The 144,179-nt window shown below is 42.8% G+C and overlaps 1 protein-coding gene across 7 annotated transcripts; it reads right to left on the bottom strand.

The window, feature by feature from the left end:
- Positions 1–45,021: 45,021 nt before the first annotated feature.
- On the bottom strand, positions 45,022–140,151 carry gabrg2 (gamma-aminobutyric acid type A receptor subunit gamma2). 7 transcript variants are annotated; one of them, XM_061751589.1, is made up of 10 exons: positions 139,642–140,102; positions 128,700–128,839; positions 111,580–111,647; positions 99,736–99,956; positions 98,868–98,950; positions 93,258–93,395; positions 68,172–68,324; positions 64,983–65,188; positions 62,276–62,299; positions 45,022–50,276 (listed from the first exon to the last, which is right to left on the bottom strand). In XM_061751589.1, the coding sequence occupies exons 1-10, from the start codon at positions 139,749–139,751 to the stop codon at positions 49,995–49,997; spliced, it is 1,425 nt and encodes a 474-aa protein (XP_061607573.1). In that variant the 5' UTR covers positions 139,752–140,102; the 3' UTR covers positions 45,022–49,994. The 7 variants fall into 7 exon arrangements, 6 of the variants coding, with proteins under 6 accessions (XP_061607573.1, XP_061607574.1, XP_061607575.1 ...); XM_061751590.1 differs by having other exon boundaries at positions 45,022–50,273; XM_061751591.1 differs by lacking the exon at positions 62,276–62,299.
- Between the last annotated feature and the right edge of the window lie 4,028 nt (positions 140,152–144,179).

The following is a 144,179-nucleotide window of genomic DNA, read 5'->3' as shown; positions in this document are numbered from 1 at the left end:
TACCTTACAGTTGGTAACCTCCTTCAGATTACATCGTCTGCACAAGATGTAATCCACCTGTGTGCTTCTACCTCCGCTCTTGTAGGTCACCCTATGTTCGTGCCTCTTCTGGAAAAAAGTGTTCACTACAGCCATTTGCATCCTTGTTGCAAAGTCTACCACCATCTGTCCCTCCAAGTTCCTTTCCTGGATACTGTACTTACCCATCACTTCTTCATCACCCTTATTACCTTCACCAACATGTCCATTACAATCTGCACCAATTACGACTCTCTCTCTGTCTGGGATGCTCAGAACTACATCATCTAGCTCCTTCCAGAATTTCTCTTTCACCTCTAGGTCACATCCTACCTGTGGGGCATAGCCACTAATCACATTACACATAACACCCTCAATTTCAAATTTCAGCCTCATCACTCGATCTGATACTCTTTTCACCTCCAAGACATTCTTAGCCAACTCTTCTTTTAAAATAACCCCGACTCCATTTCTCTTCCCATCTACACCATGGTAAAATAATTTAAACCCTGCCCCTAAACTTCTAGCCTTACTGCCTTTCCACCTGGTCTCCTGGACACACAATATATCAACCTTTCTCCTAATCATCATGTCAACCAACTCCCGGGATTTTCCTGTCATAGTCCCAACATTCAAAGTCCCCACATTCAGTTCTAGGCTCTGTGTTTTCCTCTTCTCTTTCTGCCGAAGAACCCGCTTTCCACCTCTTCTTCTTCTTCTTCTTTGACTTCGACTTCGACCCACAGTAGCTGAATTTCCAACAGCGCCCTGCAGGTTGACGGCGCCGGTGGCGGACGTTGTTAACCCGGGCCACGACCGATCCGGTATGGAATTCTTTGGATGAACGCTCATATTTGTTTGGCAAGGTTTTAAGCCGGATGCCCTTCCTGACGCAACCCTCTGCATTTATCCGGGCTTGGGACCGGCCTACAGTTTGCACTGAATTGTGCCCCCCATAGGGCTGCATTAAGTAATAATAATTACAAAGCCTTTTCCTTCACAAGTTTCTTGTTTTAAAGCATATTAACTATCTCTAACTTCAACACTTTTCTGCCTCATAATCACCCACTCACAAAGGGGCTTGAAATAAACCATATATTCACTACCATAATAACCACAGAAGGTACTGTAAATCTTGATACAAGCAGCCTGTATTTTTTTAAACTGTAGGTCTGGGTCCAGATTCACACTGGAGTTCACGTACGGACGTCTAGACTGTTGCGAAACAAAAAAAACCCGAAAGTAAGGCACATTTCATTATTAAAGATCGTCTGACAAAATAGAACAAATTACAGATGGAAATAGATAATATAACAATAATTGCAAGCATATCTTCTTTGTATTCTCCAAAAAACGACTAATGTAGCAACTTACTGAGGACCGTGAGGTGACGTGAGGTACTGAGCACCTCCATGTATATCCGTATGTCTGTATTACACTGCACCCAGGTGGCAAAGGCGTGCAGGAGCAGTACAATGTACATTGAACTGAAGCAAAATAGGTGGCAAAAACTGCTCATTTACTTCCATTACATTTAATTGCCATTACTATTATGTATTTACATAGTTTTTTATAAAGTAAAATGTTATGAAGTCCTGTTTTTCTTATTAAAAACACATCACAAAAAAAATTCAATGGGGAAAGATGTTTTGAGATACAAGTTTTTTCAGTTATGAGCTTGGTACACTTATATCCCAAGGCACCACTGTCTATTAATAATAACAGACAATAATCAAAAAAAAAAAAAAGAGGATTTAAACATTGTCTCTGTATAAACTTTGGACTTGAAGATCGGATTTCACTCATGTGAAGGAAACACACCATTGCCTTAAGTTATTTTTAACACTCAGGGTAAACCAGAGGTATCCTACTTTTATTTGTTGCTGACTAGGGAATTTTTTTCTAAAGCGATACATGAGAATTGCTTCCTTATGCATTTTTCACATGAGACACAATAGAAGTGAAACTTTTAAGAGACTAAGAGAAAAGAGTATTTCATTTTGTTAAACATTTGTTTGTTCTCCACTTGAATGCTGTATCCCAAAAGTAACTTTTTTTTTCAGATGGAAAACTAAAAGGACGCACATCTGACTGTGGGCCCAAATGTAAACACTTCAACGTGTAAACACTCAAAAAGTGGCACCCGGTGATTTATTCAGCATGTTCCTGTGATTCGCTACACTCACACATCCCATCAACTTATTTACGTTGCCTTTACCTGACAACTTGACAGCCTGCTCGGGTTCATAATGCATCTAAAAGTTCAACGCCGGATTATCCTCAGAAAATCCACGGGAAGGATACAAGCCCTCATATCAAATCATTCTAACAAATGATCCAGTACCTCTCATTAGCCATATACAGCAGGACAGCCATAATGAGTGTATTATATTATTATACTGCTTATTAAATGACACCAATGAAAACCACGATAACAAATGTGTTGTTAAATGAATACTGAACTTCATTGACCCTCAATCAAAACTAAATTTTACTGCTGTGGAGGCGCCAAATGTAAGTCCAGGTTTAAAAGCGGTCAGCTCACTTAACACTTAGCTTGATGGCATGGCCATCAGATGCGTGTATATATTGTACGGTACTTTGACACGAGATAAAACACGACCATATGCAAAAGATCAACATTATTTCTTATTTTTATTCAGTTTTGATTCTTTTTTAAATTTTTAACCCTTGCTGTTAGTTGGCCTAAATAAACCCATTTACACATTAATTAAAATCATAATGTTTGACCAGCTGGGGGCTGGGTGGCACATGAACTCATTTGGGGGTCTTTGCCAGTGACTGCCCACCCTCCCATGACAACAACACTGACCATAGCTCAGTAAAGGTTGGGAAACACTGCTCTAATAGACAGTGTGCATTATCCACTTTATTATTGTTTACGATTATTCCAAAAATGCCCTATTAGACGCATCTGCATTTGAGCAAATGAATGCTCTCGACCACTATTTGCCAAAATACGATAGATGTGATTTTAAAAGTGATCCGCTTTTGTTTTGGGGGAATTTAAGTACGGCTAATAGTGGCAACCGTTATCCCTCCTGGACAAACAAATACACGTTAAGCAGTATTGATGTGAGCTGGGATGATCCCTGACAGGGAATCTATGTTGTCTGCGCAGCAAACATGTGGCATAAGGCTCTATTTTGGAAACAATATCACAACATCCCTTCTCTTTACAGCAAATCCTATCCCGCTTTATTTCATCCTCATCTTTACAAAACAGCCAATTAGCCAAAACCACATCATCGGCGCATGTCTGTCAATACTGTGAAAAATATGTCGAAAGACATCTTTAAAAAGATCTGCGCACCTGAAAGATTTCAATAGAGGACTCACTAATCCACAGAAAAGCAGAAATAACACATCAACCTTTTGATGATTTGCATGAAACCTCTTTGATGGTGGTAAATGGTTGTAATTATTTACTCATCAAAAAATAGAACGACCGTAGATCAGATTTTATGCTCCAGATAAGCTTCTTAAGCGGACGATTAGAAGATGTTGGTATCTTAAAAGTCTGACACAGCTCGCAGGAATTCAAGCACTTAAAAAAATCTCACAGAGGCCACCAGGTTTTTGAGTACAGCACAGCATTAAGCAGAAACTAGTAATTCTCTAAAGTAATTAAGAGTGACCTCACCTGAGGCCAAGTTCTTAAAAGTGGGAAAAGGATAAAGAGCAATTTGGAACATTTATTAAGATCACGAGATTTACTTACTGCATATTCCATGCACCGATCCTTGACAAACTCTTGCGGGAATCGCTAGAAAGCTTGAAGGCTATGATTTTATGCAATCTTGAACACAAACAGATAACTTAATCCATAGTCACATAAACATGACCTGCATGTGACAGTAGTGGGGGGGCATGAATGTCCTTGATCAACGATGGTGAATTAAGGACAACAAACTAATTGAGTGAGAATCAACAGCTCAAAATGAGCACTCGATGCTGCCTCAGTTGATTAAAGTTGTGATTAACAATCAATACTAAAGTACAGAATTCTTAATTTGATCAATTACCATACCCTTCCCTGCTGCTTCTGCTTGGGAGAAGTAATTCTTCTAAATATAATGTATCTAGTTCATACACTTTTATATACTGTGTATATAGAGGCCAAGCCCTGCCGCTAATAGCGAAAAACTGTGAGTAATAAAGGTCCCCCTAAAAATGTTTATAATGCCTATATTTATAGTTTAATACCGTAAATAATGTATACCGCAAACTATGATTTGAAACACCTTAATATAATTTCAAACTTCTCTTATAAGATTACCCATGAAAATAATTGTTTTACAAATGATTTGATTTAGAAAAAAATCTATGCACGTGCCAAAGACTGTCCATACCTTAACTAACAACCCAGGCTAAACTTCTTCCTGACATTCGTCTCTCAATCACAACGTATCACTTTAAGATACTTCCTTTTCACCAATTACAACTTTCCTATTATCCAGGGCTTGGGGCATCTCAGTGTTATAGAAAAATAAAATAAAAAATACAAAAATGAAAATACCAAAAAATCATAAATGTGAATTTGTGAACAGCGAAACGCAAGCAGGCGAGCTTTCACTTTCATTTCTGTCTTGCTTGAAAGCACAAAATGTGTCTCGGACTGTTTCCTACATCCACTTTAATAGCCTCACTTGTTAACATTACCGTAACCTTGACAACCGCAACCAGCCAGTTCCCCGCTGGCCAGCATCTGCTCGATGCTGTCAACCTTTCGAGGTCACCTCAAGCTGATGAAGTCAAGAGAGGTGAAGAGATTGTTGCTCTTCGTGAGGTGTGAAGCTGTCGTTCTTCCCAAGTGCGTCTGCATGTCTCGGGCCATCCGTATTTGTTTGACCACCTGTGTCTCCAACCATCTGGAAGAGGCTCTCTCGATGCCTGCAACGGAACATTTATCAACAGTGGGAAAGCGTTGCGGCATACTTTACCTACCATATTTACTCAAAATTGGCACACATTATTGTCAAAATGTGCCTAATGTTAATCTGTACAGTTTTATTGTAATCTTAGTTTGCCTGAATCAGTAAGGGACTCATTAGCAGTGCATCTTCGACATTAGACAAAAAAAAAAAAAAAGCACCTCCCTTTTCCGATCAGAACAAAATGTAACTCTATTTACCTCATTTAATCAATGCTATCTTTCACGTACTTACATACACATACATTTGTGAATTTGTCATATACCTGTAATTTTGTTTTAATCTTATCAAAAACAAAAAGAAAAACAAATGCAAATGTACAAATGAAGACCTTACCCCCACACCACCTCCCCAAACGTAATACAGTATCCTCTGTATGCTCTGTCTGCTTAAAATTAACATTGACTTGAAATATTTGTGATTTTGGTGACTTGTTGGTGACTTGAGTGTTCCACTAATTGGCCCTCCTGTCTTGAGTCAGCATTTCATTATACTGTAAGGTCTGTTTGGGTTTAAGGATTTGCAACACCAGCTGGCTTGTTACCCAAAATTGTAACTAATGGATGTCATCCACCTCCCCTGACAAAAGGCTTATTTTCTCTCTCCTCACGATGGCGGGAGGAGTCAGACGCAGCTTTGAAACGTAGGATGCCATAAAAGCACCAGCTAGCTGTTAATGAACAGCGTCGGCAGTGAAGAGCGCAGTGTTTTTGTTCCACTGCTTGCTTGTTTTGTTGGTGTGGAGTCTGCAGGGATATGGAAGATGTGAGGTGTTTTGAAGTCGAGTCATTTATTTCGAGGCTGTCAGCTTCCTCCCCTCCCATCACTCTTCCCCAGTCCACTTTTTGTCTTGGGAGCCTGCCTTGCAGCTCCTGAGCATTTATTTTGCTCATTGGAAAATGTGAGTCTTTTCTTGTATAGTTTGCGTACAAACCAGCAGATGATTTGAAAGGCAGTGTGTTACTCTCCTACACTATCTTCAAATGCAGGCTTTTTCAGAGCTTTTCCATGCCTTTTCCCACATCTGGCCCTTTGTAAATAGGGTTCATCCTTTCCAAGACTTTGCAAAATGCGTAAATGCAGCTTGTGGTGAGACGGGCGGCAGTATGACGGTTCATAGAATATCAAGAATTTACTGTCCATGTTTTTCGTTTTTTTTTTAAGTGTCAGACACTGAGCCTTACTCCTTAACCCCAAATTGATTTACTTGGATCTATTTTGTTAGAGTTCTCTGCTTGTCCCAGATCCTTGTTTCTTCTCTTACTAATGGAACAAAAATCTATTAATTTTGTCTGGCTGAAACTTCTTTTCAGCGTCAATCACACAGTCTTTTGATTGGCCAACAGAGAATCCTCACCGTCAAGCTACGGCAGAATCGTAGTGAAGAAAACTGTGTATCTCGATGGGAGCCTGGCTTTTGTCATGGGATTCTCACTCGACAAAATATACAAATTGAATGCTGCTCTTGTATGCTCGAGTCCTTTGTTGACATCTGGATAGGTAAGCTTTTGGAGTGAATGTTCTTGCAGATGGTGATGACTTCAGCTCCTTTCTTCTCCGAAGAATTCCACTCGATTCATGGGTGTGGAGAGTTGGTACGAGAAGCTATAATAGGCTGTTTCCTGGTTAAGTGCTGACAATGCATACTTTTTTTAGCGCACCAGACACTCTCCACCAGTTTATCCCATCCTGCGTCTGCCCCACTCAGTTGGTTGGGTTTTGTGATTAAATGTTAATTGGGTAGGTGTGGCATGAGGTGTTTGAAAGACATTCATGGTGGCCGATGGAGATGCTAAAGAAATGTTACACTGTATAATGCATGCCTTCATTCATTCTTTTTGCAACACAAAACCAAGACATGGACTTGTAAGTAATTGTCAAATAGCGACATGTTAAATTGAGATTGTAATGAATGTAAGCCCCAAAAGTCTGCATAGTGATGACTTAGGCTACACGTTAAAAGTTCACTTGTTCTGTGAAGGACTCCACCTTGGTCATTGGAGGTGAGGAGTTCATACATGAATCTGTAATAAGCTGTCGCCTGGTAAAGTGCTGCTATCACAGGAGAAGCATGTAATAGCATGTTAAAGTATAAATTGCTCAAGTGAGGCCTCATTAGATTCCTATCAGGAGCCCATTTCCATCAGTTCTAAGGTGCATTGATCGAATCCTGGCAAGTATTTTGGATTAGTGCTTCCACTGAGTCAGCAGCGGTGTGTGTGTCTAATGTGTACAAGTGTGTTTGTAGGTGTGTGACTTTTGTCAGGCTGCCGTAGCTTAGAGAAACACTTAATTGGTTAATTGATTGCATTTTAAATGCAGGGCTTACTAGCCGCCTCCAACAAAGACTCAGTAAGGACGGAAGACAGTTTGTTCTCCTTTTGTCAACAGCAAATTCTAGCGAAATAATTTCAGTTTCTCATTTTCAGTGTTTCTAATTGTGGATGGGAGACTATATTAGGATAGTCGAGGAATCCTCTGTCAAGTTCATCTGCAAAATCAATTAATCAACTACTACTATCAACTCTAGCAACCAGTTTATCTAGATGCATAATTTCTCACAAAATACTTACAAATCTGTTGTGTTCATGTTCCTCTCAGCATAATTCAAAGTGTAGTCACAATTTTGACATCAATCTGAATTAATTACCCGGAAATTAACCTTCATGGTCTGTCATCATCTGGAAAACATTACATTGATAGACTAATGTTACCGACACTTAGTCCATTAAAACAAAACAAGGACAAACGATTCTTGTCTTAAGAGTGTTCACAACATGCTGGTGCTTTGGTGACTCCGAGAGCTAAAGAGAAGTCAGCAGCTTCTGGAACATTCTTTCCAGGCTCCAGTACTCTGGAATGCCCTACCCACAGAAATAGCTAGGCTTCCCCTGTAGAAATGTTTAAATTGCGACTTAAGACTTAGTTCCACACTCTTGAAATTGGTTAAACCACACCTAGTATGCAACTAGGCCTCACCCCCTGACATCTGGAGGTTTTAGCGCCCCTTCCCCTCCTCTCCTGCACGGAAAAGGGGTCAAGGTGGCGATGATGGAGGTGAGGCTGTTGCTATAAAGGATTGTGCATCGACCTACCGGGACCAAATCTGGGGAGGACCAATTCCCCAGAGACATTGCTCTGGAGGATTTTGCATCGACCGACAGGGACAGGTCCTGAGGAGAACCACATCCCCGGAGGAGTCTATTTGCGGTGCTTCATTTCATTAAATGGACTCTCATGCTGTTTTAACCAACATTGTATTGCAGCCTGGTCATCCTGGAAGAATCTGTGATCCCCTCAAGGTTTCTTTGTTCTTTTTCCCATAAGTGGGTTTTCTCGGAGTGTTTCCTTGCCCGGATGGGAGGGTCGAGACCATGAGACGTCATTGATTTTGTGAATTGTGGGACGGTGAAGCCCTCTGAGTTTCTTTTGTGATTAAGGGCTAGCTACAGTAGCTACAACCATCTAATCTTTGGAAGATGATAAGCGGAGGTAATACATATGTACTATTGTTGTAGCCCGGTGTGTTTATAGTTGAGGCTAACCACATGATCAACCCATGAAAGGCTTTAGAGATGGTTGGCCTGTTTTGATGAGATTTAAAGCGAACCTGGCGAGTGCTTTGACTCGTTGCCGATTTTGTAGCCATGACAGCCACATACACACACACCTGAAGATTGAGTTGTCCTTTCACGCTGCGCCATGACTCATTTCAGGTGTTTGTGTGTGCACATTCAGAGTGTTTATGTACGTCTACATTCATGTAGCAAAGTACACGTCAGTAGATGAACTGAAGCCAGCGGCCAAAGCTGATGTCTCCTCACCGGTTTGTGGCCTTTGAGGAAGACTGTGTGTGTCACAGTCCTGGAGGCCAATGTCACACCGACTTAAAACTGCTGCAACAATCAGCAGACCCAACATGACCAGGTCAGACGCAAGAACCAAAGCTTTTGTCTCTTAATGTATTCACCATGAATATTACAGAAAGAAAGACTTGAAGATAAGTGTACAGCAAGGTTAAGTTCAAGATTTGAACTCAGAGCTTCTGTACATTGTTTGATAGGTGTGCAGTGCTACTTTTTTTTTTTTTTTTAAAGATTAAGAGGAAGTCATATTGTTGGACTTAGTTTTACATACATATTCTGGATGGTTTTGACAGCGGGTCAACTTCACAGTGATTTCATTCATTCGGTAGCTTCATGTGAAACTGGGAGCACTGTATTCCCAATCTAAGACCCATTTTGAGACTGGAAACACTTCCACTGCACCCTGCTCAGGAGATCATAAAGATCTTTGTACACGGAACATAGGTAACAGTTTTCTTTGGATTAAGTTCAATATTTGTATATCTGTAGCAGCACTTCAGATCTCAATATGTGCCCATAATAGTTATCGTTCTTCAATTTAGATGAAAATAACTTTTTTTCCCCTCAATGAATCATTGTAGTTAAAAAGTAAACAGTTTTGTTTGAGCCGAACATTTATGAAAAAAAAGAAAAAGGTTTTACAATCCATTGGAGGAGACTTGCTGCAATACAATCTGGTAGTCTAAAACCAATTTCTGGCTTCCTTAATGTAGTGAGGGTCAAAATCTGGATGTAAGGGTGCTAACAGTCTTGTAGGTTAGCTTGTCCATCCATCCATTTTCTGAGCCGCTTCTCCTCACTATGGTCGCGGGCACGCTGGAGCCTATCCCAGCTATCATCGGGCAGGAGGCGGGGTACACCCTGAACTGGTTGCCAGCTAATCGCAGGGCACATAGAAACAAACAACCATTCGCACTCACAGTCATGCCGACGGGCAATTTAGAGTCTCCAATTTATGCATGTTTTTGGGATGTGGGAGGAAACCGGAGTGCCTGGAGAAAACCCACGCAGGCACGGGGAGAACATGCAAACTCCACACAGGCGGGGCTGGGGATTGAACCCCGGTCCTCAGAACTGTGAGGCAGACGCTCTAACCAGTCGTCCACGATGCCGCAGGTTAGCTTGTATTACTATTATATCTATTTACCAGAACAGGATTTTACAGTACATGAGATCAGCCGATAATGCCTTTGTATTTAGACGTGGGTATGCAGCATGTAGGCCAGGGGTGTCAAACTCATTTTTGTCACAGGCCACATTGTAGATATGGTTTTCCTCAGAGGGCCATTATGATTGTAAAAGCATATCAATGTTTAATCGCCTCATCATATGATTATACATAGACAACAAATTGATGGATAACTAGTTTTGAAATTAGAAGTCAATGATAATGGTTTGTTCAACTATTGTTCAAGTAATTGTAAAAGGGGTTTAGAGGCAAAACATGCTTACAATAGTTCATTACTATTTATTACATATGAATATTATACAAAAATTTGGAACAGATTTTAGCAAGAATCATGGAAGTTGACACACATGATTTGCTTTCGCGGGCCACATAAAATGATGTGGCGGGCCGGATCTGGCCCCCAGGCCTTGAGTTTTACACCTGTGATGTAGGCTATTATTCAAGTTTATTTTTGAACACTCTGTTTCAACTAAGTGAACAATTGTATGTTTGTAATCACGAGGTGGCTTATTGTTTAGTATAAGTGTGACAACAGCAGCAGTGTTTGACAGAAGACGTATACTACATTCTGTGAGTAATCTGTGTTATTCCAATGTTTATTAGAGTTAATGTAGAAATATTTTCATAACAATAGCCTACCACTTACGTACTAACATCCATCCATCCATTTTTATAACGCTGGTTGCGGGGGACATATAGACAACCATCTAAATTCACAATCTCAGAAATCGAGGCAAAGGCTGCCAACGTATTCATTATAAAAAAAAAAACTGCAAAACTGTTATTACTACACTCTGTAAATATATATATTTAAGATGTAGGCACATATATTCCATCTCGCTGTCACAAACACACACTGCATATGCGGTAACTTCCATTAGTGGCACACACACCCTGCAGACATCACTGTTCGGTCGACTTAATTTCAACTCGAGCAGGTGAAAATCACGTTCATAAATATTCCATTATGTTTGAGAATGTTCAGATGATAAATGTTCCCACACAATGTTGAGCTCTGGGGGACTGACGAGGAAAACAGAAATCTCGTGTGAACCTGACCTTCCCAACCACCATTTGAAAAGACAAGAGTTTCTTTGACATTCATCCCGCTGAGTAAGAAATCAATCTTTAACTCGATTTTGTAAAGTTGATTAATTAATTGTTGATTAATCATGTCTTTAAAAAATGAGGAAAAATGGAGTACACGACTTGGCTGCAACCCTCAGAGGCTCTGTTGTTTCAATATCAAATAGTTTGGAGCAAAATTTATGATTGTTGAAAATAAGGAAACTAATATGCAGTATGTGGGAAATTGTTGAATATCAAAAAAGTTATCAAATGATAAATTACAAACCCTAACCCTAACCCAAATGAAATGCATACATATTTACATTAAAAGTAAATAATAAAAAATACAAATATCAATGAAACAGTAAAAATGAATAAATTAAATGATTTTTTTTCACAAATTCAATTAAGAACATATGCTTAGATGAGTTAAAAATATTATCTATGTTTGTCATATCCACCAATGCATGGAAAAAAACAACAACAATTGTATTTATCTTTTTTTTCTGGCAGGTCTTTTAGATCTATATTCCGAGCCTTTTGTCATGATGCAAAGGCATGAAAGTCTGAGTTGGTCAGTACTTTTTTCCTCACATTAATGATCTCACTCTGGCATTCCACTCTCCTACCGAGGAGAAGTTATAGAACTACGAATAAGGATTGGCCCACAGAGAATAGATGACCTCATTTCCATGTGTCACTGTGATATAATAGCTTTGGACACTACAGGGGAGGATCTGACGGTTTTAAAAATGTTCAAATTTCACCCCACGTGTACGTGTGGTTCAGCCCTTGGAAGTGAAGATAATAAGACAGAAGAAGAGAAAGAAATACCTTCAAATGAAACCATTCAGTTCAGATAAAGCCTCAAAACCTGGAAGACTGCCTTTTTCCCTCACTTGCCTACTTACCTGTAGTTTGCTAGTGTAACAGTGTAACAATGTTGTAATACCACACAGTGCATCGGTAAACTGCTTTCAATAATTAACCGAATTGGGCAAAAGCAAAGCAGGTGTACCTCGGAGACTTGTGTGCAGTAATTTAGAGGAAGTACATTACATCCTGACACTTGGCTACCGGGATATGAGACGCTTCTAACGACCGCTGAAAGGCTGCGAACTGAGCAGCATCATCAGCACTATGAGCCAATTAGAAGTTAACAGAATGAACAAACTGCTACTGTACTGATATTTCCACACCACAAGCACCATGCCACCTATTCCCTTATATTCCAATTGTATGAGAAAAAAACATACAAAAAAATACTTCGCACAACAAAAATAGGCAACACAAAGCTCAACTGTCTCATTTAATACAAACAGCCACACTTTCAATATGGGTTACAGTTACACCGCAGAACACGGAGGAGTTTAATGAGGAAATGTCCTCGTCTTGTGCTGCTGACATCACATGCATGTTGTCTCCGACCAAAATTTGGGTGGGCCAAAATCTTATGGTAAGGTTAAGTAAGGTTAAACACCACATCCCTGTATATACTGTACCACTGTAGTGTATGGCTGAAAAATGGATGGATGGAAGTAGTAAACAACTATTCCAATGTGTGTAAACTAGGTGAACCAATAGGTGAAGGCGTACCTAACACAGGCCAAGTTATCAATCCACTAAACTATCTTTAAACTGACATGCCATGACGGAGATAAACATGTTGCTTTGCTGCAGGAGGCCTTCATTAGACTCTCTATGTTGCTGTGCTCATTGAAGCTCTGGGATCGCCGTGAAGATTGATTGTGGTGGACCACAGATCAGATCAGGGAGGACACCTCCCCCACACTCTGCCTCTGGTCCAAACCCAATAGTGCTTTGCTCGAGAGGGGCTTAGGGACCCCCATTCTACACAGAGGCAATATCACCTGATAAATTGCCTACCCTAGCAGGATTACACGCCGGGCTGCTCCCTATGGTCTTTTGGAGCCATGAGCTTTAGGGCTTCAGCAGTGTGGGAAGATATTACAAGTGGGGCAATTTGTTATTGATATGGACAAGCAATGATGGGTTTAAATCATGTAGTGTACAGGGCATTCCATCACTTTGAGCGATTAAAACATTCATATTATTTTTAACACTGCAAAGCAATTGAATTCAGCGTTGTCATGGTGTTCTCAGGGCTGAGCTGAATTCCAATGAACAGCGAGAAGGAATTCCGAGTGATTTGCAGTTGTAGCTATCTCATCCTTTTATTGCCTTGCCGTGAGGATATTTCTTATGGTTTCTGGTTTTCGTTGCCTATAAATGTGAAACATTTTTGTCTCATGACACTGAAATTGTTCACTTTCTCGCTCCATTACCCAAAGTCTTGTCCAAAATAAAAATTAATGCCTCGCTTTTAAGACATTTCTTATGGCTACCTGCAGTCATTGGTACAAAACCTGCAACATCTGTGTTGTTTTCTATTTTACTATACGTGCTTCAATTTGATTGTTTTTTATTTTTTATTTGTGAGAAATTGTATAGTAAAACAGAATAGAGTAGAAATGCTTTGTACCAGATTGTGGCTAGACTATTGCTAAATCACATTTGCATTCACTGTGGCAGGAAAAGAGTAAAAAGGGATTAGGAGAGGCAAACCGCATACGCACCATGTACATACACAAATTACATCACTCACACTGATACAGTAACAAAACGTTGCATTTTTACAACTTTAAGAGGAAAATGTTGCACAATAACACAGTAACATAATTTTAAATATTTTTTATCAACTCAAATTGGTAAAAACAAAGCAAGCCTTTTTTTCTAGTATTACAGTATATTGTTTATTTAAAAAACTATTACAGAATTTGGTAAGCATTCATTTTCGAGGGCATTGGCTCCTTTAGCCGCTCATCTTTGCGCCCCCCCCCCCCCCCGTGGGGCTCAAGATAGCTTGCTTTAATTCATCACCAATTCGCAAACAGCAGGTGAATAGTCACAACCAGGTCAACCCCTCAAATACTCCAGGGGGGTGAATATTCTTGAGGAATCTGGCATCCAGTTGGCGAAATTTCGCAGCAGGAAAAGCAAGCAGTCATTTGATACCCTAATGAAAAAACTATGCTTAGATGATGAGCTCAAAGAGAAACTCCAAGAACTTCCACATAAACTAGATTTGATTAATCAAGAGCTTCTAGACACGTGCATTATCCACTTAACGCTAAAAACAAATAAAACATCATTTGGTTATCATCACAACAAATGTTCTCAAAGAAATCAATTGCATTTAGAATAATTAGTTACACCCCTGGCCATCATTTGCTGAAAATATGGTATTTGTATCATCTGTCTTGGTAACCGTTTATTCTGTTTTGGAAGTTAAAGGTAGATTCTTTTCAGGATTAATATTTGGAGACATTGTTCTCACTTTCTATCAATCATTGGATTTCACAAGTTACCACCTCACTTCATCTCTGTTCCTCGCGCTGGGCGATCTTCAAATAAACCCGATGTTGCATGACTGTTCCTTCATGGCTCAAAGGTTGCGGGCATCATCCAAGCCATCGGTAAGAGGTGACATTGCTCTACAGAAACGATTCTGACAGATATCTGACACAAAAAGTAAGAGAAAAGTCCAAGGATCGAGAAAAATAAAGCAAATGGGAAGACATAGCGCGAGACAATGACGTAAAAAGTTAAATACAAAATGTTGAAACATCAGTCATCCTTAGTGGGTTTTTATTAAGCAATGACAAGGTACACAATTAAAAAACAGCAACACACAAATTGTAAACGTGCCATTACTGTCAATGACATTACAGTATTGCCAAGTACATGGTCACACACGGTGGCCGACTGGTTAGAGCGTCAGCCTCACAGTTCTGAGGACCCGGGTTCAATCCCCGGCCCCGCCTGTGTGGAGTTTCCATGTTCTCCCCGTGCCTGCGTGGGTTTTCTCCGGGCACTCCAGTTTCCTCCCACATCCCAAAAACATGCATTAATTGGAGACTCTAAATTGCCCGTAGGTGTGAATGTGAGTGCGGATGGTTGTTTGTTTCTATGTGCCCTGCGATTGGCTGGCAAGCAGTTCAGGGTGTACCCCGCCTCCTGCCCGATGACAGCTGGGATAGGCTCCAGCACGCCCGCGACCCTAGTGAGGAGAAGTGGCTCAGAAAATGGATGGATGGATGGTCACACAACTGAATGTACTGTAATTACATCAGTTTCTGTGGTTTTCCAATTCAGGAATTCCGCAATTAATTGGGCTAGCTTTGGAAACTGAACAAAAATTTAAAAATTGACAAAAATCATTGACCATACTATTGAATCGCAACATCAAGAGGTCAATCGTTGGTCTTAATCCTGTCCTTGTCTCAATCCCTCTCTTCTCTGTCCATAACCGCCCAATCCCAGTCGGTCTTGCAGTAATGATTTCTACTCTAGGGGTTGGCATGAAAGCCTATGGTTGATCCCCTCGGAGTTCCGAAGGTGTCAAAGCCGACGCTCTGTCTGAAATAATTAGAACTTTCATATCATTGAGGAGCATGACCCTATTCGTTACCTGCTTAGGGCCTCCGTAATTGGCAGCAGCACTGTCACAGTCTTGTGTCCCCTGACATCAGTCACATAGATGTCCGTGATAGGTTGCGAGAAAATGACTCTGTTATCATGCTGCTTTGTTGATCCATACATTTGAAAGTTTCATCTCTACCTCTCAATGCAGACACTGAGAATTAAAGCGTTGTGATCCATCGTTCGGTGGTTCCATCTGTCAAAGTCTCAAGACATAGACAAATATAAAGAGAACTCTCCTTTTGACAGTCTGCCAGTGAAGAACTTTAAGAAACTTTTCACTGGTATCGAAAATAGCAGCGGTACCATCTCTATACAGCCATTGTTTTGTAACTCATTCTTTAGCTCAATTAACATTACGTTTGCTGGTGTATTGATGTTGACAGTATTCTTGGATTAATTAGCTCTTTTAAGGAGAATATTTTCATTGCAGCTAGCCCGATGCACTTTGGGTATGAGCTAATTAAATATAAGAGACAATGTTTGGAAGAATTCATTGCTACTTCCATGTGTTTAAGTGCAACCTGATTAGTTAAAGAAAGGTTTTGGCCGACGATCTTGTTCTTAAGAGACTGAAAATATATGAGCAGTGTTTGGCTATAGCTCAATTGGGATTCAACAGAATAAAAGTGCCTGTGACTTGGTATGTGTTCGTAAGGATATCTGTTTTTGGGATGGGATGAATCTGTTTTGCCCAGATAAGCAGAGGTCATGCTTGCCAATCCTTAGCAGCAAGGATCAATAGGGATGTGGGATACTTTGAGCTGTTTCCCTTTCTAATAAAGGATCTTTTAATTGGGATTTATTACCTGTGGCTCTTTAAGCCACGAAAAAGACTCCTTTTGACAGACAATCCAATGACCTTACCTTTTGGAAATGAATGAAAGAAGCCGCAACCCCATCCGTCAATTAACCTTTATGGTGTTGTTAATGTTTTTTTTTGGGTTTTTTTAAATGCAGTTACAATCCCTCAAAAGCATTTACATGTAGATTGCTTTGTTCCTCTCCAAGTGCTATCAATCCAATGTGAAACCCCCCAAAAACAAAATGATATGCATCGACGTAGCATCATCATTGTCTATGATTCACAGTTTTACAGATATAGTTTGAGTGAGAATTATAACACCTTGCTTGTCTCTCTCTCTCTCTCTCTCTCTCTCTCTCTCTCTCACACACACACACACACACACACAGACAAAATCCGGTCATGTGTTACTGATACACCAATAATGTGTGGCCAAAATGTATTTTAAGATCATTTCATCCTCTGTTGCATATCAAATGGTCCCCATGTTGTCAGTGGCCAAATGCCGTAAAGGCTCTCGCAAAACCAAATCCCTCACTATCATAAGAGCAGAATAATTACTTCTGGTGTCTAAAATATCAAACAAGCTACAGGCTAGAATGAAAAGCTGGCTTATTAGTCTACATTTTCACTCTCCTTGTCGAACAGCACAAGTGGATAGACTTAAATGCATGACACCAGACCAGTCACACATTATCGAAACATCAAGATCTGAGTACTTCGTTCACAAAAAGCTGCTTGAAACTGGCTAAGAGAAGTCCTGTCAAACCAATGGCAATGGAAGAAAACCAACACTTAAATATGCCATGGTGGAAGAATCCATGTAACATTCCATCCATCCATCCATTTTCAACACCGCTTATCCTGGTTAGGGTCGCGGGACGCTGGAGCCTATCCCAGCTGACTTCGGGCGAAAGGCGGACTACACCCTGAACTGGTTGCCAGTCAGTCACAGGGCACATATAGACACGGACAACTATTCGCACTCACATTCACACCGTCACTGAGTGGGAACTGAACCCACGCTGCCTGCACCAAAGTCAGGCGAGTGTACCACTACACCATCAGTGACTCTATGTAACATTCATTCTTTCCATTTTCAGTCAGCAATTGAATATAAAAAAATGAAGGGACATTATTTTTTGTTTTTAATGTAGCATAATACAAGAGAAAAAAATGCCATATTTGTTTTCATCTTTATAAAAACTGAAATGGCCCCAGACAGGGAAATCGTTCTCCACGTCCCATCTACAAGTAGTCTGCGCTTTGAGGTTTTCATTCAAAGAACTAAATCACAGAATAAAATCCCTTATATTTCAAGACATTCTCGTGGCTTGAGGGAGTTCTTAGACATTCCTCTGAACTTTTGTCAACCATTACTTGTACAGCATCCTTACCCATTCTTGCACGCATGTTTCTCGTTGAAAGGGGTGAGTCTGAAGGCCAATGAGGATTTGCTTAAAAAAGAACATATTTGATGCAACGACTTTGGTCTTAGTGCTGGCACATGTGCCTCTTGTCAATAATTCAGTATTAGGTTTTGACAAGAAGTAAAATCAATGAGCATTTGTGGTACGGTACATGGAAGCGCCTTCTGTAGTCTGCCCGTTTCGTGATATGGCAGTGCAACGTAAATTTACTGTCATGCACGGAACAAAGGACAGGACCCAAAATGCACGACTCCAATTCAAATGGTCAGTATCAAAAAGAGAGGTTTAATAAACGGGTAGAGCTCAGTACACAGGCAAGCAATCCGCTAAGGCAACAGTATCCAAAAAAAGGTGAGGCAAAAAGGCAAGGTTAATAATCAGAACATGGTCTAGGCTTACTATGAGTCGGTGACATAGAAACAAGGAATGCTGGAACGTGACAACAAGGTACAACGAACTGGCGACCAGAAAGAATGAGACACGAGGTTAAATCCATGGTGTAATTAGGGTAAACGAGGCACAGGTGGGGAAGATGCTCTCAGGAGCAGGTGTGTACGAGACAGGGGGAAGTCAACAACTATAACACACAACCATGACACTTACATGGAGCTTCACTAAATGATGTAGGGGGAACAATATGTGGCTCCAATTCTAACATAGCAGCAACATAACATATAACCTGCCACCAGTAATAGAATTCCATTTAGTTGTATTTATGATGGAAGTTCAGCCACAATTGGTTTTGTGACACTGATCAAACTTCGATTCTGTTATCCTTCTTTTTTTTTTTTGTCCTGTTCGGCTGTTAGGTCAAGCAGAAGGGAAGATCTGTATCTCTTTTATGCCAGAACAGTTTTACTGTGTCAAACTGGAGTTTTAAACTTCTGCTGTGGTTTCTTAGTATTATAATTGAAGTTTATTGAGAATCAGAGTCGATCAGTCGAACAGAACAAAGTTTCTAGACAGGAGAGAAAAACAAAGACAAAAGAGAAAGCACTAATTGTAAACAGGATGAGAAAAGTAAAGCCTCACATTATCTACAACAATGAAACATTAAATATGAGTGTTGCATGGGGCTGTAGTGCCACACCCTGTGAGGGAAGGACAGGACAAGATAGAACAGGACAAGGACAGGAGAAGGAGCATGCAGGACAAGAGTCGTGAACCCGGCTGTACAACTGAAGTGTGGTGGGATTAACTATGTAAATTATAAAAGTCTATAGGACGAGAGTATAAATGAGGGGATACACAAGCAATTCGCATATTCATGAGTTATAAGTGAGTGGCCCCACACCCAGTGAAAGAGTCCCAGTCCCAAATATTTGCTCCAGAGTCCAAATTGCCATAATATTCATGAACTTGTACAGGCAATGTTTTACATTACATTTTCAAATTCTTAAATTTTCATTCAAGTACAAGGGATCCTCTTTTTACGACTGAGTTTCCGTCCTAAATCACAGACGATAACTTGATTTTGTACGTAAGTCTGAATAAACCGTAGTCTCTATCACTAAATAACTAAGGGTGGGTTACACCCTGGACTGGTCACCAGGCAATCACAGGGAATATATTGACAAGCAAATTCAAACTAACATTCACACCTATGGACAATTTAGAGTATTAGATGAACCTAACATGCATGCTTTATGAATGTGAGAAGACGCCTTAGTACCCGGAGAACAGACCATGCAAACTTCTCACAGGAAGGCCGGATTTGAATCCCAAACATCAGAATTGTGATGCAGACATGACACTTATCTTCCGTGCTGCGACTTCAAGGCCATGGATATAAAATTATCAAATAAAACAACAGTAACAATGAAAAATGAAACAACTCCTTACTTGTACTCCTGTTGTTGGCTGGAAGGGGTGTGTACTATGTTGTAGACTATTGTAAACCAACGAGCCATTGTATAGCTATGATGACGGTTTGAACTCCAAAAATCTAGTGGCAAATTTTCTAGGAAGATTTTGGTCAAACTCTTAACTGCACAACATTTGGACGTTCGATTTTCAAGGAACCAAATCTGCATCATCATCACCACCCATAGCGCCATGTAAATTAGAAGCAGTGGATACCATATCCATATGACAAAAGCTCCCCACAGATTGAGTTGCTTTTGGTTAACCTATATCCATTGGATCCTTGTCCACACTGGGACAATAGTGAAAAGGATGAAAGAGAACAAATGGCTCATGGGGAGAACATGAGTTCGATAAGAAAGAGCACTTGATGAGGTGAGGAAGGGTATGGTGTCTGATGGACGGATAAAACAGGGCCAACACACCACGTGCGAGAAGAGACCTTGTTTTGGGACTGTTGGCTGGACACAATCGCCATTCCGTCATTGTCAATTTAATGTTCTTTGGGTTTTACTTTCCTGCTGCAAATTACAAACCAAACCACCAGCAGCTGAGTGCACACACACACACACGCACACACACACTTTTTCCACATCTGCTGGTTGGAGTAAAGCGCCTGACAGCTCAGTGAACATCAGCACTCCATGCTCGTTGGTTTTAGCTTGAGGCCATGACAGGTGGTGTGTGACTGTGTGTAGCCATACGCTAGTTAACAAGGTTCACACACTTATTTTTCTGTGCAAACTTGCAAAGTTATGACGTCTAATGGAGCTGTAAAGCCAATATTAATAGCATATATGATGGCGCCTAATTGAGCTTTGTTCACTTTTAAGGTTTCAGTGTGAGGAAATGTTGAGAGGTGCCGATGACATCATTACTTATTGGCCTACAAATGACTTTCCCTGCAGGGGTATCTCAGCTTATAATATGAGCAAAGAACTGCAATTTGCAATTTCCAATTGAGTGCAGTTACTTTTAGAGTCAGTAATTAGTTTCAGGGCAGAAAGCTCTTCTGGACTGATTTTCTCCGGGTACTCTGGCTTCCTCCCAAATTCCAAAACATGCATGTTAGTCTACAGCCCCAATTCCAATGAAGTTGGGACGTTGTGTCCCAACTTCATTGGAATTGGGGTTGTAGACTAACAAATAAAAACATAATACAATGATTTGATACTTGAACTCCTCCACTTGGGGCAGGATCTCATCGCCGACCTGGAGAGGGCACGCCACCCTTTTCCGACGGGAGACCATGGTCTCAGATTTGGAGGTGCTGATTCTCATCCCAGCCACTTCACACTCAGCTGCAAACTGCTCCAGTGAGAGTTGGAGGTCACGGCTTGATGAAGCCAACAGAACCATATCATCAGCAAAAAGCAGAGCTGCAATACTGAGGCCACCAAACCGGACGCCATCTACGCCTCGGCTGCGCCTAGAAATTCTGTCCATAAAAGTTATGAACAAAATCGGTGACATAGGACAGCCTTGGCGGAGTCCAACCCTCACCGGAAACGAGTCGGACTTACTGCCGTATATGCGAACCAAACTCTGACTCCGGTCGTAGGACCCCCCGAGGGACACGGTCGAACGCCTTCTCCAAGTCCACAAAACACATGTAGACTGGTTGGGCGAACTCCCATGCACCCTCTAGGACCCTGCCAAGGGTGTAGAGCTGGTCCACTGTTCCACGGCCAGGACGAAAACCACACTGCTCCTCCTGAATCTGAGATTCAACTTCCCGACGGACCCTCTTCTCCAGCACCCCTGAATAGACCTTACCAGGGAGGCTGAGGAGTGTGATCCCCCTGTAGTTGGAACACACCCTCCGGTCCCCCTTCTTAAAAAGGGGGACAACCACCCCAGTTTGCCAATCCAGAGGCACTGTCCCCGATGTCCATGCGATGTTGTAGAGGCGTGTCCACCAGGATAGCCGACAACATCCAGAGCCTTGAGGAACTCCGGGTGAATCTCATCCACCCCCGGGGCCTTGCCACCGAGGAGCTTTTTAACCACCTCGGTGACCTCAACCCCAGCGATAGGAGAGCCCGCCTCAGAGAACCCACACTCTGCTTCTTCATGGGAAGGCGTGTCGGTGGAAGTGAGGAGGTCTTCGAAGTATTCTCCCCACCGGCTCACAACGTCACGAGTTGAGGTCAGAAGCGCCACATCCCCACTATACACAGTGTTGATGGTGCACTGCTTCCCCCTGCTGAGATGCCGGATGGTGGACCAGAATTTCCTCGAAGCTGTCCAGAAGTCTTTCTCCATGGCCTCACCGAACTCCTCCCATATCCGGGTTTTTGCTTTAGCGACCACCAAAGCTGCATTCCGCTTGGCCAGTCGGTACCCATCAGCTGCCTCAGGAGTCCCACATGCCAAAAAGGCCCGATAGGACTTGTTCTTCAGCTTGACGGCATCCCTCACCGTTGGTGTCCACCAACGGATTCGGGGATTGCCACCACGATAGGCACCGACCGACTTATGGCCACAGCTCCGGTCGGCTGCCTCAGCAATGGAGGCGCGGAACATGGTCCACTCTGACTCAATGTCCCCCGCCTCCTCCGGAACATGAGCAAAGTTCTGTCGGAGGTGGGAGTTGAAACTCCTTCTGATCCCAGCAGACCCTCACAATACATTTGGGCCTGCCACGTCAGACCGGCATCTTCCCCCTCCATCGGAGCCAACTCACCACCAGGTGGTGATCAGTTGACAGCTCCACCCCCTCTCTTTACCTGAGTGTCGCAAGTCCAATGACACGACCACAAAGTCGATCATCGAACTGCGACCTAGGGTGTCCTGGTGCCAAGTGCACGTGTGGACACCCTTATGCCTGAACATGGTGTTCGTTATGAACAATCCGTGATGAGCACAGAAGTCCAATAACAGAACACCGCTCGGGTTCTTATCGGGGGGGCCGTTCCTCCCAATCACGCCCTTCCAGGTCTCACTGTCATTGCCCACGTGAGCATTGAAGTCCCCCAGCAGAACGATGGAGTCCCCAGCAGGAGCGCTCTCCAGCACCCCCTCCAAGGACTCTAAAAAGGGTGGGTACTCTGAACTGCTGTGCATAGGCACAAACAACAGTCAGGACCCGTCCCCCCACCCGAAGGCGGAGGGACTATACCCTCTCGTCCACCGGTGTGAACCCCAACGTACAGGCGCCGAGCAGCAATAAGTATACCCACACCTGCTCGCCGCCTCTCACCGTGGGCAACTCCAGAGTGGAAGAGAGTCCAACCTCTCGAGAGGACTGGTACCAGAGCCCAAGCTATGCGTGGAGGCGAGTAAGACTATATTTAGTCGGAACTTCTTGACCTCACACACCAGCTCGGGCTCCTTCCCTGCCAGAGAGGTGACATTCTACGTCCCTAGAGCCAGCTTCTGTAGCCGGGGATCGGATCGCCAAGGTCCCCGCCTTCGTCCACCGCCCAGCTTGCACTGCACCCGACCCCTATGGCCCCTCCCACAGGTGGTGAGCCCATGGGAAGGTGACCCACGTTACCCTTTTGGGCTGTGCCCGGGCGGATCGGTGCAGCGTCTGCAGTGATGCGTACTTTGTATCGATCCGTTGTGGTAAAGAAGGAGCTAAGCCGAAAGGCGAAGCTCTCGATTTACCGGTCCATCTACGTTCCTTCCCTCACCTATGGTCACGAGCTGTGGGTCGTGACTGAAAGAACAAGATCCAGGATACAAGCGGCCGAAATGAGTATCCTCCGCAGGGTGTCCGGGCTCTCTCTTAGAGATAGGGTGATAAGCTCGGTCATCCGGGAGGATCTCACAGTAGAGCCGCTGCTCCTTCACATTGAGAAGAGCCAGATGAGGTGGCTGGGGCATCTGATTCGGGTGCCTCCCGGACGCCTTCCCGGTGAGGTGTTCCGGGCACGTCCCACCGGGAGGAGACCCCGGGGACGACCCAGGACACGCTGGAGAGACTACGTCCTTCGGCTGGCCCGGGAACGCCTCGGGATCCCCCCGGAAGAGCTGGATGAAGTGGCTTGAGAGAGGGAAGTCTGGGCGTCCCTGCTAAAGCTACTGCCCCCGCGACCCGACCTCGGATAAGCGATAGAAAATGGATGGATGGATGATGGATACAATGATTTGCAAATCATGTTCAACCTATATTTAATTGACAACACTAAAAGGACAAGATATATGTTCAAACTGATAAACTTTATTGTTATTTTATTGTTGTTGCAAATAATCATTAACTTAGGATTTCATGGCTGCAACACGTTCCAAAAAAGCTGGGACAGGTGAGGAATGCTCATCAAGTTGAGGAATGCTCATCAAACAACTGTTTGGAACATCCCACAGGTGAACAGGCTAATTGGGAACAAGTGGGTGCCATGATTGGGTATAAAAGGAGCTTCCCTGAATTGCTCATTCACAAGCAAAGATGGGGCAAGGTTCACCTCTTTGTGAGTGCGTGAGAAAATAGTCCAACAGTTTAAGGACAATGTTCCTCAACGCACAATTGCATGGAATTTAGGGATTTCATCATCTACGGTCCATAATATCATTAAAATGTTCAGAGAATCTGGAGAAATCACTGCATGTAAGCGGCAAGGCCGAAAACCAACATTGAATGCCCATGACCTTCGATCCCTCTGGCGGCACTGCATCAAAAACTGACATCAATGTGTAAAGGATATCATCACATGGGCTCAGGAACACTTCAGAAAACCAATGTCAGTAAATACAGTTTGGCGCTACATCCGTAAGTGCAATTTGAAACTCTAATATGCAAAGCAAAAGCCATTTAACAACAACACCCAGAAACGTCGCCGGCTTCTCTGGGCCCGAGCTCATCTAAGATGGACTGATGCAAAGTGGAAAAGTGTTCTGTGGTCGACGAGTCCACATTTCAAATTGTTTTTGGAAATTGTGGACGTCGTGTCCTCCGGGCCAAAGAGGAAAAGAACCCTCCGGACTGTTATGGATGCAAAGTTCAAAAGCCAGCATCTGTGATGGTATGAGGCTGTGTTAGTGCCAATGGCATGGATAATTTACACATCTGTGAAGGCACCATTAATGCTGAAAGGTATATACAGGTTTTGGAGAAGCATATGCTGCCATGCAATTAACGTCTTATTCATGGACGCCCCTGCTTATTTCAGCAAGACAATGCCAAACCACATTCTGCACGTGTTACAACAGCGCGGCTTCGTAGTAAAAGAGTGTGGGTACTAGACTGGCCTGCCTGCAGTCCAGACCTGTCTCCCATTGAAAATGTGTGGCGCATTATGAAGCGTAAAATACGACAACGGAGACCCCGGACTGTTGAACAGCTGAAGCTGTACATCAAGCAAGAATGGGAAAGAATTCCACCTACAAAGCTTCAACAATTCGTGTCCTCAGTTTCCAAACATTTATTGAATGTTGTTAAAAGGTGATTTAACACAGTGGTAAACATGACCGTCCCAGCTTTTTTGGAATGTGTTGCAGCCATAAAATTCTAAGTTAATGATTATTTGCTAAAAACAATAAAGTTTATCAATTTGAACATTAAATATCTGGTCTTTGCAGTGTATTCAATTAAATATAGGCTGAACATGATTTGCAAATCATTGTATTCTGTTTTTATTTATGTTTAACACGTCCCAACTTCATTGGAATGGGGGTTGTTTATGGGCCGTGCGACAGACTGCACCCTGCCTCACATCCAAAGTCAGCTGGAATAGGCTCCAGCTCGCCCATGACCGTACTGGGGACAAGCGCTATCTATAGAACAGATGGTCCCAGAGTTCAAACTGCAAAAGTAGCTCCTTCTTGGCAAACCAAAGTATTGAATTCTCTGTGTACAGAGCATAAAGTGATCACTTATTGTCCATTTTCTATGGTATGAATTAGTTGATTTTAGTTGGTATGGGTCTTATCTGTTTCTGAACTGTATTCACATCCCCATTATGCCTTTTATCTTTCAAAACCCGATTGATTGATTTACAAGTTGGGGCAGGTCAATTTCTGACTGCTTTATAACCACAACTCAATAGAGTTCATTTGGAACCGGACAGACCGGTTGACTTGATTGGTACCACCTGATTTTGGTTACTTGGTCTGGTAAGAAATTGCATTCAATTAAAATGCACCAAAAGCCAATGACCTAAACTAAACCTAGGATTATGAATTTATTGATTTATTTTTATTCATTGAGGGTCTTCGAACTATGTTGTTACTATGATCCATGACCTCCAAAAATACATTAGCATAATATATGTATGGGGCTTCATACATTACAACTGACTTCCCACGGTAATGACGTAACCCAAATTTGAATTTCAAAGGTGGGAACGTACCGTAGTCTCTCACTAACCTAAGATAATGCAGTGGTAGTCTAATTACACTAAACATTTGTATGAAAAACACTTATAGGCTATAAATGTGAAACAATCACATGAGAAGCAGTAAGTATGGCAGTAACTAAGTGTGCCTTCTTGTGTGTATTCTTACGCCATGAAACCTTGCATATTGGCACTGTCTTAAACCGAGGAACCCCTGTAGTTTTTTAAAAGTTCATATTCAGTTGTTCGATTAAACTTCTGTTGGAACAAGTCAAATCCAATTCGGGTAAAACTCCCTGAGAGAGGTTAGGCACAATAAAAAGAATACATTAGACTGCAGAACATTAAAATGTAGCTTCTGTCAGGCTATACCTGAGGGTCCAAACCCCAGCATCACTGAAATGTCCCTCGGGGGGCACGGGTGGGGAGCCAAACGAATGAGAGACGCATCGAGTTGTGCAGTGGCTGATGATTGTATGCAAAATCCAACTTCATTGGAATTGGGGTTGTAGACTAACAAATAAAAACATAATACAATGATTTGATACTTGAACTCCTCCACTTGGGGCAGGATCTCATCGCCGACCTGGAGAGGGCACGCCACCCTTTTCCGACGGGAGACCATGGTCTCAGATTTGGAGGTGCTGATTCTCATCCCAGCCACTTCACACTCAGCTGCAAACTGCTCCAGTGAGAGTTGGAGGTCACGGCTTGATGAAGCCAACAGAACCATATCATCAGCAAAAAGCAGAGCTGCAATACTGAGGCCACCAAACCGGACGCCATCTACGCCTCGGCTGCGCCTAGAAATTCTGTCCATAAAAGTTATGAACAAAATCGGTGACATAGGACAGCCTTGGCGGAGTCCAACCCTCACCGGAAACGAGTCGGACTTACTGCCGTATATGCGAACCAAACTCTGACTCCGGTCGTAGGACCCCCCGAGGGACACGGTCGAACGCCTTCTCCAAGTCCACAAAACACATGTAGACTGGTTGGGCGAACTCCCATGCACCCTCTAGGACCCTGCCAAGGGTGTAGAGCTGGTCCACTGTTCCACGGCCAGGACGAAAACCACACTGCTCCTCCTGAATCTGAGATTCAACTTCCCGACGGACCCTCTTCTCCAGCACCCCTGAATAGACCTTACCAGGGAGGCTGAGGAGTGTGATCCCCCTGTAGTTGGAACACACCCTCCGGTCCCCCTTCTTAAAAAGGGGGACAACCACCCCAGTTTGCCAATCCAGAGGCACTGTCCCCGATGTCCATGCGATGTTGTAGAGGCGTGTCCACCAGGATAGCCGACAACATCCAGAGCCTTGAGGAACTCCGGGTGAATCTCATCCACCCCCGGGGCCTTGCCACCGAGGAGCTTTTTAACCACCTCGGTGACCTCAACCCCAGCGATAGGAGAGCCCGCCTCAGAGAACCCACACTCTGCTTCTTCATGGGAAGGCGTGTCGGTGGAAGTGAGGAGGTCTTCGAAGTATTCTCCCCACCGGCTCACAACGTCACGAGTTGAGGTCAGAAGCGCCACATCCCCACTATACACAGTGTTGATGGTGCACTGCTTCCCCCTGCTGAGATGCCGGATGGTGGACCAGAATTTCCTCGAAGCTGTCCAGAAGTCTTTCTCCATGGCCTCACCGAACTCCTCCCATATCCGGGTTTTTGCTTTAGCGACCACCAAAGCTGCATTCCGCTTGGCCAGTCGGTACCCATCAGCTGCCTCAGGAGTCCCACATGCCAAAAAGGCCCGATAGGACTTGTTCTTCAGCTTGACGGCATCCCTCACCGTTGGTGTCCACCAACGGATTCGGGGATTGCCACCACGATAGGCACCGACCGACTTATGGCCACAGCTCCGGTCGGCTGCCTCAGCAATGGAGGCGCGGAACATGGTCCACTCTGACTCAATGTCCCCCGCCTCCTCCGGAACATGAGCAAAGTTCTGTCGGAGGTGGGAGTTGAAACTCCTTCTGATCCCAGCAGACCCTCACAATACATTTGGGCCTGCCACGTCAGACCGGCATCTTCCCCCTCCATCGGAGCCAACTCACCACCAGGTGGTGATCAGTTGACAGCTCCACCCCCTCTCTTTACCTGAGTGTCGCAAGTCCAATGACACGACCACAAAGTCGATCATCGAACTGCGACCTAGGGTGTCCTGGTGCCAAGTGCACGTGTGGACACCCTTATGCCTGAACATGGTGTTCGTTATGAACAATCCGTGATGAGCACAGAAGTCCAATAACAGAACACCGCTCGGGTTCTTATCGGGGGGGCCGTTCCTCCCAATCACGCCCTTCCAGGTCTCACTGTCATTGCCCACGTGAGCATTGAAGTCCCCCAGCAGAACGATGGAGTCCCCAGCAGGAGCGCTCTCCAGCACCCCCTCCAAGGACTCTAAAAAGGGTGGGTACTCTGAACTGCTGTGCATAGGCACAAACAACAGTCAGGACCCGTCCCCCCACCCGAAGGCGGAGGGACTATACCCTCTCGTCCACCGGTGTGAACCCCAACGTACAGGCGCCGAGCAGCAATAAGTATACCCACACCTGCTCGCCGCCTCTCACCGTGGGCAACTCCAGAGTGGAAGAGAGTCCAACCTCTCGAGAGGACTGGTACCAGAGCCCAAGCTATGCGTGGAGGCGAGTAAGACTATATTTAGTCGGAACTTCTTGACCTCACACACCAGCTCGGGCTCCTTCCCTGCCAGAGAGGTGACATTCTACGTCCCTAGAGCCAGCTTCTGTAGCCGGGGATCGGATCGCCAAGGTCCCCGCCTTCGTCCACCGCCCAGCTTGCACTGCACCCGACCCCTATGGCCCCTCCCACAGGTGGTGAGCCCATGGGAAGGTGACCCACGTTACCCTTTTGGGCTGTGCCCGGGCGGATCGGTGCAGCGTCTGCAGTGATGCGTACTTTGTATCGATCCGTTGTGGTAAAGAAGGAGCTAAGCCGAAAGGCGAAGCTCTCGATTTACCGGTCCATCTACGTTCCTTCCCTCACCTATGGTCACGAGCTGTGGGTCGTGACTGAAAGAACAAGATCCAGGATACAAGCGGCCGAAATGAGTATCCTCCGCAGGGTGTCCGGGCTCTCTCTTAGAGATAGGGTGATAAGCTCGGTCATCCGGGAGGATCTCACAGTAGAGCCGCTGCTCCTTCACATTGAGAAGAGCCAGATGAGGTGGCTGGGGCATCTGATTCGGGTGCCTCCCGGACGCCTTCCCGGTGAGGTGTTCCGGGCACGTCCCACCGGGAGGAGACCCCGGGGACGACCCAGGACACGCTGGAGAGACTACGTCCTTCGGCTGGCCCGGGAACGCCTCGGGATCCCCCCGGAAGAGCTGGATGAAGTGGCTTGAGAGAGGGAAGTCTGGGCGTCCCTGCTAAAGCTACTGCCCCCGCGACCCGACCTCGGATAAGCGATAGAAAATGGATGGATGGATGATGGATACAATGATTTGCAAATCATGTTCAACCTATATTTAATTGACAACACTAAAAGGACAAGATATATGTTCAAACTGATAAACTTTATTGTTATTTTATTGTTGTTGCAAATAATCATTAACTTAGGATTTCATGGCTGCAACACGTTCCAAAAAAGCTGGGACAGGTGAGGAATGCTCATCAAGTTGAGGAATGCTCATCAAACAACTGTTTGGAACATCCCACAGGTGAACAGGCTAATTGGGAACAAGTGGGTGCCATGATTGGGTATAAAAGGAGCTTCCCTGAATTGCTCATTCACAAGCAAAGATGGGGCAAGGTTCACCTCTTTGTGAGTGCGTGAGAAAATAGTCCAACAGTTTAAGGACAATGTTCCTCAACGCACAATTGCATGGAATTTAGGGATTTCATCATCTACGGTCCATAATATCATTAAAATGTTCAGAGAATCTGGAGAAATCACTGCATGTAAGCGGCAAGGCCGAAAACCAACATTGAATGCCCATGACCTTCGATCCCTCTGGCGGCACTGCATCAAAAACTGACATCAATGTGTAAAGGATATCATCACATGGGCTCAGGAACACTTCAGAAAACCAATGTCAGTAAATACAGTTTGGCGCTACATCCGTAAGTGCAATTTGAAACTCTAATATGCAAAGCAAAAGCCATTTAACAACAACACCCAGAAACGTCGCCGGCTTCTCTGGGCCCGAGCTCATCTAAGATGGACTGATGCAAAGTGGAAAAGTGTTCTGTGGTCGACGAGTCCACATTTCAAATTGTTTTTGGAAATTGTGGACGTCGTGTCCTCCGGGCCAAAGAGGAAAAGAACCCTCCGGACTGTTATGGATGCAAAGTTCAAAAGCCAGCATCTGTGATGGTATGAGGCTGTGTTAGTGCCAATGGCATGGATAATTTACACATCTGTGAAGGCACCATTAATGCTGAAAGGTATATACAGGTTTTGGAGAAGCATATGCTGCCATGCAATTAACGTCTTATTCATGGACGCCCCTGCTTATTTCAGCAAGACAATGCCAAACCACATTCTGCACGTGTTACAACAGCGCGGCTTCGTAGTAAAAGAGTGTGGGTACTAGACTGGCCTGCCTGCAGTCCAGACCTGTCTCCCATTGAAAATGTGTGGCGCATTATGAAGCGTAAAATACGACAACGGAGACCCCGGACTGTTGAACAGCTGAAGCTGTACATCAAGCAAGAATGGGAAAGAATTCCACCTACAAAGCTTCAACAATTCGTGTCCTCAGTTTCCAAACATTTATTGAATGTTGTTAAAAGGTGATTTAACACAGTGGTAAACATGACCGTCCCAGCTTTTTTGGAATGTGTTGCAGCCATAAAATTCTAAGTTAATGATTATTTGCTAAAAACAATAAAGTTTATCAATTTGAACATTAAATATCTGGTCTTTGCAGTGTATTCAATTAAATATAGGCTGAACATGATTTGCAAATCATTGTATTCTGTTTTTATTTATGTTTAACACGTCCCAACTTCATTGGAATGGGGGTTGTTTATGGGCCGTGCGACAGACTGCACCCTGCCTCACATCCAAAGTCAGCTGGAATAGGCTCCAGCTCGCCCATGACCGTACTGGGGACAAGCGCTATCTATAGAACAGATGGTCCCAGAGTTCAAACTGCAAAAGTAGCTCCTTCTTGGCAAACCAAAGTATTGAATTCTCTGTGTACAGAGCATAAAGTGATCACTTATTGTCCATTTTCTATGGTATGAATTAGTTGATTTTAGTTGGTATGGGTCTTATCTGTTTCTGAACTGTATTCACATCCCCATTATGCCTTTTATCTTTCAAAACCCGATTGATTGATTTACAAGTTGGGGCAGGTCAATTTCTGACTGCTTTATAACCACAACTCAATAGAGTTCATTTGGAACCGGACAGACCGGTTGACTTGATTGGTACCACCTGATTTTGGTTACTTGGTCTGGTAAGAAATTGCATTCAATTAAAATGCACCAAAAGCCAATGACCTAAACTAAACCTAGGATTATGAATTTATTGATTTATTTTTATTCATTGAGGGTCTTCGAACTATGTTGTTACTATGATCCATGACCTCCAAAAATACATTAGCATAATATATGTATGGGGCTTCATACATTACAACTGACTTCCCACGGTAATGACGTAACCCAAATTTGAATTTCAAAGGTGGGAACGTACCGTAGTCTCTCACTAACCTAAGATAATGCAGTGGTAGTCTAATTACACTAAACATTTGTATGAAAAACACTTATAGGCTATAAATGTGAAACAATCACATGAGAAGCAGTAAGTATGGCAGTAACTAAGTGTGCCTTCTTGTGTGTATTCTTACGCCATGAAACCTTGCATATTGGCACTGTCTTAAACCGAGGAACCCCTGTAGTTTTTTAAAAGTTCATATTCAGTTGTTCGATTAAACTTCTGTTGGAACAAGTCAAATCCAATTCGGGTAAAACTCCCTGAGAGAGGTTAGGCACAATAAAAAGAATACATTAGACTGCAGAACATTAAAATGTAGCTTCTGTCAGGCTATACCTGAGGGTCCAAACCCCAGCATCACTGAAATGTCCCTCGGGGGGCACGGGTGGGGAGCCAAACGAATGAGAGACGCATCGAGTTGTGCAGTGGCTGATGATTGTATGCAAAATTAGGAATTGGCATGAAAAGCAAGAAGGCACACTCAGTCAACATCCTCCGTCTATCAACAGGATTATGCGATCCTCTCTTACATAATGTTGCATGTAATATTCATTTGGGTTGTAGTGCAAACAGGAGCTGAAGTCTAATGCTTTTACGCTTTGTGCATGACAAAACACGCTTTAACAGCTGGCTCATTCCATTTTCATCAAACTTATTTTTGGCTTCGTTGTCTCCCACTTTTTTTTTTTTTTTTTTTTGCTGTTTCATTGTCATGCTCATGAGGCCAGACATTGTTCACTAATCACCCTCTTTTAGGACAGACAGTGTGTCTGGCTGAAAGTGGTTGGATCTTTAGTTTTCTTTCTCCACTCATATTAGTTTACGTTTCATTTTAGATTGTCAAAATGCATAAAAATTAGTTGTTTACAATGGGGATAGGGATGGGCTTCAATTGATCATTTAGAATTTGTTCATTTTTGTCCAGTCAGTTCTTCATTAATTGTTGTTTTGAAGCCATTGAGGCTTCAAGACACCATTAATCAATATTAAATTCCACACAATCGACAGCATTCTTAAGTGACTTGTTTTTAATAAGATTGGAAAATCTCTGTGTATGTTCTGAATGCCTGTTTTCATGACAGTAATATATTAATTAGTTTAATGCTGCCAGAAGGCGTTGCCACAGTGTATACTGTACAGTATGTGGCTGAACCTCCCTGCTCTTATTCAGACAGCAAACTAGTTGTAAATCAACAGCTCACTTGCAGGGTGCTTCTTCCAGACATTATTAATCAACATTCAATTACATACAATTCTCAAACATCCATTATTGCCCATCCCTATTACCAAAGAAAACAGTAACTAGTAGTAAAGAAGAACAGTAGAGGTTGAGCTTCTGTACATCTACGCAGACCTGGCTTTGGAACAACTCTATTGAAATAAGGGTCAAGAACACTTGGAGAAATTAACACAGCCCATGCTGTGTTACATATTACAAGAAAATATTACAATACATTGACGCCATGATTTTCCTCATGGTCGAGTCAGAGGAAATTCAGTCAGATGCCCATTCCAAATAGGGGTTTAACTGATTATAATTATTCATTGAATACAAAAGAGCCGTGGTATTCCTTTTAGATATTTTCAAATGATTGTTTTCAATCGGGCCTCATTGTCCTCTTCAAATTGTGTGGTTGAGCTGAAGGTCATGCTCTTTGACATTATGGTATGGAGAGAGTTCAAGAGAGAGTTCGAGAGAGAGATAGAGTGCGAGAGAGAGAGAGAGAGAGAGAGAGAGAAACCAAGGAATGGAGACAAATCTGATTAGTCACATTAGCATTCAGAGAGATTTCATCAATCAATGCCACATCCCTGGGTGTTTTCTCAAAGGGCAGCGCATACCTGAGGACTCTCCAGATGTATTTTTAGGGTGCATATGATTTTATATAGACACAACCCCTTGACGTTTTGTCAATACATGTGATTCATCGTGACTTAACAATGTCATTTGAAGGCAATGACCGCAGCCCACCATTGACATTTTATACTTAATCAGACAACTGTCTACGGTTTTTCAGTCAGTCATCATTTACATTTTTTTTAAAATCATTGTTTTTTGCATTTTTTGTGTGTTTTGTTTTGTTTCATTTTTGGCCAGTTTCACTGTTCAATCTCCTTGGGAAAGATACAAAGGGTTGCTGGGGGAAAAGAGAGGCTCAACCAACCATGAAGCTTATTAGAGATGCTCGGAGCAGAGCTGCTGCTCTGTTGCACTGAATGGAGTCGAAAAGTGTGTTGGGAGACGTGAGTGGGCTGCAGCTTGAACTTTTTGCCTCAGGAGTTGTTTTAAGATCATACAACTGAGAAGCAACCAAACGGAGTTTACTCTAAGTCACCTTGTGGGGAAAAATTGAGTCATTAATGAAGTCCTTAGAGGAAGTCTATCCACTGCAACGTGATCACATAAACGGCAGATCAAGTTCGGAGTGTCAACTTGGGTTAACTCGGAGTGTACTATATTTTCTGTCCACAATAATACTGTTTATTTTTTTTTTTGGAGAGGATATTACAACCCCAATTCCAATGAAGTTGGGATGTTGTGTTAAACATAAATAAAAACAGAATACAATGATTTGCAAATCATGTTCAACCTATATTTAATTGAATACACTACAAAGACAAGATATTTAATGTTCAAACTGATAAACTTTGTTGTTTTTAGCAAATTATCATTACCTTGGAATTTTATGGCTGCAACACGTTCCAAAATAGCTGGGACAGGGTCATGTTTACTACTGTGTTCCTTCACCTTTTATTTTAACAACATTCAAGAAACGTTTGGGAATTGAGGACACTAATTGTTGAAGCTTTGTAGGGGGAATTCTTTCCCATTCTTGCTTGAAGTACAGCTTCAGTTGTTCAACAGTCCGGGGTCTCTGTTGTTGTATTTTAAGCTTCATAATGCGCCACAAATTTTCAATGGGAGACAGGTCTGGACTGCAGGCAGACCAGTCTAGTACCCGCGCTCTTTTACTACGTAGCCACACTTTTGTAACACGTGCAGAATGTGGTTTGGCATTGTCTTGCTGAAATAAGCAGGGGTGTCCATGAAAAAGACGTTGCTTGGATGGCAGCATATGTTTCTCCAAAACCTGTATGTACCTTTCAGCATTAATGGTGCCTTCACAGATGTGTAAGTTACCAATGCCATTGGCACTAACACAGTCCCATACCATCACACATGCTGGCTTTTGAACGTTGCGTCCATAACAGTCCAGATGGTTCTTTTCCTCTTTGGCCCGGGGGCCACGACGTCCACAATTACCAAAAACAATTTGAAATGTGGACTCGTCGGACCACAGAACACTTTTCCACTTTGCATCAGTCCATCTTAGATGAGTTCGGGCCCAGAGAAGCCGGCGGGGTTTCTGGGTGTTGTTGATTAATGGCTTTTGCATGCATAGTAAAGTTGTACGTACGGCTGTAGCACCAAACTGTATTTACTGACATTGGTTTTCTGAAGTGTTCCTGAGCCCATGTGGTGATATCCTTTACACATTGATGTCGGTTTTTATGCAGTTTGATGAGGGATCGAAGGTCACGGGCATTCAATGTTGGTTTTCGGCCTTGCCACTTACATGCAGTGATTTCTCCAGATTCTCTGAACCTTTTGATGATATTATGGACCGTAGATGATGAAATCCCTAAATTCCTTGCAATTGTATGTTGAGGAACATTGTCCTTAAACTGTTCGACTATTTTCTCACACACTTGTTCACAAAGAGGTGAACCTTGCCCCATCTTTGCTTGTGAATGACTGAGCAATTCAGGGAAGCTCCTTTTATACCCAATCATGGCACACACCTGTTCCCAATTAGCCTGTTCACCTGTGGGATGTTTGAAATAGGTGTCTGATGAGCATTCCTCAACTTTCTCAGTCCCAAATTCATTGGAATTGGGGTTGTAAAAGGCCATAATGTCGCATTGGCGTAATTGCTGCAGCTTTCCAGTGTACAATGTGATCTGGTTTACAATGTGGTATAAAGGTGGGAAATATAAACTCATTTTACCACCAAAGCAGAATCTTTATTAATTGAGCATGCTCATGTGACTTGTCAAACCTGAGATGAATTGCAATAGCTAATGTTGGGTCTTTCAATTCCACGACTGAATGGCAGGCGCAAACGAGCACTGCTGTGTACAACCATGACAATAAGGAGGCACAGGCAAATTGACAGGTGATGGGGAAAATGGATCTTTTCTGCTCGTGTAAGCATTTTTTAAATGATTTTAAATTTTTTGGGATATATCGTCCATTCAGTTATGTATGTAAAGCAGCATTTTAGCAGTCTGTGACAGGCTCTGGTGCTGCTGTCCCCCAGGGCAGTTTTGGGGGTTCCTAAGTTTTAAACAGTGTTAGGCAGGATCAAAACTCAGGAATATGATAATATTCCTATGGAATATGGATGAATATGAATATGAATATGGAATATGAACGTAATGATGTCAAAAAGGAAGCCGAATGTCAAGGTGGAGGTGCTGGTTTAGTGTGTCAAAAGTAATTTTGTTTGGGCAGGGAGCACTCAAAGCACTGCCATGAGGAGGCGTCCACGGCACTGAAGCACAAATCGAGAGACTACGGACTTCCATGAAAAACAAAATCTCTGCTCACCAAAGCACACAGGACTGGAGGTGGCCCACCAGCACCTCCTCTTAATTTAAATTGCTGGGGGCGTAAATTGTAACTGCATCCAAACTTTGAGTGCAATACGATGTTTCACCTTCCGGGGGCCCTTGCCTTAATTCATCTTCAGAAGTGCGAAAGAGAAAAAGCGCTTAAATTGATCGGAGAGTATTCAGAAAGTCAGATTTGACAGGGAACTCCCATATTTTAGGGACTGTGCACCCAGGATGCGTTTTTGGAATGAAGGTGCCTAAATGAGAGACTTAAGTCAATCAGTTCAACTACAAAAGTGTGCAGCTGTTCGCCTTTTCCCTCTTGCGCGCATGGGAGAACACGGGGCTATATGCGCAAATGTGCTATATATTCTGTCTCTGTCTCTGAGTTATTCAGCTGTGTGTTTGGTTGAGTCATTACGACCTTAGGGTCAGTCAGGCAACAACTCATGCAAGCGTTGGCCCTTCAGCCCCCGGTGGGAAGTGAGGATCCACTTTACCAACGAGACATGTCTGCTGATGCTGGAGTCACCTCAGGGAAACCGGGCAGACGCAGTCGTGTGGAAAGAGAGCGCGAGCAAGTGTCAAAGGAAATGTGCTGAAGTGTGATCTAAAAGCAGTCGTACAGTAACACCCCTCAAGTGTTAACACGTAGCTGGATACACCAGGGGAGGGACAAAATATCAATACAGAAACGTATCACATCTCTTGTCGATACACTACGTACAAATAAAGATAATTTCTTATTTTCTGATCATTCAGGCACTCAAAATGCAATCCCACTAAATTTAGCTGGGTAGGTGGCACACCTCAAACACAGGAACAAATTGGAAAGTTATTTTTATTCCATATTCCAAGTATATTTGGAATACTCTTCAGATATTAGTTGATTTTGTGGGCTTATGGTACAACAAACAGCAACATTTTACAGTGAAATCTCTTAAATTGAACGCCCCCAAAGTCTAATCTGTAATTCAAGCAAAAGAAAACAGTCATGTAGAACATTGAAATTAAACTAGCATCATCCATGAAGTCAAATGTCATCGGTTGCATGCATTTTATTTTGCTACTTTTATTGCTTGGCCCTTTTAAAAATATATACTGCACACACACGGACCAATGTTGAGGCAATAATTCTTTGACAATTCATATGAACATTTATTCATGTGTCATCTATTAACTGAGATAATCAGTTAATGTTTTTTTTGTAAAAGGAATGAATCTACTTAAGAGAGGTTACAGTATTTTAATTTATTAGTTTTTTAAAACATCTCATTAAGCGTTCAGAGAATTATCAGATGAAGTGTTTGAATGAGCGGCTCAGTGTTTTAAAGATCCCTGGAGGAATGTCAAGCCCCAGCTATTCGATTGATGAGTGTCTCCATTGTGCTGGACGCAGTATGGCAGTTTGAAGTTTATGTCCATCAAACACTACCATGACCATAAATGTAGCATTTACCACATCCATGATGCTTCATGGCACAGTCTAAATAACCTAAATGGTGGACAATCATTGCCTCAACAACTCATAACCTCCATTATCGCAACCGATGGCTTTACATGCATTTATTTTTTTAAATATTAGATGCAAAGTAGTTTCTAAAAAAGGAATACTGCTACAGTTTTCAAGGGGGGCTTATCAACATCTATGACTTTTATCTGTGGAATTACCCAAAGCATCCGCTAATTTCACCGTGAAGAAGCAAATCTGTGAGAGATTAAAATCATTTTATTTTTTTTATATACCTGAAGCCGTGTCTCGCATGCTAATACTCATCGCAAGAGAGCGCACAGTCGACATCAGTGATTCCCTGAAGGGTTGTTACAAACTTTTTTTGCCCCTTTACTGCCTCACGGCTACCAATCTTTCTAAAGTGATTGCTGTAGAAAAGCGTAAATGACATCTGACAGGTCTGCTGGCGGCCATAAAGACCACTATATTTTATTTTAATGTCTTTTCACTGAGTTTTAACGGCATCTATCCTTCACCAATGTCAGACGGTGTCTCATATGAAAATGCTCCAGATGAATGACCTTTCTTTTGTAAAAACATGTTTATGATATTTAGATGATACCACAATGAATGCCTGGCTGTTCAAGCATATTGGTCACAATAAATAGGTTAGAAATGTTTTTATGAGTTGGTCAACTGTGTCTTCAAAGCAACCTGCACCTGTGACACGCATGCATAAATACCTGAAAGTCTGTTTGAAATTGGTCCAAGCCAGCCAGCCATGCATCTATGATATATATACCGTTGACATATTTAGAAAAGATTTGCATATTTCTGTTCCCCAGAGTTTTTATTTTCCTTATTTAACTTTTGTGCTAAGTTCCCGTGCAGCGCTACAGATAGGCTTTGTACAAACGCCTGCTCCATGGAGTTTGGTATTTTCATCATTGCCGGTAGTAGCAGACCTTCCGCCCCATAATTTGTCAAGAACAGGTCCAGTTTCAAGAAACTTGAATAGTTTAGAATAGTTTGTAGTATGCTGGAGCAGTGTGATGACCATAAAGCTTCTCAAATTGGTGCTGCACAGCAGTCGGGGACAGCTGCAACCCCGTACATTGTCAGTTGCCAATTCATGGTCAAGGGGATGATATGCTTACAAAAATTACAAAGCCCAAGCTGTCTAATGCTGACACCCTCCCGACTGTCCGAGTGACACCTGAAATGAAATAGTAAAAACAGAACTGAATAGTGACTTTGTGACACCCAGAATCTATGGCCTAGAACTGTGTTTCATACAAATATTTACCATAATTATGACTTTACTACTTCGACAAAGTAGGTTAGTGATACAACGAGTTACGACTTTGTCACCACCACAGGAACAGAACTCAATACTTCTCAACTATACTAATACAGGAGTCCCTGTATTATGTATTTGAGAAACAAAGCGATGTTCAGCACCCACAAGGCAACTTCCTTTTCTGTTCATAATTCTGAAAAATTCCACTTTCTCGGAACCGATAAGTTTTCCCAAATGTTGCACGTATTCTGTTTCAGTTTCAACATGGCGAGTGATTGTTGATCCTCCCCCGACAATAGCCTTCTATCTCTGTAGGCACCCTCGGAGTTGCGCCTACCCGATAGGTGTCCCAATGACTTGGATTTTTCTCAAGTAAATCTGGCTGTAGTGTCTTGTTATGTTGTTTTGTGAACACTATCATCTCAACCTTTTTGTGCACCATACCGGACCAAGACCAAGCAGTGTTGCGGAATATGGTCTTCGTTCGTTCATACACTTTTTAATCGGCAGCCTTTGGTCCAGTTTTAACCATGACCAAGTGCTTTGGTCTGGACCAGGGTACCGAACTGGTGTGGACACAGCTTTTCTGATCTACACAAGTGATACAAGGTACCCAAGCATTTTTCTCCAAGACTTGGTTCGAACGAAATCCAATGTTCACCTAAGATCCCTGGTAAGTGCCCATGTCACAAATCAATAAAGCAAGACCATAATCAGAATGCCTCTGAGGTAATAACATTTCCATTTTTTAATGTAACATATCATCTTTTCAATATTGTGACTATGCCAATACATGTGTTATTTTCACGATGAAAGCCATGAAGGGATGAAGTTCTAAAAAACTGAGCCACGCACAGGCTTTATGTATAATAAATGCTTGGCTTACTGAGGAGCGTGTACCATGACTGATGAAAAGTTGTGCTTTGAAAGCACACTGCGTGGTAATGTGTGCGCACACATATTGTGTAATAATCACACAGCTTCATCAGCTGCTCTTCTACAAACTGGGGGGGGGGGAGGGAGGAATTTCAGGCAGAAGGTTCACCGTCATGTTGTTTACATTTGGTACATGTAAATTACGTTATCCATTCCTTTTACAGCTGCAGTGCCACCTTGAATTACAAGTGTCGTAAGGTTTAGGACGAGCACGCATAAGTCCTGATTTTCCAACAAGACCAAACCAAAGCTCGAGAAACTGAACTGTTGAATCTTGGATAAGATACACTAGCAAGCTGAACAAGGCCATTTTCTTTGTATTTTATAAAAAGGAACTTTTTGCACTTAGTTTCCACTGTTAGATGACTAATTATACCAATCAGCAAATAAAATGAAGTTCCCATCTGTAAGCGTCTCAACAGTTCATTAAAAGGAGAGATATCTACAGTGTTTTTAAAAAAAAAAGTATGTTTAAATAAGTGTAAATCTGTATAAAGTGTCTGGGAGAGGTAAAACTAGAAACAATCTTTTTTTTGTAATATAGTCTCTCTATATAGCAGGTGAGTTTGGAAAGTATCCCCCGCGACGAATGTGTTTAGTTCACACCTCTTCTAGTTATAGCTTTGTTGACATAGTCCGCTTTTAAATTTACATTTTAACTTAAGCGTGTCATTCTATTGTACGGAATTCTGTCAAATTCTCAGGGGAACATGCTGCATATTAAGAGGATAAATAAAGGCCCCCTTAATGTTCTTCATTGATTCTTAAGGTGAGGACATGTTGAGGATTATAGTGATGCGAGTAGTACTTAAGGTTTGTGTGAGTCCCTAGGGATAGCTGCTAATGTGACGTGCTTTGCAGTCTGTTTATGTAAAAGCCCAGAGGTCCCAGTGCAATAAGCATCCTATTCATCATCTGCTTGCGGCGATTGCGGATTGGTGCGTCTTGACAGTTAAGCCGCGGTAATTAAACCATGTTTATGTCGTGTCTTTGGCTAAGGGAAGGGGAACTTGTGCAACCTAGACCTTCTCAGTGTTACTGAGCCACGGCGGATTACATTAAAGCAGTTAACGGTTAAACACATAGAGCAAAAATATTAACTTTGGTTGTAAACATCACATGCACCAGCCCTTATTTCCGAGGAAGGTCAAATTATCTTACGGGTGACATTTTAACATGAGTGTCATCAAGTGAGCAAATCAACAGTTAATAAATGTCAACTCTAATGAAACGTGTTACTTGTTGACGGACCAGGGTGGTCGGTAGCTTCAGTGTGGTACTGATGTTTAATTAAGATCACCATCAATGTTATCCTGGTATTGAAAAATTTTTATTTCTTGGCTGTCTTATAAAAATCATGTAACTCCAAATTTAATGAGATTATTACTTTAGTCTGAAAAACAACAAACATGGTTTTCTTCGTGCTTTAGATTAAAGACAAAAAAAAACCCATGCATTTCCAAATTGTGTGAGAAAAAAAAAAGTATTCCGGATAAAAAGAAAAGTCACAAAATTTGGAGAGCAGATGTTCAGCCCTGCACATCCAGACAAACGAATGGTACGTGTGCAAAGCCACCATTGGCCAATTTAACCATAACAATATTCTTACTTGCGTAAAAAGAAGTTAAGCATTATAAAATCTACAAAACATTCTCCCCTGGACAAAAATGTCTTAGATGACATCATGGACATTTTATGATTTTTGATGTGGATTTTTGTATGATTGAATTCCAAATGTATGTGCTCAGTTGTTTGTTTATACAGTTTAAATTATATATATATACCAATAACTTAAAGGCAAATTGAATAAATCTATGTTATCTCCATTATTATGGCATAAAGTTCAATTAGTTTACCTGAGTTCATCCAAGGGACGGCCTGTGTTACATGAGATTTTCTTTTCTCAAGCATTAGGGGACCACGACACCAATATTCAGTCGACTCATTCTGTGTAAAGACACACATGGTGATGAAAGCGTGACAACAAAGCCCAGAGAGATGATTCATGCGCAGAATGCATTATTAATCATACGCTCGCAATCTCTGCACTCAGCCGCCTGCTGAAGAAGTTGAGTCGATGAAAGGGCGCTGTGATGCGGCCGCTTCATTGGCCATCCTCTGCAGCTGCCGCCCAGCCCAGCCGAGGCACAAGTGCCTGTTCTGCAGGGACATAGGGGACTGTGGGACACTAGTTTGAGTTTCCTTTCTTGAGCAGAATTCCCTGAACAGGACGGAATGACAATGAGCTGTTTCTATGTAAAAACTCACCTTCTAAAGAGCTTTCGATATCACACTTGAACACCTCTTTTTTTTTTTTTGATGACGTCACCAAAGAAGGGTACAAGCAATTTACAATTTACTATCTTTTACTGCTGCGATTGGCTGGCAACCAGTTCACGGTGTACCCCGCCTCCTGCCCGATGACAGCTGGGATAGGCTCCAGCACGCCCGCGACCCTAGTGAGGAGAAGCGGCTCAGAAAATGGATGGATGGATGGATATCTTTTACTGTGTGTTGCAAATTCCTCTTTTTGCACAATAATTAAGGAAGCAATCTTGTCTTTATTGTTTTTTTAAATACAAAGAGCTATTTTCATACAAATTACACACAGAGAGAGAGAGAAAGAGAGAGAGAGCAGAGCAGGCCGAAATCCTACTCGCCCGCTTTCCAAGCGCACTCTGAGCTAGAGTGGTTAAAAACAGATTAAGAAGACCTTCAGTTCATCAGATCATGTAATTTTCCATGAGTACACACTTGCTAGTGCAGCAGTGCAGCTGTTTTATAGACATAACAATAGGCTGCTACACACACAGGATGCCTGTCTTTGCAAAGTTACACTTCAAGTGTAACCGAGTTATAGAACCATAAAAGAACACATTAAAAGGTTATGTAAGTAATTTTGTCGAAACAACTGTAAAACTATGTCATGTAAAGTACTTTAATTTAATCTACCGAAAGGCCACTAGCATAATGCTAACATATAACGCAATACGCTATATACTGGCTAATGGAAATAAGCATATATGCTACAGTAATTATAAATAACTGCTACTTGAACACACATGAAGCAGCAACACATACAAACAGAGTATACAACATTACACACAGGCATATAGCCTTCGTGCTCTGGGGGGAAATTGACTATTACTTCTTCTTGCTCTAAATTACATCACTTAATTAAATTACATCTCTTATAGTAGACCTCACTGCTGCCTGGCACGTTGCGACACAACCTGGTACTACACTAAAGGTGTTTAACTCGAAATGTGGACTTGCTTGTACCTTCTTTTGAACCCTATGCTGCACAATGTAGTGGGTTTCATGATCATTGGTACTTTTTAAAATGTTTGTTTTCAGTGTGATTTAGCCTTAAAAACAATCTTTATGTGATGTAACAGTGTGTTGTCATGTCCTTACATGAGCATTATTTTCATCTGATTGTATTGATTGTAAGGGTTCAGCAGTATCATTAGCTTTTTCCTCGATTTGCAGTAGTTGTGGCTTTCCCAAAATTACTTTCTTTTGGCTACTTCTGATTTGCTACAATTGAACGTGCCTCATGGCTTTGGTTTATAGCACTTTTTTTGATATCTTGTGAATGTGTGTTAGTTAATCTGAATGACAAATCTTGAATCATTTTTGGCGGCTGACTGGTTAGAGCGTCTGCCTCACAGTTCTGAGGACGGGGGTTTAAATCCCGGGCCCTGCATGTTCTCCCCGTGCCTGTGTGGGTTTTCTCCGGGCACTCCGGCTTCCTCCCACATCCCAAAAACATGCATGGTAGTGTATTTGACAACTCTATAAATTGCCCGTAGGTGTGAATGTGAGTGCAAATGGTTGTTTGTTTGTATGTGCCCTGCAATTGCCCGGCAACCAGTTCAGGGTGTACCCCGCCTCCTGCCCGATGATAGCTGGGATAGGCTCCTGCACGCCCGCGACCCTATTGAGGAGAAGCGGCTCAGAAAATGGATGGATGGATGGATGTATTGATTGTAAGGGTTCAAGCCGTATCATTAGCCTTTGTCCCGATTTGCAGTAGCTGAGGCTTTGCCAGAACTTACTTTTTCTGGCTACTTCTGATTTGCTACAATTGAACGTGCCTCATGGCTTTGGTTTGTAACAGCACTTTTTTCTTATCTTGTGAATGTGTGTTAATCTGAATGACAAATCTTCAATCATTTCTGGCGGCACAGTGGTCGACTGGTTAGAGCGTCTGCCTCACAGTTCTGAGGACCGGGGTTCAAATCCCAGGCCCGCCTGTGTGGAGTTTGCATGTTCTCCCCGTGCCTGCGTGGGTTTTCTCTGGGCACTCCAGTTTCCTCCCACATCCCAAAAACATGCATGGTAGGTTAATTGAAGACTCTAAATTCCCCGTAGGTGTGAATCTGAGTGCGAATGGTTGCTTGCTTATATGTGTCATGCGATTGGCTGGCAACCACTTCAGGGTGTACTCCGCCTCCTGCCCAATGATAGCTGGGATTGGCTCCAGGACTCCCGCGACCCTTGTGAGGATAAGCGGCTCAGAAAATGGATGGATGGATGAATCATTTTTGACCCCTGATGTTGATACAAAATGTTGGATTTTACGCCAGAGTGGGTACAACCCACACAAAGGATTGCTTTAAATACGTATTTACTACATAATCCATCCATCCATCCATTTTCTGAGCCGATTCTCCTCACTAGGGTCGAGGGCGTGCTGGAGCCTATCCCAGCTATCATCGGGCAGGAGGCAGGGTACACCCTGAACTGGTTGCCAGCCAATCGCAGGGCACATACAAACAAACAACCATTCGCACTCACATTCACACCTATGGGCAATTTAGAGTCGTCAATTAACCTAGCATGCATGTTTTTGGGATGTGGGAGGAAACTGGAGTACCCGGAGAAAACCCATGCAGGCACGGGGAGAACATGCAAACGGCACACAGGCGGGGCCGGGGATTGAACCCCGGACCTCAGAACTGTGAGGGAGACGCTTTAACCAGTCGTCCACCGTGCCGCCTCACTACATAATCTCCACCTTAAAAAAAACTTGAACACACACAAAGATAAATGCACCAATTTTATTGTAAAATTTCACAGATATGTGCAATTTCCCTTCTGAAAAGTATGTTTGGATACTATGCAGACGCCGTTCTCCCTTTTTGTACACAGAACTCAAGAATTACATAGATACCAAACAACTGATGTACGCAGGAGAATTTAATCCATTTTGACCACTTACGATGCTTGATTTTATTTTACATATTTTTTCAACATAGATAGCTGTAGAAAATGTTTTGTATGCTGTATTTCCGGCTCCCAAAATAAATACAGTGAAGTAACAAAAACTAATTGATTTGGTCCTATTTTGCAAACTTAATGCTTAATGTGAAACTAAACATTCAACATGCACACACTTCATTGCAGTCCCCACTTCTTTACATTTGACACATGATGAATAAACTACAACAAATGTAGAATAGTTAACAAATACCGTCATTTCCTGTGTATAATACGCATCCCCCAAAGTTGACCTCAAAATTCTGGAAAACCGTTCTACCTATGTATAATGTATTTTTATAATGCATGATTTTGCTTCTACCCATATGATCAAAATATGAAGTATTATTTGTGTTTTGTTAGTTTTTTTCAAAGAATTATTCTGAAGTTAAGCACTTTATTAGAACACGGAATACTTTTTTTTATTTACTTGCTCTTATTTTGAAATTCACAGCCTTACTTTTATTTAGTAAATTAGAAAACACAGCTGTGCTCATATATTTAATTACCCACGCAGAATTTGTAAGATGGGTACAATTATTTAAAGAAAACATGAAGGACCAGGCCGACTGGTTAGCACATCTGCCTCACAGTTCTGGGGACCGGGGTTCAAATCCCGTCACCCCCCCCCGTGTGTGGAGTTTACATGTTCTCCCCGTGCCTGGGTGGGTTTTCTCCGGGCATCGATGTGGGTTTCCTCCCACATCGCAAAAACATGCGCGGTAGATTGATTGAAGACTCTAAAATGGCCCGTAGGTGTGAGTGCGACTGGTTGTTTGTTTCTATGTGCCCTGCGATTGGCTGGCGACCGGTTCAGGGTGTTCCCCGCCTCCCGCCCGAAGATACCTGAGATAGGCTCCAGCAGCCCGCGACGCGAGTGAAGGTAAGCAGTGAAGAAAATGGATGGATGGATGGATAAAGGACCAGGTGAAACACATTTAATTTTATTTTAATGGAATTCAAATTTAACGGTCAAGCATTTCAGAAAAGCATTATCATAATACAAAACATAACCATAAAGAAATTAATGATGGTTGCTGTTCAGTCATATTTAAAAAACAAAAAAATATTTCACAGATTCTGCCAGGGTATGTAAACTTATGAGCACAACTGTACATATATGCAGTCATACTACCCCTGTCATATTGGAATGAAAGTGTACGCTACACATTTTTTATAGCCACTAGGTGGCGGTGGCATATTAGAATGAAAGTGTAAATAAACCTCTCTCATAACCACAAGGTGGTGGTGGCATTTTGGAATGAAACTGTACAGCTTTTTCACAACCACTAGTTGGGAGCATACATTTATAAAATGAGATTTCTCCCCCCCCTTGCACCTATGTATAATGCGCACTATTGACTTTCGACCATTTTTTCGGGAAATAAATGCGCATTATACACGAGAAATGACGGTACTTTTTTTTTGTCATCTGTACCGTTGTAGGTTTTCAGATTTAGGATATAAGGATTATGATATGAATACACACATAGACGAGTTGCAGTGCACGGTCACATGTCATTGTCTTCATTTAGATTTGAACCCGCCCACAAAAATGATATGTAGTTTACTTTTCTCTTTAACAATGTATCAGGTTGGCATTTAAGTCTGTAGCACTGTAAGTACAAAACACAGAGGAAGAACAGTCATGTGAAGATGTGACAATGACACTAGTGTGGCAGTTTGTGAACATAAGAGGAACAGAACAACGTTTGATTTAAAACGTACAGGAAACTGGTGGTGACTGGTGGCTAGCAAAATTTTTTGCTTCAAAAGACGCTTCTAGAACAGGCAAATAAGAGCATTTGATTCTACCTGGTGTGCAATGAAAAAAAAAAAAAAAAAAAAAAAAACCTCAGAACTATTTAATCTGCAAATGCTCATGAAATATAATGATGAACATCTGTTCAATAATTGAATTTTTTTTTTTTATAAACTCTGTATGGCCCTTGAAGGACTTTATAAAAACGTAACTGGGCGCTGACAGGAAAAAAGGTTCCCCAACCTAGTTCTTGAGGTTGACAAATGCCTGATAAAAAAAAATCACTTGAACGATGTTCTTTGAAACTTGTGTTGTTGTTTTTTTACTCTCCAGTCAAAGTATTTTGAAGCTCCATAAAAGCAAAGTCACATTTTAACAAACAACAGTTGGACAGACGTCGGTGAGAACATCGACCACAATATAGAAAGAACACAAGAGAAGTCAGGCTAAAGCTCCATTGACATACTGACTAAAAAATGCACCCTTGATATGAATGCAGGTTTTTCTTTTTTTTTTTGAAGACTATATGAACATAAAGTACAATTTATTTCAATGAAATAAATCCCTTAAATAAATAATAAATACCCCACACCCTTGGATTATTCTAGGGCAATAAATAAGTCTAATATACTGTAATTTGATATAATGTGACAAGCTGAAATTACAAAATATATATATTTATATAGACCCTTTGTTTTTTTAGAAAATCCCAAGGGTTTTCTTCTTTTCCTAATTTATGTACATCAGAATGTGATTTATACACACACTTTTTTGTGACATTGATGTCATTTATCAAAAACGCTCATTTTTTTTTCCCCATCCGTGTCTTATGTGCGTCATATATTACACGACATTTACAACACTTTTGTAGTGTCCTTTCTCAACACAACACCATTCAAAGGAAAAAGATTGGAGGAAATGAACATTCATGACTTTCGGCGCAATCAAACATGAAGTGAGATGCTCAATAATAAGGCTTGCACAACTGCTCGTAAAAATAAATGAATAAGTAAATGAAAATGGTTAAACTTTGAGTTTTGTGTCATCTTAGAAGAAGTGAGCTCCACAAATGATCTACCGGTGTCTGGACTGACATCCCCTTTGGAATGTTGATTAGTAACAAGGTTTTCTTTGAGATGGCTGCAGTTTTCTCAAGCAGTGAAGCACAAGCACACAGTCATATTGTAAAGTACCTTTCCTTGCGTCTCTTGCATACAGACAACGCATTATGGAAATGCTCGCTTTTAATAGTAAATGTTCCCTACGTTGAAAGCTGTCGGGAACATAAATTCTTGGGGCTGACCTTTCCACCTGCATGTAAAGATATTTTTTAATTGTCTGGAATTGAACCTTGAATGACACCCAGCAGTAGTTGACAACAGAAATGCATGTATTTTTTTCTGGCCTTGAAAGGTGCATGCAATAAATATAAACACACAATGCGTAAAAGATTTACAGTATCTGTACAGTTATCCATGAACGGCGTCGTCATCATCCTCATCATCGCTTTTGACTACACGTAAAAATGTTAGACAATTACTTGCGCTATCACATCAGCCAAATTAAAACATTTCAATTAGGGATGGGCATCGTAATCGATTAATTGGTTGTTAAGAATTATGTGGATTTGAAGCAGCTGCTGTAAAATTGAGTGTGCTACCTGGCATCGACTACCACAGGCGCTGTTGAGTCGATCGCTAGTTTGCTGTCTCAAGAAGTAAAAAAAAAAAAAAAAAAAAAAGACTTATGGGAAGTACACATCTCTGTAACACTCATGGAAACATGGAAAAGTACACAAAAGACAGTAAGCGTAAGACAGTAAGAGGTGGAGAATTGCCTTCCAACCACTACAGACATCTTCACCAGCAGGTGCAGAAAGAGGGCTCTCTGCATTATCAAAGACTCAACCCATCCCGCACACACTCTCTTCCCCCCCTCTCTCCTCAGGCAGAAGGCAACAGAGCATCCAGTGCAGGGCCAGACTGTTAAACTTGAACAGTGCTCCGTAGCCTTTTCAAATTCAAGCTTCTGGCATTTGGATTTCTGCTGCATCCAAATCCTTGTTGCATTTGCACCTTTGCACACATTGACAACTGCAAATAAGTATGTTTTACCTTTTACATTTTTTTTTTCATTTTCTTATTATGTTCATATTTCACAAGTCAGGAGACTCACTGGGCTAATCTGGGACCTTCGGTATAAAATTTCGTGCCCTATCATGTGTAAATGTGTGTTGATATGACAATTAAACTCCTTGAAGCCTTGAAGAATTTGGTCAGCTGATGAACTAATCCTGTCTGAAAAACGGAGCACTCTACTTGGCTGCACTGTTGATTTTGTCCCAACCAGTTTGCTGTTTAAAGAAGAAAAATATGATGTCAACTATGGAAATGTGAGCTCCAATCCACGCAGACCCCCTGCATAGAAACCACTCAACAATCCTACTCAGAACAACACAGGGATGTAAACAGGAGTTCAGAACATATAGGGAGAGCTTCTCCAATAAAAACAAAAAACAAACGATTCATTGATAGTTCATTGCCCCAGATAAAATGTAATCAAATGCCCATCCCTAATTATAACTCTATTAATGTGCTTGACACTTTGTAGTCCAGTGGTAACTTGACCTACGAGGTTCTTGTAAGTTGTTGCATTTGTAAGTCAAGGTACCACTCTATTTGGATATGTAATACCGACAAACAGTGGGTCACTTCCATTTGTCCACCCGTAAACTAAAAACAAACCAAATGAGGCATTGGCACAATGAACAGATTAACACGCACAGGAATAATTTTAATCAGCGTTTATCGATCTCTTCATGTCGCTTAAAAGTAATGCTACAGGATTTGCGACTTCTACCGTGCCTACACTTATGAATCCGATCCAATGAAGACTGTAAATTAGGGAAGTGCTCAAATAAAAAATGGTGGCGTCCCCCATCTTGAAGGAATGTCCCACACAACGTAAAGAGCACGCTTATAAGGCTGAATACGCGCTCTTAGAGATAGAGATAGGAGACCCAGTAGACCAGGTTGAAGAGACCGAACGCAGTGGGGAAGAAAATGCGCGCGTACGAGTCAATCTTTGCGATGCGGATGTGCAAGCGGCCGTGTCGCCACGCCCCCGAGCGGCAGTCCTCGAAGCAGCAGAAGAAGCTGGTGCAGTCCTTCCCGTCCAGACACTCGTAGCCGTACTCCTCGTCGCGCTCCTGCATGTGCGTGGCGTTGTTCATCTGGATGGCCGTGGCTGAGCGCGGGCGGATGTCCACCGTGGGCGTCTGCTTTTAAACAGGAAGCCAACAATTAGCGCGCGGAACACAGCGGTGCTTCTGAGACCTCTGTGAGACCTGACGGGTGGGGATGGGGGGGACCTCATTGAGCTGCCACTTCGTATGGTGCCGTTAGTCAGCAAAATGTAATTAGCACCTTCTATGTGCATAATCAAGCCTTTTAATGTCAAGAAAACACAAACAGAGAGATAATTACGTGCTTTTTAATTAGCTGGGTCGAAAGTGACAATGGGTCATTCTCTGTGGAGACCATAATGCAAATGCCAGCTTATGGGCTATATATATATATATATATATATATATATATATATATACATACATATATATATATATATATATATATATATATATATATATATATATATATATATATATATATATATATATATATATATATATATATATATATATATGTATATATATATATATATATATATACACACACACACACATACATACACACACACACACAACCCCAATTCCAATGAAGTTGGGACATTGTGTTAAACATAAATAAAAACAGAATACAATGATTTGCAAATCATGTTCAACCTATATTTAATTGAATACACTAAAAAGACAAGATATTTAATGTTCAAATTGATAAACTTTATTGTTTTTAGCAAATTATCATTAACTTAAAATGTTATGGCTGCAACACGTTCCAAAAAAGCTTTGACAGAGTCATGTTTACCACTGTGTTATATCACCTTTTGTTTTAACAACATTCAATAAATGTTTGGGAACTGAGGACACGAATTGTTGAAGCTTTGTAGGTGGAATTATTTCCCATTCTTGCTTGATGTACAGCTTCAGCTGTTCAAATGTCCGGGGTTTCCGTTGTCGTATTTTACGCTTCATAATGCGCCACACATTTTCAATGGGAGACAGGTCTGGACTGCAGGCAGGCCAGTCTAGTACCCGCACTAAGAAGCCATGCTGTTGTAACACATGCAGAATGTGGTTTGGCATTGTCTTGCTGAAATAAGCAGGGGCGTCCATGAAAAAGATGTTGCTTGGATGGCAGCATATGTTTCTCCAAAACCTGTATGTACCTTTCAGCATTAATGGTGCCTTCACAGATGTGTAAGTTACCCATGCCATTGGCACTAACACAGCCCCATAACATCACAGATGCTGGCTTTTGAACTTTGCGTCCATAACAGTCCGGATGGTTCTTTTCCTCTTTGGCCCGGAGGACACGACATCCACAATTTCCAAAAGCAATTTGAAATGTGGGCTCGTCGAACACTTTTCCACTTTGCATCAGTCCATCTGAGATGAGCTCGGGCCCAGAGAAGCCGGTGTTTCTGGGTGTTGTTGATAAATGGCTTTTGCTTTGCGTAGTAGGGTTTTAAGTTGCACATACGGATGTATTTACTGACATTGGTTTTATGAAGTGTTCCTGAGCCCATGTGGTGATATCCTTTACACATTGATGTCGGTTTTTGATGCAGCGCTGCCTGAGGGATCGAAGGTCACGGGCATTCAATGTTGGTTTTCGGCCTTGCCACTTACATGCAGTGATTTGATGATATTATGGACCGTAGATGATGAAATCCCTAAATTGTACGCTGTACGTTGAGGAACATTGTCCTTGAACTGTTCGACTATTTTCTCACGCACTTGTTCACAAAGAGGTGTACCCCCCCCATCTTCAATTCAGGGAAGCTCCTTTTATACCCAATAATGGCACCCACCTGTTCCAAATTAGCTTGTTCACCTGTGGGATGTTCCAAACAGGTGTTTGATGAGCATTCCTCTACTTTCTCAGTCTTTTTTGCCACCTGTCCCAGCTTTTTTGGAACGTGTTGTAGCCATAAAATTCTAAGTTAATGATTGTTTGCTAAAAACAAAACCGTTTATCATTTTGAACATTAAATATCGTGTCTTTGTAGTGTATTCAATTAAATATAGGTTGAACATGATTTTCAAATCATTGGATTCTGTTTTTATTTATGTTTAACACAACGTCCCAACTTCATTGGAATTGGGGTTGTAAATATATATACACACACACACACACACACACAGCAGTTGAAATAAGTATTTAAAACGTCACCATTTTTCTCACAAACTACATTTCCAAAGGTGCTATTGACATGAAAATTTCAGGAGATGTTGGGAACAACCCAAGTAATCCATCCATACATAAAAAGAAATAAGCTCACAAATTAAGTTGTGTGTAATAATGTGAAATGACACAGGGGAAAAGTATTGAACCCGCCAACTGGTATTTATTTAATACTATGTACAAATGCCTTTGTTTGCAAAGACAGCTTCAAGACGCCTCCTCTATGGAGAAACTAGTTGCATGCATTGGTCTGGTGTGATTTGGCACATTCCTCCAAACAAGCAAATTCAAATCTTGAAGGTTCCTTGGCAGTATGTTTTCATCATCCTCGTAGATGGCAGCAGATTTTTGTCAAGAATGTCTCCGTACATTTTCCCATTCATCCTTCCTTCAATAATGTGACCTTTACCAGTACCATTTGCTGAAAAGCAGCCCCACACCTTCATGTTACCACCTCTGAACTTCACTGTTGGTATGGTGTGTTTAGGGTGATGTGGAGTGCCATTTCTCCTCCAAACGTGATGTGGCATCCAAACAGGCCAATTTTGCTCTCATATGACCAGACTATATTCTCCAACTATTTAACTGGCTTGTCCGAATGTTGTTCAGCAAACTTTAAACGAGCTTTGAAATGCTTTTTTTTCAGCAATGGGGTCTTGCGTGGTGAGCTTGCATACAGGCCATGGCGGCGGAGTACATTACTCACTGTTTTCCTTGTGACAACAGTACCTGCTTTTTGAAGCTCTCCACATGTGGTCTTTGGCTCTTGGAGAACTCAGAAACTATCAGAAACCTTGCGAGGAGCACCTGATCGGGGCAAATTTATGGTGGTATGATTGGCTTTGAACTTACGTGTTATGACACCAACCATACTCACTGGAACGTTCAGAAGCTTAGATATGTGCCTGTAACCAATGCCATCATTATGTTTTGCAACAATTACTTTGCGATGGTCTTGAGACAGCTCTCTGATCTTACCCATCATGAGATGTGTCTTCACTCACACCTAGGCAATGAGACCTTTTTGTAGGCCATCAAATAGGACTGAACCAGCTGATATTCATTTGTACTGACAAGGGGCTGGATTGCTGTTTGATTATTGATAGATTTTAGGTGTTGTCTTGGCTTTCCATGCCTTTTTGCACCTCTCTTCATGTGTTCAACACTTTTTCCCCAGTGTCATTTCACAGTTTTACACACAACTTAATTTCTGAGCTTGTTTGCGCTTCTTTCTTTGTATGTATGGATTACTTGGGTGGTTCCCAACATCTGGTGAAATTTTCAGGTCAATAGCACCTTTGGAAGTATATTTAATGAGAAAAAGTGACTTGGTAAATACTCTCACACACACACACACACACGCATACACATTTTGTTTGTTTATTTGATTACGAGCATTTTTGTGTGTAAAATGTAAAGAAAAAATATATTTAAATAGATTTTTTCAAAAACCAGCAGTGGGCGTGCCTAATTATAAGTGTTGTCTAAAATTTCATGTTAATTTTTAGTATATTTTGACATTTCCTGAGCGGTTTTATGGTGGTATTTTACAGTTTTCACCCTATCCCTTGCACAGGGTTTGGATATATGAAGCTCTTGCTTTCTACTAAAAAATGCTAAAATGGTGTAACCTTTACCAAAAATTCCTTAAAATATAATAGAATGAATTATTTCTCATCATATATACAAAACATTTCAAATTCTGTCTTTTATTTTTACTAAAATATGTCTGTCCCTGCGGCACGGTGGCCGACTGGTTAGAGCGTCAGCCTCACAGTTCTGAGGACCCGGGTTCAATCCCCGGCCCCGCCTGTGTGGAGTTTGCATGTTCTCCCCGTGCCTGCGTGGGTTTTCTCCGGGCACTCCGGTTTCCACCCACATCCCAAAAACATGCATTGATTGGGGACTCTAAATTGCCCGTAGACATGACTGTGAGTGCGAATGGTTGTTTGTTTCTATGTGCCCTGCAATTGGCTGGCAACCAGTTCAGGGTGTACCCCGCCTCCTGCCCGATGACAGCTGGGTTAGGCTCCAGCACGCCCGCGACCCTAGTGAGGAGAAGCGGCTCAGAAAATGGATGGATGGATGGATGTCTGTCCCTTAAAGTTGCTGTCATTACCACCACATTGATTTTCAGATCAATAAATTTATTCAAAATCTGATTCTTTAATTTCCTGTGTCATTTTGTCCTGTCACTCAAGCACATGCTAGGGCAGAGAGAAGTCATACATTTTGATAACTGGAAGAGTAAGTTTGTTCTTCATTTGTACCCTTAAGTCACATAATATTTTGATTGCATGTCATTACCAAACGACTTGTTGTGTTAATATGTTTAAAGATTTTCCTGTAAAAACTTCATATACAAATGTTGTACAGGACTAGCTAGCTAAAAGAAAATTTAAAGCATAGCACAGTTAGCTAAAAACTTTGAAATGTCATTACCATCACGTCATCACATAGTGCAGTGTGGTGGTGATGACAGAAACGAAAATCAAAAGTGCCCGAAATCAAATAAACACCCATATATGATTTCCTTCAATTAACAGTTGTCTAAATTGTGTTTACCAATGTCTTTTAACTCCTTACACTGCTGATGAGCTAACAAAACTGCGACAAGACAACTCTGGGAAATACACTACTCACAAACAGTTTGGGATATTTGGCTTTAGGAAGAAATTTCAGGATGAACCTAAAATGCATTACAACCACTACAAGTGAAATTATTTTGACATTTTCTAAACTTTTGAATGCACTTTCACCTGTTAGTTCCTACAACTTATTGTTTTTTAACAAGAAGCTGAATGGCAAAATTCACAGCAAGTGTTTGCTCCATGAATGGACAAATACATCCCCTGGTTAAATTAGAACAGCTATTGAAACAGTCCATCATGCTGGTCACATTTTGACATCATGAGACCAAGATGACACCTAACATCAGATCAACAGTACCTCACATTGTAATGCTTCAAACAGGATGTTCTAAAATTAAGTGACCACTGAGCTTAGAGTGTTACAGAGTGCCATTACCAGGTTTCAACAGATACAGACAAGGGAAGAGTTACATAAAGGTATAGAAGTTGACATCCTTGGAGATGTATTAGTTGATTCATGGATCAAACAGTTGTTATGAGTTTTTCTGTTCAGCCTATTGTTAGATAACAGCAATTTGTGCAAAAAGTATACTGAAGCCAAAGGCGGGGACCTTGGCGATCCGATCCCCGGCGACAGAAGCTGGCTCTCGGACATGGAATGTCACCTCTCTGGCAGGGAAGGAGCCTGAGCTGGTGTGTGAGGTCGAGAAGTTCCGACTAGATATAGTCGGACTCGCCTGCACGCACAGCTTGGGCTCTGGTACCAGTCCTCTCGCGAGGGGCTGGACTCTCTTCTACTCTGGAGTTTCCCACAGTGAGAAGCGCCGAGCAGGTGTGGGTATACTTATTGCTCCCTGGCTCAGCGTCTGTATGTTGGGGTTCACCCCGGTGGACGAGAGGGTAGCCTCCCTCCGCCTTCGGTTGGGGGGACGGGTCCTGACTGTTGTTTGTGCCTATGCACCAAACAGCAGTTCAGAGTACCCACCCTTTTTGGAGTCCTTGGAGGGGGTGCTGGAGAGCGCTCCCGCTGGGGACTCCATCGTTCTGAAGGGGGACTTCAATGCTCACGTGGGCAATGATACCTGGAAGAGCATGATTGAGACGCACACGTGCAATTGGCACCAGGACACCCTAGGTCGCAGTTCGATGATCGACTTTGTGGTCGTGTCATCGGACTTGCCGCCACATGTGAAGAGAGGGGTGGAGCTGTCAACTGATCACCACCTGGTGGTGCGTTGGCTCCGATGGTGGGGGAAGTTGCCGCTCCGACGTGGCAGGCCCAAACGTATTGTGAGGGTGTGCTGGGAACGTCTGGCGGAATCCCCTGTCAGAAGGAGTTTCAACTCCCACCTCCGACAGTACTTTGCTCATGTTTCGGGGGAGGCGGGGGACATCGAGTCCGAGTGGACCATGTTCCGCGCCTCCATTGCTGTGGCTGTAAGGTGGTTGGTGCCTGTCGTGGCGGCAATCCCCGAACCCGTTGGTGGACACCAACGGTGAGGGATGCCGTCAAGCTGAAGAAGGAGTCCTAACAGGCCTTTTTGGCATGTGGGACTCCTGAGGCAGCTGATGGCTACCGGCTGGCCAAGCGGGATGCAGCTTTGGTGGTCGCTGAAGCAAAAACTCGGGCATGGGAGGAGTTCGGTGAGGCCATGGAGAAAGACTTCCGGACGGCTTCGAGGAAATTTTGGTCCACCATCCGGCGTCTCAGGAGGGGGAAGCAGTGCACCATCAACACTGTGTATAGTGGGGATAGGGTGCTGCTGACCTTGACTCGGGACGTTGTGAGCCGGTGGGGAGAATACTTTGAAGACCTGCTCAATTCCACCGACACGCCTTCCTATGAGGGAGCAGAGTCAGGGTTCTCTGAGGCGGGCTCTCCTATCTCTGGGGTTGAGGTCACCGAGGTGGTTAAAAAGCTCCTCGGTGGCAAGGCCCCGGGGGTGGATGTTGTAGGGCTGTCCTGGTTGACACGCCTCTGCAATATCGCGTGGACATCGGGGACAGTGCCTCTGGATTGGCAGACTAGGGTGGTGGTCCCCCTTTTCAAGAAAGGGGACCGGAGGGTGTGTTCCAACTACAGGGGGATCACACTCCTCAGCCTCCCTACTATAAGGTCTATTCAGGGGTGCTGGAGACGAGGGTCCGTCGGGAAGTTGAATCTCAGATTCAGGAGGAGCAGTGTGGTTTTCGTTCTGGCCGTGGAACAGTGGACCAGCTCTACACCCTTGGCAGGGTCCTCGAGGGTGCATGGGAGTTTGCCAGTCTACATGTGTTGTGTGGACTTGGAGAAGGCGTACGACCGTGTCCCTCGGAGGGTCCTGTGGGGGGTGCTTTTGCAGTATGGGGTACTGAACCCCCTGATACGGGCTGTCCGGTCCCTGTACGACTGGAGTCAGAGTTTGGTCCGCATATCCGACAGTAAGTCGGACTCGTTTCCGGTGAGCGTTGGACTCCGGTGAGGGTTGGACTCCGCCAAGGCTGCCCTTTGTCACCGATTCTGTTCATAACTTTTATGGACAGAATTTCTAGGTGCAGCCGAGGCGTAGAGGTGGTCCGGTTTGGTGGCCTCAGTATTGCATCTCTGCTTTTTGCAGATGATGTGGTTCTGCTGGCTTCATCAAACCGTGACCGCAACCTCTCACTGGAAAAGTTTGCAGCTGAGTGTGTAGCGGCTGGGATGAGAATCCGCACCTCCAAATCTGAGACCATGGTCCTCAGTCGGAAAAGGGTGGCGTGCACTCTCCAGGTCGGGGATGAGATCCTGCCCCAAGTGGAGGAATTCAAGTATCTTGGGGTCTTGTTCACGAGTGAGGGAATAATGGAACGGGAGATCGACAGGCGGATCGGTGCAGCGTCTGCAGTGATGCGGACTTTGTATCGATCCGTTGTGGTAAAGAAGGAGCTAAGCCGAAAGGCGAAGCTCTCGATTTACCGGTCGATCTACGTTCCTACCCTCACCTATGGTCACGAGCTGTGGGTCATGACCGAAAGAACAAGATCCCGGATATAAGCGGCCGAAATGAGCTTCCTCCTCAGGGTGTCCGGGCTCTCCCTTAGAGATAGGGTGAGAAGCTCGGTCATCCGGGAGGAACTCAGAGTAGAGCCGCTGCTCCTTCACATCGAGAGGAGCCAGATGAGGTGGCTGGGGCATCTGATTCGGATGCCTCCCGCACGCCTCCCTGGTGAGGTGTTCCGGGCACGTCCCACCGGGAGGAGACCCCGGGGATGACCCAGGACACGCTGGAGAGACTACATCCTTCGGCTGGCCTGGGAATGCCTCAGGATCCCCCCGGAAGAGATGGATGAAGTGGCTGGGGAGAGGGAAGTCTGGGCGTCCCTGCTAAAGCTACTGCCCCCGCGACCCGACCTCGGATAAGCGGTAGAAAATGGATGGATGGATGGGTGTCCATGCTCTCCCTTAGAGATAGGGTGAGAAGCTCGGTCATCCGGGAGGATCTCAGAGTAGAGCCGTTGCTCCTTCACATCGAGAGGAGCCAGATGAGGTGGCTGGGGCATCTGATTCGGATTCCTCCCGGACGCCTCCCTGGTGAGGTGTTCCGGGCACGTCCCACCGGGAGGAGACCCCGGGGATGACCCAGGACACGCTGGAGAGACTAGATCCTTCGGCTGGCCTGGGAACGCCTCGGGAACCCCCGGAAGAGATGGATGAAGTGGCTGGGGAGAGGGAAGTCTGGGCGTCCCTGCTAAAGCTACTCCCCCCGCGACCCGACCTCGGATAAGCGGTAGAAAATGGATGGATGGATGCGTATACTGAAGCATTGAACAGTAATCGTGTATTCAAAAGTCCAGAGGTCAAATTAAGTTCACCTGTAAAAGTAATAGTGCCTGTTGTCTGAAACTGTGCTCACCACTTGAGGGTCATGCCTCATATTTGTGAAGGTTCAGAAAATATTTCCATATTTCCTCAAAAAGTGACCTCTAAACAGCGTTTCTCCATCTTTACTGAGCCAAGGCACATACTTTAGAAACCCTCATGGCACATCACCAAAAAAAAATGTCACAAAATGTGTATGGACTTAAATAATTATGATCTCGTCTCAATTTACTCCCAAATTGACTTGCTTAGTGTGAAAACTGTTTAGTTGAACAGAAGGCTATTATTTTGTTCTGTATGTAACAGGTGGATACACAGGTTAGTCAAAACTTCTGCCAATCGCGTGGAAGAGCATTAATTATTTTGCCAGTCACTTTACGTTTCTGGCAAAGATAGATGGACAAAGGTATATTAGTTGTTGGAAAAAATACTTTTTGAACCAACTGAGTGAAATATGATAACTTCCAATGGAACACCTGATGATCTCTTATGGGATAATGGCTGGGAATCACTGTTCTGAAATAATCGCTGTGTGCCTCTTTTCCTCAATACAAATAAAACTGTTAATAACTAAAATTACCTTTGTTTAAAGACAATTTTGTGCAATCTGAGCTCCCTTCCTAATAACTCAACTGCTAACCAAAAGAGCAGCACAACCTGAGGCATGCAAACGCTTCACAAAAACAGGGGGAACCTTGGTTCACGACGGTCCCAACAAACAAGGTTAGGAAAAGGCATGCAAAAAACAAGTACAAATAATGTACGTCGGTACGCGGCATGCTCAGTTATAGCTATACCTAATTTCATTTGATTGTTTTGTATTTATATAAAGTATTTTACATAGAAATATTTACTGAAATTATGATTTTGCAATTGAATTAGCATAGGTTCCAACTTACAAATAAAAAAAGATACATCACAACCGTAGAAAGAGAACTGCGTCGTAAACCAAGAACGCCCTGTAATAGTACGTGTTTCTGTTTTGTTTCAAACTTTCATGTTCTTTACAAAGCATTCTAATTTTTATGTCGGGAAAAATGCATCTCTTGTTATAAATGCTTTACCCCCTCTAATCGACAATTGATCCTCTCTGGACCTAACTTTAATACAAGAGACCTCTGTCACTATGTGGGGAAATGGGGTAGGACAAAAATGTCGGTGTGTCATTCTAAAGGGAGAAAATAATTATTCAAATATGCTGTTTTCATCCACTTTTTATTTTAAAAGTCATGCCACTTTCTTTTGCATAAATTGGGATTCTAGCTCTTTGGCAGATTAAGTGCTTTGGCAGTATTTGAAGGATCCTCAACCTTGCTGATAAACTGAAGTGTCAAACCTGTCTTCTAGAAAGACTCGGCGTGTCGAGCATCCTAACAAGTTCAACAAGAATTTCACATCACGGCTTCCCATAAAAAAGTGCCACTTGTTTTCTTTGATTTTGTTCTTTATGTTCTCTAGTGATGAAACTAGAAAAAAACATTCTGAAAATAATCTCTGCAAATGATTTGAAAAATGATTATTGATAATGTTTTACGCATGTCTATCATAGGCCATGATGACAGCAACATAAGAAACATTGCTTGTTATTAGAACATATCATAATCTGCTGTTAGCATGCGTCCTTAAACAATCTTAGAATACTGAAACTTAACTCAACAGTGCATTCCCTACAGCCTCATTTATCCCAGCACTTGTGCACAAACCCGTTGTCCCTTTTGAAAACGACACATAACCCCAAATGAAAAACAACATACATATCGCTTTCAGCACTTTGTCATTTTTGTGGGGTCCGAATAAACGGACAGTATGTTGAGTTAATGAGGGGATTAAGAAAGAGCAGGTTATGACTCAGTTCTCAAAGGGGATTGGTTTTTACCGGAGGCGGCATAATGAGTAGAAGCTCAAGCAGAAGGAGCATTAGCGACGTCCCGCTCACGCCGAGCTGTGCTGGGTTGGTGTTAGCAAACAAAAAAACAAAAACAACCCAAAACAAAGGAAAGACACAGTGGCGTTGGCAACTTTAACTGACTGAAGAGTAGACAACCTCTCAGAAAACAAGCTGGTTAAACTATATCCTACGACCCTTTTGACAATGGATCCTTGAGGTTAGATTCCCGCTCATTTTGGCTGAAATTAAGCTCCAAACCAAATTAATGGAAACCTCAACTAAGAAGAGCAGAATTGTACACTATATGGACACAAGTGTTGGCATACTGGAAAACGGTTTTCCATTACAAAAACTAAGGAACTGGCTGCCCTTTTGTAAATGTACTTTTTATGACTTTCTACCAGATTTTGGAATGTAGACAATATGGTCATTCTTGAATCATCCAGAAGAACATTTGGGAGGTCATCCTGGAACAAAAAAATAAATAAAATAAAAGGCCTGGTCCTCACAGTGTTTCCATAAAGTATGAAGCATAGAAGTCTCCCTAATGACTTGTTAAAATTAAGAATTACGGATGATCAAGGGGAACTAAAAGCTTTGCAACTGAGCAAAGATGTTGGATTAAGAATCTGCACCTCCAAATCTGAGGTTGGAAAAGGGTGAACTGTGCCATTTGGGTTGGGGAAGAAGTACTGCCTCATCTGGAGGACTTCAAGTATTATGGGGCCTTGTTCACATTCAAGTGAGGAAACCATGGATTATTTTCAGTGTCTGCAGTAATGCTATCACTGCATCACACTGTATTAGTGAAGAGAAAGATGAGTCAAAAGGAAAAGCTCTCAGTTTAGTGGTCGATCTACATTCTTACCCTAACCTATGGTAACAAACTTCATGTTACGAAAAGGACACAATCACATACAGTTTGGAGCCTCAAATGTGCTTCCTTTGCAGGGCATCTGAGCTTACCCTAACTCTAAGACCACTGTCCATATAGTGCATGTGTAAATTTGGATTGTTGCTTGCTCCCTTCCACCTTGGATGCTTTTTTGTGGCTTACCTGATGTTTAAAAGCACCTCTAATTAGACTCAAAACATTGTGGGGGTTGTCTTTTTCAGTCTGTTAAGGCTCTGCTGACTCTGTAGGAAGTGTCAGGTTGATAAGCCCAACGAACACAGAGGTAAAGTTTCACTGGCATGACGAGAGGTGGGGGAAAAAAGAGGAAGCTTTTGCAGCCGCGCACTGTGGTTAAGACGACAAGAGTGAAACAGAACAGAGGGAGCCAGAAGTCCGAGCTGAGCCTGGACTTAATGTTCCATTGGGTACAGGATCAGTGGGATGCTCATTTGGATTGTAAAAAAAAGCGCTCAAGTCTGGCTGGCTGGCTGCCTCCGCACTGTGCACAGCAGAGAGCACCTTTAATGTAATTTTTCTGAAACCTGTTCATCAAATGAGGAGGTGTACAATAAAAATGCAGGTAAGATAAAGAGGGAACTGATGGATATTTTGCTGTAGAACAGACAGAAAAGCAGTGTGGTGCTTGAGGACTGAAAGAGCCAAAAAATGCAGCAGAAGCATGCAGTTAGACACAGGCAATATACCTTGGAGGAAAAGAGCCGGAGGAGCTTTTGTCCAGACAGGAAACAAAGAATGTGAGGAATTGAATAAGAGAATATACAACAAGAAACAGAAAAGGAGACATCAATAACCAGATTTCAAAAGAAAACACAAGATAATGCATGAAAATAACAAATTCTGCACGAGTCAGAATGGAAAGTGAGGAGATACCATAGAAAGACATACATAGTATGGCAACACATGGGGGAACGCATTGTGGAATATATGTTCCAAAGTACTTTCCTATAATACACTTTTCCATTACACAGGAGTGGCTCTTCAAAATAGTACAATAGGGAAAAAAAACAAACATAATTCACACTGCATTGATCATATCAGTCGGAACTCAAACAAACATAAAATTGGAGGAGAATGATGGTCTAATTTATTTACTTCTAGGCATTTGGCTATTGGCCACAGTAAGGAAGCAAACTGTATCCAAAAGGTGACACGGCAACAAGCAAATGGACCATTTGCACCAAAGTTGAGACTTTTGGGCAATGACAGATGTGTTGGAAAAATGAGCGACCAGTAGTAGTTTAGCTATACGGTACCAGCTTGGCATGCTTGGTAACCCTGGTTGACCAGCTACTGTGCAGTGGAAAAGGGGTATTGGCATTGATACTAACTGCTTTAGCCATAGAACAATGTATACCAAAATCATCAATAGCAAGAGCTGTAAAAGAGGTCTGATCTATGACATGAAGCAGTGGAAAAGGGGTATTGGCATTGATACTAACTGCTTTAGCCATAGAACAATGTATACCAAAATCATCAATAGCAAGAGCTGTAAAAGAGGTCTGATCTATGTCATGAATGTCACCGTGATTAATCAATCGTATGTAAAAAAATTAAGCCAATCAACAATGACTCATATTTCTTCTCTGTTCAGAATCAACAAGTATTTGGTGGGAGAGGTTGGCTGGCCTTTCAGCCGAGCTACATGATCTCTTGATGGATTCAAGGCTAGGCTAAAGACAGCGTCCTGACATGTGACATGGGTCTAAATTACAACTGTAACAGATGTGCGAAGGATTAGGCTACGGTTTGAGCTTAAGGCCTCACTCACTGAGTCGAGGTGACAGTGATTGGGAAGATGCTCCCTTAGGGATACTAAGCTTTTCTTTTTTTTCAAATGAGAATTAACTTTAGTGTAATACTTTGGGGGAGGGACAATGAGTATGTCATTGAACCTTAATCTATAGTGGATATAAGTGGATAATAATATGTATATATATATATATATATATATATATATATATAGTAATATAAAGTACAAGACCACAACAAATCATTTCAAAACTTTTTTTCACCTTTAAGGTGACCTATAACCTGTACAACAATGAACAAATCCTTTTGAGAGGGGGAGTAAAAATAAATAACTGAGATATGGTTGCACTAGTGTGCATAGCCTCTTATAACTAGGGATGTGGCTGCAATCACATTTAAATTCATGTTAAATGGGAGACAGCAAACACTTGCCATCATTTAAAGTGCCTTTGATTAACCCCAAATCTCAGCTGTTCTAGTAAACTTTTCTTGCCATTTTTGTAGTCACATCTTACAGCATAAGCCATGGTCCGCACAGAGCTTCCACAGCATCAGAGGAATCTCATTGTTCAAAGGTGAAAAAAATAATAATTTCCAAGGCATAAATATACCATGAATCACAATTACCAAAATAATGATCAAGCGAAGATAATATGGCACTACAGTTTTTGTGTTTCATTCCGTAGAACTGGACGTTCATCAAAAATTGGTGAAAAGAAAATTGGTCAGAGAAGCTGCTAAAAGGTTGACAGCAACACTGAATGAGCTGCAGGAGTTTCTGGCAAGTGCTGGCTGTTTAGTACATGTGACAACAATCGTCCGTATGCTTCATATGTCTGGGCTATGGGAGAGGGTGACAAGACAGAAGCTATATCTTACAAAGAAAAAACCCTCACTTGACATCTCCCAAAGCATGTGGGAAAAGTGTAATGATCCCAATGTTGTTTTGGCCGTAATTCAATTCCAAAAGTTATGTTTGGCACAAATACAACACTGCTTCATCACCAAAAGAACACCATATGTACAGTGAAGGATGGTGGTAGAAGCGTCTTGCTTTGGGGCTGTTTTGCTTCAGCTTGAACTGGGTGGGGCCTTAGTCAAGGTGGATGGAATATCGAACAGTTCTAAATACCAGTCATTGTTAGCACAAACCCTTCAGGCTTCTGCTAGAAAGCACAAAAATGTTAGGGAAAGCCTGCTGGAACACCTGAACTTTATTCTGGGTTAATTAGAGGCCCTTTAAATGGGTAACAGTTATGTGCTAAAAGCAACTTAACATGAGCTTGAATGTCACTGGTTAATTATGAATACAGCCACATCCCCAGTTATCAGAGGGTGTGCACACTTGTGCAACAACATTATCTCAGTTGTTTTTTTTTACTTCCCTTGAAATATTTTTTTTTTAACTGAGTTGTACAGGTCAAAAGTCATTAATTCTGGAAAAAAGCTTTTAAACGCCTTATCTTAGTCTAATTTTTTATTTCACAAATTCCTGGCATTCAAACAGGGATGTGTAGACTTTTTATGTCCATCGTATGTAAATAATACAAGGTACATTATAAGTTACACAGCCTGTTTCGTTCCAAACGAATCCAAAATAGATAATAAAACGACCTTTTTTAGATTTAGAACGGCACTCACCGGGTTTTTCTTCTTCTTGTCTTTTTTGGCACTTGGTTTTCTATTGCTTACAAAGTAGTGCAACGTGCCATACTCTATTAGTGCAGCGAAGACAAAGATGAAGCAGACGGACACAAACAGGTCCATGGCTGTCACATAGGAGACTTTAGGAAGAGACTTCCTTGCTATGGTACTCAGCGTGGTCATGGTCAGCACTGTGGTGATGCCTGGTAATGACATAACAGACAAAGGTTGTATACTAAATTTCCAACTTTTGTAATTGTGGCTACAGTTATGACAAGAATCAGAATCTAAAATAAATTCCTCCCCTTTCCCATCACAAAAAAAGCTATTTTCACAGCTCATAAATGCTATTGTTTACACAAAAGGAAGCTGCTGGGCCCATTTGAAGTCAGCTGGTAACCAAAACAAGTAAATAAATGGAATTATGGATATTTATCATATATTGGAAATCGATATCCCTGCACAGTATTATTAACTGTATGTTGAGATGATGTCTTATGACAATTAGCATTCCTGTAGTGATGGCTCCACAATGTTGTGTGTGTCCATGTTTATGTACCGGGAAGCTACGATTTTGTTCTGCCCAGTCTTTTTCGGTTCGGTTGTGCTGCATTTCTCCATAATTATTTGATTATTTTACTGTGGTTTTAAGTTCCAGTTTGGCTTATCAAATTGTAATATACTGGTAAGATTGTAGCATTGAAGGTCCCCTTCCATCAAAATGAAACATTTTCAACTGTATAACATTGGTCAAAATGGGTCTGTGACCTGGTTTAAGTTTGACGTCTATGCGAATTGTTGATTGAATACAAAAGACGATAAACGGTGAAAGGATTTCAAAATGACCTGATCAGATTAAGTGTGTTTGTGACAGAGAAAGTTACTAAATATTCAAGTGCCTGTCCACTTATCTCAGGAAAAATGGCTAGGCGACAACGGGGCTGTGACTTGTGCGAAGCGTTGCATCACCTGGAAAACTCAGGAGCTGAGGAATAAATGGCTTCCATTTATTTTGGTTACAAATTGCTGAGCATTTCAAAGCCAGAATTGTGTTGTGGTCGGGTGCAGTTCGTGGAGGCTGACTTCATAAAAATAAGCTTTCACACACTGCTGGAAGTGTATTTCTGGGTTTTGAGCGAATGACCAGCCGGGTGGCCACTGCCAAGCCACGCAAATACAGTATATAAAAGCATACATTTGTTGTATTTTATAACAATAATGAACTATCGGTATCATTTATCATTTATATTTTTATTATTTATAATTGTGGATTAAATAGTAAAAGCTTGCAGTCGTCACCAAAATGTGCGCGAAAACAGCGTCTTGCAAGGGGCACACCGTGAATGATCTTGAGTGAGTGATTTCTTGATTTTATGACCACATCCTGTGTAGGAATTACTCCTTCCTCATTATTGGTACTCTGTCTCTCTATCTTTATGGTTTAAAAAAGTGCTAAAGTACAATATACTGTATATGTGCAGCCTTTACAGGATCACCGTTCAAGGGCGTCACGTGACCTTGCTATGAACGCTTGGCCGAGATGCCGCCAAGTAACGCTGTTTTCCATTTTTAAAGTAGATAGAAATATGCAATAAACAGCATTATCCAGTGACCCTCCATCAAACTGCTATCTTTAATGGCATCACTACTTTTTCTTTGATCCTTGTACATATCCTTCAAAATTTAATCGATAAGCGACAATACAAATTAAGGAATGGCTTTGAAAAAGATTTCTTGCAGCAAAAAAATAAATAAAAATACTAATTCACAATGCTGTTAATGAAGTCAAGCAATGCAGTGTGGAAATTTTGCAGCGGTTAATTGATGCAAAACCAGGATTAGCGGTGGCTGTTTGATTATGTGCTCTTACTAGTTCGATCCCCAGGGGAGATGCATAAACAGCTGTTTTTCACTCCCTGTGATCCATATGGGTTATGGTTCATCTGCCATTGACCACCAACACTGACACTATATTCCAATAAACACCATCTGGAAGTCCCTCTCCCTGTATGGTTGTCTTGCTCTTGCTCTAATGATGAGGCACATGGAAATGGTTTATATGATCACTGATACTACAGATTAGCACTGCTAACAGAAGCATAATACCTTCTGAATACAAATAAAGACGCCACACTCCTTTTCACTAAATAGGGAGGCTTGCATTGGCGTACTGTGGTAGTCTATATTTGGTGTGGACCAAAAGACATCAGTCTGCTTTAAGATTAATATTTCAGGATTGTGAGTGAATTGGTTTATTTCTGGGTGGCATTGAAGGATTAAGAATTGTGTCAACTGCATTAATCCACTGCACAACCACCTGGCTGCTTGTACTGCCCTTATAATCTTTCAGCTTGTACTGCCCTTATAATCTTTCAAAGACGAAATTTGGATATTCGTTCCTTGTTATAATTTTAGCAGGGATTTGACGTGTTAGCATTTCCACAGCAAATCATGTTGGAATTCGCTGACGCTCAAGAACACAATCTATTTTTAGAGATTGATGGCAGACAAAGTAATGACGACAGAGAAAGAGGAGGAACGTTTCTTCCCTGTCTGATTCTTGTATGTTCAGTTATGCCAGATAATGATCACATCACATGGATTCCAGGTCAAGACTTCCAGCCTTACGGGTCCAAAAAGAAAGCTGACGAGGAGAAAGCTACATGGCTAAAAAACACATTAATTCCCAAGGTTCTCCCCTGCAGCTGCAGGAAGTTCAAAGCCTGACATGTTTTGTTAATATTTAAACTTTTGCTCTCATTTTAGTTCTGTGTCCTTTTCCTATGCATTGATTGAAGCCCCAGCAGCCTCTATTATTATTGTGCTGAGACTGCATCACGGAATTGCTGCTGCTGTACTGCATAATGAATGTCTCATTAAATCATGCGTGAAAACATGTGCCAGGATTGGGTCTTCTAATCAAGATGGACTAGATTCCTGAGCAGCGTGCCTGTCTCAGAGGGAAAGAGGAGGTGGAGGAAGCATGGGAAGAGGAGGAAGGAAAGAGGACGGATCAGTAGACTGCTCTTCAATATGAGGTTAAGTGTCACCACCCAAGAGTACTTGATATGTTTCACACGCATTCTTGTTAATGAATTAAAGTAACATGGTGTGTGGGCTAGTATCAATGTCCAATTACAGATTATTTGAATTTCGATTGCCAGTATTAAACATGTGCAAGATCACCTAATGATGTCCTGGCTGGTACTGCATCCTTGTTGATCCAGAATGAGACCCAGGAGAGGACAACAATGAGAGTGCATGGGATGTAGGTTTGGATGGTGAAGTAGCCCATTCTCCTACTCAGGTCAAAGAAGACCGCCAACACCACATAGTCACCTAAAAGAGAGGGAAAGAGGACAAAAATGGGTCAGATTGTTTCACTTGATAAACGTAAATTAATGTTGTTGTTCTGTCCTTATCAGACAGTTGACACAAAAACATGCTGCAGAGTACTCTCCAGTACTCTCTCTATTGAATCAAGCTGTATTAACACATTATGATCAAACACAGCTGTCAACAGCAAACATTAAACAAACTCAAGTCAGATGATGAATATATAATGCTGTGCAACCAAAATATGTTTGCTGAAGAAAGCTAGTACAATCAAAATGTAAACGTGATTAAAGAGTCTTCTTTTGGTCTTGCTTTTAATGCCTACACTTTGTACATCAGCCTCCATGAGTTAATCACCAAAAATTATCGCACTAATCATTTATTAACTCAGATTAATCACACAATTTATTTTGAAAGCACATGCTCCTTTACCTTAACCGGGTATTGGTTAGCTGAAATGCGGTGCAGGTTGTTATATGATCAGTGATCGGGTCATTGCTTATGCAAGTGCAAAGATAAGTGAGGAGAGACTAAATGGTGTGCTCGGCTACAAATTGTGCTTCAAAGGTTACCCCGATGGGACTTACAGGAAAAAAAAAAAAAAAAAGGTAATTTGCATATATAGTGCAGTGCTGAACTCTGTTTTCATCAAAGCAAAAGTAAAATACTATCTCAAAGCAAAATGTGGTACTGTGTGGTATATTTTGTGCCTGTGATTAATCATGATGAATCAAAATTCACAAGTGAGATTAATCTGACTTTCTTTTTTTTATCAATTGACAGCCTATACATTACAGGATGAGATGTATGTACAATTGGGTAAGGGTTAGGGTCCTGAAAACCTGAAAGTGGGTATATATACTTTTGGCAGATGTCTGCACGAGTTTAAATATATATATTTTTTTAGAGCCAGGGCTCCCTCTCAGTTGAAAGGTGTACTACAACCCCAATTCCAATGAAGTTGGGACGTTGTGTTAAACATAAATAAAAACAGAATACAATGATTTGAAAATCATGTTCAACCTATATTTAATTGAATACACTACAAAGACAAGATATTTAATGTTCAAACTGATAACCTTCATTGTTTTAAGCAAATAATCATTAACTTAGAATTTTATGGCTGCAACACGTTCCAAAGAAGCTGGGACAGGTGGCAAAAAAGACTGAGAAAGTTGAGGAATGCTCATCAAACACCTGTTTGGAACATCCCACAGGTGAACAGGCTAATTGGGAACAGGTGGGTGCCATGATTGAGTATAAAAGGAGCTTCCCTGAATTGCTCAGTCATTCACAAGCAAAGATGGGGGCGAGGTACACCTCTTTGTGAACAAGTGCGTGAGAAAATAGTCGAACCCTTTCAGGACAATGTTCCTCAACGTACAATTGCAAGGAATTTAGGGATTTCATCATCTACGGTCCATGATATCATCAAAAGGTTCAGAGAATCTGGAGAAATCGCTGCATGTAAGTGGCAAGGCTGAAAACCAACATTGAATGCCCGTGACCTTCGATCCCTCAGGCGGGCACTGCATCAAAAACCGACATCAATGTGTAAAGGATATCACCATATGGGCTCAGGAACACTTCAGAAAACCAATGTCAGTAAATACAGTTCGGCGCTACATCCGTAAGTGCAACTTGAAACTCTACTATGCATAGCAAAAGCCATTTATCAACAACACCCAGAAACGCTGCAGGATTCTTGGGGTCTGAGCTCATCTAAGATGTATTGATGAGAAGTGGAAAAGTGTTCTGTGGTCCGACGAGTCCACATTTCAAATTTTTTTGTAAATCGTGGACGTCGTGTCCTCCGGGCCAAAGAGGAAAAGAACCATCCGGACTTTTACGGACACAAAGTTCAAAAGCCAGCATCTGTGATGGTATGGGGCTTCGTTAGTGCCAATGGCATGGGTAACTTACACATCTGTGTAATGCTGAAAGGTACATACAGGTTTTGGAGAAACATATGCTTTCATCCAAGCAACGTCTTTTTCATGGACGCCCCTGCTTATTTCAGCAAGACAATGCCAAACCACATTCTGCATGTGTTACAATAGCGTGGCTTCGTAGTAAAAGAGTGCGGGTACTAGACTGGCCTGCCTGCAGTCCAGACCTGTCTCCCATTGAAAATGTGTGGCGCATTATGAAGCGTAAAATACGACAACGGAGACCCCGGACTGTTGAACAGCTGAAGCTGTACATGAAGCAAGAATGGGAAGAATTCCACCTACAAAGCTTCAACAATTAGTGTCCTTAGCTCCCAAATGTTTATTTGAATGTTAAAAGAAAAGGTGACACAGTGGTTAACATAAAGTTAATGATTATTTGCTCAAAACAATACAGTTTATCAGTTTGAACATTAATCATCTTGTCTTTGTAGTGTATTCAATTAAATATAGGTTGAACGTGATTTGCAAAACATTGTATTCTTTTATTTATGTTTAACACAACGTCCCAACTTCCTTGAAATTGGGGTTGTATTATTAAGCTGTTACTGTTTTCATTTTTACAAGCCGATACCCGTCATGTTATTCTTTAATTTTCTATTTCCCTAACGGGATGAATAAAGTATCTCTTTGAAGAGAATAGATGCAACAAATGTTTAGAAGCTAAAGAAGCTGAACCAATGAATGTGCAGCAAAACTATTCTGCTTTACAATTTCCATCCATCCAATTTCCATCCATTTTCTGCAATATCATGTTGAAAAAAAAAACATGATAACATAAAAAAGTAACAAACTTTAAAATTCACATCAAGCAGAATACACCAAAAGAGTCCAAACATGTGCTTTTTATTCATACATGAACATTGTGTAATATCATCCACACACCTGAGCCTTGAAAATATTAGGTTTTAAAGCGCATTCAGGGAGTAATTAACAAACTAATGCATTACCCCTATGCTCTAATAGGAGGCGGGCTGATACTGATGCATCAGCTTGCCACAGTGGAGGGCATGGGTCGATAACGCCTCCACAAGATGTCCTGTTGGCAAGTGCTGTGGCCTGTAATGAAACTGGTGAATGGATGAAGCCAAGCATATGGCAATAGGGTGCTACGCCTTCCAATTCCAGTTATGTTGTAAAGACCATTGTTATTAAAAGTGCAGAAAAGCTTTGTGCTGCTGACGAAGCCAGTACATATTTATTAACCAGCAGCAAGAGATCTTGGTTTAGGGGTTATTGTCAATGTACTGCTAATATTCAAACATCTAGTGCTCTGTCAGGCACTCAAGTCCTGTGTCGCTTAAAAATCTTACGCCACACACCAACCTGCATCAACAGAAAACACATATGGTGATATGAACAGTTATGGCTATGCTGTAGGGGTCACTGCACTTTGTTTATCAAATGACACTTTTAATGGCTTGGTGAACAGTTGTGCGTGCTGGGACAGATTGCCCAGACTTGGTCCCCGTCCAGATGCTACAAGAACTCGCTGGCGCTGAGCGCAGCGAAATAATAAACACGGACGGTCTCGCGTCTTTCTCTCTCTGTCGCTCATTAGCACAAGCGAGAAAACACACATATGTCGGCCCTTTCGTAATAAACTGGTGCGCCCTTTCGCGTGAGGAAAATTATTAACCAGCTGTTCGTACCCCAGCTGCAGTTAGTCTATTGCGAAGTGCCGGCAGCCATCGAACTATCTCTCACTCACACACTGACATACACACACACACACACACACACACACACACACACACACACACACACACAAATGACTGAGACAGAGAAGGCTTGTCCCCTGCAGGTTACAAGCCATAGCGAGAGGCCAGAGGTTTCCGACATCACTAACAGTTTGATGTTAATCAATTAGCAGTCAAGCGACCGAGCTGGCGGCCGACACTGAGCTGCCATTTAACTAAGACGAGCCACCAGATACAGACAGGTACATTGAAAGTCAGCTAAAGTTGAGAGGAGCTTTAGCACTGATGCACTGTCAAAGCTGAAGAGGTTAAGTGGAGTGAGCTTAGTCATGAGTATTATAGTTCAGTTCAGTTTAATCCTAACAGTACAAAAACATGTATGACAAGTTAACTTAAGACTATATTACTTCTCGGTGTGAATTTGACAGTGAGTGAAGGTTCGTCTTTGTCTGTGTGTCAACCATGGTGCATCTCAACCTGCAACAGCTGGACCAGGCTCAATGATCCACCATGACCCTGAACAGGATAAGCAATATAGGGAATGTAGGTGGAATAGACTCACCCTCACTCTCCATTTGGTTCACTTGGTGATACTTTATCAACATAGTCTACCTCAGCTCAGCTCTTGCCAGCACTGTTAACAGAGGACTTATTTTACTTGCGGCTTGTCCCGTTAGGGGTCGCCACAGCGTGTCATCCTTTTCCATGTAAGCCTATCTCCTGCATCCTCCTCTCTTAACACCAACTGCCCTCATGTCTTCCCTCACGACATCCATCAACCTTCTCTTTGGTCTTCCTCTGGCTCTCTTCCCTGGCAGCTCTATCCTCATCACCCTTCAACCAATATACTCACTATCTCTCCTCTGGACGTGTCCAAACCATTGAAGTCTGCTCTCTCTAACTTTGACCCCTAAACATCTAACCTTGGCTGTCCCTCTGATGAGCTCATTTCTAATTTTATCCAACCTGGTCACTCCTAGAGCGAACCTCAAGATCTTCATTTCCGCCATCTCCAGCTCTGCTTCCTGTTGTCTCTTCAGTGCCACTGTCTCTAATCCATACATCATGGCTGGCCTCACCACTGTTTTATAAACTTTGCCCTTCATCCTAGCAGAGACTCTTCCGTCACATAACACACGTGACACCTTCCTCCACCCGTTCCAACTTGCTTGGACCCGTTTCTTCGCTTCCTGACCACACTCACCATTGCCCTGGATTGTTGACCCCAAGTATTTAAAGTCCTTCACCCTTGCTATCTCTTCTCCTTGTAGCCCCACTCTTCTCCCTCCACCCCTCTCATTCATGCACATATATTCTGTCTTACTTCAGCTAATCTTCATTCCTCTCCTTTCAAGTGCATGCTTCCATCTTTCTAACTGTTTCTCCACCTGCTCTCTGGTTTCACTGCAGATCACAATGTCATCTGCAAACATCATGGTCCACGGGGACCAGTCTAACCTCATCTGTCAGCCTATCCATCACCACTGCAAACGGGAAGGGGCTCAGGGCTGATCCCTGATGCAGTCCCACATCCACCTTAAATTTCTCTGTCACACCTACAGCACACCTCACCACTGTTCTGCTGCCCTCGTACATGTCCGGTATTATTCTAACATACTTCTCTGCCACTCCAGACTTCCGCATGCAGTACCAGAGTTCCTCTCTGGGTACTCTGTCATAGGCTTGCTCTAGATCCACAAAGACACAATGTAGCTCCTTCTGACCTTCTCTGTACTTTTCCATCAACATCCTCAAGGCAAATAATGCATCTGTGGTACTCTTTCTAGGCATAAAAACATACTGTTGCTCGCAAATACTCACTTCTGTCCTGAGTCTAGCCTCCACTACTCTTTCCCATAACTTTATTGTGTGGCTCATACACTTCATTCATCCATAGTGCCCACAGCTCTGCACATCACTTTTGTTCTTAAAAATGGACACTAGGACACTTTTCCACCATTCCTCAGGTACCTTCTCATCCGCTAGAATTCTGTTGAACAAACTGGTCAAAAACTCCACAGCCACCTCTCCTAGATGCTTCCATACCTCCACAGGAATGTCATCAGGACCAACTGCCTTTCCATTTTTCATCCTCTTTAATGCGTTTCTAACTTCCCCCTTACTAATCATTGCCACTTCCTGGTCCACCACACTTGCCTCTTCTACTCTCCCTTCTGTCTCATTTTCCTCATTCATCAACTGCCAAAAGATACACAAAGTAATCTCCTGCCTGTTTCTCTGATCACTTTGGCTGTAGTGGTCCAGTCTTCTGGAAGCTCCTCCTGTCCACCGAGAGCCTGTCTCACCTCTTCCCGAAAAGCCGCACAACACTCTTCCTGTTCTCTGGTCTGCCTTTGTCTTCTTAATCTTCCTCCCCACCACCAGAGTCAATTTACACACCACCATTCTATGCTGTCCAGCCACACTCTCCCCTACCACTACCTTACAGTCGGTAACCTCTTTCAGATTACATTGTCTGCACAAGATGTAATCCACTTGCGTGCTTCTACCTCCCCTCTTGTAGGTCACCCTATGTTCCTGCCTCTTCTGGAAAAAGTGTTCACTACAGTCATTTGCTTCCTTGTTGCAAAGTCTACCACCATCTGTCCCTCCAAGTTCCTTTCATGGATGCCGTACTTACCCATCACTTCTTCATCACCCCTGTTTCCTTCACCAACATGTCCATTACAATCTGCACCAATCACGACTCTCTCTCTGTCTGGGATGCTCAGAACTACTTCGTCTAGCTCCTTCCAGAATTTCTCTTTCACCTCTAGGTCACATGCTACCTAGACTTTATGCCGATCTGATCGGTGTTATCGGTATCGGACGATAATTAGCATTTTATTCAGATCGGCTTTCATGTCATAAGTCGCTGATCCGATCCATTACATCATCGATCGGCTCCACACAAGACATTTAACTCCGCGTCTTCGTCCCGTTTATTTGTAGCCTTCTCACGTGTCTTGTAGCGCAGTACTCTTAACTATCTGACGGCCAATAAAGTTTTTTCAATCTTGTCGGTGAAAAAAAACATCGTCGCTGTGGGACTATTTTGCAGCGTCTCAGACAAACAGCACAGCACGTAAGTTATTTGCAGTCTGTGCACAACTGAAGTAAGTTGTGGGGAACGTCATCTAAATGCTTCAACCCAACAAATTTGATCGAGCATCTGAAGAATGTACACAAGGAGCATGCCGCGTTCAAGAAATGCAGCGTGGGGGGGTAAAAAAAAGTCAAACAGACTTTAACTCTGGACAACACCCGTCCATATAGCTGGGACAGTGAAAAAGTTAGAGTAAGCATGTCATTAACAGTATTTATTAAAGTAATTTAATTGCAATAAAGTAAATTCATTACAGTAAATTAGCACCCATTATTTCTGTCATGTAATGTTGATTTGACCTAAATTTATGTCAGTGGCCAATCCTTGAATGTCCCCTAGAGGTCATTGGTGTTTTAACTTTTGTCTAAAATGCTAGAGAATAATTTGAGCTTGGATGGGCTCCAGCACTACCGCAACCCTTGTGAGGATAAGCTGTACAGAAAATGGATGGATGGTTACAGTATAGAGTACACAAGTATATACAATAAATGAATAAGTCATGTAAATAGACACATTGCTCCATCTTGTGATCGGATCGGTGATCGGTTATCGTTTTTTTAAAACTTGCTGATCGGCCCCAAAAATCCTGATCGTGTAAAGCCTAATCCTACCTGTGGGGCATAGCCGCTAATCACATTATACATAACACACTCAATTTCAAGTTTCAGCCTCATTACTCTATCTGATACTCTTTTCACCTCCAAGACATTCTTAGCTAACTCTTTCTTTAAAATAATCCCTACTCTATTTCTCTTCCCATCTACACCATGGCAAAATAATTTAAACCCCGCCCCTAAACTTCTAGCCTTACTGCCTTTCCACCTGGTCTACTGGACACACAATATATCAACCTTTCTCCTAATCATCATGTCAACCAACTTCCGATATTTTCCTGTCATAGTCCCAACATTCAAAGTCCCCACATTAAATTCAAGGCTCTGTGCTTTCCTCTTCTCTTTCTGCCGAAGAACCTGCTTTCCACCTCTCCTTCGTCTTCGACCCACAGAAGCTGAATTTCCACCGTTGCATTGCACCATGACACAGTGTAACCCACCAATGAATTCAGCACAGAAGGACCGCAACATCATGAATAAGAACAATGGAGGAAATTCAGCATTTAGTTTTTTTTCTTCTTGGAAAGTCAACCGAGGCTATTTTTTTGTTCGAATGCTCTACTGATTCTCTGTCACTCCGCAGTATATCTAAATACACCTTTTTGGTTTTTGGTCCTGCACTTGGTATTATAGCCAGTGGTGCCTCCAAAAACATAGATCCATCCATTTTCTGTACCGCTTTTCCTCACTACGGTTGGGGGAGTGCTTGAGCCTATCCCAGTTAACTGCAGATGAGAGGCGGGGTACACCCTGAACTGGTCGTCAGCCAATCGCAGGGTATATATAAACAAACTCACATTTACAGTACAAGTTATTGCAGTATTCTTTGTCCTCAAAGTGCGCGAAGCTTTTGTTTTTGGGTAGAAACTGGAATAAACATTTAATCATAACTTAATGCTTTAACTTTGACAGCTCTAATGCGGGCATAGTTTTTTCAGTTGAATTTAGTTTTCAGGCTTTGTACTGGGATTCTGAAACTGGGAAGAGGCTGCATAGCAAGTACAACGACCCCTGTTGTAGATCTTTCACAATCTAACATTCTCTCTTACTCATGACCATCACCACTGAGAGGTCCAATACAGTATACATGCAGTGGACCAGCAGCAAAAGTATTGAAGCAGATATATGTGATGCTATGATCACACAGCCTTACACATGTATCCGACACCGCCCACATCTTCAGCTCCACCCCTATCTTGCTAACAATCATCTGATCCAAAGTGCTAATTTTTCCTGTAACAAGAAAACAAAGATTGCAGATCAGTACAATGAAGGCGTATTATGCAACGCTCCTTGCACACCGCTAATAAAATGAACTTATCATCCATCGCTGTAATTACATTGCTTTTAAGTCAATCAGTTTCTATCTAGACAGGGACAATTTTGCTGACCCAACCCATGCAAAAATACTGACAGTAGCACAAACCTGCCATCGGAGGTATTCTTTTTTTATTGAAGATCCCCCATTTACTTCAAGCTGATGTAATCTACGGTAAGCAATAAAAAAACTTGGCGGGCCTGATCATTCATCAGAAATCAGCGCTTTATTGTTCAAGGCCTCAGAGGCAACACATTTAACAGAATCAGAGTGAGAGCGATGGGAATGAACAATAATTCTTTCAGCCTGAGCCTTCTAGTGTGCGATATATGTATATATATATATCCCCAGCCACTTCATCCAGCTACATATATATATATATATATATATGTGTGTGTGTGTGTGTGTGTGTGTGTGTGTGTGTGTGTGTGTGTATATATATATATATATATATATATATATATATCTGGGCGTCCCTGCTAAAGAAAGCTACTGCCCCCGCGACCCGACCTGGGATAAGCGGTAGAAAATGGATGGATGGGTATATATAAGAGATTTGTTTAATTATTATACCGGAGTTACAATTCTTATCCGAGTAGGATAGTTGAGAACATTAGTGCGGAACAGCCGCTGGAACGAATCCTGGAATGCCAATTTGTGAATGCTGAAAAAAAAAAAAGAACAGTCACATGTAAATATCATAGTCATTTTGCTGGCAGAGGGGTTGTAAATTGGTGAAGATATGGACGGGCAGCAGCGGCCCGAGGCACATGCCCATGGCCATCCAATACGAGGCTGCTGACAAGCCGTCCTCAACGCTTGTGGAAGTAAGCGGTGATAGCGTATGCTAATGTCCACGTTTGACTGAAAGACAGGAAGCTTGCTAATGACCGGGGTTATGCCATGGCTACTTGCCAGGGTCAACGGAACTTAGCCAGAATGCTAGCTCATCACTTTTTGGTGACATGGCAAATGGTAGAGTGCGAGCAATGAACCACTTGCCATGTTGCTGGATTGTACCCCCGCAGACTGCTGTGGGTATTTTCATACCTGCCACTGGGTGTCAAGACAATAATGTATGGTCAAGTTATTTTTTAAACATTTTTCTACCATATAACAGCACGCTCTATAACACAGTCTAAGATTATAGACTATCAACCTGATTTGAAAGTAACTAGGAAATATTGGACATCTGAATTATCTATTCAAGGGTGAAACTGTTGCCATCATAAAACCTTTTTCAAACGAACACACAAGTTAAGTTATTTTTTCCTTAATTGTCTGTTATGTAACAATAAGTTAACTGCTGTATATTGATTTATAAAAGTAAATTAATAAAAAAAAATACTCACCATTTGCAGTGTGACAGAGATGTAGCGTTTAAGAAAGTAGAAAGGGAGAACTGCTGGTGTTTTTTTTTGGTTAATAATTGTAAATCTCACAAAGTTGAAGGTTTCATTGTAAAACTAATCTGCACAGGGGAGGATTACTATGTGTGTCTGGGAGGGAGTGTCTTCACATTAAGACTAAATGAAGCTAAATTTTGTGTCACATTTTTCTTTCATTATTGATGGCAACTTAGGGCCTTTTTATCCATATTCCACTGAGCAGCCATAGTAGAGAGACAGGAATACCACTTTTGTCGTGATATAACCAATGTGTTGCAAGAACTCCCATTTACAATTCTGTAGTCAACATAGTTTTCTTTTTTGCCATCATTGTTAGTGGTAGCCTTTTGTATGGCATTAAAAGATATCACAGTAAAAGCCAAAGAAAATGTATAAAGTTTATCTTTCAGATGCTCATTGAGCTGACATCAGATATGGTAATGATTCAACCTCTTAGTGTGTTTGAATTTTGAGGTTCTAGTGTATTTCAAGCAATGCTCATCACATTGGTGATTTGTACCTGACTATAAATGATAATTTTCCCAACACAGTAATGCAAACCTCCACCACAGAATGTATCCAGTGTTTCGTTTTGCACCTCTCAGTCTGTTTCTGTGTTTAGTTCCAGCTCACCTTGTCTAAAAATGGCTTCATTATTTCTTTTTCGCACACTGAACAGAGACGTGATTCAAACCTGTTATGTAAACTTAAGCGCATTCTTAAATTCAACACTCACCCTCCTCTCTTTCTCTTGATATCCCACCTCATCTCAGTCTCATTTTCATTTCTAATACAACATGCTATGACCTCTTATGTCTCACAATGACATAATAGATTGGTCTTTACAATAGCTATAAAGCCATTTAATAGATGTATGAATAGATGGTTAAAATTTGGAAGCCTAAAAGTCACTGACATTTCTTTGTCTTGAAATGTATCCTGGTTTACTGTGTCATCATTGCAACCACGTCAGTCATACTTCATGTATCAGAATTGGCTGCAACATGTGATCAGACAATGTCTTTGTCTGTAGACAAAGCACGTTGCTCATTGGCCTTTTTCTTGCAAGGACAGACAACTCTTGGTGTATCCCTGTGTTTGTTACAGTAAGACTACACAAAAAGGAATCTGCCTATTAACTACCTTAGAAACCACAGACGTTTGTCAAATAAATATATATATTTAAATAAAATGCAGTTTTCTTTGCAATTAACCTTTTCATAAATATACCCTTTGTGCTTAAGTCCAACTATTTCAGTGGAATATTGACAAAATATCGCCTCACAGAAATTCAGACAGCTGTACTGATAACACATTTGAATGAAGGCAGGTTAATCCTCTTAGTAAATAGTGAACACAGTCCAAGCTTCTATGACTTCAAACTGAATTCCACTGTATCCTCTGCAAAAGTTAACGCTAATAAACACCCTTGATACATTACGCTATCTATCGGTGGCACTCATTAGCATAATACACCAAGATAAAACATGCCACTCTTCATCTAAAGTTTTGGGAAGCCACAGGAGAGCTCAGGGGATGTGACTGTTGGTTCAGGGGGGATTTTTTTTAACACAATGACAGAGAAAAAAACAAAAAAACTATTGGATTCTATAAACCTGAAACCCTTACTTACCTATGAATCAGTTAAGTAGGGACTGGGAGAAGAGTTGAACACATTAAAGCAGACACTCAAATAATTCACAATTATTTACCCCCAAGTGTATAATATTGTCAAAACTTTGTCAAGGCTAGCAACTTCTTGTGCAAGTCCACATGAAAGGCAAACATCTCCATGAGCAATAGCTCTGACACCGTTGGCCTGTTTTTGTTTTTTGGCTGAACACCCTCCCCCTCTTTTTTTAATACCCTTGCTTCCCTCTATTCTATGACCTTCATCCATGCCTACCAGCATCTCAACTGAAAAACAACCTCAATACTTTTTATCCACTCGCAAAATAATTTTCATTTGGGTGGCAATGTATTCGTGTGTCCTACTTTATCCATCTGAAGATTCTGTGGCAACTGCAGTCGTGCCGAGGAAAAATAAATACAGGAACAGGAGGACAGGTGTGTTATCTCGTAAATCCATATTTTCGGCTTCAAACTGTACGCTTTTTAAAAGAAATATTGCACCGCTGTTTGAGGTTGGAGGCTTTAGGTGTGGGCATGATTTAGATTAGGGATTGGAATAAAAAGCCGTTCATGTTTGAGAATTCGGTGGATTGTCTGGATTGTTGATTAACCGCTTCTTAAAAAAACTGGGTCAAAACGGCGCGCACTACTTGGCTGCAATAAGCAGAGATGCTACTGAGTCCGTCAAAACAACAAGAACAACAACATGGCGTCAGGGAAGACAAGTTACATCTATACAAAACTATGCTATAACAATTGCTCTGGAAAGCACTAGTCTGACTAATAAAATAATGGCATTGAAGCAGGAGTACAGAACATTCCATCCATCCATCCATTTTCTTCCGCTTATCCGAGGTGGGGTCTCGGGGGCAGTAGCTTTAGCTGGGACGCCCAGACTTCCTTTTCCCCAGCCACTTCATCCAGCTCTTCCGGTGGGATCCCGAGGCGTTCCCAGGCCAGCTGGGAGACAGTCTCTACAGCGTGTCCTGGGTTGTCCCCAGGGTCTCCGCCCGGTGGGACATGCCCGGAACACCTCACCAGGGAGGCGTCCGGGAGGCATCCTTATCAGATGCCCGAGAAACCTCATCTGGCTCCTCGCAATGTGGAGGAGCAGCGGCTCTACTCTGAGCTCCTCCCGGATGACCGAACTTCTCACCCTATCTCTAAGGGAGAGCCCGGACACTCTGCGGAGGAAGCTCATTTTGGCCGCTTGTATCCGGGATCTTGTTCTTTCGGTCGAGACCAAAAGCTCGTGAGGGTCCATAGCTGAGGGTAGGAACGCAGATCGACTGGTAAATTGAGACCTTCGCCTTTCGGCTTAGCTCCTTCTTTACCACAACGGACCGATACAAAGTCCGCATCACTGCAGACGCTGCACCGATCCACCTGTCGATCTCCCGTTCCATTCTTCCCTCACTCGTGAACAAGACCCCAAGATACTTGAACTCCTTCACTTGGGGCAGGATCTCATCCCCGACCTGGAAAGGGCACTCCACCCTTTTCCAATTTAGGATGATGGTCTCAGATTTGGAGGTGCTGATTTTCATCCCAGCCGCTTCACACTCGGCTGCGAACCGCTCCACTGAGAGTTGGAGATCCCGACTTGATGAAGCCAACAGAACCACATCATCTGCAAAAAGATATGAACAGAATCGGTGACAAAGGGCAGCTTTGGCGGAGTCCAACCCTCACCAGAAACGAGTCCGACTTACTGCCGGCAATGCGGTCCAAACTCTGACACTGGTCGTACAGGGACCGAACAGCCCGTATCAAGTGGTTCGCTACCCCATACGCCCGAAGCACCCTCCACAGGATTCCCTGAGGGACACGGTCGAACGCCTTCTCCAATTCCACGAAAGACATGTAGACTGGTTGGGCGAACTCCCATTTACCCCTGAGGACCCTGCAGAGGGTGTAGAGCTGGTCCACTGTTCCACGGCCAGGGCGAAAACCGCACAGCTCCTCCTGAATCTGAGATTCGACTTCCTGATGGACCCTTCTCTCCAGCACCCATGAATAGACCTTACCAGGGAGGCTGAGGAGTGTGATCCCCCTGCAGTTGTAACACACCCTCCGGTCCCCCTTCTTAAAAAGGGGGACCACCACCCCAGTTTGCCAATCCAGAGGCACTGTCCCCGATGTCCACGCAATGTTGCAGAGGCGTGTCAACCAGGACAGCATCCAGAGCCTTTAGGAACTCCGGGCGAATCTAAAGCCACCGAGGAGCTTTTTAACCGCCCGAGTCGGTGACCTCAACCCCAAAGATGGGAGAGCCCGCCTCAGGGACCCCAGACTCTGCTTCCTCATGGGAAGGCGTGTTGGTGGAATTGAGGAGGTCTTCGAAGTATTCTCCCCACCGACTCACAACGTCCTGAGTCGAGGTCAGCAGCGCTATTCACTATTCACAGTGTTGATGGTGCCCTGCTTCCCCCTCCTGAGACGCCGGATGGTGGACCTGAAATTCCTCGAAGCTGTCCGGAAGTCTTTCTCCATGGCCTCACCAAACTCCTCCCATGCCGTTTTTGCTACAGTGACCACAAAAGCTACATTCCGCTTGGCCAGCCGGTACCCATCTGCTGCCTCAGGAGTCCCATAGGTCAAAAAGCTCCTATAGGACTCCTTTAGCTTGAAGGCATCCCTCACTGTTGGTGTCCACCAACGGGTTGGGGGATTTCCGCCATGACGGGCACCGACCACCTTACGGCCACAGCTCCGGTCGGCCGCCTCAGCAATGGTCCCTCCGCCTCTACCGTAATATGAGCAAAGTTCTGTCGGAGGTGGGAGTTGAAACTCCTTCTGAGAGGGGATTCTGCCAGACGTTCCCAGAAGACCCTCACAATACGTTTGAGCCTGCCACGTCGGACCGGCATCTTCCCCCACCATCGGAGCCAATTCACCACCTGGTGGTGATCAGTTGACAGCTCTGCCCCTCTCTTCACCCGAGTGTCCAAGACACGACCACAAAGTCGATCATCGAACTGCGACCTAGGGTGTCCTGGTGCCAAGTGCACGTGTGGACACCCTTATGCTTGAAAATGGTGTTCGTTATGGACAATCTGTGATGAGCACAGAAGTCCAATAACAGAACACAGCTCAGGTTCTGATCGGGAGTGTCACTTTCATTGCCCACGTGAGCATTGAAGTCCCCCAACAGAATGATGGAGTCCCGAGCGGGAGCGCTCTCCACCACCCCCTCCAAGGACTCCAAAAAGGGTGGGTACTCTGAATTGCTGTTTGGTAAATGGGCACAAACAACAGTCCCGTCCCCCCACCTGAAGGCGGAGGGAGGCTACCCTCTCGTCCACTGGGGTGAACCCCAACGTACAGGTGCCAAGCCGGGGGGGCGATAAGTATAGCCACACCTGCTCGGCGCCTCTCACTGTGGGCAACTCCAGAGTGGAGTCACCTAGGACCTGTTTGCCATGGGTGACCCTACCAGGGGCGTGAAGCCCCAGACAACTTAACTCCTAGGATCATTGGGACACACAAACCCCTCCACCACGATAAGGTGATGGCTTCCAGGAGGGGACAGAACATTCGATTCCATTCATTTATTAACCCCATAGCCAAGTACAAGGACTTTTGTCAATTCCCCAACAGTTGTTTAAAAGTCTGCAGAGCAAAACTGCTAGCTTAGAAATAAAAGTGGGCCTCAAGGACATTAGCAACTTTAGACAAAATTAAGAGCTACATCGGTAATGCATTTTAAAACAGATGATTTGGGTAATGCTTAAACGAAAAGTTCCTAGTTGTAAATCAGATTTAATGTTATGTGAATATTGTAGCTGGCAAGTGCAGGTAGGGATGTGTGTCGGGGGATGTCGTGCAGCGTAAATTAATATTTAACTTGACAAAATGAGGATTCTGGCTGAGTCACAACATTTATCCTGCCCATCACAAGTGTCACCAGGAGAGAGTGAGAGACAGGGAGGAGGAGTGGATGACTGGAGGAAGAGATTAAGAACGAGTAGCTATTATAGGAGTGGCGTCTCACTGTGGCTAATGGATTGTTTCGGCACTCTTTGACCTCCTTTCTCTTAATAAACACTGGGTGATCGTCATCTGATTAAAGAGCTGCAGCATATTTTTACAGTCATTCATTTACTCTTATAGATTGTGTTCCGGCGACACGGTGGTTAGAGCGTCAGCTTCACAGTTCTGATGACCTGGGTTCAATCCCTGGCCCCGCCTGTGTGGAGTTTGCATGTTCTCCCCATGCCTGCGTGGGTTTTCTCCGGGCACTCCGGTTTCCTCCCACATCCCAAAAACATGCATTAATTGGAGACTCTAAATTGCCCGTAGGCGTGACTGTGAGTGCGAATGGTTGTTTGTTTGTATGTGCCCTGCGATTGGCTGGCAACCAGTTCAGGGTGTACCCCGCCTCCTACCCGATGACAGCTCGGATAGGCTCCAGCACGCCCGCGACCCAAGTGAGGAGAAGCGGCTCAGAAAATGGATGGATGGATTGATTGTGTTCCTTGTCTATGAAAGCAACACAGGACATGTATAATGTGTCAGTTCTCAATGTCTAATTTTTATACTTTATACTTTGGTTGGTTACAGGATTGACTCATCACTGTGATGTGAGCTTTACACCAGCTACTCTTCTGCTACTTTATGGCAAGGTTTTACTGTATTGTCAATCTGAGCTACAATGTCTCAGTAACAATAAACCATCACATACATAAGGGAAAAAAATAACTGCGGAGGCAAGGTTGCCAACGGCTGCTTAGTTTAATCATGACAAGTGGTTAAGAAACGGAAAGCAATAAAACACATTTTAAAGCTCTTTTTTCCCCCTTACGTATGTGATAAACTGTTTCTGTGTCAATTATTCTACTCATATGCGTTTACTTATCACTGCATCTAAAAAAACTGTCACCCGCAAAGACCATGAAGAATTTGATTGCTGATCAGTCAAACGAGATCAATCAGATTAGGAATGGGATTTTAAAGTAAATTTAAAAAAATCCTTAATCAACTAACAATCATTGAATCTGTTAACTGTTGTTTTTCATATATCTTAATAGGTTGGGATAATCTCTCTGAATGTTATGAACTCTTGATTCAAAACCATTATCGAGGTCAGAGAGTGTAAATGTAAGGCTTAGCTGACGTCATTCTGTTCTTCTTCAGGCCACAAAATAGTGGAAATTACAGGAATTGCATAAACAGAACCCATGATGGTTGCATCGAATAAATCCACTTGAACACAATTAATCAATACAACTAATATCACAAAATCAACTGATTAATGGTGTCATATGCTCATCCATAATTTCCTCTTGATCCAAGCTAACATTGAATAACATCCTACTAACATAAATACAACATATGACAGCTTAATCAGGTGTAATTTCATAGAAATAATTTCAATTGCTGCTAAATGTGCAAACTGCATGACATTCACAATAACATCATTCGACAGTAATAAATAAAATGTTATGCTTAATAAACATGCTAATTTATGATGTCAATGTGTGGAGTCACTAACATTACATGCAAACACCAATTCAAATTGGTGTTCTTGAGTAAAACTGTGGCGGCACGGTTAGAGCGTCAGCCTCACAGTTCTGAGGACCGGGATTCAATCCCCGGCCCCGCCTGTGTGGAGTTTGCATGAATTGGAGGCTCTAAATTTCCCGTAGGTGTGAATGTGAGTGCGAATGGTTGTTTGTTTGTATGTGCCCTGCGATTGGCTGGCAACCAGTTCACGGTGTACCCCGCCTCCTGCCCAATGATAGCTGGGATAGGCTCCAGCAAGCCCGCGACCCTAATGAGGAGAAACGGCTCGGAAAATGGATGGATGGATGGAAGTAAAACTGTATCAGGATGTTGCACGCAAATGAATTTTCACCCTCTGAGGATATTATATTTGGGCTTTGGTATTATTGTTATCTTGTGGCAGCAGAACTGTAAATACTGTAGTTGTATGAGTATGTCTTCGTGGGTTAAGGTCTATGTCTCTATTTGCATCTACATGGGCCTAAAGATAGAACAAGGATATGCTTGCTCACGCTATAAGAGGGAATGCATTTTCTTTCCATGGGTTAGTTGTTTGCTTGTTTTCTCGAGCTCAATGCACGACCCCCCTGATTTTCCCCATCAACAAATCATCTGTAAACTGTGGCGCTCCGTAATCGGGACAGGGCCACTGATGTGTCTCGCGGCTTTCTCCACTCAAGCTGAATCACACAGGCGGGCGCACACAGACAACAGGGCTGCACGGCATGGCTTTTGGACGGTCAATCTAAGAATAGGTTTCCATACATCACAAGCAGACAAATAGACTCATTGAAACATGCATTATTCTATGACGCACTTTAAACTCATCCACACACAGATGTGTATGTACATGTACCTATGTATGTATGTACCGGTACATGGTTTCTCATTCCATCGTGCTGCTTAAATTAAAACTTTCCGTGACTCATTGCAAAGAGAAGCTAGAATAGCTACCGAACGAGACAATCAGTTGGGAAATTACATGGCTAGCCTCAATGCTTGGTCGAAAAAGCCTTCAGGACATCTATCTAAGATATATATATTTTTTAGCTAATTTGTGCTGGAACTATGACTCTCAGACATGGTGACATCTCCCTGTGGATCTGAGCAATGGAAGCATAACATTAATGCACTATAAATAAAGCTCCACCATTTTTTAAGTCTATAATGTGTCCTCTCCATCATTTTTGCACAGTATTTACACACTAGCATAACATAATCTATGAGGGGGATGGCTTCAGTTGTTCAACATTTGACTGTGCTTTAAAAGAATACTCATGTAGTTGTGTACATATACTGTACAACAATTTTGCGCTCACTCCATAAACTAGGAAAGTTAACATTAGCTTCTTCCCAAAAAAGGACTTGCAGACATATCAAATACTTTGAAAAACTTCCATAAATAGTAATATTACTACATACAACAACTACTAAGTTTTCACTACACCATATATTGCTAACCAATACCTTGCAACAGTAATAGCAGGTGGATATGTAACTAACTACAACGTATGATCTTTCCGTACATTTTAAGGTTTTTATAATGGGATACGTTTTTACTCAATCGTTTGTCTTTTATCTAATTCTTTCTGCATCCCCTATCATTTGTCGGCTTGTCTTCCCTTGTAAATCTGAGAGTATGTGAGCAAGCGTGTTGATAAATGCAGGTATAGGGTAGCAGGCAATGCAGGCAGTCTTGATGCGAAGTGACATGTCAAGAGATGAAGTCTTTGGACACTGGCTGAGCAGGGCAAGTGGGGAAGCAAATATAAACAGACGCCACCTTTATTAAAAGCTTCAACAAGAGCAGCAGATAGCGTGCAAACCCCGAGCACCTATTTCATTGTAAAATCTATTTTTTTAAAGCATGCCTCGTTGTTATCCCTTTTTTATTTGAGAACTAATCTGGTCACAGTCAGGTAGCTTTCTCCGACAATGAAACAGAATAACGTCCTCTGGCTGAAGCCAATTCACCTGCACGCCTGTCTGCTAGGATTAATGTTATTTCCAGTTGCCTTACGTGACCCATTTTAACACAGCAATGATCCTGAATAGGAATAGTCTTTAAACATTTAACTTGCCCTTCAATACTCATCTGAAAAAAAAAACCAAAAAAAACCTAGTACTCAGACACATTTTGCATTCTGTCCGTAAAATACACATTTTAATAATAATTTCAGCTCTCGTCAAATGCATAGGGTGCACTTTGTGGCCGAACTCTGTCTCAACAGACTGCTCGTTCAGGCAGATGTTGTACTCGCTCAACTGGCAGCAGGTCAGAAACCCAAAGTGACTGCAAAATGAGACAAGGGGTCTCTCAACCACAGTCAAGGTTCTCTGCACTGACAAGAGAGCAGATGGCGGTTTGGCTGTTGGCGGAAATAACAAACCAGATCAGAGAGGCACGCCACGAAGTCTTCACCGCATCTAATCCGCATACGCAGATTGCCTTTTCATGATGTCACTTGGAAATGCTTTGATTAAAATGAAAAGTTTGAAGTTTTTTTTCACAACTCACAGCTTAATTTAAGCATGCTCCATTGCATCACCATAGCTGGATGTAAATATGTATAGAAGCTGATGATTTAAGGTTTGTAAATTTTTGTACACCGCCATTCTATGCGTAGCACTGGACTATCTGACAGGCATAACCGCAATCAACCTCTTGACGGAATACACATAAAAGAGTGCTATTCCACTCAATTAGCATTATAAGCTAAAGCAAAATTACTCCCAGACCTCTATATAAACTGCACTTTGTGGTGTTTTTTTCTCAAATCCGTACTAATTAATTGCAAGGGGGTTATGGCACACACTGTATGCTCAAAGTTTAGATTTAATCTAATTTCCTAACCTCCAAACATCATCACTTTACCTGATATTCAATAACACATTGAGATTCTGCTTTCCACGCTACTGTACATGCACACATACACAGACAATTATATGTACAAACATTTTTTGGGGAACTGCAGAGGCTTAAATTGGATAAACATACATCACATATTTGCAGGCCGTAATTTTAAACACAAAAAACAAATGGAAATTTACCAAAACAGGCTGCTACATGTGATTGGATAAAAATATCTTTGTCTTACACTTGGTAAAGTAGAATGTGGCTCATTATCCCCCAAAAATTTTAATGCTCTGTTAGTCTGTTCCAAGTAACTGTAAAGAGATGTCATGATCGCTCTTGCCTTTGCTCTATACAATTTCCTCTGCTTGCTCTTGCAAGAAAGAAACAAAACAAAAAAAAGAAATTTCTTTCTAAACACTGAAAACGGTGCGCTTGTGCAATCAAAACTAAAATAATTTTTTGTATTTTACTTTTGACAAAGTTACCATCGTTGCCATGTAAACATGAAAATGTATAAATAAAAAGAGCATCTAAAAGAGCAGGACCCAAAGGTGTTTACAACAGTGAATTTCACTGCATATTTAGCTCTTACGAGCTAATACAAAAACCTTGTTCTTGGGTTATTATTTAGAAATCTATTCAGTTACAGCTTCAAAAAAAAGTCTGATTTTGTTCTGTCCAATCTGTCCTTTGCCAACGTCCTCCCAGCCCCCGGCCCCTGACTTTTTATTGACAAGGTTTCACAGCTCAGTCAGACATCCAATTGTACAACCTTGCCTTATTGTAACTGCAATACTAGTGTTCCCCATAGAGCCTTAATTTGCCTAAAACCATCTGTACCAATTAGTCATCGTTTTCTCAGTCAAAACGACCTCCCCCCAAAAATCCCGTTTTATTTAATAGCATACTTGTATACTTATCGTGCATAGTGTGTGTGGGCCAGGCGATTGTGATAGCGTCTTTTAAAATTTTCATATCAGATATTACTCTAAAACAGGGATTTCCAACCTTTATGGAGCCAAGGCATATATTTTACAATTGAAAAATCTTACGGCACACCAATAAAAATGTCACAAAAAGTGGATACATTAATTATTGTATGTATTTCCTGCCATCTAATAGAAGTGCATTTATTTGTTCTGTCTGTCACTATGCCTCATTGTCATAAATAGATGAACAAAGATTACGTAAATTACGTAAAATTTTATAATTTCCCACAGCACACCTGAAGAGCGCTCACGGCAAACTAATGTGCCCCGGCACAACTGTTGAGAATCACTGCTCTAAAGGATGATACTCACAATGCTGCACGCCTCCTCCCCACACCAGATTAAATGTCGTGTTCATGAATGCTGTAATTCTAGAAATAACCACGCGCGCGCACACACACACACACACACGCACACACACGCACACACACACACACACACAGTCTAAAAGAGTGAAAAGAGTCTCATCCAAGCATGTCATCCCCAGAGTATGAGATGCGTGTATTCAGATATTGTAGTCAGCGCAAAGTTCATAATCCAGCATCTGTGTTGGTATGGGGGTATGTTAGTTTCCATGGTATGGGCAACTTGCACATCAGTGATGGCAACCTTAATACTGAAAGGTACATACAGGTTTAAGAGCAACATATGTTGCTATCCAAGCAACGTCTTCTTCAGGGACGTCTCTGCTTATTTCAACAAGATAATGCAAAGCCACATTTTGCATGTGTTGCAACAGCATGGCATTGTATTAAAAGAGTGTGAGTACTTGACTGCCTTGCCAGCAGTCCAGACCTATCTCTCATTGAAATTGAGTGGCACATTATTAAGTGCAAAATATGACAACAGAGACCCCAGACTGCTGAGCAACTGAGTTTGCACATCAAGAGAGAATGGGAATTCCACCTACAAAGCTTCTACAATTAGTGTCCTCAGTTCCCAAACACTTAAAAGTATTGTTAAAAGGAAAGGTGATGTAACACAGTGGTAAACCTGCCCCTGTCCCAGCTTTTTTGAAATGTGTTGCAGGCATCAAATTAAAAATGTGTGAATCTTTGCAAAAAACAACAACAAAACAAAAGTTGATCTGTTTGAACATTAAATATCTTGTCTTTGTCCATCCATCCATCCATCTTCTACCGCTTATCCGGGGTCGGGTCGTGGGGGCAGTAGCTTTAGCAGGGAAGCCCAGACTTCCCTTTCCCCAGCCACTTCATCCATCTCTTCCAGCGGGATCCCGAGACGTTCCCAGGCCAGCCGAAGGATGTAATCTCTCCAGCGTGTCCTGGGTCGTCCCCGGGGTCTCCTCCCGGTGGGACGTGCCCGGAACACCTCACCAGGGAGGCATCTGAATCAGATGCTGGTCCACTGTTCCACGACCAGGACGAAAACCACACTACTCCTCCTGAATCTGGGATTCAACTTCCCGACGGACCCTCCTCTCCAGCACCCCTGAATAGACCTTACCAGGGAGGCTGAGGAGTGTGATCCCCCTGTAGTTGGAACACACCCTCCGGTCCCCTTTCTTAAAAAGGGGGACCACCACCCCAGTCTGCCAATCCCGAGGCACTGTCCCCGATGTCCACGCGATGTTGCAGAGGCGTGTCAACCAGGACAGCCCTACAACATCCAGAGCCTTGAGGAACTCCGGGCGAATCTCATCCACCCCTGGGGCCTTGCCACCGAGGAGCTTTTTAACCACCTCGGTGACCTCGACCCCAGAGATAGGAGAGCCCGCCTCAGAGAACCCAGACTCTGCTCCCTCATGGGTAGGCGTGTCGGTGTAATTGAGGAGGTCTTCGAAGTATTCTCCCCACCGGCTCACAACGTCCCGAGTCGAGGTCAGCAGCGCCCGATCCCCACTATACATTGATGGTGCACTGCTTCCCCCTCCTGAGACGCCGGATCGTGGACCAGAATTTCCTCGAAGCCATCCGGAAGTCTTTCTCCATGGCCTCACCGAACTCCTCCCATGCCCGAGTTTTTGCTTCAGCGACCACCAAAGCTGCATTCCGCTTGGTACCCATCAGCTGCCTCAGGAGTCTCACAGGCCAAAAAGGCCCGATAGGACTCCTTCTTCAGCTTGATGGCATCCCTCACCATTGGTGTCCACCAACGGGTTCAGGGATTGCCGCCACGACAGGCACCGACCACCTTACGGCCACAGCTCCGGTCGGCCGCCTCAGCAATGGAGGCGCGTAACATGGTCCACTCGGACTCGATCTCCCCCGCCTCCCATGAGCAAAGTACTGTCGGAGGTGGGAGTTGAAACTCCTTCTGACAGGGGATTCCGCCAGACGTTTGGGCCTGCCACGTCGGACCGGCATCTTCCCCCACCATCGGAGCCAACTCACCACCAGGTGGTGATCAGTTGACAGCTCCGCCCCTCTCTTTACCCGAGTGTCCAAGACATACGGCCGCAAGTCCGATGACACGACCACAAAGTCGATCATCGAACTGCGACCTAGGGTGTCCTGGTGCCAAGTGCACGTGTGGACAACCTTATGCTTGAACATGGTGTTCGTTATGGACAATCCGTGACGAGCACAGAAGTCCAATAACAGAACACCGCTCGGGTTCTGATCGGGAGGGCCGTTCCTCCCAATCACGCCCTTCCAGGTCTCACTGTTATTGCCCACGTGAGCATTGAAGTCCCCCAGCAGAACGATGGAGTCCCCAGCGGGAGCGCTCTCCAGTACCCCCTCCAAGGACTCCAAAAAGGGTGGGTACTCTGAACTGGTGTTTGGTGCATAGGCACAAACAACAGTCAGGACCCATCCCCCCACCCGAAGGCGGAGGGAGGCTACCCTCTCGTTCACCGGGGTGAACCCCAACGTACAGGCGCCGAGCCGGGGAGCAATAAGAATACCCACACCTGGTTGGCGCCTCTCACCGTGGGCAACTCCAGAGTGGAAGAGAGTCCAACCCCTCTCGACAGGACTGGTACCAGAGCCCAAGCTGTGCGTGGAGGTGAGTCCGACTATATCTAGTCGGAACTTCTCGACCTCACACACCAGCTCGGGCTCTTTCCCTGCCAGAGAGGTGACATTCCACGTCCCTAGAGCCAGCTTATGTAGCCGGGGATCGGATCGCCAAGGTCCCCACCTTAGGCCACCGCCCAGCTCGCACTTCACCCGACCCCTATGGCCCCTCCCACAGGTGGTGAGCCCATGGGAAGGGGGACCCACGTTACCCTTTCGGGCTGTGCTCGGCCGGGCCCCATGGGTGCAGGCGCTCTCCTTCGAGCCCCAACTCCAGGTCTGGCTCCAGAGGGGGGCCCCGGTGACCCATGTCCGGGCAAGGGAAACCTGAGTCCATAATTTGTCTTCTTCATCAGGGGTCACGGCTCAAGGAGGGGATCTTGTCTTTGTAATAATAATAATAACGCATATAGCACTATATACGTATATAGCACTTTTCAAGGCACTTAAAGACGCTTTACAATTGCACACATTATTCACTCATTTAACAGTCACACCCTAGTGGTAATAACCTACTCGTGTAGCCACAGCTGCCGTGGGGCAGTCTGACAGAAGCATAGCTGCCATTCTGCACCTATGGCCCCTTCGACCAACACCAACCAGCCAATTCATTAATAGGCAATGTGGGTTAAGTGTATTGCCCAGGGACACAACGACATGCACTCAGGCGGGGATACGAACTGGAGACCCTCTGGTTGGAGGGCATACACTTACCCTCTGTACCACATCACCCCACGTTTGGGGTGTATTCAATTAAATATAGGCTGAAAAGGATTTTCAAATTTATGTATTACACAACATCCCAACTTCTTTGGCATTGGGGTTTGTTAAACAAAGTTTTTAATAACAAAATAATAGTAAATATAAAAGAAAGGGCTTGCTCAGAAATGGTCTTACCTGAGACCGTCCTGACAATCTCCGAGGTGTTCCTCAGGCCCACAAAGGAGAACTGGTAAAGCCTCCAGGAGCGGATGTCTCCAACCTCCACTGAGCTCCTCTTCCACTTGTACACAATCTCCTCCCTGGGGTAGCCATCTGTGCAGAGAGATGAGGAAAAGGACGAGAAGCACAGGGGATTAGCTGAGGTGTGCTATAACAGCGCACAACAAACAATTCATCCCTTACAGGAGTTCCCTCTATTGAGTTGCTCACTCCTACAATTCAATATAAAGCCAAAGTACTCATGATCTTTATATCTAAGTCTGCAAGCTTACAAAACACTCTCAAAAAAAGGCCTATTACATAACATCATCTGTACATCGTGTAATTTTGTGAATCCAAGGTTAATTAAAATCACATTTGCTAGCAGGAACAATTCTCTTAAAATTTCCATCAGAGGCTGCCCTCAGGCTGGTGGCCTCAGTGCAGCACATGGACTTTCCTCAGAGTAAAATTGACTAAATAGCTTCATGAGTAAAGTGATATCAGCCAGCAGTGATACTGTGAGATGGGTGGATGTGCCCAGTTGCCACATTAAAGCCAGCCCGGCAGGCGATCTGCTCCTAAGCTGGCAATGATGATTGATTCACTGTTCACTTCTTTTTACTTGTTTGTTGTCAAATATGACAATGGAATAACAGAATGTGTGTGTGTGTGTGTGTGTGTGTGAGTGTAGTGGCGCCCCGTGCAAGGGGGGTGGGAGGGGGGCACTGCATAACCATGCATGATGTAGTCTTGCATAATTGGCATACCATAGCGTCGTATAAAATAAACATTGACAATGACTTGAGTTAAATCTGATTCCACTGTGAAGTTTGTTTGCAAGAAGCAGTGGTTGACAAAACAGGTAATTCTTACATATTATTCTAAAAGACAATTAAAACATTTTTTTCCCCCCCAAAAAAAGCTAAACATAACAACAGGTATGCATGTGTTTACATGTATTGTTTTGTTTTGTTTTTTTGCTTCTCACAAATGCTGCATTTAAATTAGTAATGTACCACCAGCATAACTTTAACTTAATATCTGGATACATTGGGGGCTCATTTAAGGGGTAAAAAAAGTGTGATTTGAATATAAAATGCTTATTTGTTAACAAAGGAGCAGATCTTGATCTTTAGGAACAATATAGCTGATTTCAAAACATGCAATACATAAAATGTAAACTAAATAATTTAGTTGGAAACATTTCCAAATTATTTTAATGAAGAACTTACCTGGTCGATGTACAGTATGAGTCCCATGGCAGTATGCAGTGAATTGGGACACTGACGTGGTATTGTAGTCTTATATTAACGGTGGACATGACTCTTTTACAGACATATACTGTACATTATACAGTCCTTCCGTAATAGTCTATTCGCAGCATAATCTCACATACTCACAAGATCCTGGTGACCGCACGTAGGCTTTGCCCAACATGGAGTGGTGTTTCCAGGCGAAACTACACACAAATACCTAGTACAGTGATTGTCTAAAATGTCGATGGCTTGGATACCAGAAGATTGATGCTCAAATATCATCGATACTTATGTTTGGGTTACAGCGTCTGCCTCACAGTTCTGAGGACCGGGGTTCAATCCCCGGCCCCGCCTGTGTGGCGTTTGCATTTTCTCCCCGTGCCTGCGTGGGTTTTCTCCGGGCACTCTGGTTTCCTCCCACATCCCAAAAACATGTATGGTAGGTTAATTGACAACTCTAAATTGCCCGAAAGTGTGAATGTGAGTGCGAATGGTTGTTTGTTTGTTTGTATGTGCCCTGCGATTGGCTGGCCACCAGTTCAGGGTGTACCCCGCCTCTGCCCGATGATAGCTGGGATAGGCTCCAGCACGCCCGCGACCCTAGTGAGGAGAAGCGGCTCAAAAAATGGATGGAACCATCAATACTATCCAAAAATGCAATGTAACAGCACACGACTATGCAATGTATAGTGGCCGAAAGCAGAACTGGAACAGTTCAGAATCAATATTTATCTACAACCCCAATTCCAATGAAGTTGGGACGTTGTTTTAAACATAAATAAAAACAGAATACAATGATTTGCAAATCATGTTCGATCTATATTTAATTGAATACACTACAAAGACAAGATATTTAATGCTCAAACTGATAAACTTTATTATTTTTAGCAAATAATCATTAACTTAGAATTTTATGGATGAAACACATTCCAAAAAAGCTGGGACAGGGTCATGTTTACCACTGTGTTCCATCACCTTTTCTTTTAACAACATTCAATAAACGTTTGGGAACTGAGGACACTAATTGTTGAAGCTTCGTAGGTGGAATTCTTTCCCATTCTTGCTTGATGTACAGCTTCAGCTGTTCAACAGTCCGGGGTCCCCGTTGTCGTATTTTACGCTTCATAATGCGCCACACATTTTCAATGAGAGACAGGTCTGGACTGCAGGCAGACCAGTCTAGTACCCCCACTCTTTTACTACGAAGCCGCACTGTTGTAACACATGCAGAATGTGGTTTGGCATTGTCTTGCTGAAATAAGCAGGGGTGTCCATGAAAAAAAAACGTTGCTTGGATGACAGCATATGTTTCTCCAAAACCTGTATGTACCTTTCAGCATTAATGGTACCTTCACAGATGTGTAAGTTACCCCTGCCATTGGCACTAACATACCCCATACCATCACAGATGCTGGTTTTTGAACTTTGCATCCATAACAGTCCGGATGGTTATTTTCCTCTTTGCCCTGGAGGACACGACGTCCACAATTTTCCCCAAAAATTTGAAATGTGGACTCGTCGGACCACAGAACACTTTTCCACTTTGCATCAGTCCATCTTAGATGAGCCGGCGACATTTCTGGGTGTTGTTGATAAATAGCTTTTGCTTTGCATAGTAGAGTTTCAAGTTGCACTTACGGATGTAGCGCCAAACTTTATTTACTGACATTGCTTTTCTGAAGTGTTCCTGAGCCCATGTGGTGATATCCTTTACACATTGATGTCGGTTTTTGATGCAGTGCCGGCTGAGGGATCGAAGGTCACGGGCATTCAATGTTGGTTTTCGGCCTTGCCGCTTAGATGCAGTGATTTCTCCAGATTCTCTGAACCTTTTGATGATATTATGGACCATAGATGATGAACCTCGCCTCATCTTTGCTTGTGAATGACTGAGCAATTCAGGGAAGCTCCTTTTATACCCAATCATGGCACCCACCTGTTACCAATTAGCCTGTTCACCTGTGGGATGTTCCAAACAGGTGTTTGATGAGCATTCCTTAACTTTCTCAGTCTTTTTTGCCACCTATCCCAACTTTTTTGGAACGTGTTGCAAAATTCTAAGTTAATGATTATTTGCGAAAAACAATAAAGTGTATCAGTTTGAACATTAAATATCTTGTCTTTGTAGTGTATTCAATTAAATATAGGTGGTACATGATTTGCAAATCATTGTATTCTGTTTCTGTCTTTATTTATGTTTAACACAACTTCATTGGAATTGGGGTTGTAATAACAGGACACAAACATTAAAAAAAAAAATAATTTATTGCTAGTCAGAGCTGGCTGTTTTAATCTGACCAACCAATCAGAGGATGGACGTCTTCGACGGCCTGCCAGCCCTGTGAGGACAAATTTTAAATCTGTTTGGTTAAAGAAAGAGTCTCACTGCTAGTTTCAGTTACATCAAACAGCACTACTGATTCTGAAGGAACCATCACATGCCAGCACATAGGGGCTGAAATCTGATTGGACACAAGCTCTGCAGGCAAGAAAAACAATGAAGAGAACAAACTGTTGGGAGTGAACTAATACAGTTCTGTGGAACAAATATTAGACTTTTGTTTTCAAATGTAGGTCAATGCTTTTGATAGTGTTCAGACCAGGGATTCTCAACCAGTGTGCACATTAGTGTGCCTTGAACGTTCTTCAGGTGTGCCGTGGGATATTATAAAATTTGACTTAATTGCTCAAAAAAATATATATTTCCAAGAAATAATGTATCTTTATTATCGTTTCCTTTTGTTTTGGATTTTCATGTTTAATTCAATCATTTTACCGCTCGCCAACACAGCGGCGAAGGCCATGACTTTAATGTTTAACAGACAGCATTCAGCAGTCAGAATACATGGTGATTCTAAATTCCTGAGAAAATAATAGCAATAGTGAAATAGTCTGCAAATACTCATATGAACGAGTAGGAATGGATACAAACTCGATCAACTGAGCGTACCATTTGATCAATTGCTTCGTTCACGCTATAGCAATTCCTCCGGGCAACTTTATTTGGCTAATATGACACTGGGAAGCAAACATGAATTCAGAACATTCCAAGAGACATAATTTAATCAATTAATTCATTCATTCATGTTCCGTACCGCTTATCCTCACTCAGGTCACGGACATGCTGGAGCCTATCCCAGCTTTCTTTGGGCGAGAGGCGGGGTATAGCCTGAACTGGTCCCCAGCCAATCGCATAAAAACAAACAACCATTCACACTCACATTCACACCTATGGGCAATTTAGAGTCCTCAATTAACCTACCATATTATGTTTTTGGGATGTGTGAGGAAACCGGAGTACCCGGAGAAAACCCACGCAGGCATGGGGAGAACATGCAAACTCCACATAGGCGAGGCCGGATTTGAACCTGGGGACTCAGAAATGTGAGGCAGATGTACTAACCAGTCGTCCACTGTAATCAATTAATTTTGTTTTGATAATTTTCTTTCTAGTAAATCATGGAAATTTAATCACATGTCCATCCCTACTAACTAGTGATCACTTCGAAGCTGCAGCTCCACATGGATGAACTTAAAATTTTACAATGAAATCTGCATTTTAACAACTGGATGCATTGACAGTGTTGTAACTTTTAAATTATAGATTATTTGCTATTAGGCGGGTTGGTTAACTGGATTACGTTAAATCCATGGCGGTATGGCACATAGCCCAAGGAAAAATACATTGGCCGGGTTTACCTGCAGAATTTTTTGTCATTCTAATTGAAATCATTCCAATTGAAGATCTATTTGCAAGTGCGTAAATGACGATGTCCCTGCACATTTAAGTCAAGACAGAGCATGTGCAGACTGGATACAGCCTGGCTGTTCCAATTAAACAGTATACATGACTTTGGATCCTTTTGGGAAAAGGAATATTACACCCCTTTGAAACCGAATTTCGGATTTAGCCTGTTTATTCCGACTATGGTCTTTATATTGAGCATTTTCATTCGGTTTGGGCTTTTAACCCATTTCTAACTGGAATACAATGCTCTATGTAAACCAGTCTATTGATTATTTTGATGCAGAACTAGACTATTACTAAGTATTCAGTTTGCAGAATGTATTGCCACTTGCTTTAGTCACTATTTTATGAATCCAGCTCAAAATCAAAATGGCCCTCAGTTCCTAATGTCATCTTCAATAAACTAGTAAGTAGCCTCCTAACTATAAAACACTGGACAATACCACTCCTTGAGCCTTTCATTTAGCTGTTGCATAGTCACTGCTGAGATGCTTATACTGTGTAGTGCTTTTACATTCCTAATGTATTTGAGAAGTAGTCATTAGACCAACGACCAGGCTACTATATGTCCACACTTACAGCTTGAAAACTCCAGGGGACATGAGTGCTCGTCCATTGGAAAGTTGTTCAATTTCAGCTGGCATTCGGCATCGATGGTCAACCTGCAGACACAACACGAATTTGGTTAACAAAAAATAAATAAAATAAAATAAATTTAAAAAAAACACTCTCACAGCAGTACAGATGTCAAAGCTGCTGTTTGTCAAAAACAAAATGATGTTTATTTTCACCGCAGCACACGCGTCTTGTTGCCACTTTTCACACTTGAGGGACTTTGAAGTCATTAAAGTCATTAAACTTACCGTTAATAAGGGAATGACTTTAAGTGACTTTGCCTATCCGCACAGACACTATTGTCATGTATCATTGTCGGTCATCCTAATTAACTAGCGCTTGCATTACGAGTTACTCCAAATTAATGAAGTGGCGAGCCAGTGTTCTGCATAGAGGAACATCCATCACGACTTCATTGAGTCGGATGGACTTTAGTTTTTGTTTTTATCTCCCAAGATGTATTGTGGTGTTGATAGAAAGCATCTGATGCATTTATGAAAAGTGATAATACGCTCAATCAACATCACATCATTTTTTTCAAAGCACTGTTCTAATTTGCTGCGATTGGCTGGCAACCAGTTCAGGTGTACCCAGCCTCCTGCCCGATGATAGCTGGGATAGGCTCCAGCACGCCCACGACCCTTGTGAGGAGAAGCGGCTCAGAAAATGGATGGATGTTCTAATTTGATGACATGATGCTAGTATTTAAGATAAGAATTTTTGACACCATAACAATCATTTTAATCATATATTGATCTAAATGAGATGATACATAGCTAATAAGTCACTACGATCACCTAATAACTCACCATGATCACCCGTGACTTCCTACCTGAGCGTGTAGAGAATTCGCCCGTCATTCCAGATCCGAAGCATGCGATTGGGTGTAGTGATCCAGTGGGCGTCGGCCTTCTTCGAGTTGCGGAAAAACGTGTCTGGGATCCAGATCTTTCCGACCATGTTGCTGTTGAGACGCAGAACCTTCATTGTACTGTTGAATTTTAGCCTTCTGTCGTACCAGGTCTGGGCAAAAAAGATGTCGATGGTGTATTCCTGGTGACAACAAAACAAAATGGTAGATTGTCTCAAAAAGTAGTAGCTTGACTTCTGGATACTTAAGGTATCTTTAATTTGCCTGGAATTTCTTGATGGTGGATTTTTGTGAGTTATCAGTCAGTCTTTTTTTTTTTTCTTAGACCCAAGAATAAGTGTGCTCAAATCAATGGATTTTTTTTAATCCCCACTGCTGAAAAAGAACATTTTGACTCACTCAACCTTAAAATGAATGGGCCAATGATCAACTAATGCCTCTCATTTTTTGGCTCAAGTATTATCAAACCTCATTACGAGCTAGACCAAAATCTAGTGTCTTGCCTTCAGTCCTTTTGAGAGCAGGCTAAGCATGTAAAGACATGAGATCACTGAAAACCCAGATGACAGAAGCCTGGGCGTAATGGGGGAATAAAAGTGGAGGCAGCTATTGAGATGGAACCATCGATCTTTTCTTACTTATTTAGTTACTTGGACTGGTTGAGCCCTGAGGTTTCAAGTAAAGTACAGCAGGAGAAAAACGGGGCACTTGTGTGCAATGGAGGCGCGGAACATGGTCCACTCGGACTCGGTGTCCCCCGCCTCCCCCGGAACATGAGCAAAGTTCTGTCGGAGGTGGGAGTTGAAACTCCTTCTGACAGGGGATTCCGCCAGACATTCCCAGCAGACCCTCACAATACGTTTGGGCATGCCACGACGGACCGGTATCTTCCCCCACCATCGGAGCCAACTCACCACCAGGTGGTGATCAGTTGACAGCTCCGCCCCTCTCTTCACCCGAGTGTCCAAGACATGCGGCCGCAAGTCCGATGACACGACCACAAAGTCGATCATCAAACTGCGACCTATGGTGTCCTGGTGCCAAGTGCACGTGTGGATAACCTTATGCTTGAACATGGTGTTCGTTATGGACAATCCGTGATAAGTCAGAAGTCCAATAACAGAACACTGCTGTTACTGAACTGCAATAACTGAACTGCTGTTTGGTGCATAGGCACAAACAACAGTCAGGACCCGTCCCCCCACCCGAAGGCGGAGGGAGGCTACCTTCTCGTCCACCAGGGTGAACCCTAATGTAGAGGCACCGAGCCAGGGAGCAATAAGTATACCCACACCTGCTCGGCGCCTCTTACCTTGGACAACTCCAGAGTGGAAGAGAGTCCAACCCTTTTCGAGAGGACTGGTACCAGAGCCCAAGCTGTGTGTGGAGGCGAGTCCGACTATATAGAGTCGGAACTTCTCGACCTCACACACCAGCTCGGGCTGCTTCCCTGCCAGAGAGGTGACATTCCACGTCCCTAGAGCCAGCTTCTGTAGCCGGGGATCGGATCGCTAAGATCCCTGCTTTCGGCCACCGCCAGCTCGCACTGCACCCGACCCCTATGGCCCCTCCCACAAGTGGTGAGCTCATGGGAGCGGGGACCCACGTTACCCTTTTGAGTTGTGCCCGGCCAGGCCCCATGGGTGCAGGCCCGGCCACCTGGCGCTCACCTTCGAGCCCCACCTCCAGGCCTGGCTCCAGAGGGGGGCCCCAGTGACCCGCGTCCAGGCAAGGGAAACCTGAGTCCATTTTTTGTCGTCATCATAAGAGGTCTTACGTTCCTACCCTCACCAATGGTCACGAGCTGTGACAAGATCCCGGATACAACCGGCCGAAATGAGTTTCCTCCGCAGGGTGTCCGGGCTCTCCCTTAGAGATTGGGTGAGAAGCTCGGGCATCCGGGAGGATCTCTGAGTAGAGTCGCTGCTCCTCCACATCGAGAGGAGCCAGATGAGGTGGCTGGGGCATATGATTCGGATGCCTCACGTACGCCTCCCTGGTGAGGTGTTCCGGACAAGTCCCCCCGGGAGGAGACCCCGGGGACGACCCAGGACACACTGGGGAGACTACATACTTCGGCTGGCCTGGGAAAGCCTCGGGATCCCCCCGGAAGACCTGGATGAAGTGGCTGGGGAGAGGGAAGTGTGGGCATCCCTGCTAAAGCTACTGCCCCCGCGACCCGACCTCGGATAAGCGGTAGAAATTGGATGGATGGATGGAGTTGACATGCATGGATGAAGGCCTTAGCTTAGAACAGGAATTAGTTGAGACTGAATCAAGAGCACCTCATAGTGCATTCCATTGTCTTAAAGTCTCTGTAAAGGAAAACTAAATGTCTTATAAATTTGAAACACCACAGAGAAAGCTGATGTTAACAACCCTTCCAAATTTGAATTAAAAAGTGTCCAAATATGTAAAATGAGGCTTAAAAATGGTAAATATAAATAAAATCAAGGCTCTTTCTCTGCTCTCAAACACTGTGGGCATGTATGCTGAATGTGGTGAAACCACGGCCCTTGCTCAACAGTCAACTTGATCTGAGAAACGGATACTACTTAGTCTAGCAACTTTGTTTTACCTACACTGACCTACCTGTAACTCAACCTTGCTCCTCTCAATCTGCAACACAATGTTAATTGTTTTTCTTTCGCATTAACAAGTCAGCAAAATGTATTAGTAGAGCATAATCTAACCTTAGCCACTTAAAGCTGTACTATAACTAAATATAGCGAACATATTGTGTCACTTCATTAGATAGTTTTGTCACTATAGTCACAGATCAAACTGGTCGCCATCATTTGTTTTGTTTCTTTATATAGTGGTGCTCACGTTCTTGTATAGTGGGGGAGGGGACATTCATGCCAGTCGCCCAACTACGTCACTTTAGCTACACCCAAAAAAATCAAAAACACAGAAATGGTAAAAAACAGTTTAACGCTATATCCCCACATTGATACATACTTTGGACATTTTCAACGATTATCTTTGAACATGTATAATGTGTGAATTAACTTTACAGCGACTTTTAATTGCTTTGCGACATCCATCCATCCATCCATCCATTTTTTTACCGCTTATCCTCACTAGGGTCGCAGGCCGCTGGAACCCATCCCAGCTATCTTCGAGCGGGAGGCGGGGTACACCCTGAACCGGTCGCCAGCCAATCACAGGGCACATAGAAACAAACAACCATTCACACTCACATTCACACCTTCGGGCAATCCAGAGGCTTCAATCAACCTACCACGCATGTTTTTGGGATGTGGGAGGAAACCGGAGTGCCCGGAGAAAACCCACCCAGGCCTGGGGAGAACACGCAAACTCCACCCAGGCGTGGCCGGGATTTGAACCCCGGTCCCCAGAACTGTGAGGCAGATGTGCTAACCAGTCGTCCACCGCGCCAGCGCTGTGTGACATGACTACCCTAATTTCTCGTGTATAATGCACATTTTCTTCCCCTCAATATTGTCAAAAGTCAATAGTGCGTATTATACATGGGTATAGGGGAAAATGAAAAACTTTCACATTTTATAAATGTATGCCGCCACCTAGAGGTTATGAAAAAGGTGTAAGCCTTCACTTTCATTCCAATATGACAGGGGTACTTATTACTGCATATATGTACAGTTGTGCTCATAAGTTTACATACCCTGGCAGAATTTGTGAAACACAGTTTTGTTTTGTTTTTAAATACGACTGACTTAACAGCAACCATTAATTTCTTCAGGATTATGTTTTGTTCAATGACAATGCTTTTCTTAAATGCTTGACAGTTTAATTTGAATCCCATTAAAATAAAATTAAATGTGTGACCCCTGGCCCTTCATGTTTTCTTTAAAGAATTGTACTAATCTTACAAATTCTGCCTGGGTAATCAAACATATGAGCACAACTGTGTGTTTTCTCATTTACTAAATAAAAGTAGGGCTGTGAATTTCAAAATAAGAGCGATAAAATTAAAAAAAGTATTACGTCTTCAGAATATTTCTTTGAAAAAACTAAGAAAACAGATAATACTTCATCCTTTGATCATATAGGTAGAAGCAAAATCATGCATTGTAAAAACATATTTTACATAGGTTATACACGAGAAATTACGGCACTCATCAGTTGCACAATCATTTTAACAGATCCTTATGCCCATCTCTATGACAAATCGCATCCTTTTTGAACATTTGAAAAAAAGGGTCAGAAGTCCTGGCAAACTAGGTTTCGCCTGGATCAGATCATTTTTCCATTAATTTCAGCAAATATAAAAGGCTTTACATTCAATGCAGATTCACACCCAAAAATTGGAAAGTGCATACCAGTACATACTTACTGCACTTCTACAGCTTCACAAATTTAAGATCATGGAAGGGAAGCTTTACTGTCGACAAAGCCTTCTTTTCGACCCTCCCATCCTTTACAGCGCTCATCCTCAGATAGCAAGCGTTTTTGTCATATTTTTTAGATTCCCATTGCATATTTAAGAATTATGACATCACACTAGTGCTTAGATGTGTACCCCCGTGTCATCTGTCTATTCGCTGCGCTTCACAATACCTACAAAGCGCCCACATTTGTCATGTTACAGTGTGAACAAAAGGACCCGTGGCTGATGACATATGAATGTGAGGCAATCCATCAACCTTTCGTTTCAGCGCAGTGCCCTCACACACACACACACACACACACATACACACACACACACACACACACAAATTCCCTGATGCGAGCACAAATGGCAAGTTATAATACAACCCATCCCAATCAATACCTCACTGTGACTGCTGCCATTGAGACAGTGAGATCGATTTTCATAGATGCCGCATCTGCAGTGGAGGGCAAAAACTGGCGTATCTTTATTTTTGCGCAAGTGCAAGGTTCGCTGCGTGTCTTTGCCAATTTGGCAGATCGGTCTGCAACAAGCCTGGCGTACTGGCGCAACAAATGTGCCTGGCGCATTGACTATTTGGTGGCAGGAAGTCGGTCTAAACTTACACCTGCTGGGGCCATGTCTAAGTCCAGCGTAATAGGTAGACTTCTCGTTTAACGCAATTTTGGTGAATTTGCGACCCCTGTGAGGATAAGCGGTACGAAAGATGGATGGATGATCGGGGCACAGGCAGAAATATTCTGAGCTCTGCAGATATGTGTGATGGATGTCAGACGTAATCCATTCATAAATATATCAACAGCGAGCATCAAATTAATTGAATGCATTATTATTATTATTTTTAAATCTTTTTTTTTTTTTTTTTTTTTACATCATCCCACTGGCTGGTACAGAACGATTGAGGGTGGGGGTGGTGTCTAAGTGCCCCCTTCACAGTACAGATATCCATATCCTGTCATGGTCTGTGTTTTGGTTTGGGTTGTGTTTAGTTTTGTTCCATGTTTTCCTGTGTTCCATGTTTGTCGTGTGCTCATTAGGTTGTTGTGTCCACCTGTTCTCGTCTATTTTGTGTCGACCAATCAGCTCTCTCCAGCCACTCGTGTCTTGTCCAGGTGTTCCTCGTTGTCTCGTCAATTTGTTTGTATTTAGTTCCCTGGGTTCTTTCAGTCCTTGTCGGTTCATTGTCGTTGTCACGTCTTGCCATGTCATAGTCGCCAGTTGTTCTTGTCATAGTCGCCAGTTGTTCTTGTCATAGTCGCCAGTTGTTTTATCATTGTGATTAAATATTATTATTTTGAGATTCCCGCACTCCTGCCGTGCCTCCCTGCTTCCCTGCAATTGGGTCCACCATGTTCTTGCCTTGCGTTCCTCGCCGTTGCCCTAACCATGTTCATGACAGAATGAACCGACCAGAACAGGACCCAGCGGGAAGAACATGGCGTCACCCTGGACGCCACCAAACTGCCTCCCACCGTCCTCAGCCTGCCATCCATACCTACCCTCCTCCAGTAAGCCCTATCATTCAGTCTTTTCTGTCCTTTTCCTCGGGTCCCCCCACTTGTCCTAGTTATTCACCATGCCCTACTATTGTACATCCACGTTTCTTTAGATTCAGATTTTTCTGATTGTGAAGATGGCCCTGATTTAGTTAACCTCCTGTCGGATTATGACTCTGACACAGATTTAGATTTTTCTGGTTCCTTCCCTAGTTTATCCCGTCCTCGTCAGTTTTTGTCACGTTTCCACGTTTCCAACCCCAGTGAGTCCAAATCCTTTCCCTCGGACCTTTTCTTGGGCACCCGTTTGGCCATCTACCCGGGACTGCCGCGTGGTGGCCAACGGAGGCGCCCAAGTAAAGGTCAAATTTTGCCCCCTCGTTTTTTTCCCCCCTGTTCACAAATCACTTGATTTTTCACCTGTTCCCACACGTTGTTCCACGGCTCCAATTAAGTCACGTCTAGTCAAAACTGCCCCCAAGCCATGTTCAGTACCAGCCATTTTTCCTAGTTCACCTTCCCGAGACCTTGTGCACTCTTCCACTCCCGTACCCTCTACTCCCACACCTCAATGGCGGCAGGCTGAGGAAGCGACTGCAGCTCCCGTTCCGGCTAATCGGCAGCTGCGCCAGGCTCCCGTTCCGGCTCCTCGGCAGCTGCGCTCGTCCAGCGGCCGCCACCCGTCCTTACTCCGGCGGCGCTCGTCCAGCGGCCGCCACTCGTCCTTGCTCCGGCGGCGCTCGTCCAGCGGCCGCCACCTGACCCTGCTCCGGCGGCGCTCGTCCAGCGGCCGCCACCTGACCCTGCTCCGGCGGCGCTCGTCCAGCGGCCGCCACCTGACCCTGCTCCAACGGCGCTCGTCCAGCGGCTGCCACCCGTCCTTGCTCCGGCGGCGCTCTTCCAGCGGCCGCCACCCGTCCTTGCTCCGGCGGCGCTCGTCCAGCGGCCGCCACCTGACCCTGCTCCGCCGGCGCTCGTCCAGCGGCCGCCACCCGTCCTTGCTCCGGCGGCGCTCGTCCAGCGGCCGCCACCCGTCCTTGCTCCGGCGGCGCTCGTCCAGCGGCCGCCAACCGTCCTTGCTCCGGCGGCGCTCGTCCAGCGGCCGCCACCCGACCCTGCTCCGGCGGCGCTCGTCCAGCGGCCGCCACCCGTCCTTGCTCCGGCGGCGCTCGTCCAGCGGCCGCCACCCGTCCTTGCTCCGGCGGCGCTCGTCCAGCGGCCGCCACCAGACCCTGCTCCGGCGGCGCTCGTCCAGCGGCCGCCACCTGACCCTGCTCCGGCGGCGCTCGTCCAGCGGCCGCCACCTGACCCTGCTCCAACGGCGCTCGTCCAGCGGCCGCCACCCGACCACGCTCCGGCGGCGCTCGTCCAGCGGCCGCCACCCGACCACGCTCCGGCGGCGCTCGTCCAGCGCCCGCCACTCGTCCTTGCTCCGGCGGCGCTCATCCAGCGGCCGCCACCTGACCCTGCTCCGGCGGCGCTCGTCCAGCGGCCGCCACCCGTCCTTGCTCCGGCGGCGCTCGTCCAGCGGCCGCCACCCGACCCTGCTCCGGCGGCGCTCGTCCAGCGGCCGCCACCCATCCTTGCTCCGGCGGCGCTCGTCCAGCGGCCGCCACCCGTCCTTGCTCCGGCGGCGCTCGTCCAGCGGCCGCCATCCGACCATGTTCCGGCGGCGCTCGTCCAGCGGCCGCCACCCGTCCTTGCTCCGGCGGTGCTCATCCAGCGGCCGCCACCCGTCGTTGCTCCGGCGGCACTCGTCCCGCGGCCGCCACCCGTCCTTGCTCCGGCGGCGCTCGTCCAGCGGCCGCCACCCGACCTTGCTCCGGCGGCGCTCGTCCAGCGGCCGCCAACCGACCACGTTCCGGCGGCGCTCGTCCAGCGGCCGCCACCCGACCATGCTCCGGCGGCGCTCGTCCAGCAGCCGCCACCCGACCACGCTCCGGCGGCGCTCGTCCAGCGGCCGCCACCCAACCCTATTGCCTGGCCCCTGCTTTACCATTGGGTTCGGCACCGTGGCCCTTAATGGCCCTGTAAAGACCCCGGTGCTTGGCGTCCTGGACGACCTCCTGAACCGCTCAGCCAAGCACCTCACCTCGGGTGGCCTGGATGGCCACCAGATTGACCTGAGGGGTGGACTCTGTACCCTCCTCCAGGCCCCCTTCCGCCCACCCTGGGTTGATGACTTTTTGGTTGTTGTTTGGGGAACGTCTGGGATCCGTTCTTTTAGAGGGGGGGTACTGTCATGGTCTGTGTTTTGGTTTGGGTTGTGTTTAGTTTTGTTCCATGTTTTCCTGTGTTCCATGTTTGTCGTGTGCTCATTAGGTTGTTGTGTCCACCTGTTCTCGTCTATTTTGTGTCGACCAATCAGCTCTCTCCAGCCACTCGTGTCTTCCAGGTGTTCCTCGTTGTCTCGTCAATTTGTTTGTATTTAGTTCCCTGGGTTCTTTCAGTCCTTGTCGGTTCATTGTCGTTGTCACGTCTTGCCATGTCATAGTCGCCAGTTGTTTTTGTCATAGTCGCCAGTTGTTTTATCATTGTGATTAAATATTATTATTTTGAGATTCCCGCACTCCTGCCTTGCCTCCCTGCTTCCCTGCAATTGGGTCCACCATGTTCTTGCCTTGCGTTCCTCGCCGTCGCCCTAACCATGTTCATGACATATCCATCCAATTGTACAATCAAAAAAAGACTCCCGCTTACTTACATCATCCTAGAACCATGGACAGACTTCTTTTCCTTTTGGCTTGTCCCGTTAGGGGTCGCCACAGCGCGTCATCCTTTTCCATGTAAGCCTATCTCTTGCATCCTCCTCTCGAACACCAACTGCCATCATGTCTTCCCTCACGACATCCATCAACCTTCTCTTTGGTCTTCCTCTAGCTCTCTTGCCTGGCAGCTCCAATCTCATCATCCTTTTACCAATATACTCACTATTTCTCCTCTAGACGTGTCCAAACCATCAAAGTCTGATCTTTCTAACTTTGTCTCCAAAACATCAAACCTTGGCTGTCCCTCTGATGAGCTCATTTCTAATTTTATCCAACCTGGTCACTCCGAGAGCGAACCTCAACATCTTCATTTCCGCCACCTCCAACTCTGCTTCCTGTTGTCTCTTCAGTGCCACTGTCTCTAATCCGTACATCATGGCTGGCCTCACCACTGTTTTATAAACTTTGCCCTTCATCCTAGCAGAGACTCTTCTGTCACATAACACATCTGACACCTTCCTCCACCCGTTCCAACCTGCTTGGACCCGTTTCTTCACTTCCTGACCACACTCACCATTCCTCTCGACAGTTGACCCCAAGTATTTAAAGTCCTCCACCCTTGCTATCTCTTCTCCCTGTAGCCTCACCCTCAAGGGGCTCAGGGCTGATCCCTGATGCAGTCCCACCTCCACCTTAAATTCGTCTGTCACACCTACAGCACACCTCACCGCTGTTCTGCTGCCCTTGTACATGTCCTGTATTATTCTAACATACTTCTCTGCCACTCTAGACTTCCGCATGCAGTACCACAGTTCCTCTCTGGGTACTCTTGTCATAGGCATTCTCTAGATCTACAAAGACACAATGTAGTTCCTTCTGACCTTCTCTGTACTTTTCCATCAACATCCTCAAGGCAAATAATGCATCTGTGGTACTCTTTCTAGGCATGAAACCATACTGTTGCTCGCAAATACTCACTTCTGTCCTGAGTCTAGCCTCCACTACTCTTTCCCATAACTTCATTTTGTGGCTCATCAACTTTATTCCTCGATAGTTGCCACAGCTCTGCACATCACCTTTGTTCTTAAAAATGGGCACGAGTACACTTTTCCTCCATTCCTCAGGCATCTTCTCACGCGCTAGAATTCTATTGAACAAGCTGGTCAAAAACTCCACAGCCACCTCTCCTAGATGCTTCCATACCTCCACAGGAATGTCATCAGGACCAACTCCCTTTCCATTTTTCATCCTCTTTAATGCGTTTCTAACTTCCCCCTTACTAATCATTGCCACTTCCTGGTCCACCACACTTGCCTCTTCCACTCTCCCTTCTCTCTCATTTTGCTCATTCATCAACTCCTCGAAGTATTCTTTCCATCTAGCTAGCACACTGCTGGGACCACTCAACATAGTTCCATCTCTATCCTTAATCACCCTAACCTGCTGCACATCATTCTCATCTCTATCCCTCTGTCTGGCCAGCCTGTATAGATCCTTTCTCCTTCTTCAGTGTCCAACCTGCCATACATGTCATCATATGCCTCTTGTTTGGCCTTTGCCACCTCTACTTTTGCCCTGTGTCGCATCTATATGTATTCCTTTCGCCTCTCCTCGGTCCTCTCAGTGTCCCACTTCTTCTTAGCTAACCTTTTTCCTTGTATGATTTCCTGTACTGTGAGGTTCCACCACCAAGTCTCCTTCTCTCCTTTCCTGCCAGAATATACACCAAGTACTCTCCTGCCTGCCTCTCTGATCACCTTGGCTGCAGTGGTCCAGTCTTCTGGAAGCTCCTCCCGTCCACCGAGAGCCTGTCTCACCTCTTCCCGAAAAGCTGCACAACACTCGTCCTGTCTCAGCTTCCACCACATGGTTCTCTTCTCTGCCTTTGTCTTCCTAATATTCCTCCCCACCACCAGAGTCATCTTACACACCACCACCCTATGCTGTGTAGCCACACTCTCCCCTACCACTACCTTGGTAGGTTGGTAACCTCCTTCAGATTACATTGTCTGCACAAGATGTAATCCACCTGCGTGCTTCTACCTCCGCTCTTGTAGGTCACCCTATGTTCGTGCCTCTTCTGGAAAAAAGTGTTCACTCCAGCCATTTGCATCCTTGTTGCAAAGTCTACCACCATCTGTCCCTCCAAGTTCCTTTCCTGGATACCGTACTTACCCATCACTTCTTCATCACCCTTATTATCTTCACCAACATGTCCATTACAATCTGCACCAATTACGACTCTCTCTCTGTCTGGGATGCTCAGAACTACTTCGTCTAGCTCCTTCCAGAATTTCTCTTTCACCTCTATGTCGCATCCTACCTGTGGGGCATAGCCACCATTCACATTACACATAACACCCTCAATTTCAAGTTTCAGCCTCATCACTCGATCTGATACTCTTTTCACCTCCAAGACATTCTTAGCCAACTCTTATTTTAAAATAACCCCGACTCCATTTCTCTTCCCATCTACACCATGGTAAAATAATTTAAACCCTGCCCCTAAACTTCTAGCCTTACTGCCTTTCCTGACGCAACCCTCTGCATTTATCCGGGCTTGGGACCGGCCTACAGTTTGCACTGACTTGTGCCCCCCATAGGGCTGCATTAACAGTTGCATTAACCATGGACAGACTAACCAACAAAAATACAGTGCTATTGTTAACAGTTCAACCTTGGTTAAAGCAGCTGTGCTCTGCTTGATGTCAATACTTATGGTCAGTCAAGCACAATACGCATTTGTTTCGTGGGTTATCATCTCAAAATTAAGGAATTTTTTTCCAAAATATTGATTGAAATGATTGGTAATTTACCAAACGATCCATGAACACCTTTTGCGACTATGCTATTTAATAATCGGCAGCCAGCTCTGTCCAGATGAGGTGTTATAAGCTGGTTGCAGTGAGACTCACTAAATACTGTAGTTTATGGTGCAAAGGCTGCTGCAGCTGTTTCAGCCGCTGAGCGACACCGAAGCTGTGTCGTTGCGTGGCATAAAGATGAGAATAAAAGCCATGAAAGCCAGCAGCTGTGATACTAAGGTGTGCTGGATCAACACATTGAATGCCTGCCAGCTGCATAGAGACCAGAAATTAGGCTCTCGCCTCCCCAAGGCGGAGACAAGTTGAACACACATTAAGTAATTGATATTCTTTCTAAACACCAGATTAGACAGTTCAATCACAGCACTGACATTAACAGCACATTCGAGGTTACTTACCATATTGATGGCATTCACTGGACCAATGCTGTTGACAAACATGTCAGTGTGGATCACTGTGGGTTTAACTGCAAGAAAAAGCACAACGATTGTTAAGATGAGTAATTACACTTACTTAAGCAACCATGTTAAAGTAAATAGCATTCCATCCATCCATCCATCCATCCATTTTCTACCGCTTATCCGAGGTCGGGTCGCGGGGGAAGTAGCTTTAGCAGGGACGCCCAGACTTCCCTCTCCCCAGCCACTTTGTCCATCTCTTCTGGTGGGATCCCGAGGCGTTCCCAGGCCAGCCGAAAGATGTAGTCTCTCCAGCGTGTCCTGGGTCGTCCCCGGGGTCTCCTCCCGGTGGGACGTGACCGGAACACCTCACCAGGGAGGCGTCCAGGAGGCATCCAAATCAGATGCCCCAGCCACCTCATCTGGCTCCTCTCGATGTGAAGGAGCACTGGCTTTACTCTGAGATCCTCCTGGATGACCGAGCTTCTCACCCTATGTCTAAGGGATAGCCCGGACACCCTGCGGAGGAAACTCATTTCGGCCATTTGTATCCGGGATCTGCATATCTGCAGACCCACAGCTCGTGACCATATGTGAGGGTAGGAACGTAGATCGACCGGTAAATCGAGAGCTTCGCCTTTCGGCTTAGCTCCTTCTTTACCACAACGGATCGATACAAAGTCCGCATCACTGCAGACGCTGCACCGATTGGCCTGACGATCTCCCGTTCCATTCTTCCCTCACTCGTGAACAAGACCCCAAGATACTTGAACTCCTCCACTTGGGGCAGGATCTCATTCCCGACTTGGAGAGGGCACGCCACTCTTTTCCGACTGAGGACCATGGTCTCAGATTTGGAGGTGCTGATTCTCATCCCAGCCGCTTCACACTCGGCTGCGAACTGCTCCATTGAGAGTTGGAGGTCACGGCTTGATGAAGCCAGCAGAACCACATCATCTGCAAAAAGCAGAGATGCAATACTGAGGCCACCAAACCGGACCCCCTCTATTCCTCGGCTGCGCCTAGAAATTCTCTCCAGAAAAGTTATGAACAGAATCGATGACAAAGGGCAGCCTTGGCGGAGTCCAACCCTCACCGGAAACGAGTCTGACTTGCTGCCGGATATGCGGACCAAACTCTGACTCCGGTCGTACAGGGACCGAACACCCTGATACATAGCATTCCCACATCTGTATATATAGGTTTGTATTTACTGTACAGCATGATCAAATGGGAGCACATTGTAAAAAGAGGATTTTGGCAATGTCAGAGAACAGTATTATTTAATAAAAGCTAAACTCCTGACTTATGCCCTCTGCAACATGCACTTTATTCCTCTTCTTGTGCCGCCATGCGTGAGCCCCAAGAGGTCGCCGTGATGGGGAATGGTGCAGGTCTTTGCCTCCCTACTCCCATGTAGAGATGCACTTTTAGGGCGAACTTGCCCCATAAATATTTTAGATGAATGCTGCATGAGATACTGTAGTACATCAGATACCTGAGAAACTACTTTCAGTTACTGTACCGAGGAAACTTATTAAACTTGCACATATTAATGCATTACTGACTGAGAAATTAAGGAACGTATTGAAAAAAAAAAATACATCATGCTAACAACACCCCTCTATAAGTTCAACTATGTTTGGCTTATTATGCAAAAGTTCTGTTTAATCACTAAAGTTATGAAAACAATTAATAATATAGGGACTTTCTAATGCTGTCAACATTGGCACTTATTTTATAGTTCTTGACTTACAAATGATCATGATAATATATAAACTATGACTAAATAGTGCCACTTTATAGTATACTGTAGTATAGTCCTTTTTCCACACCTATGCAGTGTCTCAAGTTGTGTTTTTTTTGTTGTTGTGTTGTTTTGTTTTTTCAATTTCCTGAAAAGTTTTCATTTTGGAGATGGGGGGGATTCTGCTCAACAGTGACAATAATATAAAATATGACTACATACTGCCACTTTATAGTATACAGTAGTACATTCCTTTTCCACAGTGACTGTACAGTAAATTTGGTCTCCACTTCTGCAACTGACGTCACACCAAAAGATAATATTTTAAATGAGTGCCAGTTTCATTTGGTTGAAAAAAATATGTAAAATCAACTTGTTAGTGAAATTTGGACCATTATGACCCTATAGCTCCTTTAAGTAAACTGAGATATTTGTATGTGGCGCTCTAGCTAATTAAGTTAACCACAATATCAGAAGCACCCTTTTATATATAACAACATTCATGGGCAGTTCTGTGTAGCACTACAAATTATACCTTGCATAATAAGCATTTTAAAATGTAACACTTGACAGACAGTGTTAAAATGCAACACTATTTTCAGAATGTTTCATACAGCTCTTTATGCATAGGTGGACCTTATATTGTGAGTATATCAGAACACTAAGTTTCCATCTGCTCAGCCCAGTGAGACACATGGACGCAAGCAGCCTGTCGATTTGTGGACATGTCAGACATGACAAAACAAGACATGTTAGTGTCACCAGATGATGTGAGTCAGTGTTGCCATACAGTGCTATTGAACTTGTACGGCTGCCTAAACGTAATGTCTAAGAGTGTTCAGGTTAAGACAGGCTGCTTTCTTGGCCGACATGCAGGATATATTAAGAGTTGCAGGTTCAAATCCATTTTTCATGTCACTCCCAGGCAGACACGTCAAGTGCATCGCAGGACACACAAGTGTATAAAGTTATGCATGATCACACACCATGTGTCTTCTGTGACTTCTGTTCTCACATATTGTGTCTTATGTCCATGAGTGACTGTGAAAATTATGTCCCCCATTGCATAAGATTGATTAGTCATGTAGGTCCACAAAATATTGACGTTACCTCGGGCTGGTCATGAATGGTCATAAATGTGCATTTCTTATGTAAGATGAGCCAATTCGAAAGCAAATACTTGAGGGCAGATTGAACTAGACATATATAGTAGAAGCATTCCATCCATCCATCCATCGATCCATCCAAACCACATACCCTCACATACCCCGGACTAGTCGCCAGCCAATCGCATAGGCTCCAGCACACCTGCGACCCTAATGAGGGTATGTGGTTTGGATGGATGGATGGATGGATGGAATGCTTCTACTATATATGTCTAGTTCAATCTGCCCTCAAGTATTTGCTTTCGAATTGGCTCATCTTACATAAGAAATGCACATTTATGACGGTTTCCTACCACATCCCGAAAAACATGCATGATAGGTTAATTGAAGACTCTAAATTGCCCGTAGGTGTGAATGTGAGTGTGAATCGTTGTTTGTTTATATGTGCCTTGCGATTGGCTGGGAACCAGTTCAGGGTGTACCCTGCCTCCTGCCCGAAGATAGCTGGGATAGGCTCCAGCTCTCCCGCGACCCTTGTGAGGATACGCGGCTCAGATGATGGATGGATGGATGGATGGATGGATGGATGGATAGAAAGTAGGGAGGGCATTTGATGCGACTAAATTTACGTGATCTATATCAATTTATGGATTAACTTTTATTTTTTATTAAATATTTTCTATGAAAAGTGATGGATATTCTGAACTCCTATTTGATTTCCAGTGTTATGCTGTGCAGAATGCTGCGACCTGAAAGTCTGCAGGTTAGGGTTAGGGTTGACACTGACATAATTATTAAATGATCAATTAAACAATTTTTATGCCGCTCCCTAATGGATGATCGTACAGTATGCACCCGCCAGTCCACTAGAACTGTAAAGTGTGATTATCCTTTTAACACAAAATTGTAAACGGACAGCGTTGACAAGCTGCATTTGTTGACAAGCTTAATTATTGGATATTGGACACAGATGGTTTGAAATAAATGCTGTATGTAAAGACAAGGCAATTTATGAAACTTTTTTTTTTTTATTCAGTAAAGGTTTAGTTTTTCAAGTTTACAATAATAATAATAATAATAATATAGAATTTATATAGCGCTTGTCTAGACACTCAAAGACGCTTTGCATACAAAACAGATAACAAACAACAACTGAAAGAGGGGGGTGAGTACAATAACAAAGCTAGAGCTGACACAACACTTGGGAGTATTTGGTTGGGTACATTTAAAGGCAATTAAAGTCCTCTCTAACTCTTCTGTAGACCCACTGACCCTAAAACACCATAATATACTTCAAAGGAAGACTGAGCCGCAATTAGGGATTGAATTCAATCCACACCATTTTGATGCACTAGATGGTTGGGTAAGAAAATCTTTGCTCAATGTGGTAGGGCTGGTTATTTGATTGGCGGTTTGCGGTTCAGACGACAGTATAGCCGGTTCATTATAACCCACCAGTATCTGTTAAATTTTGACAGCAGACGTTGGAATAGCGAAATTTGTGAGAGGGAGATCAGAGCTCATTTGAAGATGACGCTTGGTTATGGCAGTGGCAGCCGGCCGCAAAGCGACTGCATGTGTTGGTGTGGGCTGATGCAGCCACTCAGAGCAGATCTGACATGCTCGTGAATTTAAAGCAGAAGCACCTATAAAGTCTGAAAAAAAAAAAAGATGATGGCCTCCGTGAAATCTGTCACACCCAAGAGTGTATTTATTTTTTTTTAATCTGTCAGGGAACTGTACATACATTTTTCAATAAAATCAGCCAGGTGAACTTTATATATGACCATTTCACAAAGATGTTGACACCGTGCAAAATTGTTATAGCCGTTTCAGGGGTGAAAGCAAGATGGTGCACCTGTTTAATGGGATGCCAAAGCTACAGTTGCTCAGTTTGTGAGTGGATTGGTGTGGCTGTTTGAAATCCCACAACAGACCAAAAAATATGGGATTTGGGGACTGGTTACTGGAAGTTTTGCTTCCCGAGTATTGCATTTTTTTGCATTTTTATGTAGTCATTACAAAAACAACTGCGGCTTCTACTGTGTCCTTGACGTCTCACACATGCACACAAACCAGGACGTCACATTACGCATGCGCACAACCACGAGTGTTGACGGAAGTAAATACGGCCCCTCGGGTAGGTCTCGCCATAACACATTTCTAGCGATTTTAAGGATTTTGGGCAACCGGAGGCAACATTTTCTTCTTTTCGTTTTGCCACTGGCTGTTTTCTGCTCCTTCGTACGCTGTTGCTGTTTTGTGGTGTGTCTGTTTTGTCAAACAATTGTAATGTTTGTCGCCTTTTGATGACGCATAGGTCGGGTGCGCCCCCGATGAGCGTCCATACTGCACTCGCGTCGGATACCTATCCGATTTATATCCACATATGAAAGAGGCCTGGGTCGGATATGAAATATATATTGGATTTGTACTGTTCACATTAACATGAAAAAATCTGATACATGTCACATTGAAAAAAATAAAATAAAATGGACCTGCAGTGTGACCATAGCCGTAGATTGATTGGTTGTGTTTGTCATTTTGGCCAACATATTGACCACCTTAGTCTTTCAGATAAATCAGAGCTCAACTTACGCAACAAATCATATAGAACAAGCCTCCCTGGATGCCCAAGGCCCGACAGTTAATACTGTACTTAGTTTGTTTGATTATGGCATCATGCATATAACGAGGCAGCTTAAATTGCTTGTTTTTCAAAGATTAGTTCTTATACTTTCGTAAGCACTGTATTCGAGAGCGGTGGCATATTCTTTTTCCCTCTCTCCCCATATTATTAGCATTCATTTACAACACTGTCTTTGGACAGCTCCTACAGAATGACAAATAGCATCGTATTTCTGCCATCTCATTGAGACTAAAGATTTATTGGGCAAATCTGCATGTTAATAGCTCAAAGTAGCACTTCAGGAGGCTCATGTTGGGGCAATCCATTCATTTCTTCGCACTGCTGTTGATATTATAAAATTTGTACATTCATATACAAGCTATTGAAAGGAAATTATTTACATGTATTTGTTGTGTATGCAGTCCAGCTACGACACAGAAAAGTACATTGTAGTATATAGGAGGCCATCAATCATGTTTTAGGGCAGCTGCCTATTCTGACCCGTTTAGATGACAAGGTGATGCACAGTATGTATACTTGTGGACAGGAGAGTCCTAACCGAGCTGTAATTGTGAAGGAAGAAAGCCACTTGCCTTTAGGGGTGGGCGATATGGGTAAAAAAAAAAAATCTCAATATATTTTTTACATTTTACGATAACGATAATTTGATGATATCCTTAAAAAAAAAAAAGAAAACGGTGTAAATCTCTACTTACTTCACAGGACATTTAATGATAGACACAGCATTTCAGAACAAGTCCTTCATCCATTTTCTGCAAAACATTGCACAAGAATATTGTATAGCAATATTTAACACTTGATTACTTCAGGTTATGTTAAGGCGGGATACAGGAGAATATGCCAAATCAGGTTTGCGCAATAGTGTTTTAGTTAAGCTTTTGGAACAAAACAAAACAAAACAAAACAAAAACAAAAAAAACAATTAAGATGATATGTGAATGGAAACCTAATAAAATATTTTAAACCAAATAGATTTTTGTTTGTCACTACAGCACAAACAGCATACAAATTTGTCAAAAACATTGAACAAAGAAATGTAGTTGATGGTGTTCTTTATGTCTTGCCAATGTTTGCTTGCTTTTTCATATGGTACGTGTTTGCTAAATGACTCGGCGAGGGTTTTCTGGTTGTGTTGTGCAGATTTATCTTTTCTTTAATGGTAGTCATGCTTGTGGAAATGCAAAGTTTTACATATTCCTCATACCCAGGGTTGTGAGGGTTACTTCAGAAATGTATTGCGATGCAGTTACTAGTTACCTGTAACGATGACGATAGGTGACTTCGTGACAGCAGAATCTTTTTTTATTCCTGTTGACAAGTTTAGCAACTGGTATTGCTAATAGAATTTATATGAGTAAAGCAGTGGGTGATCGGTGACGAGATAGTGAAATGTTTACTTACGATGTGGCCATAGGTCTAGCTAGCTAGATCCTCCATCAGCCTCACCAGGGGCCTCATGTAGAAAAGATGTGGACACACAATAACGTGGCGTATGTTCTTTTTTTTCACGGCAAAGGTCAGATGTATCAAGAGTGAAATGACTGTGGAAATGTGCGGTGCCTCACGCCAACTGCATGGCTGGCGTCCACACGTTTCTACAGCTTTTGGTGCTTTGGCGACACTTAGAGGTGATGATGGGAAACTGTTATCATAAATCTGCACATCAGACAGGCATGAACAATTAGCACTGAAGAACAATTAATGCCCGGCAACATTTGATTTCAACAATGTAAAGGACTCAGAATTAATTTGTTAACCAGTGTATTTAATGAATCACTGATACTTGTGAGGACACCTATTAATTGATCAAGGCGATCATTTATGCCGCCTATTGCGCTTACAATCGCTTCTTGGGACTCCAGCACATGCACTGAAAAAAATAGTCCTTTGAATTGACTTAATTTGAACATGTACATTGGTTGCACATGATTAAAATGTGTTCAAATGACATTTTTCGGGAGAAGAGGGGTAAATTATGTAATTTTAACACATTTTAATCACTTGCAAACCAATGTACATGTTCAAATTAAGTCAATTCAAGGGACTCTTTTTATCAGTCTGCATGGGTGCAGCAGCAGCAGGTTGTTGGAGCGTAATTGTGTCGGAGACCCTGGGGATGCCGGAGGAGACAACAGGGACGGTGGACGAATCCCCAAACATGTAACGCGTGGCTGCGACTGCACATAAGAGTCCTTTGAATTTACTTAATTTGAACATGTACATTGGTTGCACATGATTGAAATGTGTTGAAATTACATAATTTACCCCTCTTCTCCTAAAAAAAAATTGTAAAAAAAATTCAGTTTGCGTGTCCTCTCCTGTGTATTAAAATAATAAATTGAGTAATCAAAAAGGAGTCAAAGTTTTTGATATCCTCTTTCATGTGCTGATGTGCTTCTATTAGAATTCAAAAGATTTATTACAAATACCATGCATACAACATTTACGCATGAACCTTTATCTCACAGGGCTGAGTGTAGGTTACTGTTATGAGTTATAGAAATACATGGTATTAACCTTGAGGGGTGATTAGAGTCAGCCCCCATCACTCGAAAGAGTAGTGTCACCCATGATCGCAGTGATTCTCTCCTCGAATGGGGTGAGGCCCTCCGCACCGGTTCTTCCGCCTGTTTTGGCCACACTGTGCTGTGCTCCGCTTCACATTCACCTTAATGTCTGACCACTTATTTTTTAGTTCAGCGTGCGTGCGCTGTTCCGACCCCACAGCATTGACAGCCGCACACGCGCTGTCTCAGTCACTCCTTTTTCGCGAGTAGTTAACGCCAGAGGACAGCATGCCAAAGAGGATCTTCTTGCGCACCTCCACTTCATTGTGCAAATTCACATTCAGAAAATATTTTTTTCTTCTTTACATTGCTCATTGTCCTTTTTTTCCTGATCATGCAGAGATCGGGATCTCAGGTGCAGGGTTAATTTACAACCCCAATTCCAATGAAGTTGGGACGTTGTGTTAAACATGAATAAAAACAGAATACAATGATTTGCAAATCATGTTCAACCTATATTTAATTGAATACACTACAAAGAAAAGATATTTAATGTTCAAACTGATAAACTATATTGTTTTTACCAAATAATCATTAACTTAGAATTTTATGGCTGCAACACGTTCTAAAAAGGTTGGGAGAGGTGGCAAAATAGACTGAGAAAGTTGAGGAATGCTCATCAAACACCTGTTTGGAACATACCACAGGTGAACAGGCTAATTGTCTTCCCAGTGGGTGCCATGATTGGGTATAAAAGGAGCTTCCCATAATTCACAAGCAAAGATGGGGCGAGGTTCACCTCTTTGTGAACAAGTGCGTGAGAAAATAGTCGAACAGTTTAAGGACAATGTTCCTCAACGTACAATTGCAAGGACTTTAGGGATTTCATCATCTGTGGTCCATAATGTCATCAAAAGGTTCAGAGAATCTGGAGAAATCACTGCATGTAAGCGGCAAGGCCGAAAACCAACATTGAATGCCCGTGACCTCAGGCGGCACTGCATCAAAAACCGACATCAATGTGTAAAGGATATCACCACATGGGCTCAGGAGAACTTCAGAAAACCAATGTAAGCAAATACAGTTCGGCGCTACATCCATAAGTGCAACTTGAAACTCCACTATGCAAAGCAAAAGCCATTTATCAACAACACCCAGAAACGCCGACGGCTTCTCTGGGCCCAGCTCATCTAAGATGGACTGATGCAAAGTGGAAAAGTATTCTGTGGTCCGACGAGTCAAAATTTCTAATTGTTTTTGTAAATTGTAGACGTCGTGCCAAAGAGGAAAAGAACCATCCACCACTGTTATGGACGCAAAGTTCAAAAGCCAGCATCTGTGATGGTACGGGGCTGTGTTAGTGCCAATGGCATGGGTAACTTACACATCTATGAAGGTACCATTAATGCTGAAAGGTACATACAGGTTTTGGAGAAACATATGCTGCCATCCAAGCAACGTCTTTTTCATGGACGCCCCTGTTTATTTCAGCAAGACAATGTCAAACCACATTCTGCATGTGTTACAACAGCATAGCTTCGTAGTAAAAGAGTGCGGGTACTAGACTGGCCTGCCTGCAGTCCAGACCTGTTTCCCCTTGAAAATGTGTGGCGCAATATGAAGAGTAAAATACGACAACGGAGACCCCGGACTGTTGAACAGCTGAAGCTGTACATCAAGCAAGAATGGGAACTAATTCCACCCACGAAGCTTCAACAATTAGTGTCCTCAGTTCCTTATTGAATGTTGTTAAAAGAAAAGGTGATGTAACACAGTGGTAAACATGACCCTGTCATGACCATGTGTTGCAGCCATAAAATTCTAAGTTAATGATTATTTGCTAAAAACAATAAAGTTTATCAGTTTGAACATTAACTATCTTGTCTTTGTTGTGTATTCAATTAAATATAGGTTGAACATGACTTGCAAATCATTGTATTCTATTTTTATTTTTTTATTTATTTTATATTTATGTTTAACACAACGTCCCAACTTCATTGGAATTGGGGTTGTAAATATGATTTGCATATTTAAATGTGGGCGTGGACAGGGAGGAGTAGGCTACTCCAACATGTGCGTTCATTTCCACGTTGATTGGAATGTACGAAGGAAATGTGCTTGGATTCATGCGTACGTACAGATTCATACATCTGGATATTTTTAGTTTTCTGGATTTGAGCGTACGCCATGTTTCAGTCGGAAAGCCACGCAAATCTTTGTACATGAGGCCCCAGGAGCGAGATGACTTTGACAGCGCACAATTCTCTATGTAAATGTTATTCAAAATGAATAAATCCTCCAGTTAAACAGCACCGTCCATTCTTTGTTTCACATTTAAACTGGCCGTGTTTGGGAAGCCAGTACATACATCGTCATTTTCTTGTTGGCCAAAAAAAAACTATACATGCGTTCCACTGAGGTCCATAACGACCATTTACCCACTTGTTAACCTGCTAAACTCCTGAAAAGGTTGCTCGGTGTCAGCCCTAGTTTGAGAGTGAGCGTTTGTTTTGCTTGCCACTGAGTCAAATGACTGAATCATGTCCACTGATTCGGCAAATGAGGACTTTCATGCACTTTCCCCTTTCTGTCCTCCTCATATGCCGTCCATGCACCCGTTCGGTTTTCTTTTCGAGACTATGTATGCTCAATAATGTCAAATTGGACATCGTTAAAGCAACATTCATCATTATATTGAAGGTGACGCCCACCCCTACTTGCCTTGCATAAAAAATATAAAGGTTTACAAGTCCTTGTCAACCATATCACGACCATGTCCAAAATTGGTGATGCAAACCAGTCAAAAACATTGATTTTCATTGTTTTCAGTTTCATGGTCATGGGATTCATTGTCGATGCTTGATTTGTCTTGTTTTACATTTAAGAGGTAATTTACGTGTTTCCATATTCGCGTTATTAACAGTTCCAAACGGTAAAATCTCTCTTTAGCTCGTGTTCCCCCTCCCACTGTGTGTGGGCAAGATGCAGATACACTGTTCCAAATTACAGTGGAACTTCGGAATTCGAAGAACGACTCGAGACTCGTACAAATCGGACTACGACCAAAAAATCTGAGTATAAAATGCGTCCGAGTTCAACCAAATTCTCGGAGCCCGAACACCCGACCAATGCCGAGCGCACGTTGAACGGGTAGCCGAGTCAAGCCAAGCGATGCCAAACGCACACGGGACGGTAGCCGAGACGAGACACTGCCCATTTCGAGTCAGGCAGTCAGAGCGTGAACACTCTCATCACATTTGCGAGTGCTTCTCAAGATAATTTTTTTTATTTTTCCAGTACAATTTTCTTAGCCATGGGCCCAAAGACAGCAGTCCTACCAGCAGCAAAGAAAAAAGGAAAGTGGTGCGAACCACAGTGGATTTAAGGAAGGAGATAATCAATAAGTATGAAAATGGTGTGCGTGTTACGGATCTTGCTAACCAGTATCATATGGCTAAGTCAACAATTTCAACTATCCTAAAGAATAAAGATGTAATAAAGGCAGCTACTGTTACCAAAGGAGTGACTAGCATTACAAAGCGTTTTCCTCAAAGAGGGAAGGAAAGCTACTTCAGAGAGAGATCCGGCTGAAGGAAAGAGACAGAGAAGGGAAAAAAGCCCAGACGGAGAATTACCCAATCAAATCTCTCCGTCTAAGGAGTAACCCTTCCTCCTTCCCTCCCTCCACATCCATCCACTGACGCCATCACATCGCAACCAAAAAGGCAAATGATACACATTTAAGTTGATCTAAATTTTACAATTATTATGTTTACAATTAATATGCATTTTTTATTGTTTAAATACAGGGTGTACATGCTTTTACATAAATAGGAATTAAAATAGGAATTTACTGTATTTGGAGGTTGGGAACGGATTAAACTCATTTACTTTATTTCCTATGGGAAAAAATGTTCCAGAGGTCGAACAATTCGGACTACGAACACTTCACAAGAACAAATTATGTTCAAATTCTGAGGTTCCACTGTATTATGCAACTTATATTTTTCTCTGATTTTCCTAAATAGTCAACACAAATGACAGACAGCATAATTTTCAAGTGTCAGAATTGTGCAGCTGCTATCAAATAAGGGTTCCAGTTCCAGTGTTAAGATGTCACTTGACCTGTTCAGACATTTTTGTTTTAAGTAGCTTATTATTTCAGTAAATGTGGCCTCCTAGTGTTTAAAATTTAACTAATGACTAGAATCCGAAATTAACACTTGCCTGTCGCCAAATGCAACTAAATTATCCGTTTGGCGAGAGAATCTCAGAGTGCTCCTCGCCATCTGGCGAGTGAATGTTTGTACCCATGTACACATACATAAACGTGCAAATCATAGTGCAGCGGCGTGTGTGCTAGAGCCAGTAATATTGGAGCAGGGCGTGTTGTGCCAGGAAAGTGCATGGAATTCCAAATAACGCCGATCTCAGTGATAAGCTACGTATGTATTTCCTTGATGAAACATGATGGGATGTGCGTGACAATAGTCAATCAGAGACATCCTTTTCCTGTTCCACTTCCATTTGCAAGTAGCGGGAGTAAAAAGAAACCGCCTCTCCTCGGCTGGCTCACCGCTTTGCCCTGTAGTGAGATCGAGATGCCAACTTAGCCGTCCTTGGAGCCTGCTGAGTCGGCGGCCACCCATCCTCACCCCAGCAACGGAGCCCACATCAGTGGTATGGCGGCGTCTCCAAAGCGACGTGGAGAAATGCTATTAACTAGCCGATGTGCAAGGTATGTCGGTGTCCTCAAAAACTGACAACATTGTGGTTATTTACTTAAAGAAATACCACTCAAGTGATTATGTGGAAAGCAACAAAACAACAAAAATGTGATTGCAGTCAGTACAGCCTGTCACTGTCTGTTGCTAACACAAGTCGCGTTATCAATTAGCCACTGCGAGCCGTGAGGCCACCAGTCCAACACAACAACAATTAATTGTGTCATCATTATTCAGGTGATTTGTAAAATGGCAAAACTAGTTGATTTGTTTTGTTATTAAAGATGGTGCACATTTTAAAGTGGCAATAATGATAACAGGTTATGTAGCATACATAACTGGAGAATGATAATGTTTACAATATTCAATATCTTGTACCGCCAAAAATAAATCAGCCACCTCATCTGGATCCTCTCGATGTGGAGGAGCAGCGGCTCTACTCTGAGATTCCCCTGGTGAGTGAAAAAGTTAATTTTGGCCCCTGCTAATGACTATTTTCAGCTCTTTAAAACCTTTAAAATGTCTTGAAAGTCTGTTGTTCATAATAATTTGGTACAGTGCATTTTAAGTTTTAAAGAATAACAATGGCAATGTTTTGTCCTCAAAGTTTTGTTCAAGCAAAAGTGATTCTTGTGTTCTTCCAATTTCATTATAAATGTTGCAAATTCAATTACTACTAGAATTTACACCAATTTTATCGGCCTTATCGGTATCGGCCGATAATTAGCATTTTATGCTGATCGGCTTTAATGTCATAATTCGCCGATCCGATCAATGACGTCATCGATCGGCTCCGCAAAAGACATTTACTCCGCGTCGCCATCATGCACAGTATATTTGAATATATGAGTATATTTTATTTTTAGCCTTGTCGCATGTCTTTTGACGAAATGTCTGACTGCCAATAAAGATATTAAAGAAAAAAAAAAAAAGGTGTCGGCGGTGTGGAACAGACAAGACGTCTGAGACAGACAACACATAATCCCCGGATCAGACTACAAGACAAATTAGCTCTTTCAAGATTGCATTTTGTCAGACTATTGCAATAAAATATTCCGATACCACCGCATCCCGTTTTTTACGATCATTGGACTTTATCTTGTCAACTCAAATGCGACCGGATACACTCGTTACCGTGGCGATGACAACACGAGTGGAGCGCGCCGACTTTGTATTATAAGGAGAAAATGAGGATAAACGTGTGTTGGTGGTCACCGGTGCTGAGGACAGGAGAGGACGTTCGTTTAAGGGTTGCTTGAGGTATGTTCACATACTTTTAATACGATACGGCTCGCAAGCAGGCAACAAAAACGTTATGTAGCCTAGCAAGCTATTGCTAGCACTAACGGTTGTACGTAAACATGCCGCCGTTCCGTCGAATCATGCTCTAAAGTTTCGGTGTGGGTGAAGTCATTTAATTAAAAATAAAGTAATTGAATTACAGTAAGTTAGCACCCATTATTTTTGTCATGTTTTAATGTTGGTTTGACCTGACTGATTAGAATACACGATCTGACTAGAGCAGTGATTTCCAACCTTTATGGAGCTAAGGAACATATTTTAAAATTGAAAAATCTCATGGCACACCAACAAACAAAAATGTCACAAAAAGTGGATACATTAGTGAGTCTATTTACTTCCTGCCATCTAATAGAAGACCATTCATTTGTTCTGTCTGTCACTATGCCTCACTGGCATAAATACAGGAACAAAGATACATTATTTATTGTAAATATAATTATTTGAGCAATTAAGTACACAAGTATATACAGTAAATGAACAGGTCATTTAAATAGACACATTCCTCCATCTTGTGATCGGATCAGTGATCAGTTATAATTTTTTAAAACTCGCTAATCGGTGATCTGTGATCGGCCCCAAAAATCCTGATCGTGTAAAGCCTAATTACTACCATCCATCCATCCATTTTCTGAGCCGCTTCTCCTCACTAGGGTCGCGGGCGTGCTGGAGCCTATCCCAGCTGTCATCGGGCAGGAGGCGGGGTACACCCTGAACTGGTTGCCAGCCAATCGCAGGGCACATCGAAACAAACAACCATTCGCACTCACAGTCATGCCTACGGGCAATTTAGAGTCTCCAATTAATGCATGTTTTTGGGATGTGGGAGGAAACCGGAGTCCCCGGAGAAAACCCACGCAGGCACGGGGAGAACACGCAAACTCCACACAGGCGGGGCCGGGGATAGAACCCGGGTCCTCAGAACTGTGAGGCTGACGCTCTAACCAGTCGGCCACCGTCAATTCTTGATTCCTGTCTTCAAAAGACCACTTCCCTGACCAAATGGTTGGGGAAGACTATGTGGTTAATATTCACCCATGCGCGTGAGGCTCCACCCACTGGCGTTGAGAGGAACTGCAAGCGACAGAACTTGTGGGCGTGCCTTAGATGTTTGTTAACGGAAGACAAAATGTCCGTTTTTATATCTTGCAAACTCGGTAGAAATATTCCAAATGTATGCCTTGGTGTCTGTGTCCCCATTATCACTTTGACAGGTCCTCTGCAAGATTTTGTAAGCTGTTCATTATTTGAAATCAAACAGAACGAAATGTTGTATTGAACAATAAGCAACCAATCTGCCACAACCAAAGTTTAAACAATGATTATATGCGTGAGAGTACAAAATTGGGAGTGTTTGAGATTAATATTATTTTAAAACCCATTTACTCAAATTTGTAGACAACATTCAGGCTGGTGGGCGTGGTCTTCTCCAAGTCGGCACCCACTCTTCCTACGCCCCGGCCCTGGGGTATTTAACTCTATACTCACACCTTTCTCAGTTGCGTTGACTTGAGTTGAGCTGAGTTGAGGCTTCTTTTTTCCTTCTCCTCGTACTTGTGCTGGCAGCTCACCAGCTGGGTGGCCTCTGGCCACCCTTCTCCCTTTCTTTTGTTCCCTTTTTGTCCTCGGGCACCTACTGGTACCACCACGTGCGCGAACGCCCACCGCAACCAAGCCGGCGGCATTTTCGATCGAAGAAGTCGACTATGCGGCTGCCATCGCTTTCCCTAGCCACGATCGGTCGGCGGGGCCTTGACGAGCAACTGCCGGCATCCCAGACGGATCCCGCAAACCTCTGAGGGCCAGAGCTCAGCCCGCCATCAGGTCAACCGGCAGGGAAGTTATGAGCGCATCCCAAATGGGACAACAACTTTCCTTTCCTAGTTCTTTTTATTTTCGTGCATCTGTTTTTTCTTCAACCCAACCTGCTTTTTCCCCGCCTGAGGTCCGTCGGAAGACCACCCCAAAGACCAGCTGATCTGCGTTCGTGAGTCGACACTGCAATCCTTACTATGATGTACAACATCAGTGCGTAATAATTGTGGGGAAATTACTAGCTTCATACGAAATCACAACTTTGCCTTCTCTCGCTCTGACTCAACGCATTGAACGCTGACACGCTCATTTAGTTTAGCCCAGCGACCACACACGATGTGCTCTTTTCCATTTTCGTACGCCTGATTTTCTTTCTTTCGTTTACCCTTAGTGTTATTTGTTTGTTGTAGTTTGTAGTTGTGTGTTTCATTAAATATACCATAAAATCCCCCTCGTGGTCGTATTTTGTGTGTGTTCTGAATTTGAGTAAATCTCTGTAACCTAGGAGTCATAATGTCATAGAGTGTAGCAACCTACAGATCATGAGACTGATTTAAAAAGGTGTGTCATCATTTCGCCTAAAGTTAAACTTGAAAAATTTGACGTGGTGCCCTTTTCGAGACATTAGTTTGATTTTAACAATCAAATCAAATTTACGATAAACCGGAAGTAACGCAATCGTCGCTCCAGGCTTATTACTTTATCCTAAATTAATTCCAATTCTGCGGCACGGTGGACGACTGGTTGCAGCGTCAGCCTCACAGTTCTGAGGACCCGGGTTCAATCCCCGGCCCCGCCTGTGTGGAGTTTGCATGTTCTCCCCGTGCCTGCGTGGGTTTTCTCCGGGCACTCCGGTTTCCTCCCACATCCCAAAAATCATTGGAGACTCTAAATTGCCCGTAGGCATGACTGTGAGTGTGAATGGTTGTTTGTTTCTATGTGCCCTGTGACTGGCTGGCAACCAGTTCAGGGTGTACCCCGCCTCCTGCCCGATGACAGCTGGGATAGGCTCCAGCACGCCCGCGACCCTGGTGAGGAGAAGCGGCTCAGAAAATGGATGGATGGATGGATAATTGCAATTCTTATTTCATACATGATCGCTACACCATACTGTAATACTGCAGTATCTATCACAACTTGGTTAGCTAGGTGTGATTGTAGGTTCCTGGGTACCTGCAGTAGTGTCTAATGGCCAAATTGTCCCTAGAAGCCTAAAAGTGGGTGTTTGATTATTTGACAAAAAAGGTTCTGCCATGAAAAATCAGTGCCTACCTCCAATGTCGGGCCTCAGTTTGTTGTCATATCCGTCTAGTAGCCCATTGAGGATGTGCGTGACATCACTCTCGTACACCTTTGGGGTCAGCACCCACGTCTTGTTGGCCACCTCGTCGTCATCATCAGTCTGAAAGGAGCTGCAAAGAGGAGACGAATGCATGAACTCATTTTTTTATTTTTTTAAAGGAGGACAAATGGTTTCTTATGATTTTCTTTATTAAGGTTATAATTATGATGATGTATTAGGACCTCTAGAGTCTCAAAAAGCTACCATATAAGTACTCTAAACTGGACACTGGTCAATTGCAATAGCCCCATGCACCCTATAGTTTGATGCCAAATGGTATAATTTATAATGTACACATAATGACTCTATTCGAATATGTGGCTGAAATCTTGGTTATATCCTAAAGATGCTTTGTGCCATTCCAGGCTTCTGGGAGTCCTACAGAAGAAATGTTTTCTCAAATACACCTCTTCATCTTGCTGAATGAAAAGGTAATAACATCTCAACAGCCCTTAACCACATATGTCACCAAGGCACAGGTGTTTATAAAAAAAATAAAAATAAATAAATAAGTATTGTTCTTTCATGGACAGGCATGATGTTGATAAATTACATGTTTGCAAGAGGTTCTGTTTTTCATTGTTTATATTCAAATTGAATGCACACGGCCAACACAATAGCAAGGCCACAGCAGAAAAATGTGGGCAGATTGACAAACAAACACATATACACACGCGCACACACTCACGGGTGCACACACAGATTTGACAGAAATAGAATTTCAGTATAGTGCTGAGATGTTGCACCTGCAGTAAGCATCGGATGAGATTGGGGAGATGGCCCGCAGCACACGAGAGCAACCTTGAACAAGCTCTGAGCTTTCTCTTAGCAATGCTTTGGGGGCGATGAGAGGGACCAAGGCTTCTGGATGAAATAATAAAGTATTGAAAAAGGGTGGCAGGGTAACAGATCTGATAGCGTTCTTATGTTCCGAGGCTGAGAGCCAGGAATAACAGTTTGACCTGCACTTTTCCTTGGATTGCCTTAAGAGCCATCATGTGGTATCCATTTACACTTGGACACCCGGGCCGAAACATTAAATCTTCATTATATTACTCAGTTGGCCCCTTTTAAAAATGTTTAGTCCAGTTGTATAAAGGAAGGGTCATGCAGCCTATGTTTGGATTTGTAAGTGCAAAAATAAGATAATGATTCAGGTAAGTCTGCCAGTTTTTTCAGCACTTGCCCAAAAGTGTTAATAATTTTTAAAAGAATTTCAAATATATCTGATTAAGAAAGAAAGCTTTTAGTGTGCCTTTAATATGATTATTTTTTTGTTGTCATGCTTTATCAATGTGCTGTAACTTTTTTTTTTTTTTATGTAATGCTTTAGACTGTATTTATTGTCATCGTACTGTATACTGAACTATAAATACTTTGTGACTTGTTGTTTTGTTCTCATGTTATTCTCTCAGCACCCCTTTTTAGGGCTGGCTCTTTTTAGGAATGAGTGTCACAAGAAAAGCCAAAGAAAAAGAAAAATACATGCATACATAATCCTTTGATGCCTACGGAACCGATGTCTCACATCTGGTAAAAACTTGGATGTTTTGTGCAAGTTTATTGATGTTTGTTTTCAATTACCATATTGTTAGTTCAATTCTGAATTGTACAACTACAGTGGTGTACATCCACAGGGGAGCACGACATTAGCGGTTCCACTTTATCTTAGTGTACATGGAAAAGCTCCAAATGTAAGTATACATCAAACGGAAGAGCCATGTGTTCTTCGGCACAAGCAGATCTGTGGTCTTGCCTGCTAATTGAGCACCTGAAGGTCCGTTGAGACGCCTGAGCCAAAGTTTGTTTTTCATGCATATGCATGTCCACGTCCGTGTTTGCACTCAATGAACAGTGCTGGGGCGAAATATCACGTTCAAAGCATTCCGTACTTCTCATTGCACACCCAAAAATAAGTGCATTTGCTTTGGATGTGGCACTTCGAACCACAAAAAGCTAATCTCACCCAATGCGAGTGCCATGTTTAGCATCAGTAAACCTATAAGATCATGATATCAGTGTCTTACATCACCATCTACATTAAACTCCTCAGCGAGAGAATACAAGCATGTGTTTGCCTGTTTCACTCGGACTGTGGCTATTCAACGGCCCAAACTGAAATGAACCTTTGTGCTTATCACTGCTCAACATGAAATTAGTTCTACGCCCATGCAGCAAAACAACAGCCCCCGCTTTGGATGTCACATTGTGACCACAGTCCTCCTACACGATGCCATTTGTCACTTTTTAGTTACAAACAAAAATCGAAATCCATCTAATGCTACTTGAGTGACCATGCACAAGTTGGCGAAGACATCACTTCAAGTAGGTCAGTGGCGTTATACTCTTAACTGACCCGTGGCAGGGAAAGCTGGACTATTTATGGGTTCAACTTAAGCCAGATCATATGCATTCAACTGACACTTTATTGAGTATACCTGCACAACATAACGAAATCCAAAACAAGAGCATATAAAGAATACGAGAGAGTTTACTATATAGTTTGTAGTGATGTAGGACTACACTGCCAGAAAGGAAAGTCACAAATGGTTGTGGAACATCTGTAGTTCAACAAAAATTTACAAAACTTACACTGCCTAACGGCGGGTACATTTATATTGTCCATTACTCTCCATTATGTGTATTCGGCTTTATTTTAATTTTATTTACTTTTAATACGCAGTGGTTCAATTCTCTGGGATTTGTAAAAAGTTCAACACTGCCTGAACAGTTAAAAAAAGGTTTTATGAAGGCGACAGTTTGATCTTAGAACAAATGATTTAACTTTGTGTGGTTTTACATTCAAAGAACTTAGACGTTAACCACCATCACGGAATGGATTGTGTTTGACTTTGCACGATAGAAATTGATCTGTTGGAATTGCTGAGGAATGCTACCACACAGCCAAAATTAAATCCACAGATACCAGGCAAACAGCACTTGACATCTGAGCATTCTGCATTGCTGTTATACAATTTCAAATCAATTAACATTTTTGTTCTGATGGTGGAGAATAACATTAGTCTAGATGGTCTATCAAAGAGATCTACAGTATTTGTATTTGCATCTTCTCCTAAACTCAAAGACAGAACTAAGAGGGGCAGAGACAGCAGGGACTGACACAAGTGAGAAAACAAAGCATGTGACGTGCAATCGCCTCCTCTTGTCTCACTTTGACTTTATCGCCATGCCAACTCGGGTGCGTAAACACCGGTCATCATCGCCACGGCCACCTCTGACCCTCAAATCTGAAATGACTGACCTCAATACCTTGGTGATGAATACAACAGACTCTCTGAAATGAAACTGTCAGCTTTACCTCCCTTCTGGTCCAGTCAAATGCTCAACATTGAGAAAAGGAAGAAATGGGAAACCTGACATCTACATACTGAGAGTTGAGACATAACAATAGTGATCATTACGGAGACATAATAATTGTTTCAAAATTGTGTATCTTGACACAACTTTTCAAGTGATAATAACAGACCACTTTTGGGTTTCTCATTCAAGAGAAAAAATAGGACTACACCATAGCTGCAAGGGATGCACCGATATGTTTTTTAGACAGAGAAGCAGTTCTTGCATTTGAGTACTCACTGATAGAAAGTGCTAATACTTTATAATGTCATTACATCTTACAATTGCGATTAAAGTGTCTTGTACTGTATTTTATTCAAATATTTTTACAAAAACACAAAATATACCTTTCCTGATCATGGCATGCATTTCACTCAAGGATAACAATTTTTAGAGTAACAACTTGTCATTACTGACGTTTTAACATCCAACAATCTTTCGGCAATATTTGTTCTAAAACTGGCAGGACAACTGAAGTGATACGTTATCACACCATTGCTTACTTCTTTTTAAGATGGACTCTGTTTAAAAAATAAATTGAGGGGCAGGGTCTTTTTCATTCAGTGTTATGTATTAGCTCTACAATTGCCATAGTTATCCAAGTAACAGTAAGATATAAGTTAGTTTTATGTTATTATACAGTGGTTAACTTTGCTTTACACTTGTATCACAGTTTGGAATGTTAAAATGTTACTTAAAATTACTAATACAGTGACAGTTGGAGACGAACAAAAGCATTTTCATTACTTTAGAGTGTTTCCTATGGGAACATTTGTCTTGGATGTCAACCAGAATCATGGTACAGATTGTGTTTGACTGGAAATTCCACTGTAAATGTTAGATTGTGCTAAGTACAAAATGTCCCTTTGGTCATACAGCGTATTATTATTTATTTTTTTAATACACTACTCTAAAGTTGCACACTGTAACAGATTGATTACATTTCCCTTATTTCCAACTATGACTAACTGATTCTAATGCAAACAAATCTAAAGTCAACCACTGCCTTGGAACAGATGTTCGAAGTAGTATTTTCTTGGTATTAATGACAGTTTATAGATTATTTCCAAACAACAATAATGTCACAGCACCACATCTGATGCCTTCTTTTGTGTCTGCGTCACAAAAGGACCTCATGCGTTCCCAAATTGGACCATGTGGTCACTTTGCTGTGAAACATGCCCATTGTGTAGTTTCGTACTGTGTGATGACATCACAATCAGACAGACATCACAATACATAGTAACTGCCAATAAGTCACAAAGAAGCATATTACTGAAAGTGGGCCCTGGGCCTCGAAAAAGATGTCTTATGTAAGCATATCATGCAGTGAATCACAGATTCAGATTTTCAATGCTGTTACTGAAAACACACATGCCGTTTGATTACATGACAATAGTTACCCACACTAGACTAATTAACTTATTAACTAGTACAATCACTAAACATTGCAATGGTTCGTAATTGCTCTAGAAAAGCACAACTCATTCAAACAATAACAGCAGCAAGGAAGTAATCGGCACAATAGCTGATCCACGCCGACAGGCCACAGCATTTGGTACGCCTGCACAATCTAATGAGATCCAATGAAAATCTTCCCTTGCAAAGGAAACAATGCACATTTTTGATTGACACTGGCAGACTGGTATTAGCATTATGCTTATTAATGTTGTTTTAACTAATGGTGGTTTCGTACGTAAACTTCAATATGCACGTTTTGTGTTACCAACGTGAGGGTTAAAATAGTACAAACTGCTCTCAGTACGATACAGTGAAGTTGTACGCCACTGCAAATCACAATAATCCTAAATGAAACTGAAACACATCTTAAAATCGAGGGTCCTCGGTTTAACGTTCGTCCTGACTCCTGACATTTTCAGTTACTGCCATACGGTTTTTCATTAGACTGTTTTATATTCATGCCCTTAAAGTATTTTTCAGTCAAATATTTACTGTAAATATAAGTTACCTACTGCGTTAGTGTGGTGGATAACACACTCAACATTTAATTGTGTTGTGTATTACAGCAGAGGCCACTATATGAGGCAATATATTTATAATTGTGTTAAATACCCTTTTACAGGGATACACTATTACCACAGAATAAGTACTTGCAATTGAATACTTACCGATAACAAGTATCGTTACTTGACAATGTCTTACAATTGCACACATTTTACTCAAATATAAAACTTTTTAGAGTAACAACTTGTCATTACAATGTGACAACACTAACAGAATAAATCCCATATCCATCCATCCATCCATCCATTTTCTGAGCCGCTTATCCTCACAAGGGTCGCGGGAGTGCTGGAGCCTATCACAGCTATCATCGGGCAGGAGGCGGGGTACACCCTGAACTGGTTGCCAGCCAATCGCAGGGCACACATAAACAAACAACCATTTCCACTCACATTCACACCTAGGGGCAATTTAGAGACATCAATTAGCCTACCATGCATGTTTTTGGGATGTGGGAGGAAACCGGAGTGCCCGGAGAAAACCCACGCAGGCACGAGGAGAACATGCAAACTCCACACAGGGGGGGGTTAGAACCCCGGTCCTCAGAACTGTGAGGCAGATGCTCCAACCAGTGCTGCTCGACCACCGTGCCGCCTAAATCCCATATCACAAAACAAAGTAAACAAAACAAAATTAATCATTACAAATGTGATCGTAGTGTGTGTTAACTAAAGCGTTACCAAATATTCTAGACCATCCAAGAAACGCGACTGACCACACCAGAGCTGTCAAATGTTATGGAACGGCCGTATTTTGTTACGCAAATCACTAAACGTTAACTCGTTACAGCCCTAACACTGATTGTTCCGGATATTGGGAAAAAAATAAAAAATCAAGCGTCTGACATTACCGGCATGTCCACATTGAACAGCTACTTGCAGCACGGTATTTTATTACGCACCCTTGCCGCCAAGCCACAGAGGCGAAAGTTCTCTTTGCGTCCGGTTTCATCGCATTGTAAATCACTGATCATCGCCTCCATGGTAGTGAATAAGATACTCTTCTTACCATGCTTCTTACAAGTGCCACGAAGGGAAGACAAGGAGTGGATAGGCGAAGACGATGTCAAAGCTATGCTAATTGCTAAGCTATTGTTACATGTTGTCGCAAAACATGGAAATAAGTGATTTGCTGATACAGTACACATAGGTCTGGCTGGAACCACGTTTTTGCGGAGAGTGACCAACTTTGAACGACAAAATAACAGGCCAATTCATACATGTTTAGAGATCTAAAAATAAAATACGGTAATACACCTTCAAACAGGACCCTGCGTCTGAACAGGTAAATAATTAGTACGTCACTGCACACGTCACTTCAGAACGTGTGCTGGTTAGAAGTATATTATTATTATTATTAAATATTTGTAAAATAAGATAACCTTTAGTTGTCCCACATGGGAAAATTTGCATCATTTTAGCAGCAATTGTGGATATAGGAAATAGAAATATGAAATATAAATAGCATGCAAGAGAAGATTTACTAGAAGTACATTCCACAAAATAAAAACCAAAACTACTGTCCATACTTAAACTATCCAATTCAATCTATCACTAATGTTATTTGTTTGTTAGCAAAGAGTGCTGAGTTTTAATTTTGATGTTTGAGATCTGATTAATCTAATTTAATAGACTTGCTTTGTTTTTGTTACCAGGGCTTAAAACAGAATTGGCAAAAGCAAATTAATCCATAGAAAAATATTTTTTATGTTGGCATGTCAAAATCTCATATACTGGTACTTTAATTCAGGCGGCAACTGCGTCTACCATTACAAGGTTGATGTAATAAAAACATTAAAATGACAAATATTGAAGCCATAAGCTATTAACGATTATGATGGTCCCACGATAATGTTCTTGACAAAATTTGAAAATATGGAAATTCTGAAAAAATTTGGACAAATTGTTCCGGAAGTGAATTTTTATAGGTTAGCAGCTCTAATTAGATTTCCATGATCCCGACATACCGAGGTGACGAAAAAAGCGTAATGAACGAGTATGTATGTATGTGTTCAATTACCACCTTACTCAATACTTTTCATGTGGTTGTTTTATAGTCATGGCCGAGAAGTGTTTTTTTTTTTATATATATGAATATGTACGGTAATTAGGACTACACTTTTTCGTTGGCATAGGTTAGTGGTAAGACTTCTAGATGTTCTGACTTTCATACAAATTCAGGTTACATCACCGCCATAGGAATGGAACTCATTCGTAAACCAAGGCCCCATGAATTTATTACTGTGTTGAATATACTTTAACTTTAGTAATACGAAGTCAGATGTAGCTCAGTATGTTAACTGAAATAATAGCCATATGTACGATGCATGGCAGTTCTACACTACTGCCAACCACAATAATAAACATACTGTGAAATACCTTTCTAAGAGGAATGAATGCTGGAAATGTAGCCTATATCATAGTGGTAACTAGAAGGTGCAATTCCTGGAGAAATTGCGTGTGAATGCTGCAATGCGCTTGAATGGGCAGAACACGTACAAGTAGGAACGGTGCGAATCCGTTGAGAAATAAGGAAACTGTAACTAAAAATGTAGAATTTGTCTTATTGTGGCTAAAATGCGGGTATTTTAGTGTTGCACAGTGCAGAATGTGGGTAATGTGGGGAATGTGGAAATCGTAGTAAGTGGAATGGTTTGAATTTGTGATTAAATGTGGAAGCAGGGGGGAGGAAGGCAGAATAGAGTGGAATGGGGGAGAATGTGGGTGTTTTAACAGTAAAATGTGGGTGAAAATGTGGAATGTGGGTGATCTGGGAATGTGAGGAATACAGGAATGTGTGTTGAAGAAGTTCTAAATGAGCTGAATGTTTTCAAAGTGAAAGAGAATGATGTGAAAGTATTTTGTTGAAAGTGTCATTGGGAATGAAGGGGAATTATTTGGGTGTAAAATGTGGAATTGTGGGTAATGTGAAAATGTTGCGGCTTAGATGAGTAGTAGCACGCGTCGCTTGAATTTTTCTAACATGTCAAAGTTGGAACGGAGTGAAACGGATGTGAAATGGCGAAGGAGAAGCCCGTCAAAAAACACGGCAGAATAATAAAAATAAAGGTAGAATAACATATGTGTGAATGCTTGAGTATTCACACAATTCGAGGCTTTACACGATCAGGATTTTTGGGGCTGATCACCGATGATAACCGATCACCGATCCTATCACAAGATGGAGTAATGTCTCTCTTTAAATGACCTGTTCATTTACTGCATATACTTGTGTACTTAATCGCTCAAAACATTATATTTACAATAAATAATGTATCTTTCCTCATCTATTTATGCCAGTGAGGCATAGTGACAGACAGAACAAATGAATGGTCTTCTATTACATGGCAGGAAGTACATACAGTAATTAATGTATCCACTTTTTGTGACATTTTTGTTTGTTGGTGTGCCATGAGATTTTTCAATTGTAAAATATGTTCCTTGGCTCCATAAAGATTGGAAATTACTGCTCTTGTCAGGTCATGTATTCTAATCAGTCAGGTCAAACCAACATTACAACATGACATAAATAATAAGTGCTAAATTACTGTAATTAAATTACTTTATTGTAATTAAATTACTTCACACACACCAAAACCTTATAGAGCATGATTCGACAGAACGGCAGCATGTTTATGCACAACCATTTGTGCTAGGACTAGCTTGCTAGGCTACATAAGGTTTTGTTGCCTGCTTGCAAGCCGTATCGTATTAAAAGTACGTGAACATACCTCAAGCAAGCCTTAAACGAACGTCCTCTCCTGAGCACCGCTGACCACCAGCACACGTTTTTCCTCATTTTGTTCTTATAATACAGTCAGCGCGAGCCACTCTTGTTGTTGTCACCATGGTAACGAGTGTATCAGGTCGCATTTGAGTTGACAAGATAAAGCCCAATGATCGTAAAAAACGGGATGCGGTGGTCCAGAAAACAAGATTTTATTACAGTAGTCTGACATAGTGGAATAGTGAAAGAGCAAATTTGTCTTGTAGTCTGAACCGGGGATTACATGTCTGTCCCACACCAGCGACATGTTTTTTATTTTTAATAACTTTATTGGCCGTCAGATATTTACAGTACTACGTCAAAAGACACGCAACAACGCTAAAAATTAACTAGCTTTTGGACTCAAATATACTGTGCACAATGGCAACGTGGAGTAAATGTCTTTTGCGGAGCCAATCAACAGCGAATTATAACATTAAAGCCGATCAGCATAAAAAGCTAAAAATCGCCCGATACCGATCAGGCCGATCAGATCGGTGTAAAGTCTAGCTAACGCAGTACTTAATTCATGAATACAGTAAATATTCTGTCATAATATTATGAAAAATGTGTAGGCCATAAATATAAAACAATCAAACGAAAAATAGTAAGCGCTAACTAAGCGTGCCTCCTTGTGGCGCATGACCACGTATTCTTTTACGCAAATTACGCAAACCTCGTAATGTGGTATCACGTGACATCTATTTGAGGTGTGGCGTTTTTTTCTTGAAGTGGATGACACTCGATAATTAATTAAGTGGCTCTACTTGAGTGGAGGCCACTATTTGAGGAACTGCTGTACTGTATTTATATTTGAGTATAACACAACCGTTTCTAACGTTTGTTTTCATGCAGCACGCTGTAATAAATGACGGACAGACGGACATACTTAATACAGTAATGCATTTCACTACAAGAACAAACACAAAAATGGAGCATGACAAACTGTACTATCTTCATAAAGGCAATCTTTGAGACAGCTCTTGTACTGAATGTATCGTTCATGTGTACCTAATGAAATGACCTGTAATTTTATGACTCCATTTTTCCCCCTTATCTCTATCCAGCTGGGAACAGACGACTAACCATCCGTTCTGTCGTTCTCCAGCTTAACGATAATCATAAATAATGTTCTAACAGGCACATCAGCAATGGAAAAGCGTGCAGTGAATTCATAGTACGAGCTGCAAGAAAGATTTGCGCATATGTGCTGTGCCTTTACTTCTCTATGTAACCGTCTGCCATTTTGAAATAATAAAAATACATACAATAATTATTTCAAAGGTCGTCCACAATCTGCTCCTTCTTCTGTAGCCGTCATCACACACTGTTGTATGAACCTTAAGAGCCGCGAGGCTTTTTGACTTATATACACTTGATCCTTACAAACGGCTTAGCGCACACTATATGTAGCATCACTTTAGCTCGCCCGGGCTATTTTAACAGCAGCCTAGAATCATGAAAATAGCCCTTAAATATTAATTATGACACCCCGGGAGGGCTCTAATAGCTCATTTTCTCTCTCTCTCTCTTTTAAATTCATTATAATACTCATATAACACATTATCGGACAGTGTGGGGGTGTCTTGCGGGTGACGAAAACAACACGAACGAGAACGACGATGTGACATTTAGCAAAATTTGGTGGTAGCATCGTCGGCTAGGCGGAGGCTAAAGCTAGCTTACTGCGAGAGGGATAATAACAGTTTCGGAGGCGAGCTCGCTCACCTGGTGGGGAGGTTGAGGGCGATGAAGAGCCAGAGGAACAGCTTAGGGGAAGCCATGGCCGTCGAGCACTTGGAGGCTAAATTTGGTGAAGCCGTCGCCGCCCTCGTCATCCTCGTCTCCTCGCCTAGTGTAGATGTCCGTCTTGTTTAGTGGCTTCCCAGCCCACGATGCATCGCGCAGCTTTTTTTTTTTTTTTTTTCACGCGACGAGCCCAGCCAGGCGAGAGATTGTCCAAAGCAAACAAATAAGAAGGGTTAAGAGAAAGCGAGTCCAAAAACCCCTGCCTTAAAAAAAAAAAAAACTTTCCTATTTTGCGTTATAGTCGAGCAGGGCCCTAGAATTACACACCTCGTGGGACGTGAAAGCAGCCTCGGTGTGAATGCAAATTGAGAAAAAGGCTGCGGGCTGAGCCGAGGCACATTGCTGCAGCGCGGATCAACACGCACGTGATTTCACCACGCACACACACACGCTCCATCCACAGCATCATTAGCCGCATGCTACAATAAATAATAATATATACCTTGGTTGACTGAAGTTGTAGGAAGCATTTGAGACCATATTGCACAGACAAATGTCACTATTAAATCTGGACAATTCATATTCTTGCATTAACTACGCTTGTGCAAAGGTGAGAAACCTACAACCCGTGGGTCATATATGGTTCTCGAGAGCATTTGATCTGGACTGGAGAGGCTGAACACGGTGACTGAGTTTATGCTTCCATCAGCACCCTGGACAGTTCCTTTAGCGGCACATGTTACCCATATTACCAATCAGGACCAGAAACAGTTCCTTTTTTTTCTTACATAATAATAACTGTACAGTAATAACGGTGGTGCACTAGTCAAATTCTCCGATTTTCTTTCTTTTTTTTTTTGCGGAACCTATCACCAGCAATCTGCCAGCTATATGCGAAAGGTCACGTGACCAAACCCGGAAATCAGATTAGTTGAACAGGTTGTTTGAAGCTGAACTTGCTAAAATGTTGTTTTCTTTATGGCTGGTGTTTTTGGACAAAAGTTAAATACATATATATAATTTATTTATAGAAATATGATATCTGTAAATATCAACGTCTTAAATATAGACATTGCAGACATTTAAAGTTCATACGGTTGATGGTGCCAAAGCTCTATCTCAGTAGGAGCATCGTACATTGGCATCCAACAAGTATATTGAAGTGATACATCTCTTTGTATGGCGGGGAGTTGCCCTCAGATCCACTTGCATTGCATAATGGTCAGCACAGGTAGCAAAAGTGAAACTCAATTATAGCACATATGTCTTAACATGCAGTAAACTGACCAATCTTGTGGCTCCTGATGTGAAGAAACCAATATAAGCCAGTTCAGGGAGCCCTGGTTGTTGAAATTTCACTAAGGATTAGAGACAATCACAGAGTCAGAGTAAGAGTCGGAGGTGGTCGTGGAGAGAGAAGAGTTACAATACAAGACTAAGAACAATTACATCTTTTAGATGAAATACAGGCATCATTCGTAGACCATGTTCTTGTACACGGTTTGATAATGAGAGACGCAGAATGCAGCGCATCCAAAGCAGATTCCACCATAGTGTCGACCATATTCTGAAGATTCAGAGACATGAAGATAATTGCTTTTTTCCCTTATGTACAATACATGTTTACAGTATGAATCTATACAGTGCTGTACACATAAAGGTGTTTCTATACAACAATTTTCCATTATACTTGTAGCCCTATGATACTATTTCCTATTTTTTTTTAGTGGCAAGTGCCATTTTTTGTTTGTTTGTGCAAAAAGCATTCCCATTTTGAGCAATAAAGATTTCATGCAGCTTTATGATCTGATCATCGTGTTTTCCTTTGTTCTATGTTGTGTATAATGACTGTTCAGTGGTGTTTTTCATTTTGATTGACTTGGGGTCTGATTTAACAACAATTTTTGGTTTTGAGCACTGAGTCTGAATGTAGCTTGAACATTATTTTTTTTTTGACAGTTTAGAGAAATCAATGGAGAGTTTCAAGAAATGTGTCTTAGCAATTGAGAAAAACTGGAATGGATGGACACTCATCGTACATCATAATGAACTTTCATTGTTCGATCTGTTTTGTAGCCAGATATTAGGTTTTTTTTTCCGATTTATTTATCACAGTCACTTAAGTTACAACCAAGCAAAATATGCCAGTAAAGAAATTGTGTATCTGAGTTTTGCCACACACTGGGAGTGCTTGCAAACCGAACTGGGATCTCTCCTCTGACCCAAGTCACATTTCTAATATGAAGTACCTTTGAGCCATGGTAGGAATCAAACCTTGTTCCCCTGTGGCTTATACCAGACTGTGCGACCGCCACCACATCATAAATATGAAAGAGAGAGAGAGAGTTAATGTTTGTCTCATGGTCATTGGAGATCCTGAACACTGAATGCATTAATGCTCTCAAGCCCCTGGGCCCCTCTATTCACTCCACATGCAGCCTTTTTTTTTCACCAAGGACAGTTCTTTATCGTTTTTTTTCTAGAGTGGAGCCTTTCATGCCGATGATGTCAAAGCAAATGTTCCCATAAGAAACAATTTAAAGGGCAGGGTGGTAGACTAGTGGTTAGCGTGTCTGTCTCACAGTTCTGAGGTTCACGGTTTGAATTTTGGCCCTCGCCTTCTTGTGTGGAGTTTGCACGTTTCCCCCATGTCTTTGTGGGTTTTATCCGGGTACTTTGGCTTTCTAAAAACATGTATGGTGTGGGTCGTGACCAAAAGAACAAGATCCCGGATACAAGCGGCCGAAATGAGTTTCCTCCGCAGGGTGTCCAGGCCCTCCCTGAGAGAATGGGTGAGAAGCTGGGTCATCCGGGAGGAGCTCAGAGTAGAACCGCTGCTCCTCCACATCGAGAGGAGCCAGATGAGGTGGCTGGGGTATCTGATTCGGATGCCTCCCGGACGCCTCCCTGGTGAGGTGTTCCGGGCGGGTCCCACCGGGAGGAGACCCCGGGGACGGCCCAGGACACGCTGGAGAGACTAAGTCTCCCAGCTGGCCTCGGAGCGCCTCGGGATCCCCACGGAAGAGCTGGAGGAAGTGGGAGAGGGAAGTCTGGGCATCACTGCTAAAGCTGCTGCCCCCGCAACCCGACCTCGGATAAGCGGAAGAAAATGGATGGATGGATGGACACGACATGATATGTACACCAGCACGATCTAATTAGATCCAATCTGTTTACCTTTATAAAGATAATAATGCTTAAATAATGCTCAAGTATTTTTGATTTTACAATTTGTTAACTATTTTGATTAGTGTTGTAGTGCACTGCGTCGTGTTGTTCCAATTAGGGGAAAAGTATTTTACAAACAGCGGGATGATTGTTTTTTATTCTGTATACTACGTTTTGTGTAATATGTCTCCATTCATTCACTCATTTCCCGTGCCGCTTATTGTCACTATGGTCACAGGCATGCTGGAGCCTATTCCAGCTATATTTGGGCGAGAGGCGGGGGACATCCTGAGCTGGTCACCAACCAATCGCAGGGCACTTATAAACAAACAACCATTCGCACTCACATTCACACCCTCTGGCAATTTAGAGTCTTCAGTTAACCTACCATCCATGTTTTTGGAATGTGGGAGGAAACCGGAGCGCCTGAAAAAAACCCACGCAGACACGGGGAGAACATGCAAACTCCGAGGCCAGATTTGAACCTGGGTCCTCAGAACTGTGAGGCAGATGTGCTAACCAGTTGGCCTCCGTGCTGCCAATATGTCTACATGTCTATGAGTTTTATAACAGTTATGTTGCTTAAGCTGATCAGTACGGTTGGTATGGATGGAAATGTAAAGGACTCCACTTTGGAATAAATGTCCTTTCAACAACTTTGAAAAGTCTTGTAGCTCCTAAACATATTCTTGCATTGCCACTTACCATATCAGCCCTATTGCTGTAAAATATACAAATGCTGCCACTTTGATTAGGTGTAACCTCTACAGTGGCTCTTGAGGGAGTGTGTTAATGGCTGGAGGGAGCATATACTTGCGATATTAGAAATTAACTTTCCTGCTATATATATGCAATGTTTACATGGATAGAATGATGCATAGAATATCAAACGTTGAGCAGGGAAATAAATAAGGAAATATATAGCATATAGTCTGCTCATAAATTGTTAAAAAAAACTCTCATGGTAATGCTTTCCTTAAGAGAATACATTTTGTACTAGATAATTTAGATTCTTTTTGTTTTTTCAGAAGAGCAAAACCTGAAAGCCCGCAAGCTAATAAAATAAAAATAAAAAAGACAAAGGCACCATAGAGAGAGGCAGGTGCACGCTAAACAAGCAGGTGTTGGCATAGTCGTCTTAGTGCGGTGTGTTAGCCCAATTTCTACTTACAACATTTATTGTTCTAGGCATACATGCAGTTCACTTGACACACTATTGCTTTTATTGTCCCACGAGGCGGCTGCTATGTCTATTCCATAAGCGTAACAACTCACAAACTCATTTAGTCACAATTGCATCATTTTTTAAAGCGTTGGAAATGGGAAAACAAAAGTAACTGCAGCTGTCG

This window comes from Phyllopteryx taeniolatus, chromosome 17 (assembly GCF_024500385.1).
Source record: "Phyllopteryx taeniolatus isolate TA_2022b chromosome 17, UOR_Ptae_1.2, whole genome shotgun sequence".
In the NCBI taxonomy this organism is placed as follows: domain Eukaryota; kingdom Metazoa; phylum Chordata; class Actinopteri; order Syngnathiformes; family Syngnathidae; genus Phyllopteryx; species Phyllopteryx taeniolatus.
Note: the sequence above shows the minus strand (reverse complement) of the source record. Positions and strands in the feature narration are given on the sequence as shown.

Coding starts and splice junctions, on each gene's coding strand:
- gabrg2 (XM_061751589.1), bottom strand. CDS start 139,751: ATGACGAGGGCGGCGACGGCTTCACCAAATTTAGCCTCCAAGTGCTCG. Junction 111,648..128,699: donor ACTGAGGCCCGACATTGGAG/GTAGGCACTGAT, acceptor TTTTTCTTGCAG/TTAAACCCACAGTGATCCAC. Junction 62,300..64,982: donor ACAAGAAGAAGAAAAACCCG/GTGAGTGCCGTT, acceptor TCTGGACAAAAG/CTCCTCCGGCTCTTTTCCTC.